The sequence below is a fragment of the Chelmon rostratus genome, chromosome 3 (assembly GCF_017976325.1).
Source record: "Chelmon rostratus isolate fCheRos1 chromosome 3, fCheRos1.pri, whole genome shotgun sequence".
NCBI classification, from domain to species: Eukaryota; Metazoa; Chordata; class Actinopteri; order Chaetodontiformes; family Chaetodontidae; genus Chelmon; species Chelmon rostratus.
Window position 1 is genome coordinate 13,775,765 of NC_055660.1, and position 128,711 is coordinate 13,904,475.

At 41.9% G+C, this 128,711-nt stretch overlaps 7 protein-coding genes across 7 annotated transcripts; 1 reads left to right on the plus strand and 6 right to left on the minus strand.

Annotated features, from left to right (window-relative positions):
- Positions 1-7,726: 7,726 nt before the first annotated feature.
- ncf4 (neutrophil cytosolic factor 4) lies at positions 7,727-40,380 on the minus strand. Its single transcript, XM_041934177.1, has 10 exons — positions 40,208-40,380; positions 39,706-39,790; positions 39,454-39,613; positions 30,908-30,978; positions 30,071-30,198; positions 27,906-27,954; positions 18,808-18,906; positions 15,618-15,769; positions 15,262-15,327; positions 7,727-11,842 (listed from the first exon to the last, which is right to left on the minus strand). The coding sequence occupies exons 1-10, from the start codon at positions 40,237-40,239 to the stop codon at positions 11,635-11,637; spliced, it is 1,050 nt and encodes a 349-aa protein (XP_041790111.1). The 5' UTR covers positions 40,240-40,380; the 3' UTR covers positions 7,727-11,634.
- A 10,725-nt stretch (positions 40,381-51,105) lies between these two features.
- Positions 51,106-53,465, plus strand: pvalb7 (parvalbumin 7). Its single transcript, XM_041966611.1, has 4 exons — positions 51,106-51,443; positions 51,679-51,808; positions 51,949-52,058; positions 52,912-53,465. The coding sequence occupies exons 1-4, from the start codon at positions 51,320-51,322 to the stop codon at positions 52,935-52,937; spliced, it is 390 nt and encodes a 129-aa protein (XP_041822545.1). The 5' UTR covers positions 51,106-51,319; the 3' UTR covers positions 52,938-53,465.
- Positions 53,466-54,496: 1,031 nt separating this feature from the next.
- Positions 54,497-62,926, minus strand: baiap2l2b (BAR/IMD domain containing adaptor protein 2 like 2b). The gene is made up of 14 exons (XM_041933953.1): positions 62,873-62,926; positions 62,546-62,621; positions 61,109-61,195; positions 60,124-60,185; positions 59,747-59,818; positions 58,909-58,998; positions 58,586-58,717; positions 57,797-57,901; positions 57,059-57,161; positions 56,647-56,854; positions 55,892-55,957; positions 55,249-55,558; positions 55,095-55,138; positions 54,497-54,572 (listed from the first exon to the last, which is right to left on the minus strand). Exons 1-14 carry the CDS (start codon positions 62,924-62,926, stop codon positions 54,497-54,499), a joined length of 1,485 nt encoding a protein of 494 aa, XP_041789887.1.
- Positions 62,927-64,802: 1,876 nt separating this feature from the next.
- LOC121604443 (extracellular serine/threonine protein kinase FAM20C-like) lies at positions 64,803-97,403 on the minus strand. The gene is made up of 11 exons (XM_041933955.1): positions 97,166-97,403; positions 96,898-97,093; positions 95,346-95,521; positions 93,506-93,584; positions 92,825-92,917; positions 92,481-92,596; positions 92,095-92,275; positions 91,799-91,908; positions 65,462-65,543; positions 65,296-65,355; positions 64,803-65,076 (listed from the first exon to the last, which is right to left on the minus strand). The coding sequence occupies exons 1-11, from the start codon at positions 97,401-97,403 to the stop codon at positions 64,803-64,805; spliced, it is 1,605 nt and encodes a 534-aa protein (XP_041789889.1).
- Positions 66,108-89,617, minus strand: LOC121604196 (dynein heavy chain domain-containing protein 1). Its single transcript, XM_041933641.1, has 43 exons — positions 89,556-89,617; positions 88,961-89,158; positions 88,627-88,830; positions 88,430-88,540; positions 88,089-88,245; positions 87,522-87,776; positions 87,063-87,206; positions 86,583-86,694; positions 86,122-86,354; positions 85,759-86,002; positions 85,363-85,520; positions 84,192-84,317; positions 83,773-84,049; positions 83,379-83,506; positions 82,792-82,990; positions 82,622-82,710; positions 82,249-82,477; positions 81,983-82,108; positions 81,784-81,878; positions 78,507-81,657; positions 78,291-78,411; positions 77,970-78,129; positions 77,590-77,866; positions 75,954-77,487; positions 75,567-75,672; positions 75,075-75,189; positions 74,769-74,955; positions 74,379-74,481; positions 73,909-74,037; positions 73,573-73,764; positions 73,014-73,433; positions 72,494-72,905; positions 72,058-72,156; positions 71,749-71,925; positions 71,226-71,404; positions 69,086-70,111; positions 68,818-68,986; positions 68,611-68,685; positions 68,114-68,339; positions 67,810-67,901; positions 67,579-67,728; positions 66,665-67,290; positions 66,108-66,536 (listed from the first exon to the last, which is right to left on the minus strand). The coding sequence occupies exons 1-43, from the start codon at positions 89,615-89,617 to the stop codon at positions 66,108-66,110; spliced, it is 13,302 nt and encodes a 4,433-aa protein (XP_041789575.1).
- Positions 97,404-107,152: 9,749 nt separating the features above from the next.
- LOC121604329 (dynein light chain 4, axonemal) lies at positions 107,153-110,123 on the minus strand. The gene is made up of 4 exons (XM_041933820.1): positions 110,043-110,123; positions 109,446-109,525; positions 108,470-108,553; positions 107,153-108,242 (listed from the first exon to the last, which is right to left on the minus strand). The coding sequence occupies exons 2-4, from the start codon at positions 109,515-109,517 to the stop codon at positions 108,078-108,080; spliced, it is 321 nt and encodes a 106-aa protein (XP_041789754.1). The 5' UTR covers positions 109,518-109,525; positions 110,043-110,123; the 3' UTR covers positions 107,153-108,077.
- Positions 110,124-118,173: 8,050 nt separating this feature from the next.
- nptxrb (neuronal pentraxin receptor b) lies at positions 118,174-126,071 on the minus strand. Its single transcript, XM_041933974.1, has 6 exons — positions 125,998-126,071; positions 125,005-125,747; positions 122,706-123,102; positions 121,581-121,822; positions 120,330-120,509; positions 118,174-118,419 (listed from the first exon to the last, which is right to left on the minus strand). The coding sequence occupies exons 2-6, from the start codon at positions 125,740-125,742 to the stop codon at positions 118,174-118,176; spliced, it is 1,803 nt and encodes a 600-aa protein (XP_041789908.1). The 5' UTR covers positions 125,743-125,747; positions 125,998-126,071.
- Between the last annotated feature and the right edge of the window lie 2,640 nt (positions 126,072-128,711).

The window sequence follows — 128,711 nt, forward strand, 5'->3', positions numbered from 1 at the left end:
CAAAACCTGCAGGCCTAAATGGAGATGACAGTATCGACCAATTTCTCCATAAAAACTCCCCTCTCTCCTCTGATGGAAAAATTCACTGCGGTGTTACGCTGTTCTACCCAGTCATGCTTCTGTACTGACTGCAATATGGTGTCAATCATAAACACTTTCCATATTAGCATAAAAAAGGAAGGAATTAGAAGCAGATCAAAAGTGTAAGAATAATTAGCTTCGGTTATTACGAATGCACCATTACAATCAAGAATCATAGAGGAGTCAGTGTCCTGTGCTGTGATGCTCTGACTTCTGATTTCTGCTACCCAGAAACACAAGTAAAGGAGGACAGAGAGCGGTGAAGGGTAATTCTGTTTTCTTTTCTTAGAATCTAATCGGCAGGAAGCTGCTAATGTTGATGACTATAATGGTCCTGATGTCGACGACCTTGATGATGATGATTACCATGATGAAGATGTAATGAGCCTCTGCAGCATACAGTCATCTGACAGCTGCAGAGTAGATCAACAGCCCCCCTCTGTGGCTACGACTAAAAAGTCAAGCTGAGAGAAAATGATGCTGCAAGGGGTCTTATATGAAAGATTTGCATATAGTGTGAGCACACATGACTTTATATTAAGGCACACATACTCCCCATCAACTAGCTGCTTTCTTTATTCATCATTGTAAAGCTTTATTCTGCGGATTAAGGGCATTTAGAGTTAGGGTTTGGCTATAAGGAAAGTAATTTACAACACTTAAACACATGTTGAATAAAACATTAATAAAGGCTTTATAATGGCTAATGAAGAGCCAATGTGCTACTGATATGCATGTTAATTAGTTCATTAGCAGCACTATACACACAAATGTTTTGGATTCACTGAAAACTGCTATTTTCATTTTTAGAGGCAGTTTCAGGTCATAGAACTGAGACGGGTTCATTCCTGCTCTCATTACTTCCAACTAATTAAAGAACCAATTAATCAATCCAATCAGGTCACTTTTCATTAACTCAGGTTTCTCTTTTTTTTCCCCAATTCGCTGGTGATGCTTGTAATTACAGTCAGTGGTGTGATGGTGTGAATTTAAATTTTTAAATGCTGACTGTGAAAATTATTTTTAAAGCCAATAAATGTTGTCTTCTCTGTAAAACCTGGACATTGATTTTAGGGGTTGTTTTGATAAAAAGCATCTTATATATCAATAGGTATTTCTTTTGTGTAACTTGTCAATATATTTACTGATATCTGCGTCGAACATGATGGCGATAACCCTGCAGGACATCACACACTGCTCAAAGCAATTAAACAGTGCCCCCTTGTGTCACCAAAAGAAAACACAAGGCCGAGTTCACAGAATCAAGTCGAGTTAATAGTTTAGCTGGGAAAATAATCCATCAAATATTACTGAGACTGGATGGAAGAATTAAAGATAAACTGTCAGTGAGCTTTCTATGTGACACGATTGTTATACTGTATGTTTATGTTGATCTCCTACGGCTGCTACATGTTGCCCTCTCTGACATCAAATGCACTCATGTTTTATCCTGTGTGTATAAGTCAAGTCTGAAGCATATGGTCATACGAGAATGTGTGTGTGTCTGTGTGAGCGCGTGTGTGCATGGTCATAAATGTGGATGAGGAGGGTGAATGTCTGCCAGCTGGGACAGAACGAGATAAAGATGGATTGAACTCATTGCGGAAAACCAGGAACAGACAGACAGATCCATCTCTCACCAGCTAGAGCGTGGGTGTGCGTGTGTGTGTGTGTGGTCATATTGTACATTTCCAAATTTAGAGACCGAGAGAAAGCAGATATAAACAAAAGCATTTACACGTCTACTTATTTATCTTCGTTTGGCTCTAAGTCACCATTAACAATCATTTATCACTGTCTCTCATCATCTGAAACACACAGCACTGTGCTGCTGCTCTCCTGCAACCTGTGAAATCCCACCGACATACGATCCTGTAAACTGTGAATTGTGAAAAGGTTAATGCAGCAATTAACGGCAACAATTACACCGTGCTGTCGGCTGACTCTGCAGTACCTCATTAAGTCCAGTGAGTGGCAGCACTTCACAGTGCTACAGCTGATATGTGGAGAAGATCAATGCAGAGGCGAGAGGGTTATTTTTGTTAAATTACTGAGACTTGTGCCTATCAGACAGAGAATAAAGATGAAGATGTGCTCTCGGTTTTCTTTGACATGTATATACACATCGGTCACACTCAGGAGATACATATCAGCAGGTGATGTAATTCAGGGTGTGATTGGAATGAGGCTGTAAGGAGCAAAAGCAGGGTAAACGTCTCAGTATGCTTTAATGTGCTTGTGTGTCGGATTGTGTTTGTACTGCAATGTGTGCAGAGGTTCAAGAGTAAGGCAGGATTTAAACCTCTCTCTAAAGCCATTTCCATCATGTTTTATGTGTATAACCAGGTGCAACACAGAGGAAAGACTGTCCACGAGTCAGCATCTCATTCATTTGTGCCTCAGTCTTTGAGTGTGGCCTTTTGAAACAGGTACTGTGTGGACACTTTTCCCTTTAGACAAGTTTGAACAAAACGTTGAACAACCTACTTCTTCTGCAGCAGACTCAGACTTTGCTAAAGCTGAAGCACCCATAAGAGGCGAAAAAAGAATGCTCTAAATCAGTGTGGCAAATGCTGACTGTTTGGTCCTAGTAGGGGTTAAGCTTCAAAAACTGAATCTTACAGTAGCCAAAATGCAACTCAGTAGCATCTTTTGTTAGATTCTCTCTGACCAGTAAATGCCCACGTGTTTCAAACTCCACTCTTTCAGTTTGTAATGCTGGCTTTATGTCGAAATTTTTAAGCCTCCCACCACTGGCTTTAGAAAGCTCCTCCAGAACAACAGAAGACATTACACAACTGTATTCACAGGTTGAGCAGTACTCCTCGTGACGAGCAAAGTGAACCTGATGTGTAAAATTGGTGTAGCGTCCTTTTGAGTGCTTTATAGCGTTTGCAGGCTGTGAGCATGTTGGCAAATAAAGTGTCAAAATCAAAGCAGATAAAATCCATTAGAGTTAGTAACAGCTGCATTATATAACGGCAGCATGGACCTTACCACTGTTTACAGGGAACTACTTTTACAGAGAGTGTGCACGGAGTCCATGTAATGTTTTGTTCTAACAAGAACTGATGCACCAATAGACATGATTCAAACAGTCAAACTTTCCCAAACAAGATAAGATAAGATAAAACTTGAGTTATCCCCATTTGAAAAAAAAACCAATACAAAATAAAAAGTAGACTATATATATATGTACATTTTATACAAGCAAAATGGAATTTGATTATATAAAAGAAAAAGAAAATATGTAGAAAAAAATATATATATATAAGAAACATGTAAAAAGTGTGTATTGCCACAGTAGCTGTGGAAAAAAAAACAATGTAAGCTGCCTTCTGATTAAAAAAAAACAAAAAATAGTATTACTAGTATTGCACAGGAGAATAAAATATACAAAACAGTAAATGCTATGTAATATTGCACAAAATGTAAAAGAAAATATGTAATATTACTCAAAAGTATGGATATGAGCGTAATTTGTCAAACAACATCAACACAGTCTGATGTTAAGTGATGCTGGAGTTGAATAATCTGAGAGCTGATGGAATGAAGGACCTGCGGTAGCGTTCCTTCTTACACACTGGATGCAACAGTCTGTTACTAAAGGAGCTGCTAAGGACCCCCACTGGGTTTTCCATGATCGTTGTCAGCTTGGCTAACATTCTCCTCTCACCTACATCCTCAGTGGTGTCCAGAGGGCAGTCCAGGACAGAAGCAGTGTTCATGGTGTGTACGCTGCTTTCCTCTAACAGTGCAATGCTCAGAATTTTGTAGGTCCAAAATTACTATTGTGCAACTCAACAGCTATGTCTGAAATCTCAATTCTCTGCTCACTATTAAACCACTGAGTGTCTATTATGCAGGGGGCAGTGACTGAGTAAAGGGAGTGATTTTGGACAAAGCTTGAGATTTTTGTGCCAAATGCAAATTTTAAATCTTTACACAGAACAAATAAAACTAATTTCCGTGGATTTGTCACCTGTTGTAATTTTTTTTTGGAGCTGTTGCTGGAGCCATCATTCCACCAGCCTAGATATGGTGCAATATGGCATAATTGTATGCATCAACACCACATAGCAACAGCTACACAGAATTCAAGCCAGACACATCCAAAGCATGCTAGTGTAAAGATAGACGTTGAGCAAATGTTGAGCCCACCAACCACGAAAAGGTCCAAAAAACTATTTCAAAGAGCTACATGACTCCAACTAACGGCATGATTTGCCTTATCGGCAAACTTTAAATGGATCCTCCTCACTGCAAGGCCCTTCCAAAAGCTATTTGGATCGTAGAGTAATGTGATTTTGAAAAAAGCAATCTCCCAAAACAACTGCAGTGAAAAGCAGCCAGAGCAGGAGCAGTAACTTATCAGGATGTGATTTAACTACCCCTTGTTGCTTTCTGAGAGGGTACCTCCTGCAAGTGGAAAACTGTTTTTCCAGTAAGAGAAGATTTATATGGCTGGAGTTGCCAAATGGGAGAAATAACAAGTGACACAGAAGAAGAGAAGGTGAGAGGAAGGTCGTGGAGGAAAAGGAGACAGCAGCAAAATGGAGGGAGGCAGAAGGCACACGGCAACCACTGTGGGGAAATTAACACCATCCACCAACCACATGTTGGTAAATTTAGGCCGAATCTGTTACACTTGTGTATTTCACCAGTCACTCGGGGCAGTGAACAACCACAGATTCAAGGCACAATTTCAATCTCTTTCACATGAAACCCAGTATCTGCACTGATGCATCTCAAACAGCCACTGCCTGGAGCTGTTTTCAAGCTGACTCTACTCTCTTACTCACTTGTGGAGGGTAAAGGTCAATAAGATGAATTCCCCCCTTCAGGCTCATTGGGCTTACGCAAAATAGGGCCAGTTACTGTGATCAGGGGTGTATTTGATCTCTCTACCTTAGCATTTGAGCATTTTCTTCATTCCCATTGTCTGTTACCTGGCTGTAACGTCTTCCATTTGGCAAATGCATTTGTCCAAAGCGACGTGTAAATGAGGCACAATCCAAGCCACGTTAGTTCAAGGAGAACCCGCAGCGCTCTGTTTCAAGTGCACGCAGAAAAGCAGAAGTCGGTCTTCGGGCGATTTCTGAAGACAGAACCGAGGGACCACACAGGAGAGGACATCTCCTGCGTCACAGTGACAGCCGGACAAGTCTTTGTAACCTAATCGGCCCACTGCCCACCTGTCATTTCCTGCTTTCCTGCCCCTTCACATATCATTCACTTGTGCCCCCGCTGCCAGCCATTAGCCTGCTCTTTTGAACAGAGCATTTAAGCAAATTCCACTGCCTGTTCGGCTCACATAATGAGCCCTCTTGTCTGTGCAACTGTACAATGAGACCACGTATGGACAGAAGAGGAGACAGTACAGCAGCTCTCAGTACACTTAAGCTGGTGAGAATTTGCCCATTGCTCCGCATCTCATATCTCCCAGTGTTACTTTGTTGTATTCCAGTTCCTGCTGGTGATTTCAGGTGATTGCGCATCAGCTAGCCCTCTGCCTGTTTCCCACTCTGCTAGCTCCCTCTTTCCCACATCTCTTTAGGCTTTTTTGTCTTTGCTGGCGCATCCACTGGCTAGCATCCCATCAGCCTCACTGCTGACCCACCTCTTGCCTTTATCCTCACAACCTCTGCAATCCATTTCAAACCCTGCTGTTTCAGTCAGCCTGCTGCTCATGTAAACAAGTCCAGGTACAATTCAGGGGTTTTCAGCTTGTGTCACATCACCAGAACAGCCAATATCCATCCATCTACTTTACCGGGCTCCACTGAGACCTTCAATTAACCTGGGTCCTGCTGACTTTGCTGACTCACAGAACTGCTCAGATTGGCTGCCATGCAAATATTACAGTATACAGAAACTAATACAAAAATAAATGTAATTTGTTTTATTTCCAGCTGCCTCCTGCTTGAGCATGTGCCCCACGTTTCATTGACGGTCCATGGTGCATGGCTAGTTCGCAGGCTAACATGACTTTGGCCCTAATGACATTCATTATGAGCTTAATTAGATGTACAGCAGGCCGCTGTGGCAGCAAAGACGAATGTTGATAATTAAATTCTGGGCAAAGGTTGACTGGAGTACATGCTACTTAGATTGAGTCTGCCCTTTCTCTGCAAGTGGGTTATGAGGCATAAAGAGACTGAGGATGACAGACAGAGAGATACAGAGTGTGAAAGTGACAAAATGTCAGACAGACTGGGTCAGATTGACAGAAATATACCGACATGCAGGAATAAAATGTTCTCTAACAGATAATGTAGTCGCCCTCAGTAATAACATTAGTCACTCCTTAATTCATACCAAAATCTGACTGGTAGTTTTTCTGTTGTGTGTTTTCAAAGTTTAAAATCTGACTTTATCATTTTAAGCCAGACCTTTCGGTGTATGTTAATGCTCGAACACACTGCTAAAACACACAACGGCATCCCTCCAAGTGTCATTATTCAAACCTGACCAGTTTGATAAAACAAACCATTTATACAATTTACCCATCAATACATATAAGTTAACAAGTTAGCCTAGCTGACATTGCAGGTACAAAGAAGCTTACAGCTGGCTAGCTTCCTAACTTGATAAATGAATGAAATACTTGCCACCATGGCTATTGTAGGCAAATATTTAAAAACTGATATGATTTGCCAGTTGGCTTTTTCTTTAAACTTAACTGTAACTTTTAAAGAAATTGTTTTGGGAGATGTGCTTATTCACTTTCTAGCCATGAGTTGGATAAAAAGATGAATAGCACTCTCATGTTTCTGCGGTAAATGTGAAGCTACTGCCAGCAGCTGATTATCTTAGCTTGGCATGAAGACTGGAAACAGAGAGAAACAACTAGCCTGGCTCTCCTCAGAGGTGATAAAATTCACCAACCAACAGGCGCACTGGTGTTTCAAGCAAGGTGGGCCGCCAACTGAATGACAACATGTATTTTTGGTGAAGAACAGGGGCCCAATGAGGATGGAAACAACAGACACAACCACTCGCTAGGCTAGCAGCCATGCAGCGACGGCCCGCCTGTGAAACAGTGTGTGTTTGTTTATTTAACCTCCTGTCTATTGTCACAAACGCTGCGTTCAAGTTTGTACTCATATTATACATCGTTAGAAAGCTACAATTCACATGACTCGCTTATGCAAACCATTACCGATAGATTACAACAGGAAGAATAATAAACGCCAACGGCAGACAAGTAACCGTTTTTAAAATTGACTTACCCATGGCGACTCTCATTGACCCACAGATGGATAATACTCCAACAAAACAGCCTGGTAACGTCGACAAAGGTCCAGACAGTACAAATAATCTGGTCCAAAACATAATACTCCACGGAAAGATGTTTTCCTTTTTCAAATTAGCAGACAATATGCTCGTCTTCCACTTTTCTTTCCTATTTTACCTGTTACAACTTCCGGAAACATATGCCAACCGGTATTACTCTGTGGATGCCATATGAAGCCTAGCAACCAGAGAAGCCAATAACAGTCTGAGTTGAACAGAAGGGCCTCCTTCACCTTTTTTTGTGTAGCCAATATAACCGATTTTGACTGACATTTCCAATAGCCAAAGAAATTCTGAACACACCGACATGCCTCTTCAGTCTGTTATTTACAGCTCCAGACACTTTAGAACAGTTTTATTTCATTTGTGTAATCTGTATGAAACATATAAAACATGTAATATAATAACAATAAAAACAATAACTATAATAATGACAAAACATGTTTTTACATGTGTTTGACTAATCCTTGGTGTCTCCAATGGTTGGTCGTCAATTTTCACTGTGGTGCTGCTGTCCAAACGTTGAATTATTCCTAAAACAGGATGTTACACCAACAGGATGGTACCAAGACTGTGAGGGTTCATCCTTTCATTGTTGTTATGTGGTGAAAATGGCATCAACTTACCAGGTATCACAACTTTGAAAATGTTATTTGCTTAGGATGTGACACTTGGAGCATTGTCAACATCAACAAACATTCTCTCTATCAGAGTATGCAGCGCATTTCCAATCACAGCTGCACTTAAAATTAATTACAATTGCTATAATTAGAATGTTTTATCGTGCTTGTATTTATCCTGTGTATTTGTGTTTTTTTTATTGTGCTTATCCTGTGTTATTTGTGTTTTACCCGCTCTGTAAAGTGTCCTTGAGTGCTTTGAAAGGCGCTTCCAAATAAAATGTATTATTATTATTATTATTATTAATATACAACACTAGGAAAATCAGTCTTAAAAGCTTAACCTAAACATGGAGATTATTTCTGACTGCAGAGAAAACCCCTTAACAACAACTCCAATCGGGCACATCAGTAAGCAATGTCCTTGAACAGGACCTGCAGCCTTGCATGCTCACTCAGCGTTAACTTGCTCTGCATGACAGCATCCGCTAAATGTAAGTGGAAAACATAACAGCGGGTTAGCAGCGATGGGCTCCTTTTAGTGCAACAAAAACAAAGCAGTGATAAAAGCAATCACAGAGCCTCATGCGGCATTAACATATGCAGAATGTATATGTAGCAAAATGTGATTGTGGTCATGAGGTACGGCTGCTTTCGGAGTGACATCACAAAGCACCACAATGTGTTTATTTCACTCCAGCTCTGCCAAGGTCACATCAGTGTCATTGTGCTTGTCAATCACTGGAAACTCACTCGCTCTTTAGAAATGAAAAAGGCAATAGATGTAATTGGAAACAGTAATATGTACATAAAGTTATTAGACAGACAGACTGGTTCATCAAGGACATGTCCTCTTTATCCATTTGTTTCCTGTACTTTCATTTGAAACAAAGTGTGTCTCTGTGTGTCACTTGTGTGTCTTAACATGAGTGTACTGGCTTGTGAAGCGTCTGTTGCTTACCTCGAGGTTTGCTTCGTCTGTTTCTAATGCTCTCAGACCACAAACATTAATACAATCTTTTTCTACACTTTTTGAATACCAACATTTGAGTGAGAGTGGATAACAGAGATGCACATCCACATCAGTGCCATGCAGTCTCATGGGATCAGATCATCACCAAATAATCCATTAACACCTGAAAAACCACCATTTACACCAACATGTGTCCAGGGAGCCCAGCTTTATGAAAGGGTAGAGAATTAACTGTTTTAGCTATTCCAAAAATAACTGCTGTTTTGGACTCTGGTCTAAAATAAATTTGATTTCTCCACAAACTAGCAATAAAATGTCTCTTCTAGGTATAAAACAGGCATTTTTTTAAAAATGTGCAAATTTGCTGTCATATCCAATCCATCACAGAGTCAACCAGCATATGTTCCTTCTGGATTTGTCATTTTTACCATCATGCTTATGCCTTAAAACAGAGCATAATACACACCTGAATACTCAATAGGATAAGTCTGGGCAAGTATCAGTCGCCTCTGGTGCGATAAGCAACTTTTAAAGATGCATAACTTTCACATTGCCTGGGAGAGGCTGTTAAAAGGGAATATGAGGGGAATAACTTTGCATTAGAGATGAGGAAAAAACTGTCCTGCCAGCAAAGGCAATACAATATTTGAATTTCCTGAGGCGAGTGTGAATGAAATGGAGACACATGGTTAAAATGTGAATGCACGGTGTGAGCGAGACAGAGCCATGGAGGATAGACTGAAGGGTCAAATTAGAAGTTCAGGATTTCCCTTGTAGCACCAAATCAACACTAAGTATCTGAAGTTGGTTGATAGGATTGATCAATCCTCAATGATTTTTTTTTTTTTTTGGAAAATTCTGATTTTTATTCCAGTTGTTCCAAACTCTTTTATCCAAAAAGAGAAATCAGAATCCACAGAGAACGAGGTGGACAAGTCAGTGCAATTGCTAATAAGGTTGCAACAAACAATTATTTTCATTATCTTGAGGGTGGAGAGTCTTTACAGAAGATATTCTACATGCAAAGTCCAATTACTCAGCTAATCCTTGATCTTTCAGCTGTGTCCCACGTCCTTCTTCACAGGTATCACCCATATTCAAGAACCTGCTGTCATGCAAAAGTGCAGAAATTCAGTTGTGTGATGACACCTGAGCAAGTTCCATACTCAGAAGAAGACTGTGGGATATGGTCGAAAGCTCCTGGAATACCAAATTGACCTTGCATTTAGAATGTTTAGCGCAGATTTTCATTGTTGATTAAATTGTTGAGTTTTTTGGTATTGCTGCTAATCAATCATTGACTCATTAGCAAAAAAATGTCCACCACAGTCCCTAATCCTAAATTGATATTGTCAGATTGCTTTATTTGTCACATCAACAGCCCAGAAACACAGTTTACGGTCATATAAAACAAAGAATAGCAACAAATTGTCATGGTTGAGTAGCTGGAACCTGCAAATGTTTGGTATTGTGCTTGATAAATTATGATGTCTTATTCCAGCTAAATCATGTGTTGTGAAACTGTATCTCAATCTGTGCACATGTACTCAGATTTGAGAATTTGAGTCTCTAAATGTATACCTCTACCAGGTATACCTCTTTAGAGGTACGTTTGACATTTACTAACTCCTGCCATCCACTGAGATCTGCAAATGTGTGAGTTGATGTGTAGCCTGAGGTTTTTTCTGCCCTGAGCTGAGGCTGACACTGCGTATACCAGGCTGTTTGATGCCCTGCTTCTTCAGTGTACTGCAGCTCAGAGCACCAACTCCCATTTAGAAAAAAACTCAAGCAAGCAAATTATAAAAATGTTATTATGCAAACAGATTAAATTTGTCATTATGAGATATTCTGGCAAATTAAAAAGTAGTCTACATCAGCAACCTGTGCTGACAGCACTAAGTTCAACTTGCATTGAATTAGCAAGAAGCAATATGATGAGAATATAAGTGATTGACCTCCTCAGGTCGACAATGTCGTAATCAATATTAAAATATGTTGTATATGACAAATCTCTGGTAAACTGCATGCTACAGACTTTTTATGGCCACAAGTACATCGAGCTCCGGTGCCATCACATCCCTTTTACTAAATCCAACACTGAATCTGTGATTATTAACCATTCTTCCATGCTGAAAACAGTTATTGTTGTTGTTAGCATGTTTGTTAGCCATCCCCTATCAATCCATGATGCCTTGGGTTGAGTCTGTCAGACAATCAGAGGCTGTGTTCCTGACTTGTCGACCAATCAGAGGCTGTGTTCCTGATTGTTGACCAATCAGAGGCTGTGTTTCTGACTTGGTATGCATGTGGAAGCTCTAATTTCAAACGCATTGTGCAATCGAGTAACATATAATTACAGAGGCCTATTAGTAGGCAACATTTTGATATTTTCTAAATCTGCAGGAGGCTGAAATTTTAGAGGAAGAAAAGTTAAGTTGAATATGAGAAATAAAAACATGGTGGTCACTCAGTACCTGTGGTGCCACTTGACTCTCATCATGCTCCACTCGGGAGAAGCTGAGTCACATGTAACTCCTTATAGGTAAATTCGGTATTACCGTTCCGGTTCAGTATTTGGCTTAATATCAAACCGCTTTGAAAATTGTTACATGGGCCCAACCTCACAAAACGTCTTCTTCACTTCCCTTGATTTCCACCCTGTCAGGCCTCAGTGTTGTAAACAGAAAGGTCAGAGATCAAGGTCACGTGCAGTTCCCATGGAAACTGATTGACAGGTCTCTTGACTTTTCCCTGCTGACTTCTGCTCTCCTTGATCATCAGCTGGACGTCCTCATCATCGAGGATACGGATGAGGTCGCCGTCAGGATCGCGGTAGTTCACGGCGATGTCGTCCACCTTGAAGACATTCCTGAAGAAAGACGAGGACAAGAACAGACTTCAACCTCGGGGTGAGTTCGGATGTTTTGAACAATGTGTTTGGCTTTTTTCTTATAATTATTTGAGTATAATAAAAGACAGCAGTCAGACTCTGGTTTTCACTAAAACAATTACCAACATAATTTCCAAAATGTCTAATGTCAAACAAGTCCACAAAGGAAATAAAAAGAGGTTTATGCTGCTTTGTGTAGCATTAGAACTTCAGTGAATAACCTGCTGTTAATGTGCTGTAATAAACAACCATTATATGTAACTTTAGCTTTTTGTCAACTTAGATACAGAAAAACATGAGAGACCAATTGAAATGCAGCGTTCATCATGTTTGAATATCTTTACAAACACATGAAAAGCAAATAAGACATGAGAGGACAAGCAGCAACAACCTCTTTGCATTTTGAAGAATTATTGGACGTACTTAGTCGTGCTCGTTTGAGATGGAGATTTGAAACTGAAATATCAGTTGTTCGTGGCAACTGCACCAACATGGCTACATGTAACAGCTTTTTTAACCTGGAGTGTGTGTGATTCAGATTCATACAGAGAGCAAATGCAAAGATCAACAGAAGCGGCTTTTTCATATTTGCTTAATCAAGCTGTCTAAGGCAACACTACATCAAGTGAAGGGTTATTATGTATTCATTTACCAAGACTCTTTCCTCTCACTTTAATTTCTTTCATTAGGTTTTGTATTTATCATCATCATTTTATCATTATTGTGTGTGGGTTCTTATTTAGACTGTTCTATGAGAATGAACATGTTTCTATATGTTTTGTTTATATGAAGTGGTTGTTTAATGCTGAAAGCCATGACGCTATTTAATGGCTGGATTATAAGCGAGCCCTGCACCATGCTTCCAGTGAAGGAAATGACTGGCCCCACAAGGCCTTTGTTGATATATTAAAATTTAATTAAAATTTTGCTCTGAAAATTATCGCCAAGAAAACATGTGTCAGACCAAAGGAAACGGGTAACGAGTGCAGATATGAAGTTTGACAACGGCAGCACCTTCTCTATAGTCACATTTTCTTGCATGAACAGACAGTTTGTGTTCAGGAATTAATAAGAGAGAGACACGGAAAAAACAGAAAGAGACACAGACACAGTTTATGAGGGGTTCTGCAGGAGTCCTGGAGGCACAACATGATGAATTTTACATCTCATGAAGGACATGCAAAAAGGTGCTCAGAGTGTCCTCCTGCCACCAGCAATCAGAGGACTTTTCAGATGGCATGCATTTCCAATCTGAGTAAACGTGCATCATACTGTACCGTTCACAATGATATCGGTCTGTTGTGATAATATGATAATGTGATAATAAAAATCTAATTGTGATAATGGCAATATTCCCCCTTGTTGCAGTAACGACGTCATACAGTTACACACAGCAACAGCAAGCATGGCTGAAAGCGAAAGTAACACTGCCACTGGCTCCACAGCGGAGGAGTTCGCTCCAAAAAGAACTTCAAAGATCAGATGCACAAAAAAAAAAGCTGTAAGATGTAAGAAGCCAAAGCTGTAACAACAAAAGGGGAGATACAACAAACTTATTTCACCACCTCGAGCACAAGCAGAGAGATGTCTGTGGAGATCCTCACTCATGCGGGTCATGGTCATCCACAGAGGGTCGAATCATGCTGGATTTGGTTGTAACTTGAAAACGTTTCACCTCTCATCCTCTCAGAAGTAACTGACCGGTGGGAGTCTCAGGTATTTCTGATGTTAGTGCTCCCATCTCACGAAGGGAGCCAAAAATCCCACAAGGATATCTCAACAGCTCTTGTGAGTTCTAAACCAAGCAGAATATCTACACTGGCTCAGCATGGCATCACCAAATCTTTGGCAAGATGTAGTCTGGACTTTGTCATATCATCAAGAATAGCATTATTGCAGAAAAACCCTGAAATATTGTGATTGTATTTTTGGGTCATATCGCCCACCAGCACTGATAGTCTCTCTCTGCCAACACTGAATACTGTGAGTGTGATGAAATGTCAAAATATAACATGTCAAAACACGTTAATGATAATCTTGCAAACTTAAAATCGCACAAGAAAGAAAATCAGTAATAATCACATGTGATGTGATGTGATGCTGCGTGACAGCTTATTACATCCACTGGTTTGTTCCATTTTATTATTTATTTCATTATCTTGTAGCTTAGCAACATTTTAAGTTGCTGCCCTCCTTCCTCACCAGCTTCCTCTTTCCTGGTTTACACAATGCACAATTACTCTCTTCTCTTTTCCTGTGTGCTATCTCCTCATAGCTTCACCACCACCACCCTCTCCTCCCCCGTTCTCTGCGCTCTCCCCCTCCCTTTATCAGTGCGAAGCCATATTAAAACTCAAGACCAGGGTCTCATCCATCCTACTCCAGGGCACAATACGCCTGAACACAGAAAAAACAATAATGAGCAGATAAGCAGAAGAAATGAACTGATTATGAATGGGGAGGGCTAATCACCACAGTGCTCACCTATCTAAATTACCAGATAATGAGAGATAGAGGGAGAGGGACAATGAAAGGGAAAAAGACAGAGAAAAGCAGATATGATGGCGTAATGAGCATATGCATCCAGTGATGGTGGTGCAGTAGAGGGGGACGGGGGGGAGTCGGAGGTCCCGCAGGAACTAATTTGACTAACTGTGATGATTGCCAACTGGCAATTTGCAGGTTTGCAGCGCACAGCGGCGAAATATGCTGCCCCTCAGGTCAGGCCAGTGAATTAATGGACTCATCCTCGTTTGAGCGAAAAGGTAAAGGTGACATCACAAAGGTCAGCAATCACCTTACATCATCAGTGCACATCCAGGAAGGAACTCTAGATCCGGGATTCTGCTCTGCTGTGCAAGGATTTGAGGACAAAACGCTTCAAATTGCGATTTAAATCACCGTCTTTTAAAGTCTAATTTATTAAAATGGCTTCACACTTCACACAAATGCTTTACAAAGCCGAGGTCAGAGATTCAACAGTTAGTGCTTTTTCACTGATGTAATTATGTGCCACAAAGAAAAGCAGGAAACGGGGGGAAAGGGTTTACATAAGATTGTTAATGTGATTACGATGTGCAGATGCAAAAATGCTTCGCAGCCTTCGCTTCAAGCCTCCATCAAATATGTCAGCTTCATGTTCCATTATCACGTTTTGCAGGAAGGTGTTGTAACTCACTCGCAGGTGTGAGGTTGCATACAATCACTGTCTCCTCCACAGCGAAACAACAGTCAGCTCTTAACACCCACAAAGCTGGTCCTCGTGTTTCTCTCAATCACTGTTTCCCACATGGGTGAAAATGAAATAAAAACATGACACAAAACACACTTTAAATGTCCAGCAAATCTCCCTAAAAACGGCTCCCGCGCTACTAAAGAAAGTGATATTAAAGGTCTACCTCATACGAGACAGTAGGTCCTTGTACGTCGGCTGGATAGTGAGGTTCTCTTGCACACACACATCTCTGTAAGAAGGAACACACAGTCATCCAAAGCAGATTTACAATCCATTTGAAAAATACCTTTTATTTCTGAGGGAAAGCAAAACAACATTCAAATTGTTACAGATTTCTACAATTTCCAATCTAAACCTCTAAATGCCTTTTAATGCTCGTTTGGACGAAACTGTGAAGTAGATCAATCCCGAAGTCTGGTGTCATCAAAACAGTCACACAACACAAAAAACATCTACCTGTATACTCGTCAATCCAAATGATTAATTATGTCACACACACACACACACTTCTGGACAAACCTGGTGTCGACTCCGTTGGGGGTGAGCAGGTAGCAGCGCAGGCAGCTGTATGTAAGGCCCTCGCCCTCGCCTTCTGCGTCACCCTCTGGGAGGGGCTTGATGATCTTCACGAAGGATTGCGGGAAAATACCAGTCTGATTGTTCACCGTGCCCTGAAGAGTCGACGAGAGGACAGGTGAGAAGAGGACGGAAGAGAAGAAGGATAAAGAGGCCACGAGAAATCCAGGATGAGTCCCCGAAGGAGGAGAGATGAGGGGCTGAGGTGATGATGAGACGGGTTGATGATTCAAAGACGGGAACACAAGAAAGCAGCATGGACGTGCATCTAGAGAGAGCTTTCCCAGACTAATTAGCCTGTTCATAATATCCTGCTGATGTTACAAGCACTCGACACAGCCATCCAGCCTTTTTACGGCACCCCTGGTGTCTGAGTGTGTGTGTGTGTGTGTGTGTGTGTGTGTGTTTGCATAAACACACACAAAAGGCACAAAGACAATATATTTAATGTTTGACCTCATCAGCGTCATTGATTTTTGTAAATGTCTGCTTATTCTTAATTTGATGCAGCAACAAAAGACTGGGAAAGTTGTGGACTGCTCCAAAAACACCTGTTTGGAACAGTCCACAGGTAAACAGGTGATAGGATCATGCTGCAAAAAGCCTGGCTCCTACATTTCCCATGATGCAACGACTAGTGTCTTTTTTCCTTAGAGAAGCCATGCCTAGAAAACTTGTGTCCAGTTTTTTAACACAGGCTGATAGAGCTTTGCATGCTGACATTACATGGGTGATGTCACTTAAATTCATTTCTCATACTTGTCCTCCAGAGCCACGTTAGACAATATTCACCTGTGTTTACAGGCGAGTAGTGCTCCTCATGACGTATTATGTAAAACCAGTGGACTTCCCCTTTAAGGCTCAGCAGATGTGCACACATGCTTTTTTCAGGTAAAACCTTCCCATGCTTTACTGCCTCATATGCGCTCAGTTCAGTCACTCTCTTTACTGTCGGCCACTGAGCACCATCAGTGCAAAAAGTCTGGCAGCTTCACCTGTGCAAGTCTGCAAAATGTGCACATATTCAAAGAAAGGGGGCAAGTAAAATGGTGCTACGCTCAAATTTAAAGCCCAAGCTTCGCAGCAATAATAAACTATATAATTAATAGTTGTTCAGTGTAAGAAAAGTCTAATAAACAACTTTATTCTCCCTTTTTCCATTTATAGCAGTGCAAAGGACAACCTGACTGATATATGTAGAAACAACAAACTATCTGGTAAGAGGCTGCAGCAGAGGGGCTATTTTCTCATTTCTACAGCTACCAGCTTGTCCTACACACAGGTCATCATTTTAATAAGGTCTGAATATTAAATTCCACCTTTAAGTCTTGTTTTTTTCTCTGGGAAACCCTGAAACTGCTCAGGTGTCCCTCCACTGGTGTGTTTGAAACGTTTACCTTGATGCACCAGTCTTGCCAGTTGGATTTGTCACGTTTTCCACCCACAGCCACTCTGTCCACTGACTAAATCAAAGGCACTCAGTCAACTTTTCACAAGTTGTAAGTGTTACATTAACCTCACCCAACCCCCCCCCCCCCCCATAACAAAACAAAAGGCTTGCTACTAGCGCGGCTGCAAAGTTGCCAAAAAAGAACAACAAGATAGTGTTTTGCAGTGTTGTGTAAGGTTATTATTGTCAGCCTTTTCTGTTCCGATTTTTTGGATCCCTCTAGAAAGCTAGGGGCAGGATAAGTGCATCGTCCTCCTCCTCCATGTTGATTCTCACTCTCTCCCACCACATCAGCATCCACCTCCTCCCTCTCTCTCTCTCTCCTACTCACCCACTCCCAGCTTCTCTCTCACGCTCATATCTCAACACCTTACACATTTGTGTTTCCCGACCTTGTTTCAAGTGCTCTCTGTGACAAAGCAGAATTTCTGTGACAACTGTTCGCCGGCACCAAAGTTCCAGTGTTGCATTTTTATGTTGAGCGGCTAATTAAAATGTCCCACATCCCGTTTTTGGACGACTTACACGTGACACTTGCAGTGTGTAATCAGGACATTTTGTTCATTAAGTAATTGTTCCTCTGAAGGAAACTGGGGCAGGGCACCTCCAATCACACTGGCGGAGATGTTTTATGGTCACTGTGCTCTGCATCTGCGATGTGAGGTTGATATTTTAGGAGTATTATACTCTGTAATTAACTTTTTGACTGCTGCAACTCGTGAAGGGACTGTTTTGTGCATTTAAAACATTTGCCAAGGTAAAGATCATAAAGCTACACTCCATGGCCAAAGGTATGTGGACACTCCAACAAAGTGTGATATTTTTGATTACATCATCCAAACCACTGACATTCATGTGTTGCTTAGACAGCCTCCACTCTTGTGGGAGGGGTCTGCAGTTTTGCCCACATTAAGCCACAGGAGCAACAGTGAGGTCGGGTACTGGTGCTGAATGATCAGGCCTGGTTCATACGCTTTGGATGGGGTTCAGGTCAGGTCTTCCACACCAAACTGGGAAGATTATTTCTTTCTAACCATCCATAACCTCACCAAATGCATGTCAGTGTCGCACTGCATGAAGGCGGTCCGTGCAGCCTGTTGCAGACATGGGTACATACATTTTACATCATACAGACCCTCGTGGATGCAGAAATTATAAATCTTTGTCCAAACATTTTTTGGAAGAGAAGCGGTCCTGTAATTCATTCTGGTGGTAACAAAATCTCCCCCAATCTACTCGTTTATCTTTTCATTCAGTCTTTATTACTTAATCCTGCCACTTTTCACCTTTCTGCCTCTGTCCATCTCTCTCGTTCATCTCTGCCTCGCTCCTCTTTTTCTCTCCCTCCATCTTTCTTTGTTTCCCCTCTCTCCTTCCCCATAATTTTCACTTTCGATCTGTTGCCATCACCCTCCTCTTTGGTTCTTTCTCCTCAGTCCTTCCCTCCATCGTCCTAATCAAGATGCCTCCTTCTCTCTTTCTCACTTTTTGGCTTATGTCTCCTCTCCCCCTCCACCTCCTCTATATCTTTCCCATCTCTCCCTCACTCTCATCTGTCTTTCTCTGCCTTTCACTCTCCCACTCTTTCCCTCCCTTTCTCCTGCTCTGAATCTCTCTCTCTCTCCCTCTCTCTCTTTCTCTCCCCCTCCCTCTCCCACTCTCCCACTCTCTCTCCGTTCTTACCTCCAGCCAGTCGGCGTTGACTCGTTGCAGCAGGAAGATCACCTCTCCCCTCTTCAGGTTCAACTCCGCCTTGCCGTTGCCGCGAAAGTCAAACATCGCCTGGGACACAAACGCAAACACACACACAGAAAAAAGACCGCACACACGTATACACACACACACACACACATACACACACTCAAGTTAGTAAAAGGAGAGAGGAACGAGAGAGGAGAGAGACGGACACACTAAACACAAAGAGAGAAGAGACGGTGAGAGCGGACAGGTAAGACTTCACGCACTTTTTGCTGCTGGATTATTTCAGTTTGACAAAGTTTAAAGTTTGGAGTGTGTGTGTGTGTGTGTGTGTGTGTGTGTGTGTGTGTTATTGAGAGACAGAGTGAAAGGATGCGGAGAAGACAAGAATTCATCTACTTGAAGAAGTAAGAATTTTGCGAGGAAGTGAGAGATTTGATACGAAAAGAAGTGAAACCCTGAGGTGTGTGTGTGTGTGTATGAGAGAGAGAGAGAGAGAGAGAGAGTGAGAAACAGAGAGCGAAAGAAAGAGAGGGAATGAGAGAGAATGCTAGGGATGCTAGAGAAGGGTCATTTCATGTGTTGAGTTAAACAGCTGTTCTGTGTATCTTTGGAGCAGATACCACACTCGCTAGCAATGTGTAATATTTAATAATATTGGTGAATCTATTGTAAGTCTCTGAAAGTGTGTGTGTGTGTGTGTGTGTGTGTGTGTGTGTGTGTGTGTGTGTGTGTGTGTGTTAGGGCTTGTCATCATTAATAAATATGCAAGTTATTTGATGAAATGTCAATGTCACATGTTTTGACAGTCCAAAACTCAAAGATGTTGTATTTATAAAGATTTTAAAAAAAACAGAGAAAAGCAGCAAATCTCACATTTTTGAAGCTGTATCCGTCAAATTGTAAGCATTTTTGCTCGATTAATGATTTACATGATAAGTTATTGAAACTGCTGATCACGCTTGACTAATCGATTAACTGACGAACCATTTCAGCACTACATTCATGTATGCAGCACTACTAAAATACGACTATTTTTACATCAGTACGAGTGTGTGAAAGTGTGTGTTTGTGTATGTGTGTGTGTGTGCGTGTGTGTGTGAGTGAGTGGATGTCTGTGGGCGATGGAGTAGAAAGCTTATGAGGAGTTTACAAAAGTGATACAGCCTGAGGAGATGCCACGCTGCAATGCAAGGGTGTGTGTGTGGGTGTGTGTGTGTGAGTGGGGGGGCAGGATGCTCGAGCATCCTGGTTAGCATCAGTGCGTCTGGAATAAAAAGCCTGCCAGAGCTGAATTTGCATTTAAAGTAGAGCTCAGTAGAGTCACTACCGATGCTTTAAACCTATTTCTGTCCTTCTGTCGAGACTCCTCGAACAGACAGGTGATAAAGTAGCCTATTACACACACAGACACACACACACAAACACACACATGCAACAAGGTTCTTCTCACTGTAATAGTACTTGTACTGTGTAATGACAACAAGTCCAATCTGATGTGCACATGTACATCCAAACCAAACATATCTGCACACACAAGCAGCTCCGCACATACAAGAGCTGTGTTATCAATATCAACATAGGAAGAAAGAAAGAAAGAAAGAAAAAAAGGAAAGAAAGAAAGACAGACAGAAAGAGAGAAAGACAGAAAGAGAGAAAAAAGAAAGAAAGAAAGACAGAGAGAGAGAAAAAAGGAAAGAAGTAAAGAAAGAGAAAAAAGACAGATGGAACGACAGAAGGAAAGAAAGAAAGAAAGAAAGAAAGAAAGAAAGAAAGAAAGAAAGAAAGAAAGAAAGAAAGAAAGAAAGAAAGAAAGAAAGAAAGAAAGAAAGAAAGAAAGAGAGAAAGAAAGAAAGAAAGAAATAAAGAAAGAAAGAAAGAAAGATTAACCGCAGTATGAGAGCAATCAGCAGAGACGGTGAAACTAATGAGAGACGCAGAATCAGAGGAGGTACAATGAGACCAAAAAAGAATGCAGAGTGGTTAAAGCAGTGGGAGGGAGGTGAAGAAGAGGAGGAGGAAGAGGAGGAAGAGGAGGAGGAGGAGACGAGAAAAGTGAAAGTTAAACAGAGGTGCAGGGCTGCAGAGTGCTGATAGGTCGCCGCTGTTTTCATGTGGTTGTTTCAGAGTGAACCAGAGTGAATGTCCTCACAGGACAGTGAGTGACTGAATGAATTTTCAATGAGAAAGCTCTGATAAATGCAGCCGACTGTAAACTGCCTGCCCAGCACTAAATTATGGGAGACAGGGTTGATACAGACAGACACACAAATCAAAATAAATGTAGCTCCATGTCTGCCTGATGTGTAAGTAGGCAACTGTCCGCTAACAAGTTGGCTATAGTAAGTTTATAACTTGATAATATGTCAGTGTTGTGTTTGCCGCTTCTTGCACTGCCCCCCAGTGGCCAAAAAAACAAATGCAGGTTTCAGACTTCAGTCCTGGTCGATGTCATTTCTCACACCTGCACCTTTCAGTCTGATAAATTGAAATCTGGTTCCCCTTCCCCTTTGGTGCAATTTGTTTGTGCAGGTGTGAACACAAGGGCGAACCAAAACTATGAGACTCCTCAGAGGAGGTGGTCTCGGTCTGGTCTCAAACGAACTCTGAAGGGGTTTGTTTGTGCCGGTGCAAGTTGGAGTGAAGCAGCTCCTGTAGCCTGGTGTGCTTTTCATAGTGGGATGCATATGAGCTAATCTGAGAGTTGCTAGAAACTAGCCGGAGAATGAATGGAGGTCGGACAGCAGCTAGAGTTCCTCAGCAGAATACTCAGCATCAGCTCTTTGTCTTTCCCATCAGATCCAGAACCTGCATGCATCCTTTCCTTCGTACATGGGTACGCAATTTGAATCCTGCATGGGTAAGGCAGACTCAGCGTCTATTTCTGCACTGAGAGACAATTCCTGAATGGAAATCTATTGAATTGCTATTGCTGAAAAATCCTACAGACAGACAGCATCAAAACTGCGTTTGACATGTTGAAAATCTTAAGGGTTGCGCCTTTAAACTACATGTTCAAGTGCATATATGCCTGTGTGTGCAGGGAGTGTATGCGTGAGTGTGCGTGAGTGTGCGTGTGTGTGCATGTGTGTGTATATGTGCGTCTACAGAAAAAATGAGACAGAGGCTGATGGCAGATTAATGAAGCTGGGGAGTGAGGGAGCTGGCTGGATTAACAATCCACTGAGATTATCCTGACCCTGAGGACACACACACACACACACACACACACATACACACAAACGCCAGTGCACACACACACACACACACTCACCCTCTGAATTCAGGGCTGCTATTTTTAATGCATTATTCCAGCTGCTGTTTTATTGTCGTGTTGACCTGCCGCTCGCTGTAATTTATAGATGATGTGAAAATGTGTTGGGGGCGATAAGATACTATCTCCAACACTAACGCCAAATATGATGTGACAAAGCAATTCCCCCTCTCCCTATACCTCCTTTCATCTCTCCCTCTCCTCACCATCATTGTTTCACCTCTTTATCCTTTAACTTGTCGTTTTTCGTTTGTGTCTATTTCAGTCGGTTTCTTTCATCCAATTCGTTATTTTTTCCCTCTCCCTCTCTTTGTCTCTTCTAACAATTTAGCCAACGAATCAAGAGGTTGACTTGATGAGCAAACTACAACAACTCTGCTGTGAGCAATACAGTGATTGATAGTACGAGTGTATGCTATTTAAAAAGCTGTATAAAAAAAATACTCTTTTTCAGCATCTGGCCATCGAAAATAAACTTAAATAAAAGGTTAAAAAGAGTAACATGGGGGGAAAAAAATCAAAGCCACAAATTTTTGGACAAACCTTTAACAATTTCTCACACTGCAAAAAAACCTTACAATTTGCTTTGGTGTGTTAACTTAAACAGACAGAAACACACACGACAGGTAAAAACACACACATAAAGCAGTGCTAGACGGTTTCTGATTGCAACAGGAGTGTATATTGTCTTGTTTCTCCCTAATGAATCAGTACAGAGTGACACTTCCAGTTGACACAGAGGACTTGGTAGATCTTGTACATGTACAAGAAGTTAAATGGAAAGAAACATGCAGATATAAGACTTGCTAGTTCTGTAAGTCGACTTACAACAACCTCCACAGCTGCATCAGTTCCCATTTTTCAGTCCTGCATTTTATGGATGTAGCTCCAATTTCAATCCCGCCTACAAAGCACTGATTGGTGGACTCTTTTATCAGCCAGGAAAACAGCCATTAATGAGCACAATACCAGACCTGTTGGATTTAACTAAAGGCCCTGCAAACCAAAGTGTTTTTAGTCATTTACTGTGAATTACATTTACCTGATAACTTCAGCTAATAAGAAGATGCCAATCACAAAGTCAGTCCACCCCCATACAGACACGAGAAGTGGTATAATCAGTCGAAATAAGTGATGTCACCTGTGTGGGTGTACCATAGGTGTGCAGAGCCTTTAAAACTTTAAGACGTGGGCCGCAATTATGAAACCAGGCTGTCATAATCTGGCCAGATGTCAAAGATCTGTTGGTACGATATGTTTGCCGAACTAACAAACATGCAATTCTCAGGCACTGCCCTTTTAATGCAGCCATATTGCGTCCTCGCCAGTCTGTCTAGTGTGAAACACAATGGCCTCCTTGATGACATTTTCATCACTTGACCAGCCATGCTCTCCTCTCACTAAATATACACTCTAATCTTTCCAGAGCAGGTATACTGTGTTGGTGTCCCTACTGTGCCCAGTAAAGGATCAGCCTCTAAATCTAGCCACACAACCCTTGGGTTCAGCCAGCCCCGGCAGCAATCATTCGGTACAATTAGACTCGCGCCGACCCCGCCTTAATGAGCTTGTTAAACCCTCAGCTCGTTAGTCTGGCAATAGGGAGGTGGAGATGAGAATTGGGTTTTTTTTTTCCTCTCCCTGACGTTTAATGAAAGTGTATTTTTTCAAGTAGATGGCCCACTTCGTAGATGGCCTGGAGTGAAGGATCACAGGAGGATATGCTTGACTATCCACATAAGAATGAGCACAGGTCGCACAGGATGTGAGTGTGTGTGTATCCATGCAGGTCGGTCACTTCAGCTTCTCAGCAGTCACACACACAAAGTACAGTATGCACTTGGGTGTTAGCGATTCATGCATTTATCTAAAATATGTAATATCTTGGTATTCCATACTGTAATTAAGTTTAGGTTTAGGAAAGGTGGAAACAACTAGTTTTTTGGCTGCTAGGTGTCAGAAGAAAGAAGCCTTAAAATGCAGACACTCATAAGGTTCTTATATGGCTAACATGTTGGCAAGCAATTGTGTTTCCAAACATTTAGCAAACATGGAGCAGGATTAGCATTCATTTGAGGTCATATTTCTGGTGACCTGATGGCCATAAGTCCAACATTTACTCTTCTTTTGGCTCTGGTTTGGTCCCCACCAGCTCCCGCCCGAGAAAATAATATCCAAGTTAGCTTAGCTGCCAAATGGTCCGCCAGCTAGTCTCTATCTTCGTGTGTGCCTGAAAGGCAGCGTACAGTGGTTCTACCCAGAGCTATTCTGCAGAAGGCTTCCTGCTGCTGCTGGATACGAGGCTAATGGGAGCGGTGAGAGTGCACCAAACAATTAATTTGCTGTGAGACCAAAATAGTGAGTTATCACTCGCTAAAAACCTCAGTAGTGCTGCAGGGTTAAGATATAATTCTCTGCAGTTTCATCACTCTGACTCACCTTTTATATTAGACAAAGTCATTTGATATTTTGTAAATATAAAAAAGAGAGCAGTGAGATAGTTAAAGGTTGTGTAAACCCAGCTTACTGGAAGAAACACACAGACAGACGGTAAACTGGCTAAAAGCAATGTAAAGTTACTGCATCACAATCGTTCACATCCAAATGCACCAATGAACCTTACAGTTCATAATACAGGTAAAGGTGAACATCTGTGTTGCATGGTCATATTACTTCCTGGTGAAGATCAGTACAAAGCACACCTGCATATCAGCGTTTCTGGCTCGGGTCAGTCTTCTGCTCTAATGGCTCTCACTGCAATGGAAGACTGGCTGAGCTGAGGTCGATTAGGACCTGTTTGATTTTCAATTTCCTAATTTTATGAGGTTTTTCTTGCAAGTTTGCCATTTTTCCATCTCTTCACCTCTCTGTCTCTTTTCTCACCTTTATCCTTTCCTGCTTGTTTATCTGTCACTCCCCAATTTTGCCACATCAGACAAAGCAACCCTTCAGATGCTGCATCGTTAAAATCATGCGAACCGAGAGCAGCCTGTCCCATTGACCTTGTTTGAAGCTCATAGTGCCGCAGCCAACAGCAATTACTCATCATGTTGTTTGGGGCTAAGCCTGAGCTAACACTACGTGAAGTGGAATGAAGTGTTGTAGCGTAAACGCTAACGCTTGCACCAGCTCTACTGTGACAAATGCCTGCGTTGTCCTCTTATCCATCAGGCTCAGACCAGCCATTGATCATTGTTTGGACGAGGTTTAACAGCCACTTCCCTGCACTGAGAAAACACACGGCAGGACACACACAAAAGCACGCAAACACACAGAGGAGCACTCATTTTTCTCAGAGAGAAAAAAAGAGAGCTAAAATAAATGTTGAGTAGGCTGGCTGCTTCGTGAGTAGAGTACACCAATGTTATACTTCTGTGTGGGAGAGAGGGGAGGCAGAGAGAGAGAGAGAGGGAGAGAGGCAGAGGCAGAGAGAGAGAGAGTAAAATGGAGTTGTTGCTCTTAGTTTGCCAATAAAACACCACTGGAGTGTCCAGAGAGATACAGTACAGTGTGTGTTCATTTGTGTGTGTGTGTGCATACGTGTGTGTGTGTGTGTGTGTCTGTGTGTCTGTGTGTGTGCGCGCATGTCTGTGTAACAGAGCTGTACCTTTTTCTGTGTTATGCAAGGTTAGGTAAAGTTAAACCCTGAAGCACACGCGGGTTCAAGAGCTGCAGAAACACACACACTTCACCTGCAGACACGCATAGGCTATATACAGTATAAACGTAGCCATTTATACAAAAGTGCATCAAACACACAGACATTCACACTGAAAGAAAATCTTAAGCTTGTGGAGTCATGTGTGTTTATAGCTGTATCCTAAAAACACTATTTTCCCAGGACAATTAAAAAAAAAAAAGTGAATGTCACTATTTTCTATGTACTCAATTTAACTACTTTTGCTAATGATGATATGTTACAGTAAAAAAGCCGAACAAGGAGTAGGGGCTGCAAATTAGCCTTGGCTAGAAATCCTATATGGAATACATCATGTTATTGAGACCTGTTGCAGTGTTTTTAGCATTGTCCCTGACAAATAAAGTAATAAAGTAATAAAACTAAGGCAGCAAATTCTCACATTTTGATCATTTTGCTTGCAAAATGACAAATGTTTGATAAATTATTTTTTGTTGTTTGTATTTTTGCGGCTCTAATATGAATATTACAACCAGTCTCCAACAGAAACCTTCTACGTTCAATATTTCATAGAAATGAATAAAAGAACGAACGAAGGACAAACGCTGCATTACAATAAAAAGTTTCATTTGTTAGTTTTCATTTCTGAAAATAGGTGACATGAGGTGATTTGCATGGGAAAGAGTCTGAAATACTCTCACTGCACTGCCAGATCTATGACTTATTTTAAAACAACAAAGTATTTTGCGTATATCCAAATCTGCAGCATGGAAGAGACAGCATCAGTGTGTGTACATTTTGACTTAACTGAAGCTTAATCAGGGACCCAAACAAGGGCTGAGCCAGTATAGTATGCAAGAATACAGTAGATATGAGGGTCTTCTTGATCACATGTAGATTTTCCTAATAAGGAGGACTCTTTCAGCGCTGTAGCTGCACCAAATAAATCAAAAGAATGTGTGGGCACCTTCCTCTAAAATTGTCTCAACTTGTTTAATGAAAATTAAACTTTGAAAGGGCTGAATTAGCGCATATTAATAATAATAACCCATAAAAATTCCATATATTTTTACACACCACAGTGCATACATACAGGTAAAGTAATGGCCGTCATCCATTAGTCTGTACTATAAACACTATTACTCCTACACAAACACCATTAGACACAGTTACTACAAAGCACTATTGGTTTACTTGAAAATAGACATTTATAATGGTTGTAATCAAGCGTGTGCATGTGTGTGCTCTTGTACTTCTACCTTTGTGAGGACCAGTTTGAGTTTTAGACCTCAATGGTGAGGACATTTTTGGAGGGTGATGTAATTTTGGCGGCTCCTCGCTTCTTCAAAGAGCTGTTTGAATTTAGACTTTGTTTAGGATCACGGTCAGGTGAGGTCAGGGTGAGGGTTGGGGTTAGGCATTTAGCTGTGATGGTTAAAGTTAGTGTCGGGGTAAGGGAATGCTTTTGTCTATCAGGGTCCTCAAAAGAACAGAAGTACAAACGTGTGTGTATGTGTGTTTAAAGGCGAGTCTGGATTGTGTTGATCGTACAAGGAATAAAAGCCATTTTGTGCCTTCTTGGCGAGTTAAATTGGTGGGTCATTACCACTTTAACCTCTGACCTCCCTGCATTCCCCTCCTGCCCACCTGAACAACACAACTATACAAACACTCCACCCTCTGGAGAAAACGACCACAGAATATAAACACTGTTTGTCTCCCCTTCTTTACGGTGTCGGAGCAGAGGGTGTGAGCAGAATAAAAATGAGAGGATGCGAAGGAGAGGAAGAGGAGGGGGCGAGAGGGATGAGAGACGGTCGCAACCTTGAAAAGACACAAGGAAGCAATGGTGAACTTAGGGGTTATTGATCTATCACATCAGTCCATATGTTTATGTTATGTATGCTGTTTTTTGAAGTGTGTGTTTTTACATGTCTCTTTTGTGAGTCTCACAATGTAATGTAGTGCCATGGACAGAACTGTGGTTGTGTGTGTGTGTGTATATCATGAGATACACTCACGCCAAGGGTGCTGACAGGATCACATGGTATTTCGTAGGGTGATGAAGTGCATTCTGCGTGGTTGTTTGACTAAAAAGTTGTTACTCTGTGGGTGGCCATGGAGATTGTAACCAAAGCAACAACAACAAAAAAGAAACGTTACTCCACATACCTCGGCCCTGGGGGAGGAGAAGAGGTCCATCTTTGGTTTGACTGTCTTTCTAAAAGACAAAGACAGACAGAGATAAGGCAGCAGATCATGTCATCTCCCACAGGCTGAAAATTTGAACTTTCATACTAATTAGCAAATGCTAGCATGATAACATGCTAAACGAGAATGGTGAACATGGCAAACATACTGCTAAACATTGCATGTTAGCGTTATCACTGAGCGCATTTCAGCATTATGACATTAGCGTGTAGCACTGCTGTGCGTCCTGTCCAGCCCAAGAGAGCCACTGGCATGGCTGTAGAGTCTTGTTAAAACAACCCAAAAAACCCCACATCATCTGCAAACATTTCATAAAGATAAGTGCAGCGGTGTCCTCGCCACTACATCTACATTCAAGAATACTGAACTCTTGTCAATGTTATTTTTCTTATGGAGGAACAAAATAATGTACAAATGGACAAAACTTTACAACCATTTTGTAAAGACAATGGAAAATACAACATGATGCAAGAAAATATGGCCGGTAAGAAACTAAAAGTGTGGAATTAACTGTAAAATATTAGAACTATGCGTCTCTTTTCTAGGACTGAGAGAATCAAAAATGTGGCAACATTCAAAAGAGGAAATTTCACAGTTCCTCACACACACACAAACTGATCACACGTCCACATAAATGAAGGTCAAATGCAGGAACAGAGGAAGTAATGATAGTCTACCTTTGCATCATTTCCTGTTGAGAGAGTCCCCTTTTACCACATCTCCTGCTGGTGTAATCTCACCCAAGGGAAATGGGCCAATCAGAAGCCCGTTATGAATGAGGAAGTGGACCATAAAAAGGGTAATAAGTCTCTGTGGAGTTTTCTCAATGCCAAATTTAAGTATCCTTCAACGCTTCCACATTTCTTAACTACATCCATCCATGATGTGAGAGAGAGGTAAAGAGATGAGATGGGAGGAATCAAGGCAACAGTTATTTGCCAAATGGGATGTCAGAACTCGTCTTGCACAGCTGTATCACCTGTCAGCAGGTTAGAGGGTGATTGTTGTGTGTTTTAAGTCCTGGTTTTATCATGCCAATGTATCTCACTCTTATGAGAGATGCTGTATCTCTGGATGCTGCGTCTCTGCAGATTCACTCATGCACAACAGACTGCTACTTGTTAAAGGACAGTTTGAGGAGAGCTTAAAATTCCATTACTGGTGCTGGTACAAAATCTGCATGCTTCCCTTCAATTTCTTCCGTGGAAGTGAGTCTTCAGTGAAAAGGAGCTCCATTAATCAATATACAGACCTAATAGCACTCATCAACTGAGAATGGAAAACTCGGTAATGACAGTTGTATGTATGTAAAGGATGGATGTTAGCATCCATAAAGAGTTACAAAAATGAATCTCTAGAGGCCCGATTGACAACTCATTACTGTACAAAATATAGAGGCCTACAAATACATAAATGAGTTATTACAGAAATATGGCAATTTTTATGCTCATTTGGGTAAATTCCATTCTCATTTTCCTTTGTCTATTTCTGGAGGACTATCATGTTGCTGCAGGCCCTCCCTTCATCCCCACTCTGCATTCAAACAAGACCTGAACCCTATCTGCTCCAACTACTTAAATTTCAAAATATTATCTAATTCATTCATTTCTATTCATTATTTCAAGGGATGAAAACTGCGCTTAAAAAGCCTTAATGGCACTAGATTGAGAGTAGTTGTGGTCACTTTTAAAAGGAGGCAATTGTCCATCTTGATGATCAAAATGCGTCTGATACTTCACACACGAGGTCCCGTTCTGAGGGCCTTGGTTGCTTTTACTGAGGCCACACTTGATCACAAGGAAATGCATGCAAATCAATTTAGGTCACAAAGAAGCACTCAAATGCCAACAAATGACCCCCTTCATCATTAATTGCAGATGCTTCAGCTGTAAACCTCATTCACCAAGGTTGGCACCTTTGCACCCAGAAACACTTTGTATAATTGGAGTATTATCTCCTCTGATTTGAAGGTCTGATTAAAAAAAATAAAACATTGCATGCCTGATTTTCATATATTCATATTTATTCACATCAGGCCTGTTGTTCAAGGGGTTCAGCTAAGGGTTTAGCATTGCTACCAGTCATTCTCTTTGTGCTTAGTAGCATTGTGTGCAGGGGTAGCTTACACTTTGCGGGTAGGTGGGCGGAGACGCCTGAGGGCTCGCGGTTGGTGCTGGCTGTCCTGGTCCGTCTGGTAGAAAAACATCCTGAGAGTTTCGTTGAGCAACAGCCATGTTGGCAGACCCAGCAACCTCTGCGAGAGAGGAGGGAGAGAGGGAGGGAGGATGAGGCAAGAAAGATGGGGTCGGCTCACAAGAAAGGAAGGATGGAGTAAAGACGGATTCAAGGAAAGGTAATGAGGCAGTGTTTGAGGTGAAGGAGAGACTGAAAATGAGGGAAATAAAGGTGAATGGTTTGAGAAGTCGGCGGAGACAAGGGGGATGCAAGGAGAGTGGGAGAAGGAGAAGTGGGGTGGTGGGAGAATCGAGCAAGAAGGAGAAGAAGGAGTGGATGGAAGAGTGGAGATGAAGCCAGAAAGATTACAAGTGCAAGGCAAGCGAAGGCGAGAGAGTGTGGCAAAGTGAGAACCACGTAGGTTGCGGGAAAAAAGAGCAAAGCAGAACAGAGAAGTGAGTGAGTGGGAGAAAGAGAACCTGATCATGTTTTTAGCGATGGAGCAACGCTGAAACATGTCAAAAGTCCCACAACTACAGTCAGTCAGACGTGATGTGGGCACAGGGCAGAGCAAAGAGAGGAGAGCAGCAACGCCTACATGTTGAGCTCCATCTGAAAACTACTGCTGAAATATCCGAGTCAGTGCTTATCCACCTACAGCATCGTTCAGCCCACTAAGTTGTAGGATTCTGCATTGCACGCTGCAGAAGATTCCAGGGATGCCAACAACTTAACAACCTTTGCGCACAGTGAAAGGCTGCATTGTGCATACAATTAAATGTGATTACCTTCATGTACGTGTTGAGTTCAGGGATTCTGCTCTCCGCAATCTCCTGCTTGTTGCCAATGAAGACTTTTCCTAAAGAGAAACAAGTTAAGAATGAAAAAGGTGCAGGAATAAAATCAACAGGGGTCAGATGTATATTCAAGGGTGCAGAGGGTGCACACGTCACACACGACTGAATCTAACATGCAATGTTATTCGATTAGGTCAATTTCAACGAATGTATATGATTTTTTTGCAGTCTACACAAGAAATTTAGATGTATGCTGTAGAGGACGTGCATGCTCCAGGGCAATGTGATGTACATCCCTACGCTACGCCACTGATTGACAGTAACATGCAAAGAAGCTTAAAAATGCACCAACAAACGAATCGAAGAAGACATCTGCTTGCAAGCAAACTTGGGTGTAAACAACAGACAATTCAAAATATTCCAAAGAATTTGCTTTGCAAATGCTTTGTGAAGAAGGAGGCACATGTGACATGTTTGTTCGTCCTCAAGGATGCACACAGAGGTTTCATGAGAAATGCTGAACGTAAATCTAACTTATCTAATCTAACTCCACAGGGCAACTAAACTTTATTTTTACGACTGCTCAATTATTTATTGGAGTTTCAGTGTTTTTGTCATTATTTCAGCATTTTGTAAAGCCAAACCCTGCAAAAACATGGCAGCACACAGTGACTCAGCGCCTCTCCGGGACCAATAAGAGGTGTAAAGTTTTGTAATACTTATTTATGTGAAATTTGACAATGACTGAGACACAGTATCGATGCCAATGATAGTTTACAGGTACCATCATGATGATTTCATGAATTATTGACACTACAAGTGGTGTGAATAGGATATGAGCATGTTATGAGCACGTTAAGGACTTCACCAGTGTGGATAAATTGTGCTTTATCGTTGCCATAGCATGTTGAAGCAGTTCTTATGCAAACAGCTGATTAGGGGCAAGTCTACCTGCACAAAGATTTATGCATCTTTCTCCAAAAGTCACTGCTTTTGAAGGTATATTTCTACAAGAACACCATATATTGAAGCAATATGTGTACTTACTGGCATATTTTAAATGGAAACCCTGTTAATTTTGTCCCAAATGCTCCTCTATAAAACACATCCTGCTTGAGAATGTGGACATATTACCCTTTATCCCTAATATCACTCCAGTCAAGTCCAGTCAAAAATTATGAGGCACAGTGCAGACTCCTAATGCTCTGAATCCGGCCCCTCAACAATCCATCCAAGGCCATCAAACACTGCTGTTAAATCAAATTTAGCACAGTCTTAATGACCCTCAGCCACAACACTCAGCCCTCTCTCCCCTCTCTCGATTTATCTCGTCTCAATCACTCTTGAGCAAGATAACTCACTCAACCACTCGCAGACACAAATTCACTCATTTACTCACTTAGTGATGAATCATTCACTCATCCGCTCACCATCTGCTGGAGCCTCACTGAATGAAATGCTCTTCTGACCTTGAATCTCTTGTAGGATAGCTTTTATTTGTTTTTTCTACTGTAATATACATGTTGCATTTAAATGCTACACCTGCGATAACAGAATTTGTTCAATGTCAGGACAGCAGCTGAAACATTTAGATTAATATGATGGAAGGAGACTAAATTTGACTCTATGTCCATTTACATCTTGTAAAAGTTTCTGATATATTTCATAAAATTGAAGATAAAAGGAATTCTGTGAAAGCAAAATAAGCAATGAAACCGAGCCAGGCATCGAAATATTCTTCCATTAATTAATTTTCACTAATCAAGACAGTTGAATTTGACGAAATAGACCTACATCTTTTTTGTTGCTCCTACCCATCACCCATCCTCCCCCCGGCCTCCCTCCTCTCTCCCTGCTGTCTTTCTTATTCCCTTTCCATCCTGATGAGATCTGGCACTGCAATTAAACCCATCAGATCTAATATTATCCAGCAGACTCCTCAGTGGCAGATGCTAAATCAGAGTTTGTAGAAAAGTAGAACTTTCCCGATATAGAAAGTGGCAACGAGAGAGATTGCCTTAAAGTCTACAAAGAATTGACAGAAAAAAAATGTTAACAGAGGCTTTGTTGCTCCGGTATGTGCCTAAATTCTGCTGTTGCACAAAAAAATCAAAGGTTTCACTGAAGTGAATTTATCTATAGCAGGTTACTTTGAATAAAATATGAAAAAAAAGAGTATACACTACATAAAAGATGCACATGGAACAGTTGATTATTTAAATTCCTTAAATGTTAGCAACTTTTTAAGGTACAGATATATATACTTTTTGCCCCTGGAAAACACACAGAGGTGGAGAGATACCCTTATCAGCCCTAAGTAGCATCTACAGGGCTCCCATTCAGTCTAAAGACAGCACCAAGACCCCGTAGAAATACTAGGCTGTATAGAGCCTATGAGACAAAAACCAGGGCAAAGAAATCCTTTCGAATCACTCGCTTACCACATGTTTTCTAGGCTGACTGCTTTGAGTCACAGTAATAAGTGAAGGTGAGTCAGATAATCTCATCAACATTTTTACAACTTCTCTCATCTGGAACATGGCGGCTGAACTGTCAGAGGACAGTGATCAGAGAGATTTTAGGAACCTGAACCAGTAAATGACGGGCTTTTGAAAAGTGAGTCAAGTCAAATCAATTTCTATAGCCCAGAATCACACATTGCAATATGTCTCACAGAGCTTTAGACAGTGTACGGCATAGGACACCCTCTGTCCACAGACCCTGGAAAAAAAAACCTTTAACAGGTCACAAAAGGAGAGTGAAAGTAACAAATCACCTGACCCTGTGCGGTACAGTTAAATGATACATCTCAAAGGAGATTTTCTGTAAATTCACTGCTACATCATTATGTAGCCACACAAAAATACTGAATTTTCATAGTTTATCATTATTCGGTAGATCCATTATAATAAGGAGAAACAGCTCACAATGTTAAAAAAAAATCATTTCACGTTTGATTTTGAAACACATTTCTACGACTGCTGACACACACACACACACACACACTACAAACTCTCACTCATCTGTTCCTCTCAGCAGGTTGTTACAAATGCCAAGAATAGATGCAAAATTTGTAGCTTTACCCCCTGTTTGGCACGCAACACACACGGCAAGCATCAGGGGAACTAAGAGACACTTAGGGGAGGCCGGAGAGGAGCTGAGAAAACTGTACAGAGATCAGAGAACAGCAGAAGCCTTGTTTTAATGGCTTGGGTTGGATGCAGTTCTGGCTGAGCTCCAGCTACAAGACAACACCACAGATGCACCAGGCAAATGAAACAGATGAAGTCACTCTGAAGGTGTAACTCTAGAATACGCAGTAGTATTAAGTGGTACAGTAAATATCACATCAGAGACACTGTCCACTAGTTTCTAATGTGGGGTTAATGAATACTGGGGGTTGGTGAAGGAAGGTGGGTTGCACTTTTTGTACATTCCTCATGCAGGTGATTCTAACAGGTAATACTTTGTGCATCCAGACTATGAGTTTATGCAGCATGTGCCACACTAGCTGCATGGCTCTATGGATGGCTACTCTAATTGGATGTAGTGCCATTAAATTTTGGTACACACATTCCCCAGAGCAGGAATCCTAATTACTTTGGCGATCAGCTGACTTTTCCTCTAGGGCCACCAACAGGTCTACTACTCTATTTGATAGTAATATACAAAATATTACTTCGATTTATGGCCAAAAAAACTTCCAAAAACTAATGACATCCCCGTCAGCCTCAGCCGTACTTTGTGTTTACTGCTAATTAGTAAATGTTCGCATGCTAACATGCTACACAAAGATGGTGATATTGGAAAACATTATGCTAATTAGTATGCTAACAGTAGCATGCATCACTGTGCCTCAGTGCGGCCTGACGGAGCTGCGAGCATGGCTGTAGACACTGAGTCTACACAGGAGGTTTAGCATTAGCTGCATGTTAGCAGCTCAGCAGCAGCTCCGGGCGTGTCAGTGATTCATACCATAAAAATAATTGATTAGATGGATTGTTTAAAATAAAAGCATGCCCGTCCTGTGAGACGAGTGTGAGATAGATGAAAATGTACCCAGTTTTGTTTCCCGTAATGTGACTTGAGGTTGTAAACGTGACATTATCGAGTGGCTGTTCTTGTGGTAAAACAATGTTCACAGGTCCATAGCTAAACAAAAGCCATTTGAGCTCGAACGGGCACAAATCTGTACGCGACTTACGTGTGATTACAGTGCAAAGCAGTGTAACCTGACTCACAATCTATTAGTAATGTATACACTCAGGTACACACACACACACACACACACACACACCCCTCACTCTGTCCTCATCTCTCCTAAATTGATGGTCACTGTTTCAAAACCCTCAGGCTCTTATTGGTGCAGATGTTGGTTTCCAGCCTCCGATAATCAATACAGACGCTGACGGCAGCACCCAGACAGACTGACTTATGGGAAAACGATGAGCTGCAGAGTAAAACTGGAGCCACCAGGCAGCTGAGGACAAGTGGACAAACTGCAGCACAGCCACTGCCTGAGGCCTGAATATATGTCGTCAAGATCCTGTACGCACAGTCTTAATGACTTATATTTTATCTTAATTTAAAAGATGACGTGACCCAGAAGAAAAGCTATTAAAAATTGTATGGTGAAACTGTCAGAGTGCAACCCTGCATCTCTGCATCAATGCCACACAGACAAACTGCTGTATAATTACTGTGTTTAGTATATTAGATGAGTTTGACACTGGGTTCTGGTCTCAGATTTGCAGGCCTCTCTCTGCTTAGCCTGACTCTGAGCTTTAAACAACACTCTTCAGTCTGTGGCTCGTGACTGCACTGCTGTCTCTTTCTCATTAGTTTTCTATTAATTAACTTTTCCATCCTGGACATTACTAAATGTGAAGGATGCTTCTTTTTGCGTCTTGGTATCCTCTGTTTCTTCCTCATTCTTGCTTCTCCATATGCAACTGAACTCCTTGTCATCGTACAGCTTCCCACTAAAATGCTGTTCCCAGTGGCTTTGGTAGATAGCATTGATTCCCACATCACCCGTGGGTAGCGTATAGGGTTGGATTTTCCTCAAATCGTGCTTTTTCTTATGCAAAAATAGATAGTCAAAGCCGCATTTTTGCTGCAGCTCAATAGAGGCCATGACAGAAGGGTCGTTAGAGAATAAGCATGACCCAGAGTTGACTCATAAGTCTAAAGAGGTGTAACGAAACAGTCACACCTGAGTTAGTCCCATGTTGCTCCGCAGTATGTTGGACAGCTGCTCTGCTGTTAAAAACCCTGCGACTCGTCTGGAAGATCATTAAAAGTCAGTCACTGCCATAGTCTCCCTGTGGGCAGGACATTAAGAAAGGCAGAGACCATTAAAGAAATCAAAAACTCATTCCAAAAAAATACTTTCTCAAACTATTCCTATTAACACAACCTGTTATGATGATGATGTCCGCACTTATTTGAGCCCATATACTGACTGAGGTGCAGCAACCGACACTTTTACATGAGAAGCCAGTAGAGGAGTTCAAGCTGATGGACAGAGGGTCCTGTGTTCACATTTATATAAAGCGAATTCAGTGCCTGGTTATCATCTGTGCTCAGGTAAAGATGGCGATAGTGGAGGAAAGAGACATCATGGTAGAAGTTTCCGGAGAATCAAATGGCCCCATCATGGCCAACATTATACAACCTATTATGGTGGTTTAGGTTTAGAGTTATGACCTTTTAATCTGCAGGGTGGCTGGTGAACTCAGCCCTCCTGAAGAGCCTTTGCATCCAGTTGCAGCTGGGACACCCATAGAGCAATGTGTCTTGCTTTGGATAAAAGTGGTATATGAACGCAGAGGTTTGCCAACCGGCCTGAGGCGTCTCAATCACCGTGTAAGTAAGTACCCTGCTGCCTCGGTTTAAGAGGCGTTCCGGGACTCGATGGACTAGGAAGAGCTCCAGGGGCAGAAGTGGGCAGAGTGGAGGGATTCGATCTCCCAGGTGGCCTGGGAGCGCAACAGCAAACCAGAGACAGCTACCAGGTAACTGCAGGGAAGGATGTTCGGATCTCTCCCAAAAGCCTCACCCTTCAACATGGCTGCTCTTCCTTCCACTTCCTCTCTTTATTTCCCCCTGTGACACTCATCTATCCTTCCACCCATCTGCTCGTTTCTGACTGTTCTGAATGTCACGGTGGATTATACTTATTCATGCAGTCTTCTGATATGAGGTTTTACACTGACCTTGTAGGACATACTCCTCGCGGCAGGATGATGACTGATGGCAGTGCACAGTTTTTGACATTTAGCCTGACGACATGACACTCTGCTGCAAGGAGAGCTTTATTCCAAAATGATTTCAACACCGCTTGGGAGAGGAAATTACGTTAAGTTCATGGAGCTCAATAGAGGGACATTTGTAAAGGCCTTTAAACACTCATTATTAGAGATATTAGAGAGATTGTGGCACATTCAGATTAATGAGTGTCAGCTAAGATAAAGTCTGTACTCCTCTGTGTTTTGTCACCTCAGCCTGATACTGTTGTATGAGCTTGGCGCTGCACATCCACAGTGAAAATTAGAGCGCGTGAATACAGAAGAATTCTTTCTTTTTTAAATTTTTTTATTTGGCTCAGGGGTCAGACTGAGATGCTAACACACCCATTATCATCACACCAGCTGTGGCTTTTTCAAATGCTCATTTCATGAGTAACTTGTTGCCAGACCCAAATCAAACTTGGCCATTATCGGGTTTGTGTGGTCTCTACAAGCTGGTCTCCGTTCTCAGCCAAAGATCATTTAGCGAGGAAAGAGGCTTCACTCCATAACAACAGTGCGATGTGTCTTCCCCCGTTAAATCGCATCACGTCAGTTTCAGTCATCACGTTCTCTCTCTCTGACTTATTCTGATAAGAGCAATAATTCAGGCTTATAAACTTTTCAACCAGAGGCTTCAGAATTTGGGTCAAGAAGCCCGTAAAAAATAAGGTGAGCCAAGTTTGGGGCTACAGCTGTTATCTACATTAGGGTAAATATATCGGATCAGTAATATTGGCAAATTCCCAATATTAAAGGGCTCAGAGTTCACACGAAACTCAGGCTACATTTTAATCTACACAGAGCCCTGAACAAACCAGGAGGGGTGTTTTGGTGGATTTATGCTGTCTGACATGACAAATCAATGTCCAGCACACGCAGCAGAGCCTCACTTTTAAAACCCTGCTCAGATGGGTTCTCGGTTCTTCCAGCCACAGGGAGAAAACTCGGCCAGCTGTCCCCGTAAAGTCAGCCTGCTCCTCTCCATATGCATGAAGCAGAGCAGAGTGAGCGTGCATGTGAAGGTTACAGAGTGAAGAAGCAGGAACGATGCAGTAAAGTACAACGTCTCCTCTGTGTTCTGTCAGCGGCAGCGAAGGCTTGACGCTGCAGAATCACTGTCAGACTGGAAATTACAACAGCCCTTAAAAGTTTCATTACAGCGAAGCATCCAAAGGAGGATTTGCTTGGTGATTGAAGCTGCATACGACCCTTACTGTGGGGTGATGTCAAATGGGATACGAACAGAACAACAAAATTGATCCTAAGCACCTAAAATCTCATAATCATAATCCACTTTGTTTTGGCATCCTTTTTATTTTATTTGCTTTTCAAACATTTTGTTGTTATGGTGCTCAGTCGAGAAAGAAAGCTGCATTTGTTGCATATATTTTGAAGAGTGATTACTTTGCAATGAAATCAGAACAGGATGTGTAGTTTGATTAAAGCAGCCATGCGTTTGAAGGTTTATCACACAGAGAAACAGTGTGCAGCGGTTTAATATGTCACCACTCACAGTACAGAGTGATCCTGCAGGAAGGTGCGCTTGCATATAACTGATTGGCCAACACGGAGCATTGATAGGTGTCGCCACATTGTGTTGCTGCAGAATTTGAGCAATGTTGAACTAATTTGTTCGACCCCTCTCTGTTGTCTTTGCTTCAGCCCTCTGGCAAGATGATTATGATGATGATGAGACAGCACCGACATCATTAAACATCTTTCATTGCCTAAAACTAGACTAAAAAATAGCTACGGTTTTTCTTTAACTAAAAAAAGACTAAAATGCCTTTTAGTCAGCTAAAACTTGACCAGAAAAAAAACATTTTACTTTGACTTGTCTTACTCCAGCTGCCCTGAAACCTGAGGTTGTTCTCTCAACACAAAAAGGTTCAAATCAGAACCAGTTCATGTATTTTGGTCTTTCAGTCAATGTCGTCTGGACTTTGATCAGCCTACTGGAGCGTTTTATGCAAATAAAGTCCAGCATCCAAGGCACAATTCATCTTGCCAGGAGAGCAACTTAACAAAATTGGAAATCAGACACCGTGACTGTTTGCATAGTTTGGGTCAGAGCGTTCCTCGCGCCTGTCCGGCTTGAAAGCATCACAATCAGAATTAAAGGGGGTAATGAATTGCACTTGAGCTGCCAGCCCCTGACACACATGCATGTGAACAATGTGAAATCTGACACCGGGCTGAGCGTTGTGACGGGATGTGTCCGCATGCCGCTGCAGTTATCAGTACCTGGAAGAGAAGGCAGGACGCAGGTGTTGGGACCAGGTCTCTCTGGGTCTTCAGGAGAGTATTTGGACTCGAGGATCTGGTGGAGGTTGAAAAATTCTCTGTACCTCCTGTAGATGAAGTACTTGCCCCCTCCTTTGGTCTTCACCTCGATCACAAACCTCTGGGACAGAAACAGAGACACAAGGTGGTTCTCTTGTCTCTGTTTTCTTACTTACGCTCAGTTAAATGTTTGTGGTTATTTTTAAAACTCACAAAGTAGTCGATGAAGCCTTTCTTCTCCTCGGTGTCAGCAATGGTGGCGCTGATGGGGATGTTATCGGGCAGCTGATCAAAGTCACTGAGTGAAGAGGGTTAAAAGTATTTTCAGTTCAGTTTATCACATTTTAAATGGTGATGGTGTTTAGGCTATTAAAAGTTAAGTATGTAAACATTTTCAAAACAGAATTAAAGTCAGAGGTGATCTGACCAGCTCATCTGAGGCTCTTTTTTTTACATTTTGCAATTTGTCTGTTTTTAAAGTTTCAGCATTCGTTTAAAATAAAAGTAACTCATACAATAAACACCAAATATCTCAAACTTTTGCTTTTTGTTTTGCAAGAAAGAACAAAAAATTGAGCTGCACCGACACAAAACTTCTGCAAAAAGTGCGACAGTGCAGTCAGCCCTCAGTTTCATAACCCTGTTGCAGCTCAGATGCGCTGTGGAGCGCGACAGCCGTGCAGCCATTAACACGCGGCAGAGCAGAGCAACTCACCTTTCGTCCCGTAACTGCTGCGGCAGCGACATGATGCTGCGCTCGGTGCGGGCTGGAGACGAGCGGAGGAACTTGAACTCTCCGTGCGGAGAAAAGCGCTTCTCGCAGACGCGTGTGTTTGTTGAAGAAGACACTGACTGACTCCGAAACCGCCCGGAGGCGCAGCTTCATGACCTGTGCGGAAACAGGCGACGGGAAGCGAGAGTTCCCCAAAAAGACCCGAGGATGTTGCGTTCACGTGTCGACGTTACGGCGAGGGCGGGGAAAGTGTCTTAAAAGGCGTGCAGGTGACACATTAGACGGCAGGTATGATATCAAAGAGCGGCTGATGATGAGTTGAGTGGGGTGCAGCGGAAACAGGTAAATATGAGGTTTTTTAAATTGTTGTTTTGTTTATTTTAAATGTTCAATACACCGAAGCATAACTGCGCTTGTACAAACTTAAATTTCCAGTTAAATGACAAGTGTGCGTGTGTGTGTGTGACCTTTGCTCTATTGTACATAATCAACTCTCATTCATTCAATACATTTTCATGCTGTGCTCAGCGCGCCATGCCCTTGAAGAACACGTGTTTACAGGGCTCTTTTGTTTACATCGCTCTTGGAACACGTGGCTTCTTGTTTACCTGCCGCACAGGCTGTGATTTGGCCCACGCAGCTCGCGCCCTCTTATCACCTACGATCGTGCTACTTTGTGTCTTAAAAAGTTAAACTATCAGTGCTGTTATGGCTGAGGGTTATCATTTTCTCTCTTGTCGCCGAGGCCACTGTGCCAAAATCACCAGCTGTAAATGTGTTTTTAAAAATAGAAACCTCTGCATCACATCATGCCCTGAGACTCTCCAGGCACTTCACAGGAAGCGGCCTTTCACTCATCATTTTTTATCATTTTTTAGAGCTCCTGTCTGCAGCAGTCTCCCCCAGAGTCTGTGCACACCTGCAGCGCCACATGCACCATCTGTAACACCGATCCCAGTTCAATTTGACCGATTACTGGAAAAACTGTGACAAAAGGAAGACGGTTGACGACTGCTGGCGTCCTCTCCCAGCCTCCCACACCAAATCACACAATGGGGGATTGTTTAGTTTACGCCACACAAACAAAAAGCACAACATTACTCCAGTTTGAGCTTTCTATTTTGAACGTGGTTGCTCGCATAGCAAAAATGCGTGGTGGCTCATGACAAATGCTGTCACCATGGAGGTAAGCTGTTTACACCTCCACCAAACAGCTGTAAGTCATTTCTTATGTAACTGATGCTGCAGTGGAGCAGTTAGAGACGAATGATAGAAGAGCAAGGAGGAAATAATTAAATAATTAAATAATTACACCAGGAGCACATTGTCACAACCATGAAGACACTGACACACACACTGAGTGAAGGTCAGAGGTGCTGACTTCAGTTAAAGTGATTTTATGCTGCTTTCACTGGAGATGGGAACTTGTAACTTTTGGCAGAATCTTTTCAACAAGATGGAAGTTTTCCAAAGACCTTTGTTGATATTTTTTTAGCATTCATGAGCATATTTCTGTGAAGAAGGCAGATCAAAAGCAATAAGTGATTGGTTTAAATATCACCGAGCTGACGGACAAATATGTGTGCAGTGCTGCACTGGATAAAACATCGCTCTTTGCAACAACGTTCTGTTGACTTGTAGTTGAAAGAGGAAATGGTGCAGCTCAACTAAATGGCAGGTGTAATGTGAAAGTACTCTAAACATAGAAGAGATGGAGGAATGTGGAGTTAACCATCATTCAGCATCACTCTCAGCATCTCTTCTCTCTGAACAGACGCTGCAGGACCTTGAAGCTCTTTGAACTAGCTGCTGTTCCTGCACTTGCTCCAGTACTTTGCTTTAAGCTATTAGACATTCATCTTCTCCTTTTGCTTGGCAAGGTCGGGTGTGAATTCAGTCTTGAAGAGGACCACTAAACACCGGTCATCCTCTGAGACCTGAAGCGTACAGGGGAGATGGTGGAGTGTAAAGAGCGCCGCTGAGCAGGACACATATTTCTCACTCAGCCTTTTCATCTCCGTGTAGCTCAGTTAACACTGAACACCTGAGGGAGAGCTTGTTTGGTGAAAATCATCAATCAAAAGAGTGAAGTCACGAGGGATTAAACCAATACTGGGTAGTATGTGATAATTCGTAATAAATGCATAGTAGAATAATTTATTCATAGCGACATCAGTCACACGTATAGATGTGTTGATACTGCCAGCAGTTCAGTTAAATAAAAGCTGTTATCAAGCTTCTGACGAGGTTCAGAATTTTCAGGCGATAATCTGCCTCCTCTACCCATTTAGTAAACACTCTTCTTGCATATGTGCTGACATTCTTCCTTGCTTCCCTCACTTCTTATCTCACCTGAAGCAGAAAGTACACGTTCTCTACATCACATGCATGATGTAGACACACACACACACACACCCTTGTGCAAACACTTCACGACACAGTGTTGACCTCTGACCCATCTTTTGTCGTTGACCATCGGAAGTTAATAATAATAAAATGAGGGCTGGTGATTGGTGGGATAAATGTCAGGGGAAGTGACTGGAGAAAAATCAGAGGTGATTAAAGAGTATGACACTAGATGTCAGCAAAGTTGTTGCTGTGCTGAAGGTTTGTGTGTGTGAGCGTGCGAGTGAAAGAGAGAGATAACAACCCGGAATTATTGTCTAATCTAAAGAATTTTGAGTGCTCGAGATGAAGTCTACACTTTTGAATTAATCTTGATTTATCTGATCTTTCAGTTACACTTCAGACTCTCAGCACACTGCCATCCTAACATATCACTCAATTACAGTTGCTATTCCCACACAAAGACAAGACGTCCATGGCCACTTTAAGCTTCAGTCCTGCACTCCAGCCTGTGTTTGCTTCGTAACCACAGGAGCTGAATCACTGGCTGCATACACAGGTTGACAAAGGTGAGACGGACAGAGATGACAGCAGTTAATGCTGGTGTGCTCAAGGTGCTTTCAGGGTCGTGACTTGGTCAAGTTGTGCTCGACTTATTAGTTGTGCAAACAGTATAAACTTGTTGGGATGCTGCACAAAACTTAACTAAAACAGGATGCAAGCATTTGCAAACAAGCAGCTTGACGAAGTGTTCCTGAGCCCATCTAGTAACATCCTTTATGCAATCATGTGTTCACAAAGTGCTTAAATCTCGCTCCATCCTCGTTTGTGAATGACTGAGCCTTTCCAGGATGCTCCTTTCATACCCAATCATGATACTATCACCTGTTGCCAATCAACCTGTTTACCTGTGGATTGTTCCCAACAGGTCTTTTGTTGCTCCTGTCCCAACGTGTTTGAAACGTGTTGCTGCATCAAATTCACAATGAGCAGATATTTACAGAAACCAATGAAGCTGATGAGGTCAAACAATGAATATATTGTCTTTGTGCTGTTTTATGTCAAAAACAATCACATTGTCCCACCTTTTTTGAAATCGTAGTTTTACAACAAAGAAGACACAGAAAGAGAGAATGTAGGCATTTGTATGAGGAAAATATTGTGAATATAACAGAGATACTTGGTTCTGATTGTGTGTATAAGAAAAAGAGAGAGAAAGAGTGCAATAGTGTGTAATGGTGCGTAAAGGAGTGTGTGTGTGCAGACCATATTGACTCCATATCTATTTTCATGCAGCCTGAGATTGATCTTTTGAAACGCTGCTCATATAACAGACCATCGCCAGCCGTGAATTGCAGAAACATTTTTCAAGGGTGTATTTATCTTCAAGGTCAGGCCAGCTGTAAGATGTCAGCTGTGCTTGTCTGTGTGCGTGTGTGTGTAAGACAGAGAATTTGTGGATTGTGAGTGTGTATACGTGTGAAAGAAGGTCTGTGTGCGTGTCTTTACCATTGTGTGCCATAGTTATGCTTTATTGCATGCTAGCCCTGAAACATAACTCTGAAACACGAGCACACTGTAAAGCGTCTGCTGATGAAATATAACAAGCTGTTAAGTTGACAGACAAACAGGTATCGAAACCAACACGTAAACACGCACGCAGAGAAACAGAAGCGAGGCTGACAGGAAGTCTCAACGAACAATGTTGACAGCTGGTTACCATGAAGACATCATCAGGGAAGTAGAAAGAGGAAGTACAGGGCTAATCTAAATCCTGGGACTATTTTGCATAGTGTCCCTTTGTTACTATAACACAGCTGGTGTAGATGGTAGCTCATATATATCAGTTTTGAACATCAGGGCAGAACTGTTTTGTCCCCAGAATGGATATAATGCTTAATGAGCAGCAGCAGTTAGCAGTGATTTGGTCAGATCTGCAGGTCAGAGGACATCCACTGTATGTGTCTATGTTAAAACTGGGCTACACTTTGTTGAAAAGTGTTTTAGATGTCTAGGTCACATATGACCGTTGTGATGATTCAGCGTGAACATGTCTTAACCACAAATTGAAATCCACTCATTGTAATGCACGGACATCTTCAGACCTGCAAACAAACAAAAACAAACTAACTGCAAACATAGATTAGCCTATAGTGCACAACAGGCTACGTGTTGATTGACTGAAATAAGAACCAGAAGCAAAAATATTTTCTTCACAGTTGAAGGTGTTCATGACCAGCTCCTACAGACCCATGGTGCACCTACACAGGTGTTCTCACCTACATCACACCTCCTCTCAGGACTGCGATGGCATGATCAGACTCCGCTTGATTCCCATCTCCCACACTGCTCGGGTGGGACAGCTCGCATTTTTATCTTTCTTATTTGTGCAGCGAGTTTGTCGACCTCATATAAAACCCTGCATAACTCTGCCCACCTTTGACCTGAGCAGGAGTCTGTTTAATCAGAACAACTGAAAACTGAGGGTTTTAAACATTTGTGCTGTCTAAAATAGACAAATATATTGTGACTATAGCAACAGTATGAGTAATAAGGAGCTGGAATTCAGCGCTACAGATAGTTTGGGTGCACCTCTAGGGATTTTTCGTGTTATATTAATATCAAATCCAAAATATTATTTAAACTTAGTTACCATGTAGGATAGAGGCAGTAACAATAACTGAACTAAACCTCTTACTGCAAAGGATCAGAGTTGTGTAAATGCATTAAATTCTGATGTTCTTGCAGAGATAATGCAGAGATAGCGTCACCCACTGTCCCTAAACACGGTGCATACGAAACAATCAGCATGACTAACTGGAACCTACCAGGGAGATGTTTAAGATTCAGCTTCTCATTATTTAACAGATTGGCTGTGTGACAAAGCCAAACTCCCAACAACTTGGTGCATTCCTTTTAAAACTCAACATCTCCCACGCACGCCCACACACACCAGCCGCAGCATTAGCACTAAATATACCACTATAACCAGTGCCTGCAGAGCAGTCATGCACATTTGCCAAAGAGTGGGGCTTCCTTCTCCCACTCCACTGTACATACCGGCCGGAGCTGATCCCATGGGTGTGTGAGGGGTGCTGGAGCTAAGACACCAACTCAAATGAGCACAAACTGAGGGCTGCAAACACTTTGATATTCAAAACTGAGACCATTTCTAAAGCAGTGCTGAGCAAGTTGCATAATATTTTTAATCAGTTACAATAGAAAGATTACAAAAGTAGTTTTTCTTTATTTAATGCAGCCACAGGTTCCTTTAAACAACTCCAAAATCCACCTATGTGTCACATTTTCTCTCTTTCCGTATTTGACTGCAGCAGCAGTTACATCCTCACAGTGAAGCAGCAGGGTTCACACAACCAGCACCAAATGTTAGCAAGCCAGCTACGAGCGCACAACCGTTACTGTGAGTTGTCCTCTTTTTAGGGAGTCCTCTTTGGATAGAGGCTCCCGACACCTCCAGCCCCTGTATCAAGCTAACACGATCAGGACCAGTCTGTCTACTGAGCACAGAGGGACGAAACTGAAATCAGCCTTTATCAAGATGAAGATGCTGACTCCCAAAACGCCAGAGCAACCGAGCATTCGTTAGCAATTGTAATGCAATCACCGAAAAGTTTAATCTCCCTACTGAAAAAGCAGGCGGTACGTTGCTGTAACACCGCATTAAATGATGCATTAACCCCCTTTCACTGATGCCACTCCCAAATGCAGCTGTTTCATCAATCACTCAACAGCTATGTTGTTTAAACTGAGTTTATACTGTGAGTTTATACCACATGATGAGGGACAATTTAAGGGTTACAGTAGGTGAGTGAGTCCTCACTGTAAAAGCACACATCGGATACTCTAATGAGACACTGGGTTTCCCATGCTTATTTTTAGGGCCAATATCGGCTAATCTTTGGGTAAGCAGACAAGGGACACCCCAGTGATATCAATACCACACACACACACACGAACACACACAGCTGTGGCTTGTGTTCCCCCCTGCCATAACTTAATGCACCACCTGTTGCTGAATAGCACGTTGGTCATTAAAAACGCATTTAATTCATCCCTCTCGTTCTCTGTCTGTCACTGTTTTTCTCCTGTTCTCACTATTTTAAATGTAATCAACGGAGCACTCTGAGTATCTATTCACGCATCTATTCTATCTCTATCTCTGCTAAAAGTTACTTAGCACATTTTTCCGGCTGCACAAAAGCAATAAAAGGCTTTCTGCTCCTCTCTGTCTCCTCTACCCTACTGTTTATTCTCCTCGCTGGTGTTAATAACACTGCTACTCCTTCATTATCTCCACTCTTTTAAGCTGTTGCAGTCATCCTCTCCTGACCCTTTCTCCCCACTACAACTGCTCCCAGTGCGTTGTCCTCACCACCTCACCCCGTCCTCATTTGTCCTTTTGCAATGCTACAAAGTGCTGATGAAGCGTATTTCAATAGAGGGGAGGAAGCTCGATAGAAAGTAGTTTTTAAGGATTACACATTTGAGCAACAGACTTCCAATGCTCGACAACAGGGACATGATCTATGACACGTAACTTATAGCTTGCATTCAGTAAATAGTAGAGTCTATTCGGTGTGAGAACTTTCTTTCTTTCGTTCTTTTTAGGGGTTTTAGAGGGTCATCCGAAAGCCACAGGTTTTCAGCTTTTAAAGGATGAATGACTGACTGAAATAAATGTAAAAATAGTTTTCAGTTAACATATCAATAGAAAACAATGTGGGCCCCCCGAGGTGCACACCACATTTGTCCTTTGTTTGGACCTTTGTTGTCATACTCTCTCTGAAAAGGTGATTATGGGCAATTGGCGGAAAGTTTTGTAAGATTTAAACCTCCGTCTGACAGACGAGATTTGCAGATGAGTGCGATCCAGGTCAGTATTTGGTGCTGAATTAGTCCTGCGGGGCCTAAAAACAGAGGATTAGCCAACACTAAATTCTGCTTTCAAGAACATCAGTATCATTATAGAATAGCACTCACAACAAAGCGAGTCCACTGCCTCGTGGCCTCTTGTTCAACCATCTGCAGCCTCGTAACAGCTTACGTGGCTCCGACTTTCTTTCTATCTCTCATACGTGCTGCTACCATACCAATTAATTCCTCTCTTGGCCTTGATAGCGTACAGGACAAAAGATAAGAGAACCGGAGATAAAGAAGGAGATATGAAGAGACAGTGAGTCACGGCACCTGTCAGGCTCCTGACAGCATTGAGATAGAGAAGTGATAAAGGCAGAGATGATATGGGCGCAGAGAAAGAGGAGCAAATCTCTTCTTTGATATGGAGAGAGGAGCGTGGAGGGGGCGTGAACGAGAGATTAGGAAAGTAATGGGAAGAGTTTGAGCCACAGAGATTAGAGGAGAGATACTGGGAGAAAGGAAGTGAAGAGTAGAGGTTGTCTGGGGTAAAGTGCTTCTCCTGCAGGTTTTCCTTCAGGAGACTCAGAAATACAGCCGTAGCAGTGAAAGCGTCAAGCTGCCCTTGACTGTGCAGGTTCAAGTTCGGCACGTCAGTGAGAAAAAAAAAATCATACTTTTGTGAAGAGGAGCTGGCGATGTGTGTGTTCGGCTTTTGGTGTGTGGAGTTTTTGTGTGTTACAGGATGGTCTCCTTAAAGGTGCATCAGCTTTTTAGACCACTTGGGGGCAGAATTTCACAACAGGCTAAAAATCACAACTGTTGGCTGTTCATACATCCAGCAACATGGCGCAATATTAGATTCCACTTGAAGTCGCTTTTGTTTACAAGTCCAATATTCCCGCTCCTTTTAGCTTTGTTTTGGTCTCCACCAACTCCTGAGGGAACCCTCTGGCTCTCCACTGTTTCCTCATCTATTTTTTTTTTTTTGACAATTAATGTAATTTATCTAATTTAGAGTTTTATGAGAGGTCTTTGGCTTTCAACCTCTCATGCACAGGCATTTTTATGTATATGTATATATATGTAGGTGTGCCCAAGTTAGTGCATATGTGTGTGAATCTGTGCTACACAATATGTTGAGAAGAAAAAAACCAAAAAGAGAAATTAATGTTAAATTCTTACAGCACATATTTTCTGTCTCTGCACTTAATAATTGCCTGTAATATTTGGGCAGGAAAAGCAAAGAGCAAGACAACAGCACAGCACCTTCAGATGGCAATTTCACTGTTTCTCATCTCAAATCGGCATCTTAAAAACTATTTTTCAAAACAGTGGCAGCAGTAAGAGGCCACAGACGAGGACAGAATAAATCAGAGCAGATAAGAGTAAAAAGGGTAGAAGAAGAGGGTCACACAGGGAGGCGATAAGGTCTGAGGGCAGTCAGGTAAAGCGGTATTATCAATAGGCTTGTGTGTGATTTGTTAGTGCTGCAGAAAAAAAAAGCAGTCACGCTCTGGGGCCAACGGTGTGCCTCATGTCTTGACAACAACCCCACCTTTCTCAAAATAGAGAGAAGACGGAGAGGTGGGGATGTGGTGGGTGAGTGGGGATATATGGGGTTAAATGTGTATGTGTTTGCAGGCAGCTAAAAAAGTCTTATTGTGTCCTACCCTCCAATTCGCTCATCTCACGTCCATCTCCAACCCCTCTTCCTTCTCTCTGCTCCATCGCCTTTCCTCTTGCCCCCTGGCTCTCCTCCCACTCATCCACCCCTTCACTCAGGTAAGGCAGAAAAGAAAACATGACATGCACAGGCATTTAAAAACACACACATCAGAAAGCAGAGGTCTTTCAGGTGCTTCGGTCGGCGACAGCAATGAGCTTCAGGCTGCTGTGAACAGAAGAGTCAAACAGTGATTTGCTGGGTTTATTTTTAACAAGCAGATCTGCTACAATTGAATGAAATCTCAGCCACTGCTCGCATTTATTTTATTTAGACTGCTTCTTTAATTCCCGGTAAACTTAAAGAAATCTGCACCAGCAATCACAATCCAGGTAAATGCAGCTAAATGAATATAACAGCTTCCAAAGTCTTCAACAGTGGGAGTTGAATATTCCAGTAGTATCAGTTCAGAGTAGCTTCCTCCTTCCTGTGTGGCCTTTATTCACTTTATTTATCTTTGTATTAGTTTTAATTAGTTTGTTTGGTCTGATGTTGGTCTCAGTCCCCTGGTTGCTGTGTGTGTTGTTTCCTCTGTATTTCTTTCTTCTCTCTCTGCATCAAATAAAAGGTGATGTTAGGAGCAGGTGTTGATCTAATGCTTGTTTTATTGGCCCACATGTCACCATAAACAGGTGTTCATGTGCGGCACCGCGGCACGGCAGCCATGAAGTTGAGCACAGGAGTTAAAAGTAATGCATAATATAAATGTGTTTTATAGTTGTGACTATTTTGACCGGGACCTTGTTGAAAAAGGGGGCCCAGATGCCAGATGAGACTGATTGTTTTAATAAATTATACTTTATAAATAATTGCTTTGCCTTGGCTCACCGCTGACCGTGCTGTCACTAGAGTTTCAAACTTTAACTTAAGCTTTTGTGCTTCAGGCTGATGTAGCTCTCTGGACTGCCCAAACAATGTTGACCGGCTTAAACTATTAAACATCTGCCTCCGTCTGGAAAAGGGTCGAATGTAGAACTGAAGGTTTAACATGTAATTTCTATTGTTGTTGTATTTATTGCACACACTCAAAGCCAAGAGCTGACTTTGAATCTCCAGTGAAGGTCTGTCATTTGACGAATAGACTGCTGTTGTGCTGAAATATAACCTCACTTATCCATCACAGCGGTGGTATTTGCTCAGTGCAGGACAGATAGCAGTCATCAGGTCTGCGGTGCAATTTTTCTCATTCTAAGCTACCACGAGGGAAAAGCAATGGGCTAAAAGACAGTCGGGACTCGTTTTGGTGACTGAAGCTTTGGCCTTTTGATCTTTAAAGTCAAAGCTGTCGTTAAAGAACCTGTGAACTTTTTGGGCTGAAGGAATGCTGTCACACATGTGACTGCCAGGTTCGACTGGGATGCATACGCCATGACATCTGTTAAATCGGGTTGGGACAGTGCGACCTGCAGAGGGACTGTCCTCATCAGGGCGCTGTGTGGCAAAAGACACACACACACAGACACACACACACACCCTCACAAAGCTAATGCACACAAGGGAAGCTCAGTTCTCTTATAGGCACAAACACATTTATCAAAGATCCGTCTTAACAACTCAGCATTTGAAGGCGCTACAAACAGATCAACAGGGACCCTGAGGGCCTTCAGCTCAGTTCTGACACCTATTGGCATGTACGGGGTACTGCAGTGCACTTCAGCTGAGGGATGTACTCACAAGATTTCAACCTTGACAAACAGATAGATCCGTTACACTCTTTTCCGGCTTTACATCCACACTCCTGTCATCCATCTACAATATGCTGCATAATTAACATGGAGTACGTGTGCTACAGTGCTAGGTTAACATGCAAGCAAATGCTAGCAAATTTAGCACTGGAGTAATAGGAAATAAATCTTTACAGAGTAAAATCATGAAAACGTTCACAGAAAATCAATTGAGGCTGGATGCACACTTAGTAGTCACAAATTAATATTATTCGATGGCTTCGTTTGAGTTTATGTGTATGGTGTCTCACACCAACAGACTGTATTAATTCCTATCATCTGGCCCTGAAGTGGCTCTAGGTCAGACCTTTATTTCATTTTCTGTCAGCCAAGACGTTCTCAGAACAGATACACACATGTTAACAGTGTAAATTTGCCTCTTCTGCTTCCATTTTGGACTCTGTCTGCACTCAGCTACTTCAGATGCTGTTCTTTTGTTTCTCACTTTGTACCTTTTGTGTCCTCTCTGTCCCTCCAGCTGGCAAAATGTCGATGACAGATCTGTTGAAAGCTGAGGAGATCAAGAAAGCTCTTGAAGCCTTTGCAGGTCTGTAACAGCTGCAGAGTCGACATGGTATTCTGAGCAGAAACAAACCTACACAGTTCCAGTCAGTCAGTTTTGGATACTGGCAGAAGCAGTAAATGCACACACAGTTTTGCAAACTCTCTATCCTGCTCCTGTGACAGAATTAATTATGCCCCGTAGTAGCATGCCCCATTTCTGGCTATTGTAAGAGGTTAGAGCTGTTTGATAATTATGCCTTCTATCTTGTCTTTTGTAGCAGAAACATTCGACCCTAAAAAGTTCTTTGAAATGGTGGGAATGAAGGCCATGACAGCTGAAAACGTCAAGAAGGTCTTCCAGGTTCTGGATGTGGACGGCAGCGGCTTCATAGAGGAGGAGGAGCTCAAGTGAGGACACAAAAACACATAAAGGAGACAAGGCCTGCCCAATAGACTGCATACTGTACAAAGTCTATGTCCTGCACAGTGTCATGTGTTCATGAAGACCTACAGTGATCCTTCTCTGCAACACCTTGTGCTTTTCTCAGGTTTGTACTGAAGGGCTTTGGCAAGGAGGGCAGAGATCTGACTGACGCTGAGACAAGAGCATTCCTCAAAGCTGCAGACAAAGATGGAGATGGCAAGATCGGCATTGACGGTGAGAGAACAGAAGAACGCTGCAAAAAATAAAGTCCATCATAAAAGAAGAAGAGTAGGAAGTAGAGAAGGTGGAGGGTGGGAGCACAGGTTAGCATGTAGGCAAAATATTGGCTACACATCAAGCCTCAATGAGGTATCTGTTGGAGTTTTCATCAAATTATACCAACATTACACAACATTTCTCCAACCCGGATTCCAAAAAAAATGTGTTGCTGTGTAAATCATAAATAAAACAGAATGTGATCATTTGCTAATCCTTTCTGACATATACTCAATGAAAACAATCCAAAGACAATATTTAGTGTTCTACCTCATCAACTTCACTGATTTTTGTAAATATCTGCTTATTTTGAATTTGATGCAGCAACACGTTGCAACAAAAGGTTTATTGCTACTTCTTTACTGCTGTCACAAAAGAGCATCTGGTAGCAGTCGACATGCTCTCTGAAGAGCTTGGCTTTAAAACAATGACATTTCAACAGTGGAAGCTGGGATAAATGTGAATGTGCACACAATTTTTTGATTTAAAAAGACAAAATTTCTGACATGTTGGCAATGTTAGCTTTTTGGGTGTAGCTTCTGTGTTCACAGGAGGTAAAATATTTAAGATATTATATGATATTATATATTCCATTAATATTTAAGGCTACGTAAATGAACTAATTATTGTGTTAATGAAAATTCCTCTTTGATCTGTCTGACAGCACTTGTAAGGAAGATCAGTTCATAGTTGGTCTTTTCATTGGATTTGATGACAACATGTAAAAAATGTCAGCTTTAACCTTTTAGCTGTAGGTCAGTCAAGTTTGTCTCATTATTTGTGCAAATGCTTTGATTTTTTTCTCTTTCAGAGTTTGAGGTCTTGGTGCATGAGTAGAGGATAGCTGACCAACCTCCTTCTTCCTCCTCCTCCTCCTCTTCATCCCTGAATTCATATTTTGTAACTGCCACCTTCAAACTCCTCTCACTTCCTCTCCTCCCTCTGGACCCCACACATGGAGTCAGACCAGGCCTGCTCTCTACAAAACACTACAGAAGCAGTCTAACCAGGAGTTACCGTGAGGAGGAACATAAAGGGATCACTTTCATTTTTCATTTTTTATATATATTTATCACACATGCTGTATGGGTTTCAGAATCATTCTTAATGATTTCATGAAGATAGCTTGTGGTCTCAAAACAGGTGGTGCTAGTGCTGTAGATGGTGTAGATGTTATAAAGACTTCTTAAATCTTATTTTCCTTCCTCTGTGTATTTCAGGTTGTGCATTTTGTCTGATTGGTTTTACTTCTAGATGTTCACATATCAGTGCATTTTCCTCCCACTCCTCTTCCTCATCCACCTTCCCTCACCTCACCTCCTCTCCTCTATCTCCTCCTCCACCTCACTCCCTGCCTCCAATCAGATGATGTAGTAAATAAAATGATATATAAGGAGAGCTGTGAAGAGAGAAAAGATCTGAATAAGAAATGATAATTAAAAAAAACTTGAGTAATAACTGTCTCTTTACTATTTGTTACTCACAGCGGACACAAAACATGAAACGCACAAAACAACAAAGCACTGAACATTGCAAATGTCAATCCCTGGAGGGTGTAGAGGATTACAAACGTACAGGATCATATCATAAAGGATAAAATATAAAAGTGGTCTCAGTCAGATTTGAGAGGATTATAGTTCTATGCTCTGATCTGTGTCAAGTAAACAAAAAATCCCTATTTCCTGATAAAATTAGCATGAGAGCAAGACACATGACAGCTTAGGCAAAAAATAAACACATGCTATTATGAGCTCAAAGGTAAATTTGGACAATTTGGGAATGCAGTTATTCGCTTTACTTGTCTCGATTTCAATGAGAACACCAATATCACTCCCATGTCTGTACGCTAAATATGTAGCTGGAGCCGGTAGCCATGGAGCTTAGCTTAGCAGAAAGATGGAAAATGGGAACAAAATAGGAAATTTTGTTACCTCTGGGCAGACCCAGGCTAGCTGCTTACCCCTGTTCCAAGTGTTTATGCTAAGCTAACCAGCTGCAGACAGATATGCGAGTGGTATCAATCTTGGCAAGAAACTGAATGTGTATTTCCCAAAATTCTTTGATATTTCTACTATAAGAAACAAACAGACCTATCTATAAAAATTCTTAAATACTGTACAAACAGTTTATACAACAACTATTTTAAAAGTTTATGGTTTTGATTTTAAATTACTGAGATATACTACAGCATCATCTTTGCTTTTGGTACAAGAAATACTTCACCTTATCTAACACTGTACAAAAAAGACGCCAAACCTTCGTCTTCCACACTGGCTAAAAGCCATCACATTTCAGGGATGTCATTCCATTATCCTGAAACAAAAATGTATATCCCGCCTCCACAACCTGATCTGGCAGCCTCGGTTACAAACCCTGCCTGCATGAGCACTCATGGATCAGAGGATCCGAGGCGCAGATCTGTCATTGGTTGTCGTGGGGCGAAGCTTTACGGTGGCGAATGGGTTTGTGCCCCTGAAACAAGAGGATGACGAAAAATGTAACACAATGCCTCTCATGCTCAACTGCTTTCAGCCAACACAAATAAACCACGCACACACACACACACACATACACACGCATAAGCTCCAGATTGGGAAACTAACACCAGATCCCAGCCAGAGGATGGTAAATTTTGAACGTGGCTAGTGAGCATGCTTCAGCCATCCTCCATCTGTCTAAAATTCTAATTTGACTCATTGGCTTAAAAAAAATGTGATTGGATTTAGAGTTCAAGCTAGGCCCATTTTTGATGGCTGATACAGATGATTATTTTATGGATTTAAGCCTCAGTCTGCAGTACAAGATGTTACTAAAACCAGAAAATTTTGATTAGATAAAATCTAATCAAAGTAGTAAAGCAACAGTTCTCGCAGCAGAGAAGAGATTATCCTTATTAAAATGTCAAAAAGGCAAATCAAGCAATTCATCAGACACTGAATCCAGAGAATACTAACTGTTTTTTCTTTCCATCGACCTATACTCTGTGAAAATTACCTGGGAAACAGTGGATTTTCAGGTGGCCCATGGGGTGATAATGCCTAAGAGAAGAGAGTGAATAACCAAAACAAGTGAAGAGTGATTAGTGTACAAGGGTTACTTGACATGGAACAGAAAAAAAAAAAACATGCTATCCTTTTCAGAAAGAAACCTCTGGTACCTGATCAGATGCTGATTCACCCCTCCTGTCAGGAAGAGGAGAGATTGGTCGAAAATCTACAGAGGCCCTTCGAAGATTCTGACTCGGGGCAGGAGGAGGTGGTGGAGGTGGATGTTCACTGTAACTCTTCGTCTCCATGGCTGGCTCCAGCTTCTTCTCAGGGAGAGGGGAGATTGGCCGGAAGTCTGCAGAGGCTCTGCGGTTGGGTGTGGCTGGTGGAGGGACATCTCCATAGCCTTTGCTCTCTGATTGGTCGGTGTGGGTGTCAGTGGGGTCCAGCAGATTGTTCATACTGTGGCTTCTTAGAGAACCACCACTGAGGGGTCAAAGGTGCACATATAGGAACTTTTAGTGAGGAAAATAACATACATGGGTCAGGATCTGCAACAGAACAGTGCTCCTAAAACTTTTAGGCATTTGGTCTCTTGCTTGAGTACACAGGTTGCATACTGGCCACCTCTCAAAGTAGGTGGAGCTTTATAGGTGAGGGTCTCTTTGAATCCAAGGTCAATCTGTCACACTGAAATCTGTAACCCTGTCACACTGCAACAGGCAGAAATGTTGCCACTCCACTCCGGAGGTGAATTGTTTGTGACAGCTGAAATTCGTTGTGCAGGCTGACAGTAATCCCTACCTTGTTGCTAAAGTGTTGGAGAAATCCTCGATAGGAGCCACATAAGCAGCAGGAAACCAGCCCTGACTGAAGGAGAGAAGACAGAAACAGATGAGGAAACAGCAAACAAAACAGCTCGAGCTCCATAAATCCTCTCGTCCTTGAACCAGAGTGCATACTGCAAAAATTCTTTTACACAATACACTATTTTTCAAACTTGAAATGAATGTACAAGAACAGAGTGTCTGTGAACATCTCCGTGAGCTGTTACAGTTTTTCTGCTCTAGATTATCAAATTAGTATTTTGTTTTCTCTTTTGTGCTCTTGCCGAATGGAAATCTACAAAAAAAAAAGTTTAGATTTCATCTTGTAGTTTAAAGTAGCCAAAATGAATAATTTCACTTTACTGCCTACAACAAAATGACACTTCAAGATCTGTGTTGTTTTGTTGAGTTGGTGATCAATACACAATTTGCATTGCAAGACACTTGTTCTTGTGATAAATGAACTGTATTGCTACAATTTCCATAAAATGTTCATTTGTATCTCTAATAATTGGTTGTCTTTTTTCATCTCTGTTGTGATTTCACTGTAAGCTGTAGAAAGAGGAGGAAGAGGGCTAAGAGGCAACAGTCATGCCAGAGATTTATCAGTTGTCTGGTTGCTGACAGTTACAAACAGCCACAGACAGTTTAATTCCCCTGGAAAAAAACACTTAGACACCTGCATGCATACTGCACACACTCACGCACTCCTTCTCTATCTCAGCTACCCACCGCAGGCTGCTGTCAGTGCGTCCATACAGCCACCCATTGCGTGGCTCCTGGACCAGCACGGTGACAGTCTCTCCCCTGTTGAAAGGTAGAAGCTTTGGGTTGGATGAGGAGGGGTGAGACACCAGCGCTCTCATGGCTCTGCCTCCACCCAGACCCAGAGATTCCCCCACTGAGCTGGAGCGGGAGCGGCTGGGGAGGGGAGACGGTGCTGGAGGCGGGAGGAAGAACAGAAAGCATACAGTGTATGTTAATTTACACAGTGCCAATGTGCAGAACAGTATCTATTGGTTTCATTAGTCTAATGCTGCAGAGGCACATACTACTGATCTTGTTTGGCTTTAAAGGTTGTCAGAATGCAATCACATTAATTTACAACAATGAAAGCTTCCATAAAGCACAGTCCTCCTCCCACCTCTAGAGGGCACTCTGCCCAGCGCCTGCTGCTCCCTCCTGGCCCAGGACATATCTTCATCTCTGGCTACTGTCTGCAGCAGGGAGCTCACCGAACCTCGCAGCTGGTGAGAAACAGTACACACAGGTAACTGCTGTGCCCCCTCAATTTTAATTTTTGATGGAAATCTTGCACTGTAAGGTTCAGCAGGACACTTAAATTTACTGCAGCTGAAAGACCATTTACAAACAGGAGGGAGGAAGAATATCCCACCTCTCAATATAATGTTGTCCTGTTCAACACCACTGCAAACTACATTCTCAATTATAGGCATATATCATTAAATTAATGCAGCCTGAATCGGGACAGTGAAAACTGAACATTATTATATTACTAAAGAAAAAAATTATGGCACAGCTGTTGCACTGGACTGCATTCAGTATTCACGAGGAAAAGCTTTCCAATACACTGAACAAATTAAGACCTGCGAACCACTGGCTGGAAGTGCCAGAGCAGATTAAAACCAGGGAATGCTTTTTAATAATATTTAATAAAGTAGTATACTGATAAAACAAGGGCTCAAGGCCCCTATTTGATAATTTATGGTTGTTTCAGCACAGCACAGGGTGTGCAGTTTTCCATAATTCATGTTACTGAGGCTATATACAGACACTGGGGCAGCATTCCGAGCCAGTACAGCTTCTTTATGGGCTATCTGATGCTTAGAGTAATTGACTAAACTATGTGGCACGTTGGCACCTGCGCCTCTTGGTCCAAATGAGTTGGAGTTCGAGGTCTGGATCCTCTGGTGTCATTCACTTTCTCCTTCCATCCATCTGCTTTTTGCTGGAGAGACGCACCAGTCTTAGAATAGACGGAGAGGAGAGCACCTCATTAAATCTCAACCTCAGGCAGCAATGAAATGAACAGAAAAGCTTCAGTAAATGAGACAATGGACACCTAGATGTGAACTTTATTACATAATCAAACAATTAACATGCTATCACATGGGTGGAATAAAAATGTTTTAGCTCTGGTGGCTTATAGAAAACATGTAACTGTTGCTGAGACGATGTTGACTTGGGTGAATATTCACATCATATTTTTTACAAAATTTCTACAATTCCTTTAATTATTCAAAAAGCACTATCCCATCAGCTCTAATCTACTGAATTGTACCTTGCAATACCTTAATCTGAGGTAATGTCTCATTTCTTCTGATGTATGACAGAGAATGTGCATTAACCAAAAGGCAGAAGCTTTTGTCCCTTTCTCATTTATGTTTTGCTCATTAGTTTGCTATTTTGAGTGATTGTTTGCTTACTTTATGATCAAGTAGCCTGAACATAGCCTTGTCTGGTTCATGTTAGCCTTGCAACACAGGTAAGAATTTTAAATTGAGCCATCTTCATAAGACCAAAAAGCCAGGGTTATGCCCAAAGTTAGCTCACTAAGCTGCTCACTTCACTTTTTAAGACATGCCACAGAGGGAGGCAGGATGCACTGCCTTGCCGGGTTGTTGTGTGGTGCTGGTGTGTGTGTGTGTACCTTGTTTATAAGGAAGAGCAGCGACTGAGTGAGGCCACAGTGTTTTTCTGCCAAGAAGCGATACCTCCTCTCCTCTTCCTTCAGAATCTCCTGCTGGCTCTGCCTCAGGTAAAGCATGTACTCACTGTTCTCCTAAACACACACACACATACAGGGAAGCATACACACATACGTATACACACTGTATGAGAAACTGCACATATAGAATGGTACAGATGTACTGCTGCTGGACTGTGTGTGTGCATGGATGTACATTTCATACAGCTTATCTCAGTGAGTGTGTGACCCTGCGCAGTGTTTATGTTTGTGCTGTGTGCAACTACCAATGAGTCTCTGTAGGCTCCTCGTCTGAGTTGTTTCTCTAAAGTCTCTGCCTGGTTCCTCACCTCCAGCTCATACACTCTGCGACTACCCTGCGGCACAGGAAGCAACAGTTTTATTTCAGAAGCTCTGACACGATAATGTAAAGTTTCCCTGAATTTCTTCACAAGCAGACATTTTCTACAAGCGTCTCACAGTTTGAACTAAACTACCCCTCAAATGAATCTGGTTTTGACTGACTTAACCTCACTGAAAGATTCAGACTCAGGTTTGATCTGCTCAGAAGGGTTTGAAATCTGCATACTTGCTTGATTTGGATCATGAGTGTCTGGTTTTCTGAATGCTCTGCAGATGAGGACGCAGATACACTGCAGTAATTCTTTCAAAGTTGTCCACAACAACACAAATAAATAAAATAAAGTTATTGGTCAACTACAGTGGAGTTTTCTTGTCTTATTGGATGTGTAAAGATCAATTTTGTACTACTCGCATTAATGTTGGTAAGTTCATTAGGAACACTGCAGCAAACATAAACTCGGCTGCATACTGTACACATCAGAAGCTGCCATATGTTGAGCCACAAGGTAGCAATGAGTCATAGTGCTCAAATTCATTCAACTCCATCCATCATTTATTTGCAAAAATATATGGATGCATATCTTACACATCTTCTCTTACTATTCAGCCAATAACGTGAAAAATATTTATGAATTTAGATAATGGAGAAATGCTAAAGCATAACCATAAACCATACTCCTGACCTAAATAGCTCATAAGTTCACCGAAAATCTCCTTAGCTCAACCCAGTCCTCAGAAAGGTAGATATAAATGTAAACTCACATCAATGTACTCCTCGTCCAGCTTGACATTCTTCTCCATGGCTTGCAACACTTCTATCTGGAACCATCGAAACTGTAGCAGGAAGAAAATCAATGTCCCTGTGGTGTAGCCAAGTCATTATGGAAACTGTCCCCTTGTTCAAACAGTATTTTTCATTATCAGGTTGTTTTGTTTGACTGCATCTAAATGCAAATGCGCTCTGTCCTCGGGTCAACGTTTAATCAGAGGCCACGTTTTGCTCATTCACGTCACTGAAAGCAAGTGCAATCAAGAGCAAGGGTTTGAGTGGCACTTTGAATGTTAAAAGAGCAGTGAAATGCACGCAGGAATCCTGTGCTTTGGTTTGAAAAATACGAGCATTAAATGAATGTACTGACCACTCCCTCCATCTCTGCGGTGAGTCTCCTCTGTGTTTCGGATATCTGGATCAGAACATCCCCTGTTTAAAACAAAAAGTTTGAAATCAGAGACTTGACTGACAAACAAATTGAGTCTATTTATTTAATGTGAAATCTTTCATTTAAAAACCCTAGAATACGAAGGATCCAGTGACATTTTGACTTACCATCGATCTAATGCTATCACTCATTTTGTGTGAATGTCAATTACAAAAGGGAGGCACAATATTTTAGTGGGAATGTCAGTAATTTGATATATGACTTTAACACGATTCAACACCACTCAACTCATCTATGGATTGTTTTGATCTAACCAACTGGACTGCCACGAGGGTGGAAAGTTAGCCAAGCCCTTTATATTATGGGTGCCTCTGGCCTTGTCTATTGTCATGGACTGTGGTTGAGCTAATGAATTGAGTGCAGCTGAAAGACTGTCCCCATCTATAATTCAGAGGCTGTCACTCAATAGGGCCCCTGGTCACGCTGTGGCTCCCTGACCTTCTCAGTTAGCCAACCCAGCAGAACCATGTGTGTCAGGCAGCGCTAGCACTGATGTATGAGTCCACACGCTCTCAATGGGGATGCGTTAGCATAATGCTAATTACCGTTAACAGTGCTATCACACGTCCCCAGGGTCAGAGTGAAAGTGAAACTTGTGGAAAACATGCACTCATGCATGCACTCAGGATTGTGCACATGCACACTCGAATACACATGCATGAGCACACAAAGAGACAAATACAGATTATGAGAAAGAGCGAGAGAGTGGAATGATGTGAGGTAATTTTAAGTTACTGAGTGTGTGTGTGTGTGTGTGTATGTGTGTGCGTGTAGGATTAACATTAAATGATAGATATAGAGGATAATTCTGTTTCTGTGATGAATCCAATTAATTCACCTGTAACAGAAAGACTGAGAGATCCATCACACATACAAACACACACACACAGACACACACACTTACCAAGAGAGCGAGATGAAAGTGTGTGAAGGGCCTGGTCACCCATCTTAGCTACAGCACTGAAGTAGGCCTCACTGGAAACAGCTAGGGCTTTGGGCAGGGACACACAAAAATGCACAATTAGCTAAAAGCTTTTCAAACACAACATTATAAACCTACAGGTTTTGGAGAAACATTGCAGCCAGTTAAAACTACTCCTAACAGTGTCAATCAATTTTGCCTTTATTCATTACAAACACAAGCCTCACGGTGTTGACATGTGATATGTGATTTTGGTCGAGGAATAGCCCCATGCCAGTGAGTATAGTTTTACCATGCTGCCTTGTTGGCCTGTGACTGACGGCCCGCTCCTGTTTTATCAGGCAGAGAGGTGCATTAATGATACATGCTGCTCAACCAATTACCAGCGTAACACAGTAGAAAGATTGGAGAAACGCAGACAGGAAGAATTAGTGAGGTCAGACAGGCAAATACAATGGGATGCATACAAATGGTTCTCTTTAAACTTTGGTGCCTCATGTTTTGAGGAAAACAGGTTTAAATTCCACTTTATTTTGTCATTAGTACTAAAACATAAACTTGATTTTCCGAATTTTTTTTACATACTATTATATGCTACTAAGTATGAACTTATTTATGCTGCCACACCAATACAAGCCCAGTGACTTCTAGCTTCAGGAAAAAGTTGTAAAGGTTGTAAATGAAACACATTTATACTTTTGAGACTTAACTGGTTAACCAAGAATATTTCTGACTGGTTACACATGTCGTTCTGCGGGTTAATTTGCATAGACACACACTTTGTGATGCACGTTAGTCCGAGGTCATCATACAGTTGATGTGCAGTATGACTGAGACTCATATGCTGGCAATCAGTGTGGTAGAGGGCGAGGGATTCAAAGCGCTAGTTAGGTACCTTGAGCCTGAGTACATTAAGTCATCGAGAGCTACTGTGACTAAACGCATTGAAAAACACTTTGAGGAGAAGAAGGATGAGTTACAAGTCAAGCTAGCCAGGGCAGACAAGCTAGCTCTGCTTAGCTGTCACAAACAAAAGCTAGATCGCAACTACCTGTCACTGTGAGCAGGGTTTCTGTGATGTGGTAATAACTGTTTTTCCTGGGAAAATGTGCTGAAGTCCAACATTTTTGAGTCTCTCTGGTTATAATATATAGATGTGAAAATATTCAGGCTCTATGCTTCTCTGATATCCTCTCTCTCTCTCTTCCTCCTCTCACAATTTGGTGAATTAAGAGTGTATTTCAACCAAACCAATCTTTATTTTTACTTATCGTGTAAAAAAATGGACGTTAAAATAATCAAAATAACTATTACTACTACTACTACATACACGCAAACACACACACACACACACTCATTCAATCACCTACACATCTACCAGTCTACTAACTACTAACAGTCACTCACAAACTCACTCACCTTGGAAAGCTTTGACATAGCTGTTTCCCAGAGCAACAAGCTTCTGAAGGCCAGGGTTGAAGTGCTCCATCAGGTTCTACAGTAACACACACACAAAGAGAAAAACACGCAAACCAACACATCATTAAAAACACTCGTTACTTCAGCATCACTAAACACATTGGATTTTTAAACCTGATAGATACTCACCCAAGTCACCCCAGTCGGACCATCGTTCAAATATACATTATAGTTCATCGCCCCATTTGAAATACTGCATTACAGACAATGTGTTCGCACCATGAACAGAAACCAAAAGCAGCAAACAATGAGACGATATAAACTCACCACATAGACAGATAAAGTTGATCTGTGCAGCTGATCACTGGTGGCTCCCGACATAGTCACCAATGTCAAAGACAAAATGAACTTCAAACAAGGAAGAAAACTCAAAAAAATGATTGTTAAAGACAGAACAAATGTCTATAAAGACTCTGTCTTCCCATTCAAAGTAGTGAAGAAGTTTCCTCAGGTGTTTTTCTCCTTTGTGTGTCAGCGTCTTAAGGCGGTGAAAGTCACCTTCAGTGCAGTCTATCTGTTCCTGCTGTTGTTCCAAAGACCAATAACACCTGTCTGATAGAATGATAATGCTTTCCTCCCTCCTTTCTTCTGTCATTCGTTAATAAGCTCTTTGACCCCCTTGTCATCAGCAGTTTTCGTGGAAAGAACGAGCAAGCGGGCGAGGGGAAGAGAAAAGGGAGCAGGTGCCATCGATATGACTGGACCAAGTAAATTATTGATTGAAGCCCTGAAAGGAAAGGAGAAGGAGGACAAGCAGCTGCCCAACAAGCTGTGACGTACACTGACACCTAAGGGAGGACCTCAACATTGGTCAAACAAACTACATATTAAATACTCAGTCATACATCTGCTTATAAAGACTTACATATCAGACATCTACAAGCTATATACTGTAAATTCTCACACAACAAGTACATGAGAATAATATAAGGATTATCTTCTCCGTCCATCATCAGGCCAACATATTGAATTGAGATGAAAGTTGCAATCTCAAACTCTGGCTGTGAAGATGAGAGGCACGTTGAACGCAGGTGCTGAAACAATTCACATGTGCATTAAAGAATCAGAAGATGCATTTCAAAATTTAGAGGATGCTTCTGATGTTTTTTTTACTGCAGTTGTAACACACTACGTCCTCTCCACAAGCACTTTTTATCATGTGTTGTGTAGGAGAAATCCTAACATATAATTACAATTTAAATACTTAAATACTTAAACATTTTTTCTAATGTTGCCATAAGCCAAGGCCTATAAATGTAGAATTATCGAAAAAAAAAATGCCTTTATCACTCAGTTTGTGTTTCTGAGTGAGTGTGAGGAATTAATCACAAGAGCTTTACACTTCATATGGTCAGTGTCAATAAGGAAGTTACGTCAATGTTCAAAGGACACATTGCAAAAGGTATTTTAAGTATGGTGAAAATAATTAGTTGGAAAACAACAACATCAAGGAAACAAAGATAATATTGAGTTATACTTTATACTTTACAGAGCAGAGTTATTTGAATTAGAAAAAAATCTTCCACATAGCATGACGGGCAAGAATTGTGGAAAAATGTTCATCTGACATTACTTTAAGTTGTCTTTGAAACAGATTCATCCAGATCCAGACAGTCAAAGTATTGAGAAAAAATATTACTGTCAAAGAAAGCAAAAAAAAGACAAAAACAAATTGAAATTGCATGTAATCAGTCAAAGTAACCCACATCTCAAACATTTAGTGACAAATTCCCTCCATTACTACACTCACACTAACATTTTAACCTGTAACAGACCATTTTGTTGTCAACACATTTGAATGCACCAACTTTTCCAATGAATGACAAAAGAAACTGTATTTTAATTATGAATTTTCAATACTTCATGGGAAATAACTATAACTTTCATAACTTTCAAACCATTATGAGTTGGTAACAGGAGCGCTGCATTACAGTGAATTTATGTTGTAGAATCCAAAAATTCTGAAAGCTCAATGTAACTATCAGGGTTCTTAAACACTGAACATTTTTTAATAGTCCCTTCTCATGTTTTGTCATGTTTATATAACCAGTTGTACCATAACTGGGAATATGTCAAGAAACCATTAAAGTCCTTGTGACTTTGATTTTGACATTAATGTGAGTGCTGACATCATTTTGCAGGTGCTATTGTGACATGTAATCATCTACATTGATATCATAAGGGAAGTAAGTCTCCCCTACCCTGCAGGTGTGACCATGTCTTTCAAGTTCACAATGTCGTCATAGATGACCTGATCATCGCCACCATCTTCACTCTGTCTCTTTCGGCAACGACTTACAGTCTCCAGCACAGTTTTCAAGCGCCGGTCGAGAGCAGCGAGATGAGGCTCCGACAGCAGTGGAGCCACCCTGTGAAGCGGATCGCGAGAGAGCGAGGCTCGCATGACGTCACTGAGACGATACTGGGACAGTGACAGCAGACGAAGGCGTAACCAGGTGGAGCGACGGATTCTAGAAAAAGAGTAAAATGATAGAGGGGTTTTGGGGAAAGGACAGGATGGGGAGGAAGAAGTAATAGACCTGAAATTAGGATCTTGGATCACTTGAACGCCCTTTTTGCAGACACTGTTACTTCTGAATGACTTTTGTTGTGATACAACTAACTGGATTTAACTGAAGACAAGAAAGTAAACAACTGCTCACCACATTTGATCACATTATTGTTTGTACCTGCAACATTGTTCTAGAGGAGCAAGGATAGAAGGCTCATCTTTGGAGTGACGCCCAAATCTGAAATGAGAACAGAACCAGAGTCGGTCAAGTAACATCACGATTACTATGCCAGCAACCACAAAGGAAAAAGTATATTAACATAAAACACACCAGGAATACTCACGCCCTCCCGTTGTCAAGGTGCAGAAGGAAAGTATTGTTGCCGAACTTCTCAAAGGTTTCATAATGGTGCCGGTCCATGTTACCTAGAGGAGAAAAAGGAATTTAGTTACTATTATCAACAACGTTCACAGTTACACCTCCTCTGTTGAGCTTTATTGACGTGACTATCCTGTGATACAGTGCACACTATAAGTCAGAAAACTTGGTTCAAGAAAAGTGAAAGAAAGAAAGAATCCAAACTGATTTAATACAATATGCAGACATTGTCACACTGAACACCTCAGGCATGAGTGCACAAAATCATACAGAATTCAAAAGAACTTAACACCATCTGAAAGCCAGCTGATACAGATCACTGTTGGGTGTGGTTACAGGTGCACAAGGCCACACCAAACAGCGGGGCTGGGTGATCATACAAAATGCTAGCGATTACCATTTTGACACTGTAAAAATATTAATGAAAAACAAAAATAAAAGTATACAGAGGCTTTTTTACATTAATAGAAAGTTACATGTCGTCCTCATGACAAAATCAGTAAAGGACTTTTCATGTAGGCTGAGGAAGGACTCTTTTATCAATCCACACTTGGGTATTCAGTAAAAGTGTCAGTCTGGTGCATCACAACAGGTTAAGACTTTTGGATTAGTCACAGCACACTCACTAGCCTCACCCTTCTCAAACTAAACATCACAGGATTTAGCTTGGCAGAGAGGGGAAACGTAGTGATAATGTTAACATCTGCCAGTCCCCAATTTCCACTCTCCCGCTCTCCATCGAGATACAGCGGGCAGTGATAGAGTGGTAACTGTGGGGCAGCTGATGGAGAAGTCTGTGCAACCTGGACTTTGCTGCCATCCTTCAAATGTGAACTTTTATAAGGGAATGTATCTTGGATAGTGCCTAAGCTCCTGACTTGAGCCTTGACACACACAAGGGGCAGTGAGCATGGCTTCAGAGAGACTGTGTCCTGTAGGGCTCCTAGCTGTGTGTCCCATGACGCTCCTCTTAGCTCCAGGCCACACAAATACACAGCATCCAGGGGAAGCGAGGCTGGGTATGTACTATCACTCACAACCTGGAGGAAAGAGAACAACAATCAACCTGCAGCAACCGCAAAAAGTAAGAGGAAATTAAGCATTTTCAGCCACTGGGTTACAAAATTGAGAGGTCATTTTACCAAGATTTTTTTTTTGTATGCTTTACCTGAAAATGCAGGGCTATATCATTGATATCTTTGCAATTTACTTGAGCTGTCTGTCTCATCACTGCCACCAGAAAGCCTCTGGCATTTTTAAAAGCAGATAGTCGGTAGGCACCAGGCGGATCTGAAGTGTTTTGGTTCCAGAGATAAGCACTGAGCAACTCTGCTCTCCTCTCCAAGTGAGACAAGTTAGTGAGCTTGTGGAGGAAGGTGAAGGTCAGCGTGCTGTATTGAACGGGCTGTTGGAGCTGTGAGAGGAGTGAGGACACTGAATCAATGAGATCATCCCACTCAGCACGGAGGAAGTCACGTATGGGACTGTGAGAATCAGCTCCTGCATTTGGAACTGTGCTGTCATTCTTGTGTGTGAGGTAATGCTTCAGAGTCTGCAGTCTGTCTCTAGCATGGCTGAAGGCTGGCAGTGTGGCAGGCTGCTTCAGCTGGCTGCAGAAACTCCCCACTGTTCCTGGAGGAGTCTGGGAAGCCTGCAGTAGTATTTTCAAATTGTGGCTATTGATTTTGATTATCTCAGCTGCCACATCTGCACTGAAGCCCAGCACAAGGGGGTCATTGATGTTTCCTGAAACCTGAAGGCCCTGCTCCAAAATCTGCAACAGTCCTGTCAAATCTGACGACATTAAACACAGCCACAGTCAATACACTGTACTTAGACGGAATAGCCCAAAATAAAAAAACACCAGCTGTGGCTTTAATGCTTGTACTCCATGCTACAAGTTGTTTGTGATGCTGATTTATCATGTAACTTGCTCTACTTAAAGGCCAGAGCTTAATTTTTGAAATGCAAGAGTAAATAACTTATCTTTACATGCATGATTTACTCTGGTTCACTCTCTCATCAATTAGCTTTAATGAGCAGTGTACTACGCAAAATACAGTTACTGTATTGTTTATTTACCATAGTGGCCAGGATTGTTGATAATATTTGAGAGGATGTGTTGTCCACTGTCCCAGAGTGGTGACATTCTGCTGAGGCAGATCTTGGCAACACTCTCCACCACCTCCAAATCTGCAGAGTCTAGCACATGACCGCCATGCACTAGATTGACTATAAATGAAAAGTACAACAAGGTTAAAACATATAGTAACTGAACTAGAGGAAATGTTTTATCTGGTATTGTAGCCTCACCAGCTATGTACTGCAAAGCCTTTGTCTTGTCATGGCAGTGACTAGCAATGCAAATGTGTGCATCCATCAAAGCCAAGAGGTCTTCCTGACTCCTTCACAACAGAAACAATCCACATGCACAAGAATAATGTCTTAATCCATTATTACATTTCCACCATTTGAAGAATATATCTTGGTTTTAAAGTACTGAGATATAAATTTATGTCATATTTGGTTTCACTCAAAATAGATATGACAGAAAAAAAATATTACACCTATACTGTATATTAACTGCGGCATACAGAATGTGGGCCCATTTTCTCACCAATTGTGTATTCTCCCTTGGCCTAAGTATTTATAGGTCTGTCTTTGCAGTAACACAGAGTGGAAGGTGGCACAGCGGAGGAGGAGCTCCATGTTGTCTGCTGTGACACCCGACAGTGACTGACACTGTATGACGGACATCACCTGTCGCAAGGAACAGCTCAGTTCCTCCTTCAGATCCCAGGGAGAGTCACAGACCAGAGGCAGGGCACACATCCGCACTGCCGCTGTTTAATGATAACAAATAATAATCTACATTAAAATCATAATCATTATTACAAACAAACAGAGGGTACTGTTTTACGAGAGGCAATACACTGTCTGACTCGGAATAATATTCTATTTGTATGTTAAATTGCTAATATTTATAACTTAGCACCAGGTAGTGGTGTCAGTGAAAAAGAAAGATCGTTCAGTCCCTTGGACTACAGCTCTAGTGACTGACCTTGAATGGAAGACTGGGACAGAGCAGTTATGACAATATAACAGATCTACTACCTGGTATGGCGCATGATGCATATTCTTGAGTTATAAACCACAATCGGAAGTATGGGTGAATCAGGCATCCCTCCTCTGCATGACAGGTAGGTAGGCAGCAAGTAGGCAGATAGGTAGATACATAAATAGAAATACTGGGCTTTAACTTGGGTTTTAAGCATGTGTTAACATTAATAAATGCAAAGTGATTCTTCATCAACCACCTACCTCTGAGAGAGGAAATCAACTGATTGAGGTGAGTCACTACTTTTTCATCCCATTGTTGCAGCAGGTGACAGTTGTTAAAAACCAACCAGTGGCCATCATTAGCAGCTTGTTCCAGCATTGAGAGGATGTCCTCTGTGTCACACAGAGCCCCAAAAGAAATGACTTTCACCTGAACCTGAAACATATTCATTAAGAAAAACATCAAGCACGGCACTCATGTATGATGGTTACAGCTTTTAACTTGAAACAAAATAAGACTGTGTGTTACCTTCATTGTTTCTGCTACAGAGTGGGCCAATTTGGTAATCAAGTAAAGAGGCTGAATGCTTGTCCACTTATCTTCTCTTGGACTGGGCAATGTGAGGATGATGGGTCCCTCATGTTTGACAATATATTGTGAGAGGGCCTCTGGGTTCCCAGTGTGAGGGGCCTCATCCTCTGCTGTCTGTCTAGGCAGGCAGGGGTGGTAGACAGCCATGGCGTCAGCTAGTCCCTCCAGACAGTCTGGGAGCATGGTCTTCCAGAGGAGAGCCCGCTGTAGCAGGGATAGATGGGAGTGAGAGCGACAGGGAACAGCCCCTGCTACAGAGGAGGATGGAAAGTGCAGGTACTCCTGCCACTGCATGGGGCAAGTAGAGAGAGAGGCAATCAACCCTCTGAAGACTGGGATCTTCTCTAGGCAGAGGAGTTCTGGGTGGATAAGAGGCGGTACCCAGCTAGGCAGAGCTGTAGTGGACTGCGAGATAGTGGGAGTAGGGGAACACTTCATGACAGGATGTTCTATATCTTGAAAGCCCCTGAGGAAAGCTGCCCTCTCTGCTTCAGGGCAGAGCTGGTTGTGTTGGAGCAGAGCCACAGACACCAGCAGCTTCAGAACAGCGGCATGGCTCTTCATGAGAAAAGGCCTGTATTGCACCAGCAGCCGGGCTACCATTCGGTTTGTGACCTCTGATATTATGGCCCCTGGCACTTTCCCAGTGGTATTAGACACTATTGGTCTGCCCTTCACAATGAAGACCTCTTGCATAACTGTGATGAAACCACGTAGGGAAAAGTAGTAGGCAGGGGAAAGACGGGACACCTGCTGAAGAGCCTGGAAGAGGGCAACTGCCAGCCTCATTAACGGTCGGGGCACAGACAGCAGGGACTCCTGGTACTCCAGCTCCCCGCTCAGTTGCTGGATCTCAGCCTGCAGTTTCTTCATTGCTTCTTGACAAACAGCCACACGGGGGAGAAAATCAGTGTCCTTCAGCAGTGAGGAGTTAGACTGCAGGATGTAGTCCATCAGAGTATCCTAAGACAAGATTGTATACAGTTAACTGATGTACAGCAGCTACAAACAAAAGCAGATGTTTACATTATCTTCTGTCAGGTCTGATTTTGCATGAAAGGACTGCACTCAGCTTTACTCTTAAACACAATCACGGTGGCAGCTTGATTAAGAAATGCACAAACCACTCTCAAAAGCTCATGGTTGTTGCACGGCGGTGGTTCTCAGACTTTTTCTATTATGCCCTTCAGAAGCCAAACAAATTTCATGCCCCTCACCCCACATTTTTTATCAATCATCAACAATAATTACGGAAGCAACTGATAAAAAAGGATCCAAGCTGAATTTTAGTGAAATAAATATCAGTCCGATAGCATCATCAAGCTCTTGTTTGTTTGCTTGTTTTCCCTATATAAGTCATATTCATGCAATTTGTTCCACTCCATATCACTCCACAGTCTCATTTCAGCCAGATTACAGCGCATGGACACGACATATATTATATGAAAAAAGATTAACTGACAATCATTGAACCCAATCAGCCACATCAGTAGGCAAACTGCAGAGCATTTAGATGATGACATGACTTGCAACCTCACAAAATTCAAGATACCTTTGAAAATAAATTTTAGCAAGGTATTTTACAGATACGCCTAAGATTATGCAACTGCATGGGCTCCAATCCGCAAAGTGATTTTAGTGCATACTGATGAAAGAAACTGGCAATGACAGCTGCCATGGAAACAAAGACTAAGTGGTGTTATCATCGAATCAGGTAAAAGACAGGTTGATGCTGATGTGTGAGAATCACTCACCTTTTGTTGAGGCTACTTAAAATAATGCAAATTCCAAACAAATGCGCATTGACCCTGGCTATATGCAACAAAAAGCAAAGCAAATATTTTGGCCAACAACTATTAGAAAAGCGAACTCTGACAGTGAGGCATAAATCAGGCTGTATGCCAGTTGCAGATTGAGCCTTTGACACTTTTTGAGCAATAATGTTTTGTCTGAGATATAAAAAAAACTTTCATGTATTCCAAATTGATTTCATTCTACTTGACTAAATAATATAGAGACTAAATAACCAACAGAAACAGTACTGGCTTAATATGATGGTAAATGGTGATCTCGTCACCTCTTCTGAGACCAGTTTCCCCTGCAGCAACTGCTTCTCATTCTGGAGCTGCATGTGTTGAATCAGCAGCTTTTCACATTCAGACCGCAACAGCTGTGTCAGCATCAGCTCCTGGATCTCTTCTGAGCTCAGAGAGAGGTCAACCACGTGTACCTGAGCCAAGATGGACGGATGGATCTCTGAGGAAGAAAGGCACGAATACCCAGTGAGCCACTGTTTTCAGATGAGTCAGAGGAGCTAATTTGTAAAATGTCCACTGAGTCCACTTGATAAAATTCTGGGTAAATTCTGGGTAATATAGGCAATACAGAGAAGTAGGCTGTCTTAATACTGAGTGTCACTATAATCTGTGAAAAGTTATTAGCATGACTCTGTATCAGTTACAACTTTAACACAAACTCCTGTACATAAACTGGACTCAGATGACAAATTAATTTGAAAATCCTGCACTGCTGCTGCAAGAAAAATGCCAAGTAAGTGACTTTAACAGAACAGTTCTGTTGACTCTACAAATCCTTCCTACCACTGCTAAGCAGTTGGACAGGCAGATGGGTGCTAAGGAAGACGCAGAATTCAGGATGAGCTGGCTGAACATGCTGTTTTAAACCTGGAAGGCAACATCTGGCAGGGCGTGCCAATCTGGCCAGAAACTGTGCACTGGGAATTGCACGTTCCATGTGAGTTACCAGAACCCTCAAACCTGCAAATGAAGGTAAGAATGACTTTAAGCCAAAAACCGTAATTTATAAATTTCACAAAAATGGGTATAATATTAACTACATCATGTAAAACCTGTAGGCCTGTTATCATATTTTATCATCCCTTAATTCACCTTCATCTGCAGCCTGGTCCAGCTTGTGCAGTAGCTCTGGATCATCAGCACAAACCACCATTCCACACTCTGCTTCCTTGTCAAGCTTGGCACTCTCTCCTGCAGAGCAGATACTTATCATATTGATTTTAAGCTTTTCAATACAAATTAGAAAACAAAACTGGTATATTTGATAAATATCTGAGCACAGAGTTTAGTTGCTTGTAATGCTGTTTATCCTGGCACATACAATAAGTAGAGTGAATACTTTGGGATTTTATGACTTTTGGACAAACAACACAATAAACAAAATATTTTTATAGGCTAAATGGTTAATTGATTAGTGGTACCGCAAAATGTGAATGAATAGACAGTCAAGACCAGTTCTACAGGATATCATCAAAACAAGCCACAAGGATGTCAGGACGATTTTGACGATGTAAATCTAAGGACCTGCCTGTGATGAGCCAGCTCTGAGAGCTTATATCAAGATGTTGCTGGGTGTTTGCCAGTAGAGGCCAGCACTGAACCCAGGCACTCCTGCAGCCCCACAACAGCAGCTTTATAACCATTCTGGCAGATGGAGCGTCCTGGAGCACACTTAATGCCTGACCCAGAGGCAGCTGCAGCCTCTCAGACACAGAGATGGGAAAACCAAGAAGGGGGTGAGAAGGTGCAGCGTCAGAGTCGGTAAACAGAGAGATTCGAGGGTCCTTGGGATTTATGTTGATGTGTCCTGTCTCACATAGGTCCCTCCACTTGCTCAACAGTTCTATGCGCATATCAGGTCCAAAGGGGCCTAAATATGAGATGATTGCAGCCAGGGTAAGGGCATCTCCTGGTAAAGTTTGGTTATTTAACTCTGCCTGCTGAAAGAGAAATACACATAATTATAATTAGTTCAATAGAATTTAAAAAAATACACCAAGCTAAGAAATTAAGTGGCATGTACAGTATAATTACAGATTCTGTGTTACCTGAGCAGCAGCCCTCCAGTCTCTGACATGTGTCTCCAACTGCCCTGCAGCTGTAGCAGCCTCTCTTTCTGAGCTCTCAGCTGTGTGCAGACTCAGCAGTTGCTCCTTCAGTTCTTTTTGTACCAACTGCAGCTGAAGCTTGATTTCCTTTAGATGATGGTATGTGTCCTCCTTGCACTGCCTGGCCAGGTACAGTTGACTTTGTGCCTCTTTGGCCAGCACCTCCAATTGTTGCTTGACCAACATTTGGTGTTGCATACAGCAGCACTCATACACAGCCTGGACCCACCGACACAATGACTCACAGGCCTTGCTCACCTCTCGCACATACTCCGGCACAAACTGAGGATTGTGAACTATCTGGCCGAGCTCCTGCAGCTGTTCATTTGTCAGAGCATAGCGGTCAAAAAATTCCAACTCCTAGGAGAGACATCGGGAAAAAAGCAATCCCAAAACATTACCAAAGCACTGTTGACTGTTACAAACCTACATATGGCACCATTGTAATATTTTTACCACTGAAAGAGGTATATTACAATATGAATATTTTTCCACACACCTGGAAAAAGCTGGATTGTCCAAGAAGCTGTTTAGCACTCTCCCAGCCTGGTGGATGATTAAACAGGAAACAAATGGCATCCATGACTTTCACAACTCCGTCAGGAGGATCTCTGTAGTGGCGCACCTCCTCCAGGTCAGATGGATTCAGACAACTGAGAATCTTGAGGCCTGACAAGAACACAGGTCTCATCTGAAAAAAAAAGAAGATAAATGCTCGAAATTGTTCTAAGGGATTTAAAAGCCCAATATTAAAAGAGCCAAAGATAGTATGATGATCTTATAACATGAATATGATTTTGGATGCAGATTTTATTAGAACTGGAAATCTGTTTACCTGTTTTTGAGCGTAATTTATCTGCTCTTCCAGATGATACAGTTTGTTCTCCTCTACTTCACATGTTTTACAAGCTTCCTCGAGCAGACTCTTCTGGCAAGCTACAGCTCTGAGGAGATCTTTCTCACGCTTAAGGATGGACAGGATATGGATATATATGACAACACTTTAATTTGTAATTTTCATAAAAGTGTTTATTATAAGGTGAATATGACTGAATATTCAAACTGCAATAATAACTGAAGGACATATGGAGAGTAAAAAAATATTATTTTACTGTACAGAAATATTTTGCCTCTCAAGCCTCTGAAGTGCACTGCAAACATTGCTTGCAAGGTTGTCTAAATTATTTTTGACTGTAGTGAAAAATAAACTCTTGTTGTATGGAAACTGTGGCAGTCAATGTTGCTGAAACTTATAGGGAATATTGATCCCACTTGAACTGAATAGGCTGAGTTGCTATACATTACCTGCTGTGTCTCAGCAACTTTCTCTTGTAGTCTTATTATGCGCTCTTTGTACTGTATAGCTTTGTTGTTCATGACATCCAAGCGACACAGAACAGTGGCAACTCTGAAAAAACACAAGTTATTGTACTGTGTATATGTATTTCTGTTTTGTTTAAAAAGACATACTATGGTGTCAAGAAAATATAGTTTGCAGCTTTACAGTCTACTGCAATCTAATTAACAACTCTGCAACAAACGCTTTGTGGAGGTTACCGTGTTAAATTTTTGTTTTAACTGTGTCAGATATTGCTCAGGATGTAGTTTGTGATGTGATAGCTGTGTTGGTTTACACAGCGAAAACGATGAAATATTCTACCCATCTACCAGTTTTAGATATTTAACAGTTATTACCTGTTAGCTTGGCTCTGCCTTTGCTTGTGCAGATGATTGCAGAGGAAACCAAAGTGGGCAATGAACTCCATATAAGTCTGAGGACTGAAAGGCTGAGCTCTTAGAAGGACAGAAGCATACTGACACGCGGATTGATGGATTCCTGCCATAGCCACAGACAGGCTGACCTCTAACCCTTCACTTTTCACTAAATAGAAAAAGAAAAAAGAATCTGCCTTGGTACAGCATGGAAATAACACTGCTTGTAAAAAGTCTTAAAGATGAAGTGAGTATAGACTTTGGGTATAAACTGGTGGTGTGACTCACTTTTGTGGGGACTGGATTTGAGGCACTGAGCAGGAACTTCTACTAAAGACTGGTTGGACCATGGCCGGTACACCTCTACACAGCAACTGAAGCTTAGGGCCTTGGTCAGTTGCGCCTAGATCACAAAGGATAAAAAGTCATGCATTTTGATCGACTATTTAAAATTCCATTAGAAATAACATATCGAAGGCACAACTTGCACCAAATATCACATCAGAGTTGATGCTGCATGGTCTGCATTCAGTTTAGGACTGTGCATACTCAACGACATGGGCTAGAACTGAAATGTGGACCTCAATGACTCAACTGTGAAGTGACAGATGTAGTAAAAAGAGCCCTGTGCCCTAATCAAGCATTGGTCCTTTAAGTATCAAACATAAAAGCATGTGTTTTAATGTTTGTGCCTGGGCTTGCTGGTCTAAAAAATTACAGTTTGCGTTTTGTTATGGAATATAGGTACAAAGATTGTAATCAAAGAAAATACTTATTTACATTCCATCCATGGGTTCCATTGTTGGCGTGCATCTCACTGCTGTCTGACATGGTGAAGGGAAGCAACAGGAACACATGTACATTTTTGTGGATTTGGTTCAAGTGCCTTGTTAAAAGAAACAGAACAAATATTGTTTGCATTGTACTTACATTTTCATTTTCAAATATTCACTGTAAGTAGTCAGAAGTTTCCTTGTAAGCTCATTCTTAAATGACAATCATCATCAGCACAACTACAGTATAAATGAATGTAGTGATGATTGCCCACATTACAAATCCATTAATATTACAAACACTTTTGGATATGAGAAAATTAATTACTAACTGTCTCCAAATAATGTGGCTAAGCAGAATGACAACAAGATTAACTAGGTGTTATCGTCTTACTTCTCAAACATCCAGCTGTCCATAAGGTATCTTCTTGAGTTTTTCACAGCAGTCACTCTGGAAACAAGGGTTCCCAACTCCTCATCTGTGTAGAGCCCTGGGTAGGTTCTGTGGGCCATCGCCACCAATAGTTCTTCTCTGACAGACAAGCTAATTCCTTCATGGACCAGTATGATGACATTCACTCCATCCACTCTCGTTTGATTCCCAGCCTCTTTTAGGATTTCGTGCAATTTATTCTCATTGCCAGGATGAACCTCCATCAAATGATATCCCGTTACATAAGCAGCTAAACGCACAGTGGTTTTCCGGCCTGTGCCTCTGTCTGTGCCAATCAACACTCCGTGACCTCCAGGTATGAGCAACGCCCTGAGGATATGTAACAGCTGACTCACCCTCTGTCTGGGTAAAATGCATCTGGTTGTAATGTTGTAGTCATTATAAACTTTCTGTCCTTTGTCTTCCTCTTTGCTGTCAATGAGTGCACACAGCTCCTGTTGTAGTATATCAAGGTCTTGGTCCTGATAAGAACTGCTACATCTAAAATTGTGTTGTTGATTCATTGACTTAAGGATATCAGAGAGGTCAGGACCATAAACAAGCTTAACTACTATTTCCTCCATATGCTGAAGAATTGGCTGTTGTAAAGGGTGAGTTTTTAGGCTTGCCTCTTCTGAGCGATTGCTTTCAGATGGAAGGGAAGGGTCAGTCAATATATGGCCTTTCTTCAGGTCTGACTGGTCAGCTGGTTTGGGCTCTTGAGGAAGATTTAGTTTATCTACACTCTGATCTATTGGCTTACAGGTATCTGCTGTGTCTGTGGGTAGTTTGTGAATAGCAAGGCTTGTGACAGGTTGGGTTTCATCAACCAATCGAACATCATAGTGTGCTGTTGCGGTCTTAGCTATGAGTGACACAAGAGTTTTGCTTTCATCTTCTGAACATAACCTATCACTAAATGTACGCATGCACTCATGCATCCAGAGATGTACTATGTTAAGATCTGATGCTGCAGGCCCTGACAGGGCTGGAGGAAAGCCTGGTAGTGAATTATCCTTTTTCTGCAGCTTCCCTGTGTTTGGGGTGTTAGGCTTCCACAGGCACATCCCCCAAAACACCTTCTGAATATCATGATGGGAAAATATGAAATGGGGCCTCTGTACAGTAGGCTGGAATCGGTCACATACTGCATGATACAGACTTTTAGTTGCAGTAATAATGCAACATGCCATGTCATCACCACTCTGCTTAAGCGGCATATCTTGAAGCCATATTTTTAGCCTAGGAGAATGGATAGACAATATAACATCCACAGATAGGCTAGGGAGCACAAAAATGGAGAGTAGACGTGAGAGCCTGGAAGATATGACATTGCTGTGGGGACTGACCGATCCCAGAACACAACAGGTAGCCATGTAACTGATGTCTCCAGAACTCAGTAACTTGAAGTGGTAGGTATCAAATGTGAGAACCTCTCCTTTTGAAATACTCTGTCGCAGCGTCTCCAGAGCTGCTGACGTCTTCCCATAGACATCTGTCAACAGGGAGACAGAAATATTAACCTTATAAAGCTTCACATGATGCAAAATTAGACAAAAAATGTAGCATTAAATCTCCATAAGGTACATTTTCTTACCACAAGGGGCCTCATGCAAATCGTCCACAAAAAGGAGCAGTCTCTGCCGTTTTGGCATGGAACCCATAGTATCTTTACAGTTCTTCTGGCAGCTCTTCAGTATAGTGCGCAGGTTTCTGGAGCTCAGGAGTGGACTGGCTGGTAGGCTAATATGTGGCTGGTCAAAACTCAGCAAAGTTTTGCACAGAGTGGTTTTTCCAGAACCAGGCTCTCCTGCCAGCAACACTGGCTGGTTTGCCTCCAACATGAGGTTCAGGAGGTAAGTATATTTCCCATACTAGGTAAATAGATTCAAGACACTTGTTAGTTAAAATATTTAAATGCTGTGATCACTACATTTATGTATATTCACTGCAAACGACAGAATGCTCAGGACAAACCTTGGGAGAGATGGAATTTGTCAACACTGTGTTCTTGGGGCATGTCTTGCTGTCGATGTTAAAAAAGTGTTCAAACACACTCTCTTCATCAGGAACCAGAATTTTGTACCGGCAAGTAAACAGCACTTGACGGGCCAGTAAGTCAAACTTTGGCTTTTCACTGGAGTAAAAACATAAAAAGATATGAAGAAAATTGGTGACTGATATTCAATTTGGGGGTTGAGTAATTAGATAAGTTAACAGCATTCACATAAATACTCAGTTATTTGCATAAATATATGGTGTGTGACTACATGACAAGTTCCCTATATATTATTTTACCGAGGATGCAGATGTCCACTAAATCCCCAAATATAAGCCACCAGAAAAAGGTTCCTGGCTAGCAGCTCTTGATTAGTGTTGGAATCTGTGCCTGCTGCGTCAGCTCTGTGTAGAAGTATATCTGCTGGAAGAAAAAGTGAGACAGTATTAATAAAAGTAAAGTCACTACCATAAATATCTGTATGTCCAGTATATGCTCATGCATTATGGTTATACCTCTTTTGTCTCTTTGTGGTGTTGCCTCAGCTTTTTCCACTTCCTTTCCAAAACGCTGCAGTAGGGCACGCAGGAGCCGAAAAAATGACATGATTTCTTGCAGTCCATATATGAGGCTTGATTCTCCTTCATTATGGATTGCAGAGGTTAAAGTCTTTTGCTTGAGCACACTAAGAGTGCTGGAGAAAAGATCTTCAGCCAGACGATTCCACATTTTCAAGGTTCCTTGATCCAGTTTGTGTTCAGAAGAGAGAGCTTCCATTTCACTCTTCCACACAGTCTTCCACAGATTAGTACCCGTGAAATAGACAAGGCTGCAACGGGTCACTGCAGAGGGACTTGCATCACGTAGGTCAGTGATCTCCATAAGCAGCTTAAGGTGTGATGGCAGTGTTTCACCTGATGACAGGCACAGAAATGGGTTCTCAGGACTGCAAAGTGTGGTTAAGTAATCTAACCAGCCTGGCTGCCCCACAGGCTTCCCATCCATCACCAGCCATTTCACTATGGGTGCCTGATTACTTTTCTTGTTGCAGATTGTAGAACTTGTTGGTTCATATCGTTGTGAATCTCGCAGCGCCTTTGCAACAGCTCCATCTTGCCATCCTCTTTTTTCACAGAAGGAGCCAAATACCTCTTCTTGCGACATGGCATTAGGAAATAAGACCAAACTGTAAACAGCATTCCAGGCTGAAGCAGAGAAATGAGGCTCTGCCTGTGGGATATCTCCTTCAATCATATTGTCTTTTTCAAACACATATTCCACCGCCTTTGCAGCCAGACGATTGAGTGCTCCAGCTAGAGCACAGTAACAGGTTGTCTTTCCACTACCGGAGGGGCCTATAAGCATTACTGCCTGAGAGAGTTTCATGGTCTGGTAGAGTGTAAGAGCACTGGAAATTATTTCAGTGTCACATTGAAACCATTTGCTTCGTAATTCTTCTTTAAGTGCATCTTTAAGTTGGTTCTTTTCTTCCTCCTGAATGTATTGTTGGAAAAGAGGAAACTGGCAGGCTATAGGGAAAATGCCCTTGAAAATGTTGTAGAACTGTGAGGCTTTCTTGTGCTCATAAAGAACAGGTATTAAGACAGAAAGAATCGCTTTGACGATGGCTTTCTCCTCCATTAATCCCTGTATAACTGACAAATGAGAACGGCGCAGCGTGAAAGGCTTTTCAGTTTCTTTTCCATTCTTCTCCACAACTCTGGCAGTCACATTTTGTGAAGACGTAAGATCAGTTTGTTCTGCAGCTGATCCATTAGCCTCAATTGAAATTTCTTGCTGCCTTACACTTTGTTGTAAGTGCATTTCAGACGCAGAGATGATCTTTTGCAATACAACAAGATAGCAGCTCTGGTCGTCAGTGATGAAATCAGGCAGACAGAAGGAATCCTTGGCCAGGCTGATAAGAGACACTAGCTGTCGACTTAAAGACATCGCCTCAGAGAAACCAATGGAAGACAACATTACTTCTGCAATGATTCTGTAATCTGGACGGGCTAATGCAACAGGTCTGGTTGCACATCGCAGACTCTCTGGAACCTCAGATGTATACCCCTTTGATGAGATGAGAACACATCCATAGTTTAGGCTGACAGAGATGCGTTTCCCTGCAAGTAAGATATGGGATTCTGAATCAACAATGTTTTTGCAACCTCTGACACCATCAGCAGTCTTGTCCTTTGGATCTTCATCCACTTTTTGATTCTTATTTCTTGTTATCTCAGAGAAGGACTGGTGAATGTCTACTAGATGCTGTCCCAGTAATGACAAGACCCCTTGTGTTAGTGAGGTCACAGAGTCTAGTAGAAGCCATGCTCCAGTCTGGAGGGCACCCAACAGCATCTTCTGAATGACACCAGGTCTCATGCTTGGACAACACTGTATGCTGACAACCTGTCGCCCCAGCGCTTTACCTAACTGCGCCACAGTCTTTTTCTTTCCAGACATGCAGGGTCCACTCACAAACCCGCATCTGTAGCTTGTTAGAGCAAGGAGAATACCCAGCATTGCCCGATCTGTGGACGGAGTTTGCACCATCAACCAATCTTCTGGACCAAAATATTCATAATCATATTGGAGTTGACGGCCCAAAACATCCACGTAACATGTTGGATCATCATTGCCTTTCAGACTCCAATCTTCTGAGTTTATATGATACTTCATCAAACTTAGCCACTCAAAGGACAACTCCAGAGGTATATACTGTACATCCATGAGTCGAGACAGCTGCTGTGCATGATTCATCGTAAGCTGCACTAAAGCACGCAGACACATCATCTTATACTTTGAAACCATAGATGCACTGTTAGCCCCTGTGGCTCCATCCCTTATGGAACAGCCAAGGTTTTTCAGCTTTGTAGAGTTGTATGCCTTTATGTTGCTCAACTTGACTGGGCTTGAATCTTGGAAAGCTTTAAGAACAATCCTGCACCAAACTGCCTCCTCAGCCACCAGCACACACTGAAGAGGATATTCACACAACAGATCCAGCACAGGTAGTGCAACTTTCCTCCCATCAGCAATGCGGGGAAGAGTGTCTGCAACTTTCTCATCACATGTCATATCTTGGGTGTATGGTTCAAGCTGGTTTCGCGCAACAGCACATTGTTTAATGAGGTGTACCATGGTCAACTTTAATTGTTTCTCAAAGACACAAAGCCAAACCAAGGGATTGAGATTCGGTTCCAAAGGAGACAGAAAAGTAATGTGCTCCTGGAGGCTGCCAAAAAAGCCCAGAACCTTCATCTGTCTGTGGTTTTGAGATGAAGCCCCACAGCTCTTCATATCTCTTGAATTAGATGGTATCTCACAATCTTCTTCGAGCCTACGTACCCCTTTAAAGCATCTGCATACAAAGGGTTGCAGTGTGAAAGGCGTTGGGTGAAAGGAGAGTAACTGTATCACTTCTCTGTAACTCAAGAACCAAAGCCTTGGAAACTGTTCACAAAGGGTGTCCAGGGAATCCACCATCTGGTTTGAGATACCCTCCATTGTAGACAGACCATCAAGCAGACTCTGGTGAAGGTTACTGCCATGGGATCTGATATTTGTCTTCTTGGCATGAACAAACTTCAACACATGTGGGTCTTTTGATATAGACTGCATGATTTCCTTAAATGTCTCATCAACTGGTTGGAACTGCTCTAGCTACGAGAAAATAGAAAAAAAAAATCAGATATGTAAACTGACATGTGCGCAAAGTTCTGAAATTTATTAGTTTCATAGCACTACAAAAATGAGATATGTTTGAGTTGTAATGACACAGGGACATACCAAATCCACTTTCCGAACACTAAAGGTTCCGTGGAGCACCTTGGTCAGGAAGGCCCATATTTGTTGGTATCTTTCAAATAAATAAAGTAGCTTCCCTATTAATATTGAAAGGGGACACAAAAGATAATACAATGTTCATACTGTTTCTGCAATGCAAAATTTCAAAAGTAGATTTTTTTTTTCTGAATATCCACTGTACCAAGATCTTGTAGTGATTGCACCCAATCCTCCATCTGCACCTTGAACTCAATACTGTGTGGGGATTTCAACATGGTGGACAGGGTCATCAAATCGTTCTCTATCTCAGCAAAGTGTATTTCCAGACCTGAGAAACCGAATAGCAAGTAGAAAATTAGTTTAACACATTTCCCTCTAGTGATGGAACCAAAGTTGTAGCTTTATACAATGACTACAGGAATGACTTCATTTGTAATATTAATCTGCTATCTTGTTATTTAGTCTCACCAATGACGGTATATACTGCATCATTACAGGAATGTTGACTGGCAGTTTGCAGATTTGAAACAGTGCCCCCTGTGGGCCTCCCTGTCTCTGTTAATCCATGTTGTGACTGACAATGCTGCCAAACAGGGAAAGTGAATTTATCCAGCTGGAAGAGTCTGGCTTCCCATCCCTGTTGCAGCTTTTGGAAGTTCTGCTCCATGTCACACTCTGCTTGTGCATCCCTACATATCTGACAGGGTAAAAGGTACCATAAACAAAATCAAGTATCATTTGGTAGTGACATATAAGGATAGTTTGTTGTTTATTGAGCCTGTTTTCACCAGCAAATATTTCAGCTCCTTTTGTTTCTTGATTTGACCTGTCCTGCTCTTACCTTGCTAATAAGTCTCTGGTCAACTTCAAGTTGCGACATCAGTTCAGCAACAGTCACCTTCTTCTCTGGGCCACACAGCAGACCCATGCCTGCCAGATGGAATGTATTTTGATTACTTTAGATATGCTGTGGTTATATGCATGCATTACAATATGGGCATAGTGTCTGACCTTCAAAAATAGCTTTTCGGTGTTTATGTTTGAGCATGGGGCTCTGCAGCTTCGCGATGACTGCAAGATGATTGTTAAAGCTTTCTAGCTTTCCTAAAGTCTCCTGCAGCACAGCATCATGGGTGGGTATGATACTTGTTAGAGATAGAGTTTGCTCCTTCCACTTCGCAATTTTCCCTTGAGCTTGTGACACCACAACCTGACAGAAAAGTATTTCGAAAGATTTGTTGGTTTAATTCACATAGACAGTGGTAATGGCTTAAGGGTTTTTTTTTATAATCACAATATATTCCTACTTTTACAATTTAGAATGGTTTATAAGCAGTGCTTAGCATCTCTGGATGTAGTACAGTATGTATTATGAGATAAGCTGTACTTGCCAACACTCCAGTTCTTAACACCAGACTACTTTTTTCCCCAAAGAAACAAGGCAATCAATTAAGGAAAGACCAAAATTAAAGCACAGTTTAATTTGAAACAAATTACTCAGAAATTTGTCATCACCATGAATACATATAACTACCTCTTTGACAGACATTTGTTATCATCTTGTTAACAAGCAGAGAGAGGTCTGTTAGACACTTTACCTCACTGAAAAGCAGCTGTTGCCATTCTTCCATCCATGTTGTATACACAGCAATCAACTCCCACAACTCTTTACAGGCTTTGACCTTCTGAACATCTGTTTTCAAACTGGTCAAATCCATTGGATGTTCTAATGGGAGGCAATTAAACAAAACAGTCTGACAAGATTAGGATTTGTCTAACAACATGACAAGTTTTTCCATGTTTGTTATAAAAAAAAGATATATAAAAAAACAGCAAAAGCTTTTTTGCTGTTGTTAAGCTTCTTTTTTCTTCTTTTCCTACTTCTTTAACATACATGTTTAATCTACCAGTGCTCAAAGCTAAACGTGCATGTTCAAATGTAATTTTGTCATGCCTGAAAATGATTTATATCCACAATTTGCATCATCTCACCTTGCAGGTTTTGACTGTTCTGACTAAGTTGTTCCAGCTTTGCATCGAGACTGCACACATGTGCATACATGTGCTTCAGTGTGGAGACCATCTCTTTTGCATTCTGGGCAGGGTCAAGGAAGGGTCCAGATGTAGATTTAGTGACAATATTTTTAACGTCATTCACCAAAAATGAGAACATTGTGTCCAGAGCGTTAGCCACTGAAGGCAGACGGTGGCACACAATGCTATCTGCTCTCTTCAAGAGAGGAAGAAAGCAATCCAACATGTCCAGCATCTAAATATAGAACACAAACACAAGTACACACACTGCACTGTAAAAAGAATCTATAACTGAGATGTGATAAAACAGATGTAATGGTACAAAATAACACAATTTGGTTATTAATGGCAGCATTTTCACTTTTATGCCTGCAGACCTTTTCTTCCAAAGTCACCTCCTGTTTAGTCGTCTTGTCATAGTATATGCAAATGGTGTCCTGGAGCGACTGAATGTACTCCAAACGTACTTGTGCGTCAGCCAACATTTTCACAGACTCCCTCACCTGAAAAGAGAAGACAGATTTAGCATTTTTTAACAATTTTGCAAGTTTAACATGGCTGACAATTAATAACCTTACAACACTTTGTGAACACATGATTGTATAAAGGAGATAACTACATGGGCTCAGGAACACTTTGTAAAACTGTTGTCGGTAAACACAGTTCCTTTGCAAATGATTGCATTCTGTTTTAAATTTTTGGGAAATGGGGTTGTAAGTTTAATTACTGATCTAAAATGTATCTCCTGGCCCTAAGGTTATCGAGGGCCCAAACACTATGCAGCTTCAATTTTGTTCTTTGTAGTTTTGCAGTAGTTTTATGTAGTACTTGAGTTCCATGTCCCTTTGACCATTAAATAATGTGACGTGATAAGCGCTACTTTTTTGGTCTGACAACAGTGATATGTACTGCAGCATGATGGGTTTTGGGATCCTAAATCATCAAAACATCTGCTATCAGGTGGGTAAAATCTCATCATAGTACAGATTATTAAATATTCCTTAAATGTTGCCATGCTGACAAATAATTTGAAATAAATAAGAGAGACATTCTAGGGCCTACAGGTTGGACAGGCAAGGTGGGTGACAATAAGGTGAAATACAACCAAACAATAAACTCTCTGACTTGAAATTGCGTTTTCAAAGTGTTTGACAACTCACCATCACAAAAGTTCACTGGAGTACTTACTCACACCACAAGTACACACTAATGTTCTTCCCCAGTGTTCCTTCAAATAACAGCACTGAAGACCTTAATGCACCGTGCGTTCTTGGATAATGGGAATCTAAATTTAGAACACATTTGCTCTGACAAAGCAGAGCTCTTGGGCTGATTAAAGTGAATGTGTGACCAAAAAAGGAATTTTAGAGGATCTGAATCTTCTATTCATGAACCCTGTAAAGGTAAAACCGGAAAAACTAGGGCATTGTTTTTTTATGAGGGCTTTTTCTTACCCTTTGGGCTGATTTTTCTCTTTAGCATAACTGTTTTTATGTTTCTTCGTTACACTTATTTTTCCATGCAAGCATGTAGAAAGAGTTGCAATACCGTAAGAGCGTATTTTGAGAGGTCACACAAGTCTCTGGGTTCTTTCTTGAGTTCACAAGTAACCCTCTCCAAGTCTGATATGAGGCTTTCCGAGTGCAGCTTTATCTGCTCAACAAGCTGCTCTCGCATTTCCTCCTCAATCGACTTCAGCTGTTGCCCTTGAAAGTCAAAGGCAAAGAGAAAAAAGTCATTTCTCAGCCCATCGACTGGCCATACAGTTTACTATTTTACAAAGCCAGGGAACAATAACCAATCACTTCTTTTAAGAAACATTGTTTCATTATTCTTTCCTGGCTTGTGGCAATGCTGATTTGAAAAGCTCTTGAATAGGAATCTGTATTTTAGAGACTTCATGAAACACTGGAAAGGAGATGTAATTATCAAGAGCAGATCTACCTAGATTTTCCTTTATGCGGGTGCAATGGATGATGAACAGTTGGTTGGAGGTAGAGACCGGTGAGGGAGTTGTCTGGATTCTTTCGGTCCATTGACGTAGCTTCTTTATGTGTTCCTCATACAGTAAAGCAGGCTGACCAATCATTGATTCCAGAGAGGCTTGACTCCATTGGCTAATGAACAAATGGATGTCGATCAACCATGAATAGCTCTCACACAGCTGCTGTATTTCAAGTTCAGCTTCCTGTTAAGAGAACAGTGAGATTTACAAGAAACACATGAGCAGGTGTGCTGAATTATTAACACATCTACTGATTATGCATGAACGTTGGCTAATATTTGATTTGAAAGCGACAGTCTTGCCTGCATGATCTTGGCCTGCTGTTTCTCAACTTGCTTTGCAACATCATTGATGCTGATTTGCCACTCCAGCTGCCTCTTGGGAATGGGATAGTAGCAGCCATGCACTCTGTTGCCCTGTGCCATTAACAAGGTCTTTTTAGGCGGCACCAGCCAGCAAGATGACAGGTCTCTGAGCAATCGACAGCAGCAAAACTTTCTGCGACCAGGCAATCCATCAATGTTCTTATTCTCCCCTGTGTAATAAAACACATGGACACTCAAAATGATCTGTCTTCCAACTGTTTCTAAAATGAATAACAACAAGGACAACTAATCTGATTTGAAACCATCTCTGTTTTTAGATCACACTGATCCATTCTCATATGAATACTGCAGGTTTGGGTCAGCAGAAGCTCAAATTAAGTCTAATCAGAACCATGGAATTTAAAAAACAGCAACAACTTCAATGGAAATGGCCGAACCTGTAATAGCAGGATGTTCAATACAAGTAAAGTCAGAGGTTAAATCCTGAGCAAAACCAGAGCCGAAGACGCTGTTGCTGTTCTCTTGGAAGAATCCACAAGTGTCGCACATCTACTCAAGAACAAAAGGTGTTATAAGACTGAAGATAAATTCATCATCAAAATTACAACAACACTGTTTGAATGAACATATATAATGAACATAACACATCAAATATAGAGCAAACTTAATATAGTTTATCTTAAGTATATCCTTAAGATAAGGCTTTATATCTGCATAAATCAACCATTTGGAGACATTCATACTTTTGTCCTTCACATTTCAATGTGTACATTTTAGAATTACATATTTTTTGTAATCTTCTCATTTTCTATATCATTACCAACTGTCACAAATATGAGGCAACTGTCCATTCCACACTGGAAAAGACAATTTAATCTATGCAGCTGTCTGTGCAACAGTGGAAATGTTTAAATTACCTGAATTATAGAGTCCCCAGCAGTCAGGAGTGCTTCACTCAATGCTTCTTGGAATAGAAGTATTGGTGGGTCCACAGTCAGCTGACTATTGGCGCTGAAACACAGCTCAGTGTGGAAGAGACAGCACTGCTGAGATTTCTTCCTCTAATAAACAAAAATACATCATACATCATTAATACAGCATTCATTTGATTGAATGTTAATTAAATTCTTCGTCAGTTTGCTTTATCTGATGCCTTGTCCATCATTTTATGTAGCACTGGTTTTGTATCCATCTCCCTCCAGGTATTAGCTCGAGAGCAGTTTGCAACAGTGCTCTATCTGAAAATATTGTGTTTAAATAACAAAGGTGACAAGAACATTGCGTTTCTAATCAACATTTTTTTCCAGCAGGAAGGTTTGTGGTCTTGTACTGTGGCACTGCTATATATGTGGAGTTAATGAATGTCCTCTTGTCACCTTCAGAACATTGCTGAGAAAAGAAATGGCGTCTTGTTGGGTGATCGTGACGAGACTCTGTACAATCATTTGATTGATGAGAGCAGCAAAATTGCCCAATTTCTGCAAGATGCTTTCAGACCGGATCAACTCTTTCTTCAGGTCCTGCTGGTGAGCCAGATGGAGATGAATGGGTTCATAGCATTTCTTGGGCTTTTTAGCATATTCCATTTGCAGCTGTAGCTCCTGGTGTGCCTTGTAGCTGCCCTCTTTCACCTGGGGATTAAAGAGCATCACTGCAATAATAAAATATATGAAGTTCTAAAGTGATAAGATTTTAACAACATATTGTAAAAAATGTGTTTTCCAGGAAAACTGAGCACAAGTCAGTCTCTTCAAAAAATGGACATGGTTCTTTCTCAGATGAAACACTAACTTTCTTTTCCATTCTCTGAAATCTTATTCAAGAACAAACCAAACAAATGTCTAATGCTCTATACTGCTTTATCATTAAAGCTATTTATCACACAGTAACCCATGTTTGAGTTTGTTATTGTTTTGTTTAGTGTTAGAAAAAAACAGTCGTACCAAATTTAAGATGACAGTGCGACACTGTGATAACTTCGCCAGTATCTGCAGACACTCTTGATTCTTGGTTATCAGTGAATTCGTGAATTCCAGCAATGTGTAGGTTCTAGGCTCCTCCTGGGGCAGTCTGTGTGTCCCTTTCAGTTCCTCAATTATTCTGTAAAGGAAACAGCACCATTACCAGGTAATCTGAACAACTAATGTTGACAATTAACATCTGTCCCATCTAACAGTTAGAGGTCAGATCCAAAATTGGCTGCAAGTCTAACAGCTCAATGAGTATTACATCAAAATAAACAATTTAATTGATAAGGAATGATTTGCACATGAATGTGACTCACCTGGTCATGAGAAAAAGAGCATTTCTGAACTGAGGTACAGCCACAATCAGAATATCCTGCAGATCCTCACACTTGCGCTGAAAAATGCTTTTGCGCACACTTCTATACAACCTGGTACAAAGAAAAACACAGAGCAGACAACGTATGAAGACTGACATTAAAAAACGTGGCAGAAAGCACAGCTTATATGTACTTACCAGGTGAAAGCTTTCCGCAATCTAAAGTCCCTGAAAAACGGGATCTCCTGCAAAGCTGTCCACAACATAGACTCTCTGTGCCACTCTGCCGGACTGACAAATCCACCATAACCCCTCTCTGTCACATGTAGTACAGTATTAGGGGAGAAGATGTAGTGCTCGGAACCAGCTTCACTGGAATGGACCACTCTCAGGTCATATGGTCTAAAAAAAAGGAGGACGTACCACAGTGTATTCACAGTTTAATTGGGTGCATCCCAGCAGAACGAAATTACTACATAAGCATTCATGGGAGTCTGAAATTAAAGCGTGGTACATAACCTTGTAAGAGTACCTGTACGAGTCCCCATTCACTTCTTTCAGGTAATAAAGCTCCAATTCCCCCAGGTCTCTTTTATTGGCAAAGATATGAACTACCTCTGTGCCAGTGAGAGGAACTTTGCGTGGTTTGGTCGCTTTCCAGTTTTTCACAGTCGTAATCCTTTTATCCCTACATGTTGTGACTTTTATGGCATCATCTTTCTCTGTAAGACTGAAACAATAAAAACAGGGTAAACCACAGAGCAGTTAATTCAGGAATCAAGTAGTTTGGGGAGTAAACGCTGACAGCTAAATTTATCAGCTCTTTATGGTACTTTGGTGAGGGAAAGAAACACTCTGTAACAGAGCTCCTATAATATACTGGAATAAAACTATGTCTGGAAAATATTTATTTCAAGCAGACATTGTGTCAAAGGCCTGCCAAGACACATGTAGCACTATTAAATACCATCAACATCATTACATATTTTATCATGCCAACCTGTTGTCAGGTAGTGTGACAGTATTGCGTTGATGTCATAAATTATCATAACATTTCGCATAAGATAAATTAGGAATAACATTTACCCAACACTTTTGTGTCAGAACAAATGGGTGCATTAATGTACCTCTGCCCTGTTGACTCATTAGCTGTTCTGATAGGGATGTGGGTCCTTAATGTTGAGGCCATTAGTCCAGGTCCTTCTCTCCATTTTGTGTCATCTGTGGCTCTCCCAGGTCCTACTTGGGCTATAAGACGAGGGAGTTCCACCACTGATGATGGTCTATCAAATGAGATGTTTCTGAGGATGGGGGCATGGCTGAAAAGAGGCCTGGCCACAAAGGCTGGTGAAAGAGAAGGTGGCTCCCGGCATAGAGGTGGTAAAGTTAATTCAGGGGAGCGTGGCTTTTTCTTCACCTTGGATCCAGGCCTGACATTGCCTTTACCGCAGGTGTGAGAAACTCCATCATGGGATCTTTCCTCTGAAGGGGCAGCAGACATGCTGCTGATCTCTCAATGCATACCATAAGCAGGTTTAGGTAGCAATTACTTTGTTTTGCGAATCTACATTAGGACATTACTCTGGAATTTCTGAAAAAAAAACAAACATAAAGTAAACTGTAGTAGTGTGAATTACCACCATCTCATGCTGAATCTATCCTGCACTGTTAACAACAGCTTTCAACATTACTTGTTGCACAGATAAGCACTGAATATTAGTTATTATCCTTCATACAAATCCTGAAAAATGTCACCACCTTGATGTATGAATGTCTCAGACTTTGAGATTCAGCAGGTGACAAAATAAAGGTTCATTCATTATTTACCTTCATAGTGATGTGCAGATAAACGTTAGCTTATATTTAATCTTACCAACAATCACAAAGCCCCTTTAAGTTACAACTTGCTTTGACTGAAAGACATTTTAACACTTTCTGCTAAATTACAATCTGCTTGACATGATGTTTAAAATGACTGAAATCACTTTTTATGGATCCCTAAATCACAGTCATGCATCGCGTTTACTGGCAGCGCCGTACAAGAGCAAGCAGTGTTTGCTAGTTAACGTTAGCTAACTTTAGTTATGCTAACCTTTTTATACCAGCTAACACCGTTAAGTAGTAAAACAAAAACGAACCCTTTTCGCAGTTAAGCACCTGTTCTTTATACTGCCGAATTTCAGACAACGAGAGACCTAATTACAAAGCAGATAGCGCCGTTTTAAGAGTTAAATTAAAACTACGAACTAGCTAACAACATAAGGAGAGAAACTAACTTGTGTGACTTTCTTACCTGGCTGGGACCAAGTTGTCAGCGCAACCACGGCGACAGCTCGTTGCCATAGTGACGCACAGTAACTTGAGTTGGGCGGTAGAGTTGGACGGTCGATGTGAAGGTCAAGTATGCCACTTTTAACTGTTCGCAACCTTTAACCTCAGGACTGTAGCTTTTTATTTTCACCCAACATGACTTGTAAAGATTACAGGAAACAAAAGAAAACATTTGCTAGCAAGAAATCACAGCAAGTCATTCCGGTAATTCCAATTTGAAAAGCGTTTCCTCGGCTGCCTGTGTACAAACAGTGGTGTTAGAAGTAATAAGATCCTTGACTTAAAGTAGAAAAACCAAGGCCACACGATAAAAATACTCTGTTACAAGTAAAGGTGAAAATCCTACTTAAGTAAAAGTATGGAAGTATTAACTAAATGTACTCTGTTTCTCTGTTTCTACATGAAATCAGATTCTTCTGAACACTGACTGGCATATTATTATACATCATTAGCTTGTTTATGTTTATATATATATATATATATATATATATATATATATATATATATATATATATATATATATATATATAATTTTCACCTGAAAAATAACTGTAATGTAGTGAAATATTCACATTATTCACACATGTAGTGAAGTAAATGTAAAGTAGTACCCTAAAACTGTACAACACTTGTACAGGTGAAAGTGTATTTTATAGTTTGTGAGCTGCCTCAGCAGTAATATCTGAACATCTATATTATAACTGTTCATCATTATAGACGTTTTTCACAACACATGTTTTCCTTAGACCAAAAGCACAGATCCTATACCGCTGGAGAATTAAATGTAAATTGAATGCATCCACGACTCATGTTAATAAATGCACATGTGGTTTCCCTGCTATGACATGTAAAAACTGTCTGCTGTGAAAAATCTATTACCACTGAAACATCAATCAGTTTAAGCCAAACCTATGCCAGACTCATCTGCTGTGTGCCCAGCTGACCAGCAGCAACTCCAGTAACTCATCCATGACCTATATACAGAGTTTGAATTCTGGCTCTGGCCTCTTCAAATACAGTGCAAGCACTATAAACCTACTCATCAAGAAGTCCAGTATGACCAGATCTATGAAGTCCACCAGTCTCGTGCCTTTGTTGTATGGTGCGGTCTTTTTCACCGTCGAGCAGTAGTCTGGTTCTGACTCCCACCTGAAACAGACAGACATCATTAACCCTTTGGCATAATTACCTTAACCAAAGCACTTGTGGTTGAGCTTCTATCATTTGGGGTGTTTTTTTAAAGTTTGGGGGGCATGTTAAGGTGATATATTGAATCACTTTGTGTCATCCAGCACACTGGTTCTCCTACAACTAAAGACCCCTACACCCACTAACTTTGCCAGCTTGCTGCGGCTGTAGGAGCGTCTCCAGGGGGACCTCCAGGACCTTCGGGTGGCCAGGGAGAGATCAGGCAGCATGACAGCCAAAGAGGCCTCCAGGTCTCTGGGCCGGCCACACACCGCATGCTCTGTTGAACAGTAGTAGGAGCACTGGCCGTAGAAACACACGTTACCCACTAGGGGGAGCCAGAGGAGCACGGAGAGGGGAGGAGAAGAAAAAATGAAAATGCCCGGAAAAACAGAGATAAAAGAGTTTGTGGGTGGTTGTGAGCAGAGAGAATTGGAAGAAAGGAAGAACATTCAAAGAGATTCATAATCAGTTGACACACAAGGGCATTTTAAGCAGGCTAAATGAATAATGGAGCATTGTGTGAGCGGTACCAGGGGAGGTAAAAAAGGTTCGGGCCAGCTTGCGGTCGGTAGTGATGTCTTTGATCTCCTTGACCACGTCCACCAGCCTCCCAACCACTGGAGGGATTCGCCTGTAACCCAAAATCCTGCAAAGGGAGTGGAGAAAAGTGTGAGATGAGGACAAAGACAAGTGGGATGGAAGGAGAGAGAAGAAAAGAGAAAACCAGAGAGGGACGGGAGGAGAGAAGAAAATACAATTTGCAGTTACATAACATGCAATTATTATGTGGCCAGTTCATCCACCATTTCGCTCACTGTGCAAACTTTATTTGCTCTGTACTGTTTCTGGAGAGAGAAAAAAAAGGACTCAGTACCTGTCCAGGTGAAAAGCAGCGATTTCTGCATTGTGTCTCTCGAAATCAGAGAAGTAGTAGAGGTTATAATTGGTTTCCTCGTCTCTCTCCTGCCTGCCAGGGAGAGGCAAAATCAAACTACAGCCCATAATACATTAATCAACTTCATAATGACATCAAGTAAAGACAGTTATGCGTTTTATTTCTTTTTCTGAACAAGCACATACGAGCTGCTGAAGTTTCTGCTCCCAAAACTTGAGATTCTGAAATATGTGCCACCATCCATCCTGATGTTTACTCAATCAATGCATTTCTCAGTTGTCTGCATTCCGTGAGAGGTGCTTCAGGAGTATGGAGTCCGGGGCCCTTTGCTACAGGCCGTTCGGTCTCTGTATGACCGGAGCAGGAGCTTGGTTCGCATTGCCGGCAGTAAGTCAGACTTGTTCCCAGTGCATGTTGGACTCCGGCAGGGCTGCCCTTTGTCACCGGTTCTGTTCATTATTTCACTTGAGATTCTGAAATATGTGCCACCATCCTTTCTGATGTTTACTCAATCAATGCATTTCTCAGTTGTCTGCAGGCTTTAAAATCCCTGTCTTTCGACTGATGACTTATTGGATTGATTTTAAGACAAACCGAAGGTTTTGATCTTATGTTCTCTGTGTAATGAGAAATGTGCTGGATTGGCGAGTTGCGACTCACTTCATGGGTTTGAACATGGCTTGTCCATAGTTGGGAAATGACATCACCAGCTTCAGTTGCGTCCCCCCAGACTTCTGCACTGAAAAACAATTCTGAGAATGTTTCCATAGCAACAAAGCACACAGTACACACACACACACACACACAACACACACCATGCTGTGACCAAATGCATTGGCCATTAATGGGGCGCGCGCACACACACACACACACACACACAAACAAAAATATAACAGTGAAAATATGTGCGTCACCAACAAGATATAACAGGCCACTGAGTTTATGGAGACTCATCACCCAGTCATCCCTCTTACACATGTATACACACATGGCCTTTTCTGTATTTGGCAGGACACCGTCTTACTTGCATTCACTCCCATGAATGCTCCGTGAGTGTTACCCAGCCTTCATAATATGACATGATATAAGCATAAACATGAGGTACAATGAGTCAGAAGCATTTATTTTTATTGTTTCTGTGGATTATCCATTCATATCTTTTTTGCACATTATTATTACACATGTTCTTGCTGGGCTGTTTCATGTATTTCTTTAAGGTTTCTCTGGAATCAAAGAGTCAGAATTAATTGAAGTGAAAGCGAACCACATTTGTACAGTCACAAGCATGCCAAGAATGTTTGCGACTGATTAAATTGACTTAGCTAAATTAAATTAGTTTATTCTACAGTTTTGTATGAATGATTGACACAGATAGAATGTGAGGCCTTGCGCTTTCAAATTATGTGTAGTTTATCAAGGTTGAGTAAAGATTCAACCGTATCCTGTCCAAAATAAGGTGAGTATTTATGCTGCTGCTCGTTAAAACAAGGTTATGTCACCTCTATAAGATGAAATAACACATTTTTCCTCTAATTAAACGTTAAATTCGGAAGCAATACAACACATCCTTGCTCAAGTTAATTCAGCCGTACCCGTCTGGTCTGACCTGGAGCTAATGTTAGCTTAGTCACCTGTAGACAGATAGTGCTATTGAATGGGAGACAGACTGGGATACTGAAGGACATGTGATTGAAAATTGAACACCATTTGCTTGGTGGTGAGTTGGAAAAAAGGCCAAGACAACACCCTCCTAGCTTGCAGGATAACCTGGAAAGACTACATGATGTAGCTGGTATTTCTGACTTTGTGTCGTCCTGTTTGAGCTGCGATAGAATTTATGAATTTATTGACTTTATTATTATTTTGGGGTAATGTAAATGTTAAATATTTTCACTTAAAGTAGTCAATTTAGCATTTTTTGGTGTGTCTAATGATGACGATGTCCTCCCAAAGCAGTTTTAACTGATGCAGTCGTGCCGAGAGGCACCACACTGCCACAAAGTGAGTGAGTGAGTTAGTGTGGAGAAACATGACTGATTGACACTGAGATGTTTGCAGTGACTCGTGTATTCCTGCCCATCCTCTGCTGAGCCCCCAAAGCTCATCACAGCTTCACGGTAGCTTTCACTTCAGGAGAACTTCAAGGTGAATCCAGTATGAAAGTCTTACCCTAAACCTCAGGTGTCACTGAATCGCAACAACCCTCCCCTTCGTCTGCCCTCTCCCTCCCTGAAGCACACCCACCTCTTCCACGACTGTGGGTAAAATTAGTTTTGGTCCTGATAGAGCTGCTCCTTGTTGTGTGCAGTCCTACAAAAATCTTTAACGCACTTATTTATCCAAGAGGCTCACTGAGTCACCTTCTAAAGTGAGTCAGATTATCCTGTTCACTACTTGAAATACATCTCGCCTTAGCTCGTCTGACACCTCTTCTGTCATGCATGACCAGCGTGTTGTTGGTGTAAAACTGACTGAGAACACAGCTCAGGTGTTGTCTTACCCGCGCTGACGACGCTGTGCGTGGCGAGCTGCCTGATCAGTGGCTCCATGTTGAGGTCCCGATGGGGGTACAGCTGCCAGCGGGAGATGCCCAGGTGGAAGCGCAGCCAGGGAGGATGGCTGTCACTGCTGCTGTTCCACTGAACGTCCTCGTAGCCTTCCTGACTGGCACTCACCCTGGAAAGGTGAGGAGGTGGGAGTGATGGGACAAAGGCGAGATGCTAATCTCTCAGATTCACTTTTTGAGACAGACGCTGGCATTTCTTTGCTAGACAAAGAGCTGCTGATTTGTGACACAGTTGAGAACATTTACATATAAAAACGGTCAATTAATGAATTCACTTTCAGCAAATGATGATTCAGTGAAAATAACTTTATAAAGCATCTAAATATGAACATTTGGATCTTTTTTTATATGATTGAAAATGATTGATCTCTTCAGGTTTTGGACTGTTGGCTTTCTGAAGATGCCATTCTAGTTTCTTGACATTTGCTGATGGCAATTTTTACCATGTTCTGATATTTTATAGATGAAACAATCATCAGAAAAAAGGCAAATTAATCAATAATGAAAAAATAGTTACTTTCAGTGTGAATAGAAACTACAGATGGTTGTCGAGACTATGGATTGTGTTCAGGAGGTGAAAGATGCGACAGAATTCCAAGAAGGGCACTCATACTCGCTGCTCCTTTGTTTACACATTGAACGACAAACATTAACCAACAACATACAACACCTCTGTTGATACCTGCGGACACACCACACCGCTGTGACAAAGAGACGGCACTGTGTTGTTACCAAGCAGCCCAAACTTGGAATAACTTCCTCGATGATAAGTCAGAGTTAAAACTTTCTTATTATACCCTGCAACAGCTAATGCTCATATTTTCAGCTTATCTTTTAAATAACTTTCATTTGGAATGCAGCATTTGTTGTTTGCTTTCTTTTATCTTCCTGTTTCACCTGATTGGAATGGCACTAGTTTTAGGTATTTTATCTTTTGTCTGTACTTTTGCAGTTTTTAATTGGAAACCTTTTACCTTTACAGTATTTTGATTACTTTGTAAAGCACATTTAATTGCCCACGTATATGAAATGTGCATACAAATAAATTTGTCTTGCCTTGCAATTGCGACAGAACCTATAGAAGAGGCACTGTGACAAATATATAAGCCCTGTTAACAGGAGATCATGCTTGCTCCCTGCAGTCTGACCCATCTGGTGAAAATCTTTCACATACAGTACACATATTTGTCTTTCAGAGGAAAATGCAAAGAAACCAAATGTAATATTACAGCTTACACTCGCTTTAGATTTGTGTTGTGGGTACATGTGTTGTCCTGGGTAGCAAGGTGCTGAATATAACAGCCCTTGCAGGCATAAAGCTGCATTGAATTCACTATAGCAACTGAAACATAATGAGACAAGTTAAATAACGCAAAGAGAAGTTGTGGTTGAGGAAAGCGGTTTGTGGAAGGTATATGTTGATGTGAAAGGAGAAATCACACACACACACACAGTATTTTACACATTAACTGCATTGTATACTGACCACATTTGGGAGCTCTTCTCACTCGCCTTGACCTTTGATCTCACTTTCAACAGCCAGTCCTCCTCAGGGACAGGAGGGCCGGGCACATTGTAAAGAGGATGGTCAAACAGCGCCTCCAGCTTTGACAGCCCAGACTCCACAGATTCAGCTCGGTTGTCACCGCTGTGACCCGCGATGTTCACTGAGCCATTTTTTCCTTCTTTCACTGATAAGAAGACGTCAGAAAGTGTTCGCACACGGTCCTTGGCATCCTTTTTGGCATCTTTACTGGAAGAATCTCCATGTGTGGTATCAGTTGGCGGCCCAGCTGGACTGTTGATCCGCACAGAGGTGTAGTTGGTCTGTGCCAGGTCTCGCAGGATGTGTGTCCTGGGCGGCTGCAGGGGTTCACAGTGCTGGTGGTAAATGGGAAGAGAGACAAGCGCCAGGAGGAGGTAGAGGAAAACGGTGATGGAGGCCAAGGACAGACAGATTGTCCTGGAGCGACTGCGCATACGCCACATCATCCTACTGAGAGGAGAGCGAGAGAGGGTCAGGAGAGGTGAACACATGAAGGGAAGGACAGAGGGAAAAAATGTGGCGTAAAAGATTTTTTAAAAACATGTTGGGAAAATATGCAGAGCGCTAAAAACAAATTAAAACAACGCTATGAGGCAAAGCGTAGCCAACATAATAAAGAATGTGGCCTTGATAGAGGCATTCAGGACACATTTTACTGCGTTAGTAAAAAAGTAAGTCTACTCCTACCTGCGCACATTGTGGTATGACCTTTCTAAAGTCACAAATCATTTTACATATGAGGAGAAGCAAAAAGCAACTTACGCACAGTTTCCTTCCTTTAAAATGCTTTCTGTCACGTCACTGCTGTTGTTGTTTCCCACTGGAATAAGATGAGACTGTATCCTGTATCCAGGCAGCCTTTGCTCAGTTTGTACTTTTCTCCACTTCTGCCACCAGGTTCAGAAGCGGGTGCCAGGTTAAAGTGATCTGGCTGCAGATCAATGTGTTTACTCTCTCTCTCTCTTTGAAAGTCAGTCCTTGTCTGCCAGTTCATCTGTCACGTTTGTCCTTTTGTCTGTGCATTCATCAGTTCGGCCTTTCAAAATTCAGCTCCCACCGCTCCTCCAACCTCATTTGCACAGTAGGTATCTGATGATCAGATTGAACCTTATTCTACAGAGTCCCTGAAAGTCACTTTAGAAAGCAGTGTGACTTAAAAAGAAAACCACACAGACAGTAAATGTAAATGTATATTTTATGCTAAACATGAAGTGCTGGAGGGGCGAACGGCCTGATCACTTCTGACAACCAACCCTCCAGTCAGACCTACTTCAGTACACACACATCCACAAACCTGAACATGCACTTGATTACTGCTGACGGTTTGACATTTTAAACATGATTTTATATGTACGTATATATACTTTCTGACGTCTTCTTATCAGTGAAAGAAATGGCCCAAACATTGTGGGTACACACACACACACACACACACACACACATACATATAAAAGAGTTTTCACTTTTTGTTATTATTATAGAGTTAATTTCTAATTTCTTAAAGCCACATAATCAGACTGAATGCATTTTGTGCCCAGTTCTCATTTGAATTGTTGAGAAAAGTAGGTAATGGGCAACGATTCAGAAGTCTGTAAGCGGACTGATTTCCCCAAACAGGTTGATTAAAACTTTTGGTGTGGTCAGGTAAACGCTCCACCACATTTAGGCTTTGACACAGTGATTCCTGTAAATCTAACTGCTGTTGAGGGAAGTAAAAACAGGGAGGAAGCATTAGTCAGTGTGTTATTGGAAGCACTATGTGTAAATATACTGTATGCACATAAACAGTAAACTACCTGCAGTGTGTTAGAGACTTCAACAAAGTAGACTGCCTAACCAGGCAGTATCAAGGCAGATGCTTCATATTCTGTGAGCGTGTTTGCACTTTGATTCAGGCACCTCAGACTTCATGGAGAGTCCCGCAGGATACACCGGGCCTGTGAAGTACGGCTCTTTAAAGTCTGTGTGTGCGCGCATGTATCTACATGTTGTGTGTGTGCATGTGTGTGTTTACGCAGAGCAATCCATGCAGTGATCTGAGAGAGTTAAACAAAATGTGTCACACCCTTGTGACTATCTACACGCCGTGTATTGAGAAAGAAAAATAACTCGTCCCTATCAGCTGAATAGAGTGCATTGAACAGATTTAGCGCAGGCTTCTTCCTGTATTCATGCAGGTGGTCATATTCATTTATTATTTATCAGCACTCATTAAACATAGATGCTTTGGATTGCAACATGAGCTACATGCAAATGAAATGAACAAGTATGGAAACCACAGTGGGAACGAAAGCTCATGAAGACCGCAGGAAGAAGGTTGTATTTTTGTACATGTGCAAATTTTTTATTATCTATAAGGATGATTCCCTCTTTGTGTGATGAGAGAACACATAAAGATATATGGGCTCTTTGTTCTAGCTGCCAGCAGGATGTCTCAGTGGTTTGCTTTAAACTCAAAGATTAGGACGTATCTCAGTGGATATGCAGCAAAAAAGTTTGGTTCAAGGATATACCAGAAATATGTGACGGGCTGAGGGAGACTAACATAAAATGGAGAAGCTGAAATTTCGTCGCTGGTTTTAAATTAAACATGTTTGTAATTGTTTGGGGTGTAATAAGAAGGGTCAGGCATTAACAACTGGGCTTGTCATATACAGATGAGTGACTTATGAAACAAACAAGTCAAAGAATCTTAAGCTACGCTAACGCTCTGTGAAGCTGTGGCAGCACCTTATTCTGCTCTGATTTAGATGCTGGCACCAGTAGTCAGTGTTAGCACGGTAACATTTGTTAGTAAAGTTTAGGATTATCATTAGTTTTGCAGGTATTCGGTCATAAACCAAAGTATTGGACAAATTAACACTTTGACCTGATGATGGTGCTAGATAACAAGTCGGGATATGACCAAAATCATTAGGTGACTGTGGCGGGAAGACGTGTACATGATATGCTTGACTTTCAAGTGGTAAAGTTGTGCGAACACTGCTGCTACGCAACAGCATGAGTGTGACTGTTAGCATCTAGAAGGCACAGAGGCTAACAATTTAGGAAGCTAGCAAGTGCATAAAGTAATGCATGAAATGCATCAGTCATAATGACATTGGGAAAATATGAGGCCGTTGGAAATATCAGCGTTTTTCTCAGACATTTCTGCAAACATAAGTAACTTTCCTCTTCTGAGGTCATGAATACCACACGCAGTTTGCGATCATATAGACTCGTCCTGAACGTGGTAAACACGACCCCACCTGAAAGCAGCATGTGTTAATTTGGCAAACACAGCTAACGTACCAACTGTACAGATGTTAGCTGTCTCCAGTCTCTCTCCTTGTGTCTGTGTGTGTCTATGAAACAACACAAGATTCACAAAGTGGCGGGAAAAGCACAAAAGTCTTTACCTCAACTGACGTCATTCCACAGACTTTTTATGCAAACACACCGCATGTAAAATTCTGACTTTTCTGTCTGAACACTCGGTTAGGATTCATCCTTTGGGAACCATAAATATCTGTACCAAATTATGTAGAACACCACTGTCTAGTTGCTGAAATATTTAAGTGTCAGTAAGGTGTTGAAGCACCACAGTCCTCCCCAACAGTCTCAGTACTCCATAGACTCTCCAAGTTACTGAAACTCTCCTGCATGGATGAACGGCAGTCTTTCAAAATATGTTCCTTTATTTGTTGATTCCATGATGGAGGACACTATCAAGCACGCTATCTAACTGTGAAGGCCACAGCATACGATTCGAGATGGAAGTTCTCCAAAACACCATGTTGATGTTAAAGCACGACCACCATTGTCCGTAACCATAACCACATGTGTCTAATTGTAACTATGACAACAAAGGTCCCTTTACTTAAACCAATGCTTATTTAACCCAAATGTGTACAACAATGTATTTTGTGGTTTAATTTGGAGGTCCCGTCATTTTCATGCTTGCCAAACCACTCAGTGAGCCCTTGGAAACAGCTGGCTTCTTTACCTTTTTCCACATATTTATTCATGTTTTTTTCGCTAATGCGTTGACTGACATTGACTGTGAACTATGACTGTGAACCAAGTATCTCTAACAATGCTTTTAGTGATAATAAATCAGATTTGAAGTGCTTTTCGTGAAAACCCAAGGACAGAAAGAAGGAAAGAAAGTCCACCCATTTATCTTTCTTGGCGAGGGTAAGACTTTACTTTGACACTATAATTCATTTGCATTATGCTCATCACGGATCTGTGACGTGTTTAAATTAAAATTAGTACGTGCTTGAACTTTTGGGCCCCCTGCTCACTGAACTGTGGTCTGCATCCTTGTCAGCCTAATGGATTGTGGAACTGGTTTATATTTCAAATCACCTTCTAGGTTCTCAACACCACTAGAATTAATGTGCACATCATACTTTGACCCTCTGAGACACTATCAAAATGCAATTTGTTGTTTTTTTTAAGTTTTTTTTTTTACTCTCTTACTTTAGTTAGCAAATATTGCAAGTGAGGCAAAAAAGTTCTCAATGATATCTTCAGCCTCGGGCAAGGTGATGAGAGGAATCAGTCAGAAGACGAGGTGCAAACATCATCACAGCTCCCTTCTTCATATCTTCCCCTCAAATCTTTTGATTTGTTTTTCTTACTTAGCTCACCTACCGGCCCTCTGGGCATTTTTGTTTCTTGCTAAGTATCTCTGTTTTTGTCTAATGCACTCTCTCTGGCTCTGTCCTCCACTGATGTATTATAAACAAGCTGTTTCAAGCGTCATCCACGCATCCACACACACCACTCGCCTTTCATCCCACTCTGCTTCTTTACTCTCGATTCCTTTCACCAGCCTCCTCCACTTTCCCAAAACTTGTGCTCCCCCTTTTATATTTCAGTCTGGAAAGGAGCTAATGAAACACACAGCCACAGCTGCTGATGGTCAGAATGGGAGCTGCCTCACGACACACGCTCATATTAAAACTGGATTGTTTTTCTCATTTCTCAATAAAATAAAAGCCCACTAGCGATGTTCAGATGAAAAATGCATCCTTCCCGCTCTCTTTCGTCTTCCTCTGTCACCCTCCGTCTCTAACTATCAGCTGCCCGACACACTCCTCCCTCGCTCTGCTCATCTCTAACTCTCTGTGTCCTTGAGCGACCACTGAAATCTGTGAATTTTTAGTTGCTACATTCTCAAAAACCCACTTTCTCTGTATTGCAAAAGTCTCTTTTTTTGGAACCAGCGATTGAATTCTGTGAGTTGTCAGTCACTACATCTTCAACCCCCCACAGATGTCTTCGCTTTATTACTTCCTGCGTCTTTCTCTCTCTCTCTCACACACACACACACACACACACACACTCAGGGAGGCTCCAACCTTCCTTCCACCGTCACTGCAGGTGGTACGGAGGTTGCTAAGATACGGCACTCCAGCTTTTCCAACACAGTGATGCTTCGAATGAGGACACAGTGTGATGGCACAAAGCTGCGTTTGAAGTTCAACATCAACCGCTAAAGTTCTAATCAACCATATTTCCACAGTCATAAAATTACAGTTCTCTATTGCCTGTTGCTATGATTCGCTATGTGAAAGCAGTCATCACCACTACTGCAGGATAGACCTTTAAAAAAGCATGAAAATTATAGTATACATATATATATATAATTATAATGGTAGTGCATCTAAAGATGTGGTTTCCGCTCTTGAAAATTCATTATGTGCACTAACTTTAAACTAACTTTAAAATATAAAACATAAACTGCAATTTAGGTACTGCAAGTTAGATTCCCAGGAAAAAATACAGAGTACGTGACTTCTACGTCCTCGGTGGCTGCTGAACTCTTGCCAGCAGCAGCAATTGAAGAATTTTAAGAACTTAAAAGCTGCACACCGGACCAGGTGACTGTGTACGACGTGAAAGGTAGTGCTCATAGTGGCAAACCCACAGGGAACTATCACACAACTACGCGTTTTCCCACAGTTTCACGTTTAGCATTTTTCAGCTCGTTGTTTTGGGTTTAACGTCTGTAACCATACTGTATTAGCTGCCGCTCTGCACAAGGGAGCTGTTTTCAGCAGAAAAAGCTCTGATAAACACACTCTGCAGGAAATGCACAGCACCAAACGACGCACAGGGAAATGTAGCGACTAGCTGGATAACATAATGGAGCATTTATCAGCTAAAGAGTCACATAATTCCCTCAGAGAGAAGATTGGCCTCACATTCTTCATATGGACAGCAACGTGTCTGCTGGATATGTAAATAGGTTTGCTAGTACATTCTGCCCAACAACTTCATGAGAGGATAATATTTCAGCTGTTTACAGCTTGTTCAGCAGCCCCCAGTGACCAAAAAAAAAAATCCATTAATGCATGTTTAACATTGGCAGCACTTGCCAATATTGAAATGGTGCATTCAGGGTTCATCACCACAAGGTCAGAAATGTGTATATTTGGCATTGTGAAATTGCTGTAAAAACCGGTGGTGCAAGCTGTATTACTGTATCTGATATGTTATATGATGGCCAGTTGGCAAAGAATGTAGCATCTTACAGGACAACTTGCCGCCATAACTTGCAGCAATACATGCAGAAATGACTGGCTACATTTGGCGATGAACAAAACGTTCAGCCTGCTAAAAGTACAGTGTTGTTTCTTCCTGCCTTCCATTCTTTACGTCTCACAGTGGCCACCCAAGTGCAGTCACCTATACCTTCTTTTAAATAACTTGGTCATGTGACAATATTCAAGTTTTATGAGTTGACAAGGGTTGAGCAAATGTAGCACGGATCAACAGAATATCCGACAAGGACGTGTCCTGGTCAGTGTGTTTGACTCATAGGAGATCCCTGGGCGACAACCTCATAACACCAGCGGTAAAAACCAGCAGCAACAACACACAGGATATGACATTTAACATCTTCCTCTTGTGGTAATGTGACCCCAGCCTCTACTGAAAATTCATGTGAGCCTCCGGCAGCATAATGAGCCCTCTTTCCACCTGGGAGACAATTTCAATGTTGAGACTGAGCAAACTAGCAGAGCCTTTAGTGTGACTCTGTGCCTCTTTGTATGAATATTTAACAACGCTGAGGAAACACAGGGAGAGGGAGGAGATATATAAAGAGTGTCTGAGGTGAATAATGAATGAGATGCATCGCAGGGTGGAACCATGTTTACTGACGCAAGACCCATCGGATTAATCACAGGGCTGTTACAATAATTGCAGAATGTGCATCCTTTGAATAAAACAGGCCAACCAGGTGAATTCGGGTGAACGCTATCAGTATATTAAAACGACACAAATCCAGATGTATTCCTGTCAAATCCATTTCGATCATTCCAGGGAGATGTTTAACGGATTGAGGAATGACAAAGGATTTGTAAGCCGGTGATTCTCAGACCGGGGCTGCTTTTCAGTATCAGAAATGGCATCAATTCATTTGTGTTGTCGAGAGTGACGGGAACTTACAAGGACGCCATAGCGCCTGTCAGAGCTGCAACAAAATTACCTATCAACTGTGATAGTGACACCACAAAACTGGTTAAAGTCTCTTTAGAGAAAGCTTCCAATGAGTCATTAATTCATACTGAAACAGGATGCACTGAAATAAAGACACTAAAAGCTAATAAACATTGGCTGTCTCTCCTGTAACCTGTTCTCCAAATTTCCTCTGGGACACGTGATTCAGTGTCACTGAAAAAGTCACCAGACTATAAACTTTTTTGGAGGACCACGCAAGCAAGTGAAGGTTGTGGTTGTTTGCATTCTTCAGATTTGGGAATAGTACTTTGGCCCTGTACCATTATGAGCAAACTGATGAACAGCTCTGGTCCTTGGGGTCTAGAGTAGATTGTTAACTGTAGTCATGTGGTGTCCCTGATTAAGTGGCTTCTCCGAAGACCACAAGGACAGAAGGCCAGTTCTCCACTGTTAAAGCTTTGAGACAAAAGACTGGTCCACCAGTGATACCTGCATCACAATGACTGACTTTCTCAAGCATTATTAATGCTTAAAATATGTTCAGCATCTGGCTAATGCAATGTTAACTTCAATGACACTGTAGTTGGTGAAATGTAAATGCACAATTCAACTGACAAGACATAAAAGACTGAAGTCTGAGGCTTTAGGTGGAGTGGTGACATGAACATTTTGTAGCACAGCCACAGCCTCTCTCAGTTTTTAGTTTATTAGGTCCCAAATTTTAATTTAACTTCATAGTTTCCGTCTGTTAGCATCAAACGTTAACAGGTACATGTAAGAGTCACAGATACCAATAAGCAGAATATATGCATGTAAAAAAATGACTTATTTCCAGTTTGGAGAACTTAAGTTGTGACTTTGTAACAAGCTGATTATTCCGTGCACAGGAAGAGAATTTTTGTAACTAACTGGAGGTGTTCGTGACAAGCGTGACCAGTCTACAGGGTTGACGAGGGGACGTCTCATTGCGAGGCGAGAGTGCAGGCTGACCCGATTCAAGGTTATGGTGTTTGGGTACACAAATGCTGAGGTGGAAGTTGGCGGAATCTGCTAATCTGTCAATAATTGCCGTCTCCCTCCCTCCACTGCTGGGTCAAAACGCCCTCGACACTGTCACGGTGCACAAAGGGACACTTCATTACGTCACATATTAGTTCTTTCACACCTGTCTTGAATAAGTGTGTTGTTCGGATTAAAAATGGGGGGTTAATTTGAGGTCAAGGATACATGCATATACAACTCAGATACATATATAAATGCACATGTACACAAGTTTACATATGTATAAATGCAGCAAAGTCAAGTGATAAATAAGACTTGTCTTCTGTTAACATGAAGTTTAAATACTTCAGTTAAATGACTCAAATAGAAATAAGACATTTCACGTTTGTTTCGTCCATCTGAGTCTCACTTGTAGCTGGCAGGTTGTGTAATTATACACATTTACACAACCTGCTCAGTATTCCCATGAAGTGTGCTGGAACATTCATGTAGAATAATGTGGATCAGGTGAGTGCAAATATCCTTTCAACTCTTATGTCCTTCAGCAGCAAACTGATGGGTCACTTACTTATTGTTCATCGCCTTTTAATCGTTGAACCATCTCTACCTGATCCTAATTGTTACAGGACCAGTGTGTGGGATTTAGTGGCATCTAGTGGTGAGGTTGCAGATGCAACTTGGTGGACTCCGGCTCCGTCTGTAGATATAAAGGGCTCATTCTAAGGCAACAAAAACATGATTCTTATTTTCTGGTGATTACACACCAACGAAAACATAATTATGAATATTATAATCCCCCTAAATCCGACAAACTGGGCCTTTAATTTGCTCATTTTAACCATTGTGAAATGCCTGACAAAACTTAGTGTTGACATTGTGCCAGAGTATTTCTGATTTTTTGCTCATCATTTGTTCTCTTCTCTTCGCACAGCTCTGTCAGGTGTGTCAAGATCAGGTTTCAGTGGGACAGATCGTATGAGCTGATGTATTGATGCATTTAAAATGGATTGCATGAACTGGAGTATCCCTCACTGGAACCACAGAGCAGAACTGGCTGACTGCAACTCTGCCTTTTGGTTTCAAGGACACATTTAAGCAAAACTGACACTGACTGAAACTTTTCCAAAATATTTTCTCCAAAAATGTAAAGCGGCATCTTTTCAACACAACTTTTTTTTCCCAGTTTCTCTGGGAAAACCTGTCTCACACAATCTTCATCATCCACTCTGACAAGTCTCAAACACTCCATCATTTACCTTTTTTTCCTTTTTCTTATGAATGTAAGCCATGTCAGGTATTTTTGGAAGAATCTTTGTCAGTCTTCTCCTCTGTGTCTATCTTATTTATAAAAATCCTTTAGAAGCAGTTGCTTGAATGTTATTCCTCTGTGTGACGCTTAAACTTTTACTCCTTTCTACCATATTAAAATCAGGTATACAAATTCAAAATATATTGTCGTTTGAGTCTCAGCAATGCTGGTGCAATCACTAATGGCTGTATAACTGTATCAAAACAAGACAAATCATGCCCCTTTCACTCATTCCAATTTGCTCTCAATTTACCAGAAACTCTTTCTACCTAAGCAACAATTTTTCCCTGCTGGGGTTACAAAAATTGCATTTGCTTATGATAAATCTGACCTAAAATGCCTTCCCTAAAATGTAATGAATGTAACCGAATCCCTTCAGCCACCAACACATATTATGAAAAACACAGACTGCAATTTAAGTACCTATTTCACCACATTTCAGAGTTTATTGTACAATCAGGTCAATTCACACAAAATGATCCATTGCACTGGATCATTAAAACTGGCATTAAAATGAAAACAATCACATTGCTAATATCACCCAGTGGGGGGGGGGGATATTATTTGGGATTATTACAAACACCTTCACAGGGAGAAAAGGTGGATCGGGTTTAGTGTTTGTATGGCTCTGGAGGTTCTGAGCCTTTACTTGTAAGAAGATGACACTGGTCTTTAAAAAGAAGTTTTTCAAGTCGCATCAAAATATGTACACATAAAAAATATTAAAAATTTTATTGAAAGACTAGTGCGGTCAGACAGAAAGAGATAGAGAAAGACGCGTGCGAAAAGTTACAGATGGCGTGGACAGTTTACTGTGGCACAAACTGCTGAGGAAGGTGACGATGAAATGCTATTTAAAAAAACAGTGTGTGTCCAGCACACACGAACATATAAACACACACACAGACACACACACACGCGTGCTCCCTGAAGAGGAATGAGGAAAAAGGACTTTGGAGACCCTGGCTGGCTGTATTGTTTGTAATAGTTGAGCTTACATACTTGCACATGCACGCTCACAAATGTTTTCGACCATGGATACAGCTTCAGAGACGGACGGAGAGTAGAAAACAAAGAGAAAAAGGAAGTGACAGACAAGGCAGAAAGCTAATTTTATGCCTACCAGCCAAAGAGAGTGCCACACTCAAAATTCCCTTTCAACTATTTTTTCTGTCAACTTCATTTTTAAACCAGACAAGATCTCCAAGTGATGGTTCATTATCTGCCATAGTGGCTGGTCGTGTGGTCAAACTAACCTGCCGTAACATAAGTGTAACCAGCGTGTGGCTGGTAGCTGGTGCTCATTCCCAGCCCAGTGACCACGTCAGAGGGGAGGAGGGGCAGCGAGGGGGTGCTACGAGCACTTCCACACACACACGGCCAGACTCCCTCCAAAGAACATGTAGAGCAGGTTCTTCACTTCGTGTGTCACTTCAAAGCCAAAGCCTTCACCGATCACCACGTGCCACGAGCTGCCAAATTTCTTGTCCATGGACTCCTTGATCATCTTTGCCGCACTCTGAAAAAGACAGCGAGGACACAAAAGATCAACCAACGAAGACTGTGATCTTGTTATATAGAGAATAAGACTAAATATAAAAAGCCGTGACGCAATATCACTGTCAAGAGTGTGATTAAATTCCCTCGCAAAAGCCATTAACTATGGCAAAGCATGGCAAGAATATATTAATTCCCAACCACGCTACTAAATAAACATCAAAGACTGACAGCACAAAGTACACTTACCTCATTGTTGGTGGCAAACTTTTCACAGGCTGTAACACAGAGCTCCATGGTCTCAACTCTCATCTCCTCTGGCATGTCTGTGTGCTTAAGACAAACACAAATTTTAGGGTCTACATTCTGTGTTCTGCAACATACAAGCACATGAGTGGGCTACGGACAACAAGAAAGACATTCTGACATTTAAAACGAGTTCACAATTTAAGACAAACTTCAAAACCAGAGTAAAAGCAAAGCAGTTTGCAATACGCTGCAATCACAAGTGTGAAGTGTAACACGCAGAAGCCGTGTTGCGTCACTTGATGCCTGTAGCACATGCTGAACACATCATTCAGAAAGTACGGTAGCTGGGATGTACTCATCCCAGAAGAAAATAATAAAACTGCTGCTGCTGATAAATGTGCTTCAAGTCAGATTCATTCTGCAGTCAGCAATTTCACCACCAGTCTGTTTGCATGGTTTGTAATCTGTTGTCTTTATGGAATGCACATGTTAAATACCAAACTGGGTCTTGTGAATCAGTGGATTGTACAGGATGTGTCCTATTGTTTCCTAACAGGGAAAGGAGGCTCTTGAATCTAATAATGTGTGAGAATGTCTTCAAAGAATCTTAGGTGCGCCTGTCTGTGATCAAAATCAGTTACTTAGAATAGATAGCTGTTAACTAAGAGTCTGTCAGTACACATGATCTCATTGACTGAAGCTACAGAGCAGTCACGATCACATTTGCTTGAGTCGACACACTGGTAAGTTTTCTTACATCTTCGAAAAGCCTAAGTTAGGTAAAAGTGACAGATTTTTGCAGGCATATTTTACACGCACCTAACGAGACTAACAGATCACAACTATACAGCCAACACAGCAAATGAACACAAACACAAGGTGATTTTGATGTTGTCATTGCAGGGCGGGCTGCTCCCAGCCACAGTTAGGACGGTCTCGTCCTGTATCCTGAGACACTGTCCCGCTGCTCTCCTACCCTGATGAGAGGGAAGCTGTGCAGTCTCTTGTAGTCGGCCTCCTCTTTCTTTCCCTCACCAGTCCCAGCCATTCCGACTCCTGCAACAGAACATTTACAACATAGTAAAAAATGAACCCACCTGCTTACAAAGTCCACTAAATGTGTGACAGAAACACATTTCATGAGGTGCACGGGCAGTCCCATTTGTAGAGTAAGCTGTCATCTGTAGCTAACAACACTCTGGAGACGAGGCTCACTCGCCAAAAACCACTTAGCCAATGCTAGCTAGCTACAGCAAGTATCTCATCGGAGTTTACACCAGAATACGCTGTTTGTCCTCCAGACAACTTCGACACATATCGCACATTACGGTTGGCTCGTAAATGTAACCAGGCTTCCTCAGGTTAATAACCGTAACTAGCGAACCAGGTTTTACTAGCTAGCTACTTAGCTTAGCTTGCTTGATAGCAAACAACTGATGCTACCGGTTGATGTTCTCTACCTCAAAATCGACTGATTTAAATCAACTGTCGTAATGTTGCGAGTCACAATGTGTTGTCGGCAGTTAATAAATGCAGAGTGACAGAGATGAATACAGAAATATATGTTACTTACGAGGCCTTTGTCCAGCGAAAACTTCTGCTGTTTGACTCCCAGTTCGGTTGTTAGGGAGACATTTTAAACAACTGATGTCCGTACAAGGAAAACCCCGCCCACTACAGTCTAGCGCTGTCCCTATTGCTTCAGAGTCTGTCAATCAAGTAAAAGAGTATCCGGCTATAGTACACAACACTTTCCATCCACAAAACAGAAACATTTGACACATTTTTTAAAACAGATTTTTGTATTTTTAGTGCAACCTTTTCTACTTTATATTCACGATTCTTGGCTTTTGCAGTTCTTTTTTTTCTCCTCCCTAAATGTTTATTATAATGCACCAAAATACCAAAGCAAATTCTTGTATAACTTGATAATAAACCTGATTCTGGTCCAGTATTGGTAACAAAAATAAACTTACTCATTGTGCAGAATGGTCCCTGTCAGTGTTATGTTATTACATCATTGGACCATCATGTTTGATGCATTAATATGCTGTACTTTAATACTGTTGTTGATTGACTTTGAGCCAGTTTTACTTCATTTAACTGCTTTATATAGTATTTTATTCTATAGCGATGCAGCATATTTCACAGATGATGTTTGTTTGTAAAATCTCGCTCTGTAAAGAGAAACATACAAGTATTTGAGATATGTGGTGGAGTAGAAGTAAAACATTAAAGTTGAAGTGCAAATTCCTCATAATTGTATCATATGATGTACTTGAGTAAATGTACTTAGTTACTTCCCACCACTGTCTATATGCAGGTCTGTCTGATTTAAAATTACACCACTGTCATCAGGCTGCTTGTGAGTAAAAGCTTTTTTCTATCCCTCCCTAATCAGCCCTCTTACTGAATCTGACCCACATTCAGCTGGAGGCATCTGGGTGGAATCCCCAGGTGGAGAGGTTTGACCCAGAATTGTCAGTCTGCTGTGCACACACACTCACACACACACACCCAAAATCACACTCAGTCCCAGATTCTCTGTGTGAGAGTTGTGTCTGTTAGCCTGGCTTGTGTGCATTTAGCCCCCCACAAGCCTGCTGGAATAACCCGGTCTGAAATACCAGCACGAGCATCTGGATTCATTTGAAACAATGACTCTGCTTTGGATTAGAGTGGATTATCTAATATAACCCTGGAAAGGCGGACAGATCACATAGCGGTCTCTCTCTCCCTCTTCTCTCTCCCTCCTGTTCTCATCCCTACTGCTATTTCTGCAACCAGAAGAAGGATGCAACTAAATTCAAACCCTGTCCCTCACCCAGACTCCACTGCCTCCTCCTGCCATGTTTGTTTTGGCTCAGAGAAACAGCAAGATCACTCTATAAAATATTTTGACGCTGTTCAGTTGGTAACATCGGTTCAAGAGCCAAGCAAATACAGTTTGACAGAACAATCCTGATTAAATGTCCACTTACTTTTGTCAGAGTTTTCAATAAAATCGTCTTCAGTGGCAGAAGGAGTTTGCTCAGTCGTCATAATGATGCATCTGTTGAGATGGGAGCTCAGCAGCTGTTATGACTGAACCTTAGCACTTTTAAGATGTGTTGCTTGTGGCCTTGAAGTTCTTTCCCGTCTTTCAGATTGTTATTCATCATGGTCATCTTCATCAACTTTGAGTTGCAGTTGCTTTGTGAAACGACTATGTGCAAGGCCAAAAATGAACCTTAATGCTTATCAGATAAATACATTTGTGCCCATATGTAACCTGTTTATGTCCCATGTTGGATGAATTCTATGTTTTTTATGGATTCTGTGAAGGACAGCGTGAGAAATCAGAGGAAAGAAAGGAAAATTTGAAACTGGTAGAATAACAAAAGGGAGCAAGGTAAAGGAGAAATCATTAAGAGAAAACGGAGAATTTTAAAATAATATTGAATACATATTTCATGTTTTCATCTTTAACACCTTTTATCAGTTAAGTTTTTTATGCAAGGATTTCTTTCAAAGGACAGAATGATGCTGGACAACAAGGTCAATTAATTTTAATCAGAAAGCATTATAAGGAGAAGTGAAATGAGTGTTCATGATGGCATAGAGTGTGTACTGTACACTTTTGAAAGAGAAAAAAAATCTCTATTCTCAACAGCTGGGTGTTTTATTTTTGTATATCAGTGTGTTTGAGTTTATGTTGACAATGTTTAATGACCATGATTTTAACAACTTGTATGTGGGTGTCTGCAGATTGTAGATCAAATGTGAAACATTTTAAAATACACTGAGAGAGAGTGAGCATTAAATACCCAGGTGAGGGACTCACAAAAGCAGAAATGCCAGAGGGCTTGCAGGTAAGCTGAAATGAGAACGTCAGAAGAAAGCAGAAGGACGGAGAAAAGGAGATGGAGGTGTTTCTGACAGAGGGTGCAGTGAAAAGATGCCAACTGGTGACGGGAGGTGGATGAAAGAGAAGCGGAGGAGGTGGTGGTATAAAGACCTTGAGGAGAGGATTCATCATGACGGGGAAATATTCGGTAAACATTCTGCAGTAAATATGACATGATGCCTGAACAAAAAGGAATGAAAATCAAGGAAAGCAGCGAGGATAATGGAGGACAGGAGCTTGAGGTGCAGGACTGATGAGCAGGGAAATTACAGAACAGATACGGGAGATGTGTAAGAACTGGTTGACTGGCGAGCTTGTGGCGATGAAGCGGTGAGTTGCAGAGAGAATAAAACCAACTTGTAATCTGTTTCTGTAGTCAAGAGGAAGGCTGACACACGCTGAGAGCGTCTGTGCTGCAGGGGATGAGAAAAAGTTAGGAAAGATTACGAAAGGGATGGAGGTGTGCAGCAAAAATTAATATTTGAGTTGGTGTATTTGTGTCTGTGCATGACAAAGAGTGATGATGGGTCACACAAGGATTTCCATAATTTCTGCGTGCATCAGAGAGAGGTAATTAAGGTGCATCTATAATTCAGCAGCAGAGGAAGCAGATTGTTGGGGAGGGGAGTGGAAGACCCCATGTGACTCTGCTAACAAGCTGTGACAGAGATCAACAGGGAGACGGAGCAGAGAGACAGCGAAGAAAAATATTCCCCGACTGGATGACTCACTGACTGACTGACTGTGAGGCTCACTGAGTGTGTGAACGCTCACCAACTCATTCACTCATCGATTGATTTTGTAATTGATCAATGGCGTCAGTCAACCAAAGAATTGCGCAGAGTGGATTTATCATCTTCAAGGTATTTTATATGCATTTGCCAATTTTGTTGCATCACAAATCACAATTTGTTTGACACACACACACACATCTGTTCGTTGGCACGGCGACACTTTATCTTAGCTCAATGCTAATGCTAATATCATCATATGAACATGCTCACAAGCATCTAAGTAGGTACGTTTACCATGTTGCATGCACACATAGCCTTGCTAAGGTAAGGTCACACAAAGCTCCAGGCCCACATGGTCTGAGAGGGAGAGCCTCTGCAGGGTTTTTTGATGTTTTTCCAGGGTCTACTTGATGAGCATGTGCCACATGGAGGAGATCTGTAATCATACCAGAGCTTAAGAAGAGTCCCTCCTCCACACCTGCTGACCTCAGACTCATTGCTCTTACCAGTATCTTCTGCAAGTGCATGAAATGGGTTATACTGGGGCACCTAACATCTCAACCTCCACTTTGCCTATAAAGCACAGTAAGTACATTAACAATACTTCACTTGGTTACCAACTACACCCAGCATCCTGGCCCTTATGCCAGAATCTTATTGATTGATTTTGAGCTCAGCATCACCGTTATCAGGACCGACATTTTTTATTAAACCCACTTTTTAAACTTGATACCAATGGACATCTTGCACTGTGGATCAAAGACTTTTTCTCTGACTGGCCCCAGAGGGCCTCTGTACAAGGATCCCTGTCTGATCAAATCCCTCTGAACACTGGGGCGTCCCATGGTTGTGTTTTATCTCCTGCACTTTTTTCTGTGCACTTAAATGAAATACAGATCTATGGCAGCAACTTTGAGCTTGTAAAGGGTGCAGATGACAAGGCAATGGTGGGTTTGATGTTCCAGGGTAATGACGAACTAGACAGATTATTAATCACAAATTCGTTTGTGAATATGCACCACTAAATTACAAAATCAACAGACATAACAAGGGTCCTTCGTTTCATATTTTTAAAATAACGTCTTTTGGTAAAAGCTATTAAGAGTATAAAAACTCAGCTGAGCAGCTTCATCAGTGCTGTGCACGTGTGGTTTGATCAGATTTTACTGACAGAGCCACAAACTGTCATCAGATAATAAGCCAATCGTTGCTAAATTCTGATTGGCTGAAAGTATGTGACTTCACCTTTTTCCAACACAGGCCGCCCACTTCAAACCAGGAAGTAGAGCGCGGAGAAAAAAAGAAATACAGAAATCTTTTGTGAAATAAATGAAAACTCTTCTAACACCATCGCTTATAGTTTGCAATTAATATCTTTATTATTTAAGTTTATATTGTGCTGAAATGGTGCACGTTCCTAAAGTAAACTGTTTGCTTGATGATGATAGGATACGTGCAGGAGGGAGAGGTGCTGGTGGTGCTGGTGGGGTGTCAATTAGGGCTCAAACCTTTTAATTCCACAGTGCTCAGTGAAATCAAGCCTTGATGCAGGAGAGAAAAGGTTTAAAATGTAAATCATCTCAAGGTCAGAATCACCTGTCAATGATTTTTCACTCCACAAGCAAAACATGCCCACGCTGAACAGATGGGAACGTCGTCCCACAGTGGCAAAGGAGTGAAGCAAGTGACACCAGGAGAAATGAGGAGACTTTCATTTTATAAAAGCAGAAATGAAGTAGGCCAATGAATAACTTTTCTTTTAGTGTGTTCAGTGCACAAACTGCAATTCTATGAGAGTAATACATTTGGAAATGGAGTTACTTCCACAGCGCTGGTTGTTGTTTCGCTTATTAGTGACAGCAGCAGTCACGTGATTTCTACAAGTAGCTTTAGTGATCCCAAAAAAAAAAAAAAGGACTTTCATCACATCTCCCTGGTTGTAGGACAAAGATCGTGGAAAGGAAAAAGACAGGAAATCAAGCTCAAGTGAGACAAGTAATATTATGAAATGTTAGCAGTGGGAGGTTACACGTTAGATCACAGTTCAGCTGAGCCAAATGCTGAGAAACGTGTGTGGGCAGATCAGTAGTCACGAATCAACGTGGTCTTAGTTAGAACTATGAGTAATCTATTATGTCTACATCAGAGATCAGACTTTCTGTGGTGTCTCCGCTGAATACTCGCATACATCTCCACATTAACACACACACACACATTAGGTCTCTATCGCTTCTGGGGACATTACGAAGACTTATATTCATTTCCAGGAGACACCCTAACCATAACCATAACTACTACTTGCCTGACCCTAACCTTAACTTAAATCTAACCTTAAACGAAGTTGTCACCCTAAAAGTTATTGATTAACATTATGAGGACTTTTTTTGTCCCCACAAGTAAGGTAAGTCCCCACAATGTGACTATGTAAACAGAGTAAGGTCCACACAACATTAGTAATACATGGCCACACACACACACACGCACACACACACAAACACAGGTGTAGTATGTTGCCTAATCTCATTTGGTTTTAGTCATATTTGATTAGTTGTGTCTTTCAGGCACGGATGACACGTGTGAGTGTGTGTGTGTGTGTGTGTGTATTAGGGTCATGAGGCCTTACAGTATCCCTGCAGTCGCTTAGCTGTGATGAGATGATCTGACAGGTGTAAAGAGATCTGTCACAAAACACTGAGCTCACACCCAACACACACACACACACACATTCATACCAAAACACCAACTCCACTCATTTTTTTAACATTTTTTGAGCTAATGTCACAACCATTTTATTTTAATTTTTTTATCCACCTATTTCACAATGTCATAGAAGATCCATGAAGATGCAAATAAGGACAAGCGCAACACTGTCACAGCCTTCAACAACCAAAAGCGAGAGAGACAGACAGAGAGAGGAGGAGAAGAAAGAGACGACGAAGAAGAAAACATGAAAACACTTCACTGTTTTTTCAGGCATGAGAGCCCAGGCAGGCACTTTACAACTGGGTGGCAAATCGTGTGTGGGGCCGATGTTTTGAGGTAATAAGTGAGCAGAAGCACTGACTGTACAGTTCACTTTACTGCACAGCGCTGGCTGAATAACATGTTTAGAGCGTTTGTGGGAATCAAACCCTCACCCCTGACAGCGGGTGCCTTCTTCCACACCAATCAACAGATTAAACACATGCAAACTTTCTTCTTAGGCAAAAATATGCAAGATTATCTGAGAAACGTGATCATCTCACTGTCTGAAAACCAAAGAACAAGTCTGGGGGACATTATATATCATAGTTTCAGCTAATATACTTTGCCCTCTATACAGTAGCTTATCAAAAATGGTATCCTGGCTTGCAGTTAAAAACCATGCAGTTGCTGTGATAGTTGTCTTTGATTTAACCAGCTTCAAGAGTGACCCTCAATCAGGCAGGGAGACAACTTTTAGATTTACTTTGAGACAGCAGCTGGTGGTCTTTGGGCTGACAACAAGGTGCTATAATCAGGAAGACATACATCATATGTCTTTTTTTTTCCTCAGGATAAATTGTTTCATCTTAACTCTGCTGTTCATGTCATATGGAAATTGCCTCAATGATGTCCATTAAATACAATTTACATTACCAGCCAAGTGACAGCTATGATTAGAGGCGTCAGATTATATAAAAGAGCCAATATAACTTTGCTGCAAATAATATGTGCCTGAAAATCAAAGTAAAGTGGATGCCTCGCATCAGAAAAAGTCTTTTATTCAAGGTAACTGTCAATTATCTTAATTCAGTGCGATATTGATCACCTTCTCTATTTTTACCACCTTCCAACAAACTCTGCCTTTATTCAGACAGAAATGAATGCCACAATATAAATACATCCAGAATTTTATCAATTGCTTTCTTTTTGCTCATATTAGCTTGTTTGTTCTTTAGTTTGCTGAGTCAGATTTTAGTACACAGGGGCCACCATAGGCCTTCCTCCCTGTCCAGCGTTCTGTGAGGATCTGATGTACCAAAGAGACTCTGTGTTTGAGAGTGTGGGGCATTTTGGGGGACACCAACGCTGTAATAGACACTATTTGGGTTTGTTTGTTTAGTGACAGGAAATGTGACTTTGCTCATGCAAATACACTTACATTCCACCAGGTTTACATTCAAGGCTACAACACAAGTTCGTCAAACTCACTCAGGTTCGTCACAGTTTCGGTGTCTGAATGGTGCGCAGATAGACATCAAGTGTTTATTTCAGAGGTCAATCGAGAGCTCTCCTTCAGTCGCAGTTGCAAACGAAAACGCTGCAACTAAACCTTGCAGGACTGTGAGTGGCGTGAGAGGCTACAGCAGGGTGAGCAGACTGGCACAGAGCAACATCAGCAGAGATACATTACACAATATACATTTATAAGACCACTGTTTTACCAAATCATGGTATGCAATGTAGAAAACTTAGAAGTGCACGGACATTACTCAACAGGACCATATACAGTTAGAAGTGAACAAAACTCCTCGTGTTTCCCATTGAGTGCTGAAATAAACAGAAGCATGACAGCGTCAGGTTTAGCATGAAACACAAGCAACTGGACACAAGGTGAGGAGGGACAGAACTTTGTGTCCCTTTGTTGTAAAATTAAGAAACCTTAGATATGGCATCGTTGAAAGTTCATTCCATAGCTGTGTTCAAACATCCTCTACCTGAATAACCATGTATGATCAACTGGCCCAACTTACTTCTTACCTAAAACACAGGGTGGTACATTTAACCAGAGCCAATCATACATCTATTATGGAATGCTACCATAAGAGTCCTGTTTGTGCCACAGATTGATCCACCTATGCCATCTTCACTATGGTGATTCTGTGACTAGACTCACTGTATCTCACTGTAGAAGTAAACACATGAGCGTGGACACCAACACTAAAAACAAAACAGATACGCGGCTCGTAATGGCTTAATAGCTCCAACACACGTTTCTGTCCACCAGCAATCTTCCCCTCCCCAACAAATATTAACCCCAATGTGATACATCGTTACACATCCGCTAAATCGTCTCCTAAATCAAACACAACCACCCCTGGCTGACCTCTCCCAGTCACCCTTCACTGTTTGGGGCTGGAGGGGTTGGATCGCTGCGCAGCGTGACACGGGTCCAGGGACTCCTTGGTGGCACCGCCGTAGACGTCTACGTCGTGGTCGGTCCAGGGGGCGATGTTGCCCAGCGCTGAGGAGCTGCAGTCGGCCACGGCGGCCACCTCTGCCGGCTTCAGCACCCGATCCCACAGGTTGAACTGAGAGAGCTCGCCGACCAGGGCCTGGGAGGCATCAAAATGCCCGCCCAATGTATCCTTAGGTAGAAGAGTTAGAGAAAACAAAGGGTTGAATGTCAGAATGATTGCATGAATAGCCAGACCAAGCGTTGCTGGGATTTTTTCAGGAACTCTTTTAGAAACTTTGGAACATTGTCTGCGTTTCAACAGGACAAACTAAGGTTTAAAGTGAGATTTCAGTCCTGGTTGATGAGGTGACAGCTGTAGTTACTCGTGGTTACAGCAAATGTGATTTAATACTATGGGTCACTTAATTCTGGCAGCGAAACAAAATATTGTTGCATTAATAAAGAAGTCAGCAATAATTGGCCTTTTTCCATCATTCTGTGAGTAACTGTGATCTGATTTTATGCTGCGCAAGGTATGAGTCTGCAGACAGCAGGGCACAGTCAATCTGAAAGGTGGTTACAGCACTGAGAAGTTGGAGGTGTGCAGCCTCTTGGCCGCAGCTCTTCATCTAACAGCTCTCTGTGGCTGTGGCTCCTTGTTCCATTACCGCCTGCAATATTTCAAACTGATCCACTGTCAGAAAACGCTGAAAATGATAGTTGTCTTGTTTTGTTTTGCTTTTTTGATGAACGACAGCAGTAAGTGCAAAGCTCACTGACCAATACAGTGAATTTCCTGTGATTACTACACAATAAAAGTTTTATCGCAATGCCAGCAATTTTGGACATTTATCATGTTGGCGTGGGAAACTCAGTGATTCCCACTAAAAGCATAATGGACACAAGGGTATCTCAAGATTTAGAAAGTATATAAGAGGATATATTTGCCCTAGTTTCTTTATTCATGTGTGTTGTATGTCAGCCTTGTAGGTTTATCCCTATGAATGTGACATAACTTTTTAACTGACCACAAAGAGTCATGAAACTTCTTGCTTATTATGGACGGATTAATACTAAACGTATATCAAAACTAATACACTATGTCCTGAAAACTACAACCCTCCTCAGTCTAGTAGTGTCTTCTCTGGTTAAATGTGAATGAAAATGGAGAAAAATCATTATCCATACACATAAATATAGTGTTTTGATGATTCTCCCTAGATAAGATTAAAAATGTTTATCCCCCTTGAGAGCACCCTTGTGAGGGGAATGTCCTGGGATTTTCCCCATGAAATCTGGTCAACCCATCCATTCAAGTGCAATTCATCATTCATCCACAGAGATTAATAAAGTGCTTGATCTGTCTGTCTATCTCTCTCTCTAAAAAAATATCCATTAAATCAAGTCTTGTTGCATCATTGCAGCATCTTGCAGAATTGGACTCCCAGCTCTCTACTTTTTATCCTTTATGCAAGGACGATGGGCAGCAGAATGAGCTTTGGGTTGTTCTTTTGACACCAGGGAGGAAGCACACTGTCAGATTTCATAATGGTTATGTAATGTCGGTGTCTCGCTAATGAAGGGCAGAGGCAGCCCAGTGGGAGGATGAACACAATTAGGTTTCTGTGTGTTCACCTGTGAAAAAGCTAATGGTGCAGCCTTAAAATAACGCTCCCTGTCTCACTATCTATCCGTGTATCATCCATCTATTAATTCATTCATCCATCTTTCATACATGCATCCATACATCCATCCAACAGACATTTGAAGCTTCAAACCTGAGTGGACTTTTTAAATATAAAAATGTGTCACTTGGTACAGCGCTACCAACAACGGATCATCCATAATCTATCTATAATCCATCCATCTATCATCCATCAGTCTATCATCCATCCACTCATATTTTTTCCATCTGTCCATCAATGCATCCATTTATCTGTCCATCAGCAATAATGCCATCCACCCTTCCATCAGTTTGTTCAATCATCCATCAATCGATAATTCTATCCATCCACCAGTCCATCTACCCATTGATGCACCCGTCTGTCTATCCATACATCCACCTATTAGTTTATTTATTCATCAGTCTGTATATCTCACCTGCTCCTGTCCCAGTATGAGGACTCCTCCTGGTTTAATGGGATGCCAGGCAGCCAGTCCTTCTCCCCTCCCCTTCATCTTTCCGCCCTGATAGGCCTTCCACACCCCATCCCTCAGGGTCCAGCTGACACAGATGTGCTGCCACTCGTCCTGCGGTAGGGACAGAGGCAGCTGCGCCACCTGCAGGTCAGACAGCACAGCAGCCGAAGTAACACCTTTTCTCCACAAAGCGACGGAGTGATCGCAAGCCCACTGAGCCACGACTCATCGAGCTTGGATTCTGCTTGGATATGGGACAAGTGTGGGCAGTAATCACGGCAGAATGTGGACACGCTGGTGGCTTGTGTCAGCAAAACTACACTCTGTGGACAATCCCATCCTTCCTTCCATCACAGTTACAAACCCCCACGCCTCCCTGCCACGGGAACTAAAAGCGTAAGCACTGAAAAGGTAAGCATTAATGCACTATATAAAACAAACAGTTGCAAAAAGCTTGCCTTTGTGCCGTCTCTCCTCAATAACGTATGTTTGCCGTGGGCCACAGCACTACAAATGTGAAAAAATAATAGAAGAACACAGGCTTCTCTTGCACTTAGCGCCTTTTAATTCAAGGTTTTTATTTTGGATTTGATCATAGATCCAAACAACTGTAGTCATTTATTGTTAATATTATGTTATTGTTATTCTCTCTGTGAGCTTTTAGCGCTTTCTTTTTGTGATTTTAAATATCTAATGTGTTGTTCAACGGCACCATCCATAATAAATACATTATTTTTTACCTAGAATTAAGTGGAATTAACTGATAAGGCACACACTTCAGGCTATAGTGCAGACAGAAAACCAATCCCAAACCTAATCCAACAGGATGCATTGACATTTTCAGTTCTACTGTTCGTTCTCTTCACCACTCATGTAACACGACATGAAAAAGCTGGTTTTCATCACTCATTTAAATCAATGAATTACAACCAACCATCAATAACCATCTTACACTGTTCTGCGGAACAGCTTATTAAGATAATTATTTGCTTGTCAGGCTATTTCACTTGATTAATGATAAGGAAAGCTACTGGGTACACAGTATTAATTCTTTTTACCAGAAGAAGACATTGATTTACACAGTAAAATAATAATTATACCATAATTAACATAATATAACATACTATTTTTAAAAATGCTAGTTAATTTCCTACGACTAAATTGATCTTTTAACCACAATGAGGAATACTATGAAAAAACATTCCCATCTACCTTGTCATTGATGAGCAGCTCCACAGGGTTGTGGACTCCCTGTAGCAGCACCAGCTCATTAGGCTGCCCCGGGACTGAGTAGGAGAAGGGAGTCCCGATCCCCCCTTCTTTGGCCTTCAGCCACACACAGGCGGTGAAGGCGTACATCTCTGTTATCTCTTTTCTCACCAGGCCGTACATGTAGTTGGTCCGCATGGGGAAGGAGAGGACGAAGCCGTCGGGGAATGACGGCTCTGTCAGCGCTTTGGAGACACAGACGACGGAGATAAAGAGAATCAGTCAGATGGAGCCAGAAAAAGGGGAAGGATGACACGTTAATGGCCGGTTTGAACAAAAAACACTGGTAATTCTTTTCTCACTTGTCCCTGTCAGTTGGCACAAACACACACACACACACACACACACACACACACACACACACACAGAGAGAGCCTGGCAAGAGCTCTTAGCGTTACAGTTAATGATCAGCCTCTCTAACTCGAGGCCACACTGCAGCTCTTAAGGGAGAGGAGATGTAGAGGCAGCCTGAGAGGTCGGGAGAATGACAGGGCTAAAAAGAGAATAGAGAAGTGCTTTTTCTGTCCTTTTCAACCTTCCTCTTTGCACCTCATGAACTCTCAATCTTTCCTCCAGGCTTCCACTTCTCCTGTTATCAAACATATCTCTCTCTCTATTTCCACCCTCTGTATCACTTCTAGAGGAAAACCAAGCTCTCAGTTACCTTGGTTGCCTGCGTCAGAGGAACTTTCACCGTCACAAAGCCGAAACCAATGTGACAGCTGATTTAAGGTGATATCTTATCTATCTCTATCTCTCTCTTTTTTTGCTGTATCATTTTTAATTTTAGCTCCCAGCCCTATTTGACATTTCTCAACCTTCAGCACTCATTAATCATCTTATTTTAATCCACATCTTATTTTCTACCACTGCGATGACCCAGTTCACCCACAGTGCTCATTAAAGTTTCATTTTAGCCTTCTCTTGCCATGCTCTCTTCTCAGTCAGCTTGGTGATGCAGTTGTTTATCTCCCTGTGTGCAGGAGTTCATACATACATCACTTCCTGCATTTATTTAGAAAAGCACCCCGTGTCTTCACTCTCCTTCTCTTCCTCCCCCAGACTCACTGTGTTCCAGCTCAGTGACGCGGTGGCTGACTGTGTCGATGCCCTGGTTGATCTTCTCGTGTTGGCCCTGCGTCTCTTTCCTCATGGCCTGCCGCTCCTTCTCCAACATCTTTATCTTCCTCTCCAGCTCCCCCTCCAGGTCCTCCACCCTCCAGGTGCCCTTTCCACGTCCAGGGGAGGCCTTAGATGGGGGCTTAGGGGCAGGGGAAGCGGGGGAGGGAGGGCGGCGACCCCCTGGGGGAGCCACTGCAGGTGAGGAGGAAGCACTGCCAGTCGGCGGAGCGGGAGCCTTGCCGGTGTTACCAGCCGGGCTGCTGCTGCTGCCGCTGCTGCTGCTGCCGCTACTTGCACCCACGGGAGTGTCTGTGAGGTTCAAGGCAGCAGGGCCTATCTCTGCCTGCAACCGAGTGAGAGAGAGAGAGGGAGGGAAAAAGGTAAAGTAGGTGTCTGAGAAAGGATCTAAAACTGAAACGGACAGAGAGTTCATAAAAGAAGTGCAGCGGAGAGAAGAAAACAAGCAATCTGGTCAAAACAGATTGAAGCAGCCGGCAGAAAATCAGTTTTAGGCATTGTTCTAGTACTCTCTGTACTCAAGTAGTAAGCAGGGTGCACAAGCATATCTTATCAAATTAAGTTTTTAAGAAGATCACCTCAGTCATGAAATTGCTGGGCAGCCACACAATGTGCAATATTTCTTTCTCTTTTTGACTTCTGACGTGTTTTTCTATTTTTGATGTCATGGTTGCTTTGGGTGCTGATTTGTCTTACGTCCATGGAGCTTGCTTCATATATGAAGAACTACTACACTTCCCATTTTTATCTGCAGAAAAAAAACATTACAAGCTCTGAGATTCTCTCTTATAATTGTTTCCTGATCGGGGCCCACAGATCGAAAGCTTGGCAATGGATTTAAGCGTGCAAATCTTTTCTCAGGATTAAATCAACAGCAACATCTTCGGCTCTGCTTTCCAATGTGGGTGTTAATCAGGTGTCCACTATTAACAGTTACATTGATCAGTTTCATTAAGTATTGCCTGTGGGGAAGATTCTGATCCCTGATTGACTACTGATGAAAGTGGACATCTGGCCCATGTGACTGTGTTGAAGGCAGAGCCTGAAGGTTTGTGTTTTTTAATAACAGAAAACTGCAATTCTCACCCTATTTTTTTAAGAATTTTGTGGCTCTTTGTTACCTGGCTGGTTGCACCCTGGAGGGCTTTAAGAAATGTAACATAAAAGCAGTCTTTGTAGAAGCATAAATAGAAGCATTTTACTATTCATGTTAGTCATGGTGTCGGGTTTAAACTGAAACCAAACTGCAGGAGAATGAGTAAAACAATGAAGCAGCAACGCAGCGAGAGGTGTTGTACTGATGACAGCAGTAGCTCAGCAGTGGCAGTATTAGTATTCACAGCAGAAGTTGAAAAATAAGGTGTTGGTAAAGCAGCAGTAAAGAGAGAGACGCTGCTGTTAATGTGGATGAGAGGGCGATATATAATATCAACAGAGTTGCTGAGGCAGGACTGGATCCAGGATATAAATTCACACTCAGAGAGACAACCTTGTAACTGACTGTGCTCAGAGAGGTCTGATGCAGCAGTGTGTGTGTATGTGTGTGTGTGTGCAGTTATAAGCCTACCCATGTCTCAATCTCAGCACACACACACACAAGCTGAGAACCTGACTCCCCCCACCACCACCCTCTTTCCTGTCCAGCCAGCTTCATCTTTTATTTATGTCTCCATCCTGCTGTCGGATGCCGAGGGTAGAGGCAGGGTGCGGAGGGGTGTGGGGGGCCAGCAGGTGGAAAGATTTCCCATGGGCCCGTGGGGAGTGTGCGCATGCATGAGGAGCGCCTGTGTCACGAGTCGCTTGTCACAGGAGAGGTGAAGATAAAGGAGGGAGAGAGGGATAAAAAGAGGGAGGGAGGGTGTTGGGAGAAAGATCAGGGGTCCTAAGATGATGAACATAGACGCTGCTGCACAGGCCTTCAAACCATCTCCAATCTGAATCTTTTCATTTTGCTGGAGTCAGTAAAAAATTCTGACAGGTTATTTCTCTTCTTTTAAACTGCCCTTCACAGTGGATATCAACCTGACATTGGGACAACAGGCTGTTTAATGGACTGGACACAGATTTAGTCACTGGAGAGCAGTGACTCACCTGGCTAATTCATGATTTTGGCATCAGCCCAACTATCCTGTCGTTAAACAAAACTCAAACAGGAGGGTGAACAGCAAGAACAACAGGTTTTTGCCAAAGTTCGTCAAGCCTGTGCTCAGCCGTATCTCCAGTTTACCTCGAGTTTCTCAATGCGGTCCTTCAGGTCCATGATGGCCCTGGCCAGCTCCTCCACGGCCCGCGCCGTCTGCAGCTGCGCCGCGGTGGAAGAGCTCACATCATCCCCGGCCATGACCCGGCGGTTGCCGCTCCATACGCCGACGCTCCGCTCCGGGACGTTCCTCTCGTCCTCCAGGCCGCTCTCACACTCGCTCAGCTTCCCCGTCAGCTCCCGGATGGTCCTATGGTCCATGAGGATCTGGTCGTTCTGCTGCAGGACCATCTGCCGGAGCTCCTCCGCGGTGGTCCGGAGATAAGTCCAGTCTTCATCCCCGGCCCCGTACAGCGGGTCGTCCGCTTGCTGCTGTTTCTGCTCCCGCCGCTGCCGCAGATCTTTGGTCTTGCATTCTCCGACCGGCACAGGGGTGCAGATCAGCCGGCTGAAGCTGAGCTGTTTCGCGGACCCCCCGCCTGTCTCCTCTCCGAGGTTGAGCTCGTTCAAAGTGGGGACCTCCAAGCCGATGCCGCCGAGCCCGTTCCCTCCATCGTAGGACTCGGCGCCGTGCAGCGCTCCCAGCGGCCCGGCATGCGCCACCGATCCGGGCTCCAGCGGCTGGAGCAGCGTCTCCGATGTCAGGGTGCCGTTGTCGCTGAGAGGCGCGGCGCGTTTCCGGGGATAAACACTGGCAACGATGCAGATGACCGCGCCGAGGAAGGCCAGCGTGCCGGCTCCCACAAGCACCACCACGAACTTCATGATAACTGTGGAGATCGACACAAAAGATTACAGCTCAGAGAAGAAGGCTGACATGCACATAACTGGAAACAGAAAAAAAATCTTCTTCTCGGTGGCTGTAACAGGCTACAGAGAGGAGCATCACTCCATCTATTACAGCAATGTGTAGAAAAACTGCATCACCCGGACATAATCACGACTCGAGTAACTAAACTCAGTCCATCACCTCTGATTAATTACCAGGGCTGTTGTTTGCTGTACAAATGTGCCACTTACGCTCAGAAGATGATTGCCAGAGGCGCTGTTGTTTTCCGCTTGCCGCCCTCTGTGTGTAATATCGATGGCACCGCGCTGTCTGGACCAGAGATGCTCCCTCTCCGTCTCGGTGTTGCTAAGCTGCTCTCCTCCGCGCGTTACCATGGGGACCGTGAGGAGAGGAGGAGCGAGGATGTGGGCATGCGTCAGTCCAGTCGGAGCAGAGGTGAAACTCCAGCAGCAGCGTGAACAAACAAGGCGGTGATGGATCGATGTGTGTGTGCGTGTGTGTGTGTGTATAAAGGGAGAACAGAGAAAGTGAGTGAAGAGGATGAAACCGAGGGACAGTTTATGTGTGAATGGTTTGACATGAAGCTTCTTTTTTTTTTTTTTTTGGTTTGGAGAGACACTGTCAGTTTTGTTATTCTTCATAAAATCTGTCGTAGAAATAAAATGAAAGCAAACTTTTCTGTGCATGCACCACCCACACATTGGTCTTACCTTGTCAGACTTACAATATGTGCAGCCTGCTGCATTCATTCAAAGAAGTGACAATAACAGAAAAAGAGGTCAGTTTAGTTTACAGTGAGAGGTAGAGGAAGGAAGATAATGCAGAAGAAGGAGAAGGAAAAACACTGAGAGCTGGGACCCACTAAGGTTTTTGAGTGAGTAGGAGGAAGAACATGTTTTCCCCCAGAGACAGTGCAAACTAAAAACTCACCACTGACGCCAACTGATCCGACCCCGACACAGTGTGGCCTTTTCAACAAACAAACAAACACTCACTCAAATGCTTTTACCAGGTGGATAAACCACTGCTGGGAGGTTTGCTCTTAATATTAGTCCAGATTAAATAGAGACATGCGCTGCAGGACTGGATCTTCTCTCAGCCGGGTGGATTAAGCTGCTGCCAATCAGTGATGCAGACCTGCTAACTAGCACAACATTAAAGGAAAAACTCCATCCTGAGACATGAATCTGTAATATTTAATTAATTTGAGGAGTTGCTTTTGCAAAGAAATGCCAAAATTCACTTTGGGATAATATTGACCATGTTCACCATTAGAGTGTTAGCATCATAATATTGCCTAATTAGCACGAAATACAAAGTACAGCTGAGGCTGAGGGGAATATCGTTGGTTTTTAGGCATTTGATCATGAACTAATGTACTGGACAAATGATCATTTTGCAAGATGAAAAGTCAGGAGATCACTAAAGCACCACATCATCCTGAGGGGGATGTGAATTTCTACACCAGATTTCACAGCAACCCGTCCAGTTTAGATATTTCAGTCAGGACCGAAGCCATGCATCAGCTGGCTGACATTGCCATCCTTGGAGCTCCACTGTCGTCATGGTCATCAAAGTGAGTGTAAAGCACAACATGTCTTGTGGCTGTGCTGCAGTTTTGTCCATTGAGGCTAATACAAAGCACAGAAATCAGAAGCATCTCTCATTCTTTTCTCCCTGTTTTACTGCTTTATTCCAGCAGAAGTCCAGAGGGAAGCTGTCGCTTTTTATTCTGAAGGACAGCTAGCTGAGGGTTTTTTTTCCCTGATATAACCTGACCTCATAAACACAGGAGTGAAAAGGCTGAAATATTTGCGAAACTGCAGAGAAGAAGTCCTTTTCATCTTTCCACTTCATGAGTTATGACTTTATTTCTCCTGCGGGGTCTGCAAGGTCCATTCTGTTGTGGACTCTGGGAGGTGATTGCACCCAGCCAAGAAATATTGAAGCAAATTACCCACATAAAACGGTAACCTGGGGTGTTCACAATCTGGCTTTAACGTGGATTCAACAAACCAGATATACTGTAATGTGTCAATTGGTGAGCATTGGAGGTGATTGTGAGCTGATTTTGTTATAAAACCAGACTAAGATGTTCTGTTTCCAGTCTTTATGTAATGCAAAGCTAACCAGCTCCTGGTGGTCATATTGACCATACACACGTAACTCTTGGCAAGAGAGCAGAATACACCTCTGGAGGCACAAAAGTGGTCATTTTCATCCTCAAAATCCCCAAACTATTGAAAAGCAGAGAGCTCATGAAAATATTCAAGCTCCCTGGTCTGAAATGAAGCTTACAGTAAATGTCCACCACAGTCGGAGGCTCAAATGCCAGTCCAGTCAGGCTTCCCCTGCAGAGACCAGTAGCCCAGATTGTGGATTAATCTCCAGAGGTGGCTGATATTGCACGCACACACACACGCAGATGTGGGCCACTCGCATCAAACCACGACTATTTTAGTTCCATCTGGCTCATAAGCCCAGTGTTATCCCGCCAGGGAGGGAACAGAAACAAGAGCAAAAAGAGACAAGGGACCGTATGTATCACCTCTCTCCTTTTTTTGCATCCATCAGAACCGCCTGAACAGAATAAAACCCAAATAAAACACTGCCTGCGGAAAAGAGGAAAGCTGTTTGAACTGGATGTATGTATTCATCACAGCATCAAAAGAGATGAATACCCAGGCGTGGTGACCTTAATATCACCCCAGCCTGCACAATCCCTCTGAAAACATACAGGCAAAGGCTGCTCTGCTGTGTTGCTATGAAAGCACAAAAGTGGCTCAACAGCGCCTCTCTGTGGGTTAATTGGGAACTACAGCAGGAGTATTATTGTTAGCAACAGGAGAAATACAAGAAGCCTGGAGTTGGTTAGGTTTTAGTCTAGTTTTAGTTTTTTATTGAATTGACTCCCTGTGTTTCTTTAATGTTTGTACTTTGTACA

Bases quoted from the DNA above. Each gene is read 5' to 3' on its own strand.
- LOC121604196 (XM_041933641.1), bottom strand. From the start codon at position 89,617: ATGGCCTCAACATTAAGGACCCACATCCCTATCAGAACAGCTAATGAG. The intron at 86,003-86,121 runs GCAAGACTGTCG...TTCTCTTAACAG, and splicing joins AGCAGGCCAAGATCATGCAG to GAAGCTGAACTTGAAATACA. The intron at 77,867-77,969 runs GTTTGTCCTGAG...CTATTTACCTAG, and splicing joins CAAATTCCATCTCTCCCAAG to TATGGGAAATATACTTACCT.
- LOC121604443 (XM_041933955.1), bottom strand. From the start codon at position 97,403: ATGATGTGGCGTATGCGCAGTCGCTCCAGGACAATCTGTCTGTCCTTG. The intron at 95,522-96,897 runs GTCAGTATACAA...TCACCTTTCCAG, and splicing joins GAGAAGAGCTCCCAAATGTG to GGTGAGTGCCAGTCAGGAAG. The intron at 92,918-93,505 runs GTGAGTCGCAAC...TCTCCCTGGCAG, and splicing joins GCCATGTTCAAACCCATGAA to GCAGGAGAGAGACGAGGAAA.
- LOC121604329 (XM_041933820.1), bottom strand. From the start codon at position 109,517: ATGGCTGGGACTGGTGAGGGAAAGAAAGAGGAGGCCGACTACAAGAGA. The intron at 108,554-109,445 runs GTAGGAGAGCAG...GTTTGTCTTAAG, and splicing joins ACAGCTTCCCTCTCATCAGG to CACACAGACATGCCAGAGGA. The intron at 108,243-108,469 runs GTAAGTGTACTT...TGTCTTTTTCAG, and splicing joins AGTTTGCCACCAACAATGAG to AGTGCGGCAAAGATGATCAA.
- ncf4 (XM_041934177.1), bottom strand. From the start codon at position 40,239: ATGTCGCTGCCGCAGCAGTTACGGGACGAAAG. The intron at 39,791-40,207 runs GTGAGTTGCTCT...CTCTTCACTCAG, and splicing joins CAGCAGTTACGGGACGAAAG to TGACTTTGATCAGCTGCCCG. The intron at 15,328-15,617 runs GTTTGTCCAGAA...TCCTTCTTACAG, and splicing joins CCCAACGGAGTCGACACCAG to AGATGTGTGTGTGCAAGAGA.
- baiap2l2b (XM_041933953.1), bottom strand. From the start codon at position 62,926: ATGTCGGGAGCCACCAGTGATCAGCTGCACAGATCAACTTTATCTGTC. The intron at 58,718-58,908 runs GTAGTTGCACAC...GTGTGTGTTTAG, and splicing joins GAGCCTACAGAGACTCATTG to GAGAACAGTGAGTACATGCT. The intron at 55,139-55,248 runs GTTTCTTTCTGA...CTCTTCTCTTAG, and splicing joins CATCTGATCAGGTACCAGAG to GCATTATCACCCCATGGGCC.
- pvalb7 (XM_041966611.1), top strand. From the start codon at position 51,320: ATGCTGTTCTTTTGTTTCTCACTTTGTACCTTTTGTGTCCTCTCTGTC. The intron at 51,444-51,678 runs GTCTGTAACAGC...TGTCTTTTGTAG, and splicing joins AGCTCTTGAAGCCTTTGCAG to CAGAAACATTCGACCCTAAA. The intron at 51,809-51,948 runs GTGAGGACACAA...TGCTTTTCTCAG, and splicing joins ATAGAGGAGGAGGAGCTCAA to GTTTGTACTGAAGGGCTTTG.
- nptxrb (XM_041933974.1), bottom strand. From the start codon at position 125,742: ATGAAGTTCGTGGTGGTGCTTGTGGGAGCCGGCACGCTGGCCTTCCTC. The intron at 120,510-121,580 runs GTAGATGGGAAT...TCTGACCTGCAG, and splicing joins AGCTGCTCATCAATGACAAG to GTGGCGCAGCTGCCTCTGTC. The intron at 118,420-120,329 runs GTGAGATATACA...CTTCTACCTAAG, and splicing joins TCATACTGGGACAGGAGCAG to GATACATTGGGCGGGCATTT.